This window comes from Peromyscus eremicus, chromosome 14 (assembly GCF_949786415.1).
Source record: "Peromyscus eremicus chromosome 14, PerEre_H2_v1, whole genome shotgun sequence".
Taxonomy (NCBI): domain Eukaryota; kingdom Metazoa; phylum Chordata; class Mammalia; order Rodentia; family Cricetidae; genus Peromyscus; species Peromyscus eremicus.
This window is the reverse complement of record NC_081430.1, coordinates 49,738,493-49,840,283: the sequence shown is the minus strand read 5'-3', so window position 1 is coordinate 49,840,283 and position 101,791 is coordinate 49,738,493. Positions and strand designations below refer to the sequence as shown.

Below are 101,791 nucleotides of genomic sequence, written 5' to 3'. Positions count from 1 at the left end.
CAGCACTGCATGACAGTCAGGGGCAAGGAAATCAATCCACGGTCACAGTTGTGCTGTGGACTTGACTGACATTTCCATTCTGTTTTTACCAATTGGGAGCACTTTAATGTTTAATATTTAAACTACTGGTATCATTTTTTCTAATGTGTAACTTACACACCAGATAAAATATGTACAGATGCTAGTGTCATAAGCAAGTGTAAGAACACTTTGGAAGGCCAGGCATAGTGCTGCATGCCTTTAATCCCAGATCTCAGGAGGCAGAGGCCAGCAGATCTCTTTGAGTTCAAGGCCAGCCTGGTCTATATAGTGAGTTCCAAACCTGCTAGAGCTGCACAGTGAGACCTTGTGTTTAAAAAAAAAAAGAAAGAAAGAAAGAAAAGAAAAGAAAAAGAAACTTTGGAAAGACCACTTTCTTATTTTGTGATGTCATGAGTTTATTTATATTTTAAAAATCCAGAGTAGCTGCCGTCTGGCCTAAACCACAAATCAACAAAAGCAAAAAAACAAGACAGTGATATGCAGACATTTCACTGATATAAATTGTTTGATACAGTAGTGCAGGTAAATTCTGCACTAAACTTTTAAGACCTTGGCCAAATCATTTACAAGTCACAGGCGTTATTTAAGGTGGTGCTTTATTTCCCCCTGCAAACTTGATTTTTCTTGATGAAGCCAAAGTTAATGAGGAAGAATGCTCAAATTGAGTAGTCTGAATTGTTTTATTATCAAGTTGATTAAAGTAAGTTTTATTCATGTCAGAGTCTAAACCACACATTTTGAATACTTGCATGTTTGGTACTATTTTTAAATCATGGCAGTGCCAGGAATTACTAAATTCTTACAACTGGCCCCTGTGAACTGCACAAATCCAAATTGGGTAGTGCAGAACCAGACTGCTATCTGAAGGTCTTAAGCTGGGAAATCCTGATGTTTTAAATTAGTAAGAGGATTCAGATTCAGACCTTTGATTCCAGCTTTAAATTCAGCAGCAAGGATGTGCTCAATGGTAGAGCAGTTACCTAGTGACCCCAGCCTTGAGTTCAGTCCTTACCACTGCAAAGGAACAAAAGTTGAAAATGCAGTCTACATTTAGAGAGGCCTTAAGGAAATACTTTCAAAGTGAAGTGTCTGCTGTATTTTAGCTCTGTGAAGTGTAGAGCTATGATACATGTGACCTTAATTAAGAAAAAACAGATTAGATTAATCAGTAGTGTGGATAATTTCTGTTTTTCATATTTAAAACAAAAACTCTCCCTTTATTCCTAATTTGTCAATAATAAGGTAAAGAAACAAACTGGTTTTGTATTTTTTTTAAAAGTGTTATACATAATAAAAAGTTTTGTTTAGTCTTTCATGAATGAAAAGGATATTGACTTTTAATTTGAGGATTTTTTTTTATTTGTATAATAGTCTGTCATTTTAAGAATTAGCACAAAATAATATACTCCCTAAATTTATGGAGGTTTAATGGTGCCAGCACACTTTTAAGACTGCAGTCACAGATAAGGTATTAGTGGAAAGTGTGTGGGAAATGCAGTTATTTAGGTAATACTCGCTTGTTTCTTGCATAGTTTGAAGGTGGTATGTTTCCTGGAATTTTTTTAAGGATTTTTTTTTTTTTTTTAAGAGGACGACAGACATTTGAAATGTGATTATCTAATTTCTACAACACTGGACTAAATAGGAGTAACTTTTTTTTTTAAATGACTGTTCTGTATAAATAAAATATTTGAAACTTAAGTGCAAAAGCCGTGAAATAAAAAGGCATTGTCTTCTGGCCAATACGATGCACTGTGGCAGTGCTGTTCGCTCAGGACCCAACTCTGCAGCCCTTCCTCATGTGCCCGGTCTCCTAGAGTTCCGGTCTCCTAGAGTTATGGGCTGCCACTCCACAGGTCTTCCGTCTGTCTACTCCTTCGAAAGCTGGGCTTCCAAAGCACTGTTGAACACCGAGGGTTCTGTTGATGTGGATGTTAATGAGCTGTATTTTAAATATCAGAGATTATTAAATAAAGAGAATGATTGCTTTTCTATTAACCTTTCTGTGTTTGTTAATTTTGTAGCCTTGCTATTCAGTCTGTTGGGAGACACAGCTGCATCTCTGTCCTGTGGGAGCTTTAACTAAATGCAGTTTCAGGCCACTGTCAGACCCACTATACCAAGACCTTGTAGCTGGAACATGGAGAAGCTGTCTGTGGAGCTGCGTATTTTTATACAGCTGCAGTGATGCATGAAGCAGACCAGGGGAGCCTTCCCAGATTCCTGTCAAAGAATACATTACCACCTGATCCCACATACACAAGCCTTCCACAATTTTCATTGTTTGAGACTGAAGCCAATGGCCTTTATACCTGTACCTCTCCTCAGATCTTTCCCAAGAATAGAATGCCACATTTTTCCTTGAAATCTGGTTTTAAATATTTGTTCAATTGTTCTTAACCTTGAGGGACGAAGCACATTAATAACTCATTTTTGTTAATTTGAGACATTTTCTATATAGCCTAACTGACTTGGAACCTTTGGGATTTCCTACTTTGGGATCTGCTTTAGACTCCTGAGTGCTCGGTTTGCAGGTATGTGCTACTAAGCCTGCCTAGCATTGTTTTCTCTTGACCATTCTCTCTACCCCGTGCCAGGGACCTGCGCCAGCCACCCTTTTTCTCTTGGGTTACCACAGAGAAAGTCCATTCATGTAGCATTCAGTGAACAGTTTGTGTGCTTACTATTGAGCATGCATTGTTCTAGGTTCTTAGAAATAACCATGAGTAATACTGCTCATTCAGAATATGAATGTTCTCAAGGCCTGTGAGAGAAATGTCTACTACACTACATGGCTCAGTAGCAATGAACAAAGTGTATATAATCTGTTATTTGCCTTTCTTGCCACTATGACAAAATGCTCGATAAGAGACAATTTAGGAATGACCAGTTTAGGCTCACAGTTTCTCAGGGGACAGGCCATCATGGCAGCTACCACATCTCCCATCTTGGCAGATCAAGAAACAAGACTAGACAGGTATTGAGGCTGGGCTGTAATCTTCCAAGTCCTGCCTCTAGTGCTGCAGCTAGGCCTCACCTCTTAAAGAGTTCCATAACCTCCGTAAACAGTATCACCATCTAGGGCTGAAGTAGTCAAACAATACCCCAGAGGACATCTCACTCAAACCACACCAAGTCATGAACTGTAAACATTGATGACTTCTCAGTAATTATGGTAACACTATTTAGAGTCCAGAAGGGAAGGGAATAGGGACATAAGAAATACAGAAATATCACATCTATTTTTCATAAAGGAAATGGGTAGTATGTAGTATTAATGAGAAAATGCTGGGAGTGGTGGCTCATGTCTTTAATCTTAGTACTTGGGAGGCAGAGACCGGTGGATCTTTATTGAGTTTGAGGCCAGCCTGGTCTAGGTAGCAAGTTCCAGGCAACCAGGCTACATAGTGAGATAGGGGTGGGGATGGCACAGCTAATAGTATTTTTCTGACTTAAGATTTACTGCTTGGAACCACTAAGGCATGGGGCTTCTCTCTGATGTGATATGTTTAATTGTGCTGTGTTGGCAACTTCCTGAATGATGATCGGGAACATTCAGGCTAACTATGGGGGTGTTTGGCAGGAAAGGGAAGAGTCATCTGTGATGATTAATCTTGGATATCAGCTTGACTGCCTGGGAAGAGGGAACTTCAACTAAAGAATTGCCTCCATCAGAGTGGCCTGTGGCCATGTCTGCGGGGTGTTTTTTGTTTTTTGCTTTAAACTAATTGATACAGGAGGATCAGCCATTGTGGGTGGTACCATCCCTAGGCAGGTGGGCCTGTACTGTATAAGAAAACGCTGATCATGGGCGGGGAGTGAGCTGGTGAGCAGCCCTCCTCCATGATGTCTGCTCCAGTTCTTGCCTTCAGGTTCCTGCCTCGAGTTCCTGCCCTGATTTTCCTCAGTGATAGATTGTAACCTGGGAGTTGTAAGATGAAGTAAAACCCTTTCCTCCAACTTGCTTTTGGCCATGGTGTTTTTTCACAGCAACAGGAAACCAAACTAGAACAGCATTTTAAAGTCAAATGTTATCAAATGTATGTTTTTAAGCTTACTAGAATAAAATTCAGGCATATGTGTGTGTGTGTGTGTGTGTGTGTGTGTGTGTGTGTGTGTAAAAGCAAGATTAGTACAATGAACAGCTATGTACTCAACCCAATTTCAATAATGACTGATTTCTGACAATATTTTATCATTTACTTTTTGAGACAGGGTCTCACCATCTTACTCTAGCTGGCTTTGAGCTTGCTATGTAGACCAGGCTGGCCTGGGGCTCATAGATCCACTTGCCTCCTGAATGCTGGTATTAAAGGCATAAACCACCATGCCTTGCCTCTGACAATTCTTTTTTTTGGAAAGAATTTGTGTGTCATCCTTTCACATGGGGCCATGCTAATCCTCTCTGTATCATCCTAATTTTAGTATATGTGCTGCTGATGTAAACACTTTTTGTTTTGTTTTGTTTTGTTTTTTCAGGACAGGGTTTCTCTGTGTAGCCCTGGCTGTACTGGAACTCACTCTTTAGACCAGACTGGCCTCAAAATCACAAAGATCTGCCTGTCTCTGCCTCATGAGTGCTAAGGTGTGTGTCACCACCACCCGGCTCTGACAATCTTTATTAATGTATGTGTGTGGCTGGCCAATAAGCCCCAGTGGTCTTCCTGCCTCTGCCCAGCATTGTGGTACACATATGTCCTACCATGCCTTATATTTTTTATGTGGGGTCTGGTGATCAAACTCAGGTCCTCATGTCTGTACAATAAGCACTTGCTTAACTGAGCCATTTCCAACCTGGTTTCTGACAATTCTTGTCTCATGTTCTCTCCGTCTCTTTGAAGCACATCCAAGATAGCATATCATGCTACTTATCAGGGTAATACGTTAGATCAGGGTACTCCTGTCTAAAGGACTTTGTATTCAGTTTTATCTTCCTGTCTAGTCTGTTTTTCCCCATATATCTGTGTCTCTAACTTATTTCAAGTCTCTATTCAAAATTACCTTATCGAGGCCTTAACCATTCTCTGCATTACCAGTGTTCCACTTACCATGTCATGCCCATATTGTCCTTATGCTGTCTTACTGTTGTCCCTAATGGCAGTCATTACCACCTGTCTAACACTACATTTTGTCTAGGTGTGCCTTCCCATTGGGACACAATCTTTATAAGCTCACAGACCATTTACCTTCTCTTACACCCCTAGTGCCCAGAATAACAGTAGACACGTTAATCATTTGAGGATTGTGTATGCTACATTTAAAAGACGCACATGATGGTACATACTTGTAATTCCAGTACTCAGGAGGTAGAAGCAGAAGGGTCATCAGTTCCAAGCCATCCTGGGTTACAGGAGCGCCTGTCTCAAACAAAGGTTGAGGGTGTAGCTAAGTCTATATGCATGGTGTGCACAAGTCTCTGATTTTAATCCTCAGTACCAGAAATTCTCCATCAAATCAAGCTGAATGTGTAGCTCTTCAACGCCACCACTACAGTGTTCTGGTCTGTTTCTTGGGTTTGTGGTTTTTTTTTTTTTTTTTTTTTTTTTTTTTTCTCCTCTCGATGCATTTTCTCGCCTTCCTTGCTACTATCCTCATATTTCTGTCCAATTCCTTGCTCTGGGACACAGAAGCTGAAAATCCCCTGAAGGCGCCCCTAAACCCAAATAGATATCCGGTAAGATTATTCAGATTCCAGGAAGAGATAATTCGGTATAGGGGTTATCAGATTCTACAAACTGGGTATATTCCCAATGTTCCTTTAAGTACAGGGTAACTGGTTTAAAAAAAAAAAAAAAAAAAAAAAGCCCGACAGTGGTGGCACACGCTTTCAATCCTCGGAGGCAGAGGCAGGTGGATCTAAGAGTTCCAGGACAGCCAATGCTACTCAGAGAAACCCTGTCAAGAAAAACCGAAAACAAAACAAAACCAAAAACATGCTTCTGCTTGGACTCTTGAATTGCAGCCCGCTTTTACAGCTTTGTAGCCTCGTTTCCAAGGCTCTGGCACGGAGCTTCCTCGCAGAGGCTGTTAAATAGAATAATGTGGGTGTGTTGAGGTCGCTCTCCTATGTGGTGGGTGGACCCTGTCGAGTTGTTTCGCTGCAGTGCAACAGCTCCTGCGGATAGGGTTAAGGAGACGTCCTCCAAGGGTTGCCTCCGCCTATAAACAAATGCAGCTGCGAAGTTGGCAAGCGTCTGGCTGTGGCTGCCTCTTAGATCTCCACCTCCACAAGCTACCAGTCTTGCCCGCCCATACGCGGTCCTCCTCAATCCCACAGTCCTTCGCGCCTAGGGCGCATCTGGCAGCGGCCCTTCTACGCCTTCGCGGAGCAGCTCTATGGTCGCTGCCGCTGTCCCGGCGGTGTCATGGCGGCCGGCGTTGAGTTGGCAGGACTGGCCCAGGACACTGAGGAAAGTCACTAAAGCTGAGAAAGAAGTGTTCCAGTCGTACGGCGGGAAGTCGTGGGAATGAGCAGAGGCCTCGTGGGGCCCACGGAGTCCACAGCGGCGAACCCTTGGTGAAGGGCCAGGCCGGGCCTCGGCTTTCTGACGCGGCTGTTGGTGGGAGTGCCGCGTCCTGCGAGTCCTCGGCGTCTGGATCGGCACCGGCCCCGGCGTTCAGGGACATTTGGAGCGGACGTCGTTCTTTCCACCCGCAGCGATGTCGTCCTGGCTCGGGGGCCTCGGCTCCGGCTTGGGCCAGTCTCTGGGTCAAGTAGGGGGCAGCCTGGCTTCCCTCACTGGGCAGATTTCAAACTTCACGAAGGATATGTTGATGGAAGGCACGGAGGATGTGCCAGGTAACAGCTGGAGCGAGGCGGGAGGGCTCAGCTGGGACCCTGAGAAGTCCGCTTGGTTCCGGGTCGGGTGCCTATCCATCGGCAGATGCGGACGGCGAAGGAGTCATTCCACACTTTTCCTTTGCCTCCGCAGTCGCTTTTCCAGCCTGCAGGACCACTGGTGGAGAGTTCTGGTTCTCGCCCTCCCCTTCCTCCCCCCATGAAAACCCTGGATGGCTCTGTAAAGGGGATCTGCTACTTTTATGCCGAATAGGATCTTAATTGGGCGGTTCGTCCTTTTTCTTACTTTGCCTTAGTTTGGGGGGCGGATCTGATTTTGATCCTGTTCCCTTATTATGACAGCTAAAATATGGCAATTATTTTTTTCTTAAATACTCATAATTAAACATTTGGTGACTCTTGTCCTGTCTTTAGCACGTTGTTAGGGGAATAGGGCTGTTTATCTCTTCAACTGTTTTCTAATTTTGCTCATCGTGAAGACACATTGAAGCTAAAAATATATTTTTGTGTACGATTGCACATTTCTCCCATATTTTGACAGGACCAATGAAATACTTTGTCTTTTGAGTATTCTTATCTACTTCACTCACTTAAAAATTTTTTTTTAGAAAATATTATTGGTGTGTGTGTGTGTGTGTGTGTGTGTGTGTATGTGTATGTGTATGTGTATGTGTATATGTATGAGCGTCTGTGACATAACGCCCACGTGTGGAGAGGTCAGAAGACAACTTTGTGGAGTTGTTCTCTTCCCCACTTAGTTTGGGCTCTGGGCATGTAACTCAGTTCATTAGGCTTATATGACAAGTGCCTTTATTCACTGATTCATCTAGCCAGCCTCCTTCAGCCATTTTTAAAGTCTTGCTGTCCTAATGTATAGTGACCTAAAATTGTTATCAGTGATTAGATGAATTACTATTACTATTCTTGCCGTTTCTTTGAGTAGATAGGGGTTTTAAAAGTTTGACTCAAGCCGGGCGGTGGTGGCGCACGCCTTTAATCCCAGCACTCGGGAGGCAGAGCCAGGCAGATCTCTGTGAGTTCGAGGCCAGCCTGGGCTACCAAGTGAGTTCCAGGAAAGGCGCAAAGCTATACAGAGAAACCGTCTCGAAAAAAACCAAAAAAAAAAAAAAAAAAAAAAAAAAAAGTTTGAATCAAGGGAATGGTCAAATAATCCAGTGGTTAAGAGCGCTGGCTGCTCTCTCAGAGTTTGCAGGTTTGATCCTCAGCATCCAGTAGCAGCTCACAACTCTCTCTAACTTCATTCAGTTCCAGGGGATCCAATGTCCTCTTTGAGTCTTACCAGGCTCTTCGTGCCCAAATGATCCACAGGCATATGTGCAGAGAAAACACCTGTACTCATAATAATAAGACAATTTTAAAGTTCTAATTAAGGTTTGCTGTGCAGCTCAGGCTGGCCTGGAGCTGACAGTCTTCCTGCCTCTGCCTTTCAGTGCTGGCATTACAGGTGTGTACCACCACACTACGACAGTTTTATTTCTTTATAAATGAACAACTTACTGTTGTAGTTTACACTATGGGAAGGAATTGCTAGAGACTGAACCCAGGGCCTCATGCATGGTAAGCACACTCTATTGAATTATACTCTTAACTCCCCAGTTTTTTCATCATGGTTTAAAGCCGTGTGTATTTGCTAAAAATAGAGTAAAATGGTTTGATAGAAAAAAGTCCTTGTATTTAGAAGGAAAACTGGGTTCCTGCCCAAACCCATTTTATACTTGGGCTTCTCTTGAGTGGAAGGTTCATGACTTGGGACAGTTAGAATGTGTCCAGTAAAGGATCATGGGACTTTAAAGGCAGAAAAGGGCTAATAGCCTTGGGAAAGACTAGATTCTCACTGTAGTACAGATAGGGAATAACAGTATTTATTTTATATTTTAGTTTATTGTGTTTTTCTCAGCAGAGAGCTTCCTGTAGTCTCAAAATCACAAACAAAACCCCTGCTTTTTTTTTTTTCTCTTTTTTCTTTTAGACACAAGGTCTTATTTTGTAGCCCAGACTGTCCTGGCACTTGTAGTATAGCCCAAGGCTGACCTCAAATAGCATTTCTCCTGCCTCACCTTCATATAGTCTCAGATCAAAAGTTTGTTTGATTTGTTTTCTGAACTCTGTAGCCCTGGCAGGCCCAGAACTCACAGATCTGCCTGCAGGGCACTAGGATTACAGGTGTGCACCACCAAGCCTGATTTATAGTCTCAATTTTAGTGATTTGGTTAGCTGCTAATCTTCCTGACCTAGAAATCTTTTTTTTTTTTTTTTGGTTTTTCCAGACAGGGTTTCTCTGTGTAGCTTTGCGCCTCTCCTGGGACTCACTTGGTAGCCCAGGCTGGCCTCGAATTCACAGAGATCCGCCTGGCTCTGCCTCCCGAGTGCTGGGATTAAAGGCGTGCGCCACCACCGCCCGGCCCTGACCTAGAAATCTTTATCATCTTTGTTTTGCGTCTTTTTTGTTCATTTACTTCAAATTGGCCACCAAATCTTGTTCATCCTGTGTCATAGTTTTCCTTTTTCTTTATAACTGCTGCACTAGCTCAGATTCTGTCTCTCTTCAGGTCTGGTTCTTAATTCATTTTCTCTTGTACTGCCAGTGAGGAAGCTGTGGCTTGTTCTGCTTCTCTGATCTTCCAGCATTTACCCTAATAATTGGCACTGGGTTTGTTTATTGATAAGACTTTTTAAGATTCGTGCTACATGCCAGTCTAAAAATAAATTTGCTTAAAAGTTTCTTGACTTACAGAAAAAAAAACAAACCTCTTATTTTGGGGAGGTCAAAGACCTGTTCTCTCTGGATTCAAACTGTCTTTTCTAGTTGCCGTACCAGTTTCCATACCTACTGTTGTATATAAACACATGCAGTCTGCCACATAGAACTGTGGCAGGTTTACCCACCATCCCAAGACTCTGAATGGAAAGTCTTCTCTACTTCCTCCTTTACCTTCCTTGGTCTGGAAAACAGTTTTTCTATACATACAGCCCTGCTCATATATCAGGGACTTTGTGAAAGTCTGAGTTGGTTGGTGTTCTGTATTCTAACAGAGCTTTGTGTATTACTGTCTGATAGCACTAATGATACTGAGTGATAGTTTATCTTTTTCCTTGATGTATAAGAAGGGATGTGTTAGTTATTTTCATATTGCTGTGACAAAACACCGTGGCCAAGGCAACTTATAAAAGAAAGCACTTAATTTGGAGACTGAAGGTTCCAGATGGGTAGAGTCTATGGCCGTCATGGCAGGGAGCATGGCAGCAGGCAAGCAGGCATGGTGCTGGAGCAGTAGCTGAGAGCATACATCTGATCCACAAGCACCAGGCAGAAAGAGGGAGAGCTAACTGGGAATGGCATGGGCTTTTGAAACCTCCAAGCCTGCCTGGAGTGACACACTTCCTCCAGCAAGGCCACACCTCCTAATCCTTCCCAGATAGTTCTACCACCTGGGAAACAAACATTCAAATATATGAACCTTTGGGGGCCAATCTCATTAAAATCACCACAAGGGAATTTTTTTTCTCCTTCCTATATATATTAATCAGCATAGGACATCTTCTTTTGTATGCTATTGTCGATGCTCAATAAAAAATTTCCCTTCGTATTATGTAAGACTTGATTAATACCTGTTTTGTTGTTGAAACTTTAAAAAAATTAGTTTGGAGTAGAGTTTATTAAGACATTCAGATATTTAGTGTCAACTCTATGTCAGCAATGAACAAAAAAAAAAACCCAAATAGCACTTTAAATATATTTTGAAAACCATCCATATTTACAATATTAGAGGGTTGCTTTTCTGCCACTTTATTATATTCAAGGTTAAGAACTTGGGTTTTTAGTTGTGTTTGGGGTTTTATTTATTAATTTTTTACCCTCAGGGCTACTGGGTATTAGAATCCAGGGTCTTGTGCATGATAAATACAGAGAACTTGGGCTTTTAAATTAGATTGACAGATTCAGTTCTTTTTTTTTTTTTTTTTTTAATACACTACAAGTTGTGGGATCTTTGACAAATTATTAAATACTTATCTCTAACACAGTTTCTGGGCTGGAGCGATGGCTCAGTCATTAAGATTACTTACTGCTCTTGACCCAGGTTTGATTACCAGTACTCACATGTCAGCTTACAGCTACTTTTAACTCCAGTTCCAGGGCATCTCAACCCCCTTAGGATCTCCAAGGGCTCCTGCATGTGTGCAGTATACATGCATACACTCAGGCACACATTCATACATTTACAAAAGGGAATTTCCTTATCTGTTCAAAAGGAATAAGCACATCATTTGTAAATGAGAGAATTAAATGAGATCCTGAATGTATGTTATCTAGGACTGTGCCCAGCAATTAGCAAGCACTGAACACACAGGCAGGTGTCAGGTTTTCCCTCACTGAGAAGGCTAGGGGGTTGCTGCTGTTGTTTATTTTCCTGTTGTAAGACTTGTTAAAGGCAGGATTGGAGCAGGGAACCTAGCACACAGGCCCTGGGTTGGATCCCCAGCACTAGAAAGAGAAATGGTGGGGAGTTTTTATAAAGCTGGTTGAGATGGTGGGTTGCATGGATAGCCAAGGTGGTTTGCATAAACTTTTCAAGTCCCTCTTTGATATAGTTACTACTTTTAGCAATTACTTTCCTAAACAAATAAGATCTTACTTCATTCTCTTGAGGATAACATTAGGCATTCCTTTTAAACTGAGTTTCAAGCAAGGTGTCCAACACCTATCAAAGCAATCCTGCCTTGTGGTTTTCACAAATGTCACTCTAATTTATAAGCATGCCGTGTGTGTGTGTGTGTGTGTGTGTGTGTGTGTGTGTGTGTGTGTGTTTGTGTTTTAATAAATGGTAGTTCTGGGAAGTTATATTTATAATGTTTATTATTATTACTGTTATTATTTTCAGTTTTTCAAGACAGAGTTTTTCTGTGTAGCCCTGGCTGTCCTGGATCTCACTCTGTAGACCAGGCTGGCCTTGAACTCACAGAGATCCGCCTGCCTCTGCCTCCCAAGTGCTGGGATTAAAGGCAAGCGCCAGGCCTTATTTTTTTTAAGTGTTAATGCTCTTCTAAATGAAAATATTGTTTGTTTGTTTATTTATTTATTGTGTATGTATGTGTATGCCACATGTATGTGTGGTACCGTTCGAGGCCAGAAGATGGTATTGGACTCCTGGATTTGGAGTTATAGGTGGTTGTGAGTTGCCTGATGAGGATAATGGCAACAGAACTTGGGTCCTCTGGAAGAGGAGCTGGTAGTCTTAATTTCTGAGCCATCTCTCTAGCCTGGGCCTTTTGTTTACTTTTTATTGTAGAGTCAAGCCCAGGACCTTGACTAAGCAAGCAGCTCTACTTCAAAGCTCTATCTTCTGCCCTGTCCTCTTCTTATAATGTTTAGATGTATAGTGTTTAGTAGTGGGAAAACAGTAGTACCCACAGGAAAAAGAGTGTAACTGTATAGATGACAGTTTCCAGCAGGATTAGTGGTGCCATTTGGCATTCCTGGACCCTGACTATGTTTACTAATTTATTTATTTTTAATTTTTATCCACTTATTTGTTTGAAACAGGGTTTTGTTCTATAGTGCAGGCTGGCCTCCATCTCAGGTCCTTTTACTATAGTCTCTTAAAGTTTTGGGATTGTACTTCCCCTGCACCCCAGATTCATTTATTCTTTGGTACTGGGTATTGAGTCAGGGCTTTGAATGTGCTCAGTACCATCTGAGCTATAGCTCTCAGTCCTTTGACTACCCTTAAGAAGTCAGAATGATTTCATCCTTGTGTTTTTTAAAGATTTATTGTATATGTGTACATGAGTATAAGTGAGAGCCACACACACACACACACACACACACACACAGAGGGAGGGCGGAAGGGGGAGAGGAGAGAGAGGAGAAGAGAGCACATATGTGCATGTGCATGCCCTGGCGTGTATAGAGGTCAGAGGACAACTTTTTAGGAGTAATTCTCTCCATCCACTAGGTTTTTGAATCAAGGTCTCTTGTTTCTGCCATTGCACTGTATAAATGAGCTATTAATTCTCTCTCTTCTCTTCTCTTCTCTTCTCTTCTCCTCTTCTCTCACTCTCCCTCTCCCCCTCTCCCTCCCCCTCTCCCTCTCCCTCTCCCTCTCCCTCTCCCTCTCCCTCTACCTCTCCCTCCCCCTCCCTCTCTCTCTCATCTTGACACAGGAATGTTGGATTACAGGTTTCAGGTACCTCATCTGGCTTTTCATGTAGATTTTAGGGATTGACTCAAGGGGTTAGGACTTTTACTCATTGAGACATCTTTCTGGCCCCTCATCCCTATTTTTAATGAATTTTGTTTGTGTTACTTTTAAGTATTCTCAGACTATTTTTATGTTTTAATTATAGGTCATTAATTTTATAGTCTTGGGGCTAGAAGGTAAAAGTAAACTGTAAACTCCAGTTGAGTACGTTTTATGTTTATTTATTTATTTGGTTTTTCCAGACAGGGTTTCTCTGTCTAACAGCCCTGGTTGTCATGGAACTCGCTTTGTAGGTCAGGGTGGCCTTAACCTCACATAGATCTGCTTGCTTCTGCCTCCTAAGAACTGGGGCTAAAGGCGTGTGCCATCACTGCACTGCAAAAAGAGAAGTTTATTAAAAACTTCAAATTTCAACTGGGCAGTGGTGGCATACCCCTTTAATCCCAGCACTTGGGAGACAGAGGCAGGCAGATCTCTGAGTTTGAAGCCAGCCTGATCTACAGAGTGAGTTCTAGTACAGCCAGGGCTGTTACACAGAAAAAAAAAAAAAAAAAAAAAACTTCAAATCTCATACAACAAAAATTTAAAGAATGTTTCCAAGGGGTCAAGCCATACCTGTTAAGGTGTAGGAGAGAGTAAGAAAGGGTAGCCTGTATGGTAGTGAAGAACATCACTAGGGAAGTCCTGGTAAAGATGGAATGGTACTTCTGACTAAGCTTTCCAGAGGCCTCTTCAGGGTTGGAGATACAGCTCAGTGGTGGAGCACTTGACTGATGTGGACTAGGCCCAGGATTCAGTCCCTTAACACCAGTCCCACCCCACAAAACAACTGTTTATTACTCCATGTGGTGTTAATCAAATATTCAGTATATACTATTTGTTTTGTAGCAGATTTGCTCAATTCCGGCAGAGAGGACAATGAAGCTACTCATTCAGTCTTAAGATCGGAGGTAAGGACAATTAAAGACAGTTGTCAAACTTCAGGTTTTCTCTTTTGAAGCTGTGAAAGTTACTGAAACTTTCAGAATTTTTAAATGCACCATCTCACCTTTCAGCCTTTCCTGTTCTCAGGGTTTTGTTTTGTCTTGTCTGTTTTGAATCTCCCTTAAGTAAAGAATGTCTTATGTTTGCCATGGTTGGTTCTTTTATAGTCTCATTTCTACTTCTATTTATTGGAAGTAGGAAAACTGCTAAATGTAGAAATAGTTGTGGTAAAAGTTTATCATTGACATTATCCAGCAGTGTGCCACATTGTAATGATACATTTGTTTGTTTTTTGTTTTTGTTTTTGTTTTTGTTTTTTGTTCGAGACAGGGTTTCTTTCTGTGGTTTTGGTGCCTGTCCTGGATCTTACTCTGTATGCCAGGCTGGCCTCGAACTCACAGAGATCTGCCTGGCTCTGTCTCCTGAGTGCTGAGATTAAAGGCGTGTACCACCACTGCCAGGCACATTTCTTTGTTTTTGCTTATTATCTGTTATTTTCTTTTACTTTGCTTTTCGAGCTAAGGTTTCCTGTATAGCCCAAGCTGTCCTTGAACTGATGGTCTTGCCTCTCAGCCTCCTGAACGTTGGGCTAACAGGTCTGTCGTAGTCAATGTTTTATTGCTATGAAGAGACACCATGGCCAAAGTAACTCTTATAAAAGAAAGCATTTAATTGGGGGCTGGCTTCCAGTTTCAGAGGTTTAGTCCATTATCATCATGGTGGTAAGCATGGCAGCAGGCGTGGCCTGCATGGTGCTGGAGAAGTAGTTGAGAGCTACATCCTGATTCACAGGCAGATAGAAAGACACCACCTAGTGTTGGTTTTTGAAACCTCGGGTCCCACCTCCAATGACACACTACCTCCAACGAGGTCACACCTCCTAATCCTTTTCAGGTAGTGCTGCACCCTGATGACTAAGCATTCAAATGTATGAGCCTATGGGGGATATTTGTATTTAAACAACCACAAGGCTTGAGCCATCACACCTAACTAGTGGCCCATTTAACATATGAAAAATGGAATTCTGTTTAATCTAGGGTTTAAAATTTCCTAACATTAGAATAATAATGTAATACTTGGAGCAAAGAAGTTAAGAATATAGGAATAATAAGATAACTTTACTGATTTGTTTCTTATGAGTCAATGTGTAGTTGTGACTAATTCTGGACATTATATTATACTTAATAGGAATGAGAAAAGCTTGGAAAAGTTCAGAGGAAAGCCCTAAAGAAATGAAAAGGATTTCAGAGTGGGAGCTATTGTAAAGGACTATCAGAGCTCAACAATTTAGCCTTGGGATAAGAACAGCAAAAGAACACTTAGTGTTGTAGCGGGAGATGTTCTTAGAGGACTGTGGTAAGCATGATTCCCTCAATTCTAAGCCTATAAAAAGAGAACACTGAATCTAGATGCTAAGACAATATTTCCTAACAAGTCTTGTTGAACTCTGGTCTAGGATATCAAGGTGAGATTGTGGAATTTGAAAGTAGAGGAGGGACTTGTGAGAGAGGGACATTAGCACTGAGCCTCTAGAAGATAGCATTGTGGTGGCACTTTGAGACCTTAGCATAGTCACTTGATAAGGAGCACAAGTGCGGCAGTGGCACGTGAGTTCTTAGTAAGACCGAGCTAGAAAATCCTTGAGGAGGCCCTCATTGGTACAGACCCACCCAGGAAGGTTAGTAGCAGAGTGTGCATGCTGCTGTAACTTAAGGGAATTTGCCAGTGTGTGTTTTGGGGGAAAGTGAGAAAGATGAACCTACTTGAATAATGTCTGCTTTGTACTGAGTCTAAGAAAGGAAATAGAAGTCTTCTGTCCCATAGATCTCAGTCCCTTTAATGCTTTTTATGGCCATATCAACTATGGCAAGTATGATTCTAGAGTTTAGAAATATTTATTTGGGGAGACACATCCACCCCCTGTAAGCCACTTTCTCATTTGATATACTCAAATACCAGAGAGAGACAAGGAAGGGCTCTGTTATGTTGGTACTGTAAATGAGAGCGGTTCTTGCTGCATCTGCATAAGTACGTGCCTACATAGGCCTATGTCCTGCTCTTGTTCTAGCCTTGCTCTAGCACCTACATCACCTTGTGACCTGTTGTTGTTCAAGACTCACTGATGTTCGAAAATAAGGTGATGGGAGCAAGTTTTAGTCTAGAAGGGAAGCAATGTGTTTCCAGGGGAGATTAGATTTGCCTGTGAGTGGTTGACCGAATTCCTTAGGGCTCTTTTTATTTTTTACCTTTGGTGTTTTGTGTGTGCGAGTCAGATGTGTGTGCCATAGCACGTGGAGGTCGGAGGACAACCTCAGTTGTCGGTCCTTACCATCCACCTGAGACAGGGTCTCTTGTGGTTTGCTGTTTCATATGCCAGGCTACCTGGGCCGCAGGCGTTCAGGATTCTCCTGAATCCACCTCACGTCTAAAAGTAGGAATAGTGGGATTATAGATGAGTCTGGCTTCACGTGTGTTCTGGTGTTCTGAGGTCTGGTCTTCAACTCGTGCAGCAAGCATTGTACCCACTGATCCACCTCCCTAGCTCTGTTTTTTTTGTTGTTGTTTTGTTTTTGTTTTTATTTTTTAGAGACAAGGTCTTGCTATGTCATTGGCTAGCCTATTCCACATCCTAGTTAGGAGTCTATAATTGCAAACCATACAAATTACCTAAGCTGCCTTTTCCTCTTTTTGCCAAGGAAATATTTATTACATTTATTATTTATGTCTAGTAGACTCTTTTAGTCTTTCTTTTATTTTTATATATTGTAAATCATTTTTCAGAAATGTGAATAAAATGATAATGAAGAACTTTCTTTTTTTTGTTTTTTTAGACAGGGTCTCTCTTTGTAGCCCTGTTTTCAGACTGGCTATAGACTAGGCTGCCTTGAACTCACAGAGATCTGCCTGCCTCTGCCTTCCAGTGCTAGAATTAAAGGTGTGCACCACCACTCCTGACTTCACTACAAGTTTTAATATTTATAAATATAGCAAACCCCAATTTTTAGTGTGTGTATGAGTATTTTACTTACAAATGTCTGTGTACCACATGGGTACAGTGCCTGTGAAGAGCAGAAGGTGGCTGGACTGGAGTTATAGATGGCTATAACCCCTGGACTGGAGTTATAGATGGCTCTGAGCCACCGTGTAGGTGCTGGAAGTCAAACCTGGGTCGTCTGGAAGGAAGAACAACCAACCAGTGATCTGGGCTACTTCCAGCCTCCCATTTCATGGCTTTGAAAGCATGGAGAGTTGGGTGTGATTTGTGTTACATGCCTGCAATCCCAACTATACTCAGAACATTAAAGCAGAAGAGAAGACTGGATTCAGGCCAGTCAGGATGAGATAGTAAAACCCTGTCTCAAAACAAACACAAAATAGGCAATGTTCTTTGGATTCATCTGGCCACTTACTAACTCATGCATAAACAGGAACATAATTACCTTGTAACTATTCATTATAGATTTCAGCTGCCTCCTATGTTGACTTTTAGTTGTTCCTTCTTCCTACTTTTTTTTCCTACTTTTTTTTTTTTTTTTTTTTTTTTGGTTTTTTTCGAAACAGGGTTTCTCTGTGTAGCTTTGCGCCTTTTCCTGGAACTCACTTGGTAGCCCAGGCTGACCTTGAACTCACAGAGATCCACCTGGCTCTGCCTCCCGAGTGCTGGGATTAAAGTCATGTGCCACCACCGCCCGGCCCTATTTTTCTTTTGTGCGTATTTACGAACATGTGGAGGCCAGCAGTCAACTTTGGATATCATTCTTCAGGAGCCATCCACCTTGTATTTTGTTTGTTTGTTTGTTTATTTATGGTTGTTTAATATGCATGTATGTCTGAGCACCATATGCATACAGTGCCCATGAAGGCCAGAAGAAGATCCCCTGGAATTAGTGTTACAGACAGTTGTAAGCCATCACATGGGTGTTGGAAATTGATCCTCTGGAAGAACAGTCAGTGCTTTTAACTGCCATCTCTCCAACTCCAGGTTTCTTATCTTTGAGACAGTATCTCTCACTGGGACCTGAGGCTTACAGATTAGTTTAGGCTGTCTGGACAACAAGCTTACCTGTTTCTGCCTTCCCCATGCTGGGATTGTAACATGCACCACCATCTCATGACAAGGACTTTTGTTTTGTTTGAGATAGTGTGTTTTATTGAGCCCTGGCTAGCAAGGGACTGCCTATGTAGATCAGGCTGGTCTCCAACTCAGAGAGATCTGGCTCTCACTGCTCTTGAGTCCTGGGATTAAAGACATGCATTATACCCAGTCATGTAATATTATAATTATTATTGTTTATTTTATGTGTATGTATGTTTTGTCTGTATATGTCTGTGTACCACATATGTACAGTGCCCTTGGAGGCCAGAAGAGTGCCTCATATCTCCCCTGAGACTGTAGTTACAGATAGTTGTGCATCTCTGTATGGATGCTGGGAATTGAACCTGGATCCTCTGGAAGAGCCATCTCTCTAGCCCCAACTTATTTTAAGAAACATTTATTATTTTTAATTTATGCATGTATGTGCATGTTCATGCCAGTGCCTGAGGAAGCCAGTACTCTTAGCCTCTCCTTGAACTGAGGTTACAGGTGGTTGTGAGCTTCCTAATGTGTGTGCTGGTGTTAGACTTGAGGGTCACAAAGAAAGAGACCACTCTAATTATAGTGCTTTTTTTTTTTTTTTTTCTTCTTTGTTTTTTGAGACAGTGTCTCTCTATGTAGTCCTTACTGTCCTGGAACTCACTATGTAGACCAGACTGGTTCCAAACTTGCCGAGATCCACCTGCCTTTGGCTCACAAGTGCTGGCTTTAAAGGCCTGCACCACCAAGACTGGCCTCAACTGAAGTGACTTGACAGGCAAAACTTGGTTCTTTTTCAAGAGGATGTGCTCAGGAGAGTGAGCATATCTGGATAGGAAATGAACTTGGTGTTTATTCTAACTATGTGGTGACTGGGTCTCTTCTCAATGGCTGGGGTGTGACCTCACAATCTTTCAAGATTGGGCTCAAAGGAAATGAAAGAAAGCCACTTAATTCCCAGCAGGCCTTTTGTAAACCAAGGTTTTACTGGGTATGTATGGGGTATTACAACATCTGTATAAAAGTCTTTGAATTCCTTGTCATAAACATAAATTTTACAACGTTTCATAGAAAGAGAGAGAGAAAAAAAAAAGCAAACCCTAATGTTTACTGTTCTTCACACTGGGAACCAAATTTGGGTACTGTACCAAGTTTGCTCCAGGACTAAATGATGCTGAGGTTGGCATAGCAATCAACTGTCTTCACCAACTGAGGCATCTACCTAGCTTTACCTCAGCTTTTCCCTGTTTCTTTAAAACTGATAAATATTTTGGGAACTTTGCCAGCTTCTGAATTTGTTGAAGAGAAAATGAAGCTAGCATTAGGATTTTAATTTAAAGGTGTATATTAAAAGCCAGAATTCAGTCTGAGACCTTTGATATTTTACATCATTTTTTGTGTAATTTTTTTTATGATGTGTACATGTAATGATTGCTGACATGCTTGACTTGAAATCTTTTTGTTGAAAATATTTTTTTCTTTGCTTCTAGAATGAAAGACTTAAAAAGCTTTACACTGACCTAGAGGAAAAGCATGAGGCCTCAGAACTACAAATCAAGCAGCAGTCCTCCAGTTACCGCAGCCAGCTGCAGCAGAAAGAGGCAAGAGCTGACCCTCATTACTTCATCCTTCCTTCATGGCTATTTTTATATTCAGGAAAGCATAAAAAATATTAGAGTTCATAAAATTGGGGAAGCGTCCCTGTTATGTTTATTTTAGAAGCTAATCTTCAGGAAGAATAAATTGTAGCTTCTAAATGAAAAGTCTTTTATAACATATTTTAATGATCTGTTGCTTGCAATTTCTGATATTTATGAAATATAATTTATTGTATGTTCTTAGGTTTTGAAAACATTTATTTAGTTTAAATTGTTTTGCAGTGCTTAGAATTGAACCCAGGACCTTGCATATGCTAGATACTTTTCTAAAGTTGATTTTAAGTCAGTGTGATCATTGCTAATGCCATTTTCCTTTGGAAGAATACATTTTGACTGCATATGTTAATACTTCTTGTATTGGCATGTACTTGCGTTTTCCACATAGAAGTATATTAAATGTTTTACAATTCAATTTTTTTTTTTTGCTAATATTTCTATTTTCTTTTAGTTTAATTAAAATGATTGTTTTGGCATCATTTTATCTTTTCTTTGAAGTCTTAATAATTGATAATAGGTAGATATTATGTAATTTAACCAATCTTACCCTGATTCCTGTTGTAAATTTTTTTTTGTGTTTAATTCATAAGTAGAGTTCAGTAAATGCTTCCATTAAGTTGACCCATTTCTTATTTTATTATCCAGATCCTTTGGATACTCTTTAGTTTGTTAACTAACTTCATTTCTACCACAGTCATCTTTTGGATTTTACATTTCAGCAAGGACTGAGACTGTAGCTCAGTAGTTGAGCAGAGTACTTGTCTGGTGTGGGAGGCCTTGGGTTCACTTCCCAGCACCACAAAAGAAAACTAAAACACAACAAAAATGTAGATGAATTGGTTTCTAGTTCTTCTGGTGATTTGTTAAAGTAGAGTAAAAAGTATGCTGCATTTAAGAGAAAAATAAACAGAGCTAAAGTTTCTAAGCTAATGATAATTGATAATTTTATATTAAAATCAATTACTGCAAGAATAAAACAAATACAAAAAAGAGAGATACAAGTTCAAATTAAGCTTATATGCCTTTTTTTTTTTTAGTACTGAGGGTTGAACCCAGTACCTTGCACATGTTCAAGCACTTTACAACTAAGCTATATCCTAGCCCTCTTCTTAAAATTATTTTCAAGACAGGATCTCACGTAGCCCAGTCTGGCCTCAAACTTGCTATGTAGCTGAGGATAACCTTGAACTTCTGAGCTGCCTCCTGTCTCAGTCTCCAGAGTGCTAGGATTGCAGTACGTGCTACTCTGCCCTGTTTTATCTACTGCTGGAGGTCAAATCAGAACTCGATGCTTACTAGGAAAAGCACTCTACCAACTGAGCTGTGTCACCAGCTTTTTTGGCGGTGGTGGGGGAGTGGGTGTGTTGTTTTTGTTTTTTTCTTTTCTTTTCTTTTCTTTTCTTTTCTTTTCTTTTCTTTTCTTTTCTTTTCTTTTTTCTTTTTGACAGAGTCTTGCTAGGTAGCACTGTCTGCTCTAGTACTTATATATAGCCCAGAATGTACTCAAATTTGCAACAGTCCTCCTGCCTCAGCCCCCTGATTACTGAGGTTATAGATACATGCCACCACACATAGCTTTATAAGTTGGTATTGGCAGCCTTTAGTTAGAACTCTGCTGAAGAATTCAGAATTTTTATACTGTTCTCTCTCTAAATAGGGTCAGGTTGTCATTGGCTCCTCTTGGCTAGTTTTAAAGCCTGGGCCTCTTTTAATGTGTATTTCTTTCTAAGACTAATGGGCTAATAACCATAGGCTGACTGTTATCTTATCTAGAAAGACTGAATTAATAAATCAAAGCATTCTTTCAGTCATGTTGTGCAGACTGTGCAGAGTTACTACTGATTCATGAACCTCTTGGTCCTAAATCTAGCTGTGGTCTGATTTACCTAAGTTACCTAAGACTTCACTAGCAGGAGAATCCTGAGAAAACGTTTGGATGTATAAATTACACATGTCTGAGAAATTTCTCATGTCTGAGAAATTACCTATAGTTTGGTGATAGCAAACTCAAATTCCTCTGAGAAATTTAGTGTGTTAGTTGACATGTGAGTGAAATTCTAATCTTCATACCATTTCCAACGTTATCTGAACTTTATGGGAATTATGTTTGTCTTTCAACTAACAGTCTTGTGGTTAGGGTATGGTGGAAGATCTGGATTCACTTAATTAAGTGCTATTGTTGGGTCATCATGCCTTTCAACATTTGAATCTATAAGAAGGCCAATAGCATTTTTAAATATATGTTCTCTAAAACATGGATTGTAAATACATAGGAAGAAATCAACCACCTTAAAGCAAGACAGATTGCACTCCAGGATGAACTGCTCAGACTGCAATCAACTGCCCAGTCTGTACATCCAGGATCTGGCAGGGTACCAGCAGCCACTGCATCACCTTCATTGAGTTATGGTATCAGTCATCATGTGTCAGCTTTCCATGAAGATGACATGGACTTTGGTGATGTGATTTCATCACAACAAGAAATAAACAGATTATCAAATGAAGTTTCAAGACTCAAATCTGAACTTGGACACTGGAGACATATCGCTGAGGTTTGTAAAAAAAATTAGATGAATTTTTGAAAACTATGAGTTAGTAAAAATGATGCTGTTATTTAGGCAGAGCGTTTGGTACCAGAAATAATTCTTGACTAGAAAAATAGAAAAGATATATTTGTTTTCTAATGCAGCATCCCGCTTTCTTTTTCAGCCTCAGTCTTCTTTTCTGTGTGATATGTAGAAATTTTTTTTAATTAAAGCAACAAATTCACTTTCAAAAAATAAAGTTATAAACCCAGACTCAAAAGATAAAAATTAAATTGAGCTAGTACCCCTGGAGTCTTTGGTGACAGAAATACAGAGCTTTAAGACATTGTTTTTGAAACTGTGTTAGGATTTTGTCTGAGGTCTTAGAAACTCTAATAACATGGAAAATGAAATTTTGATCATTAGTATTAAAAATACATTGTTATACTGGGACTGAAGAGATGACTTTCCATTAAGAGCACTGCCTGCTCTTCCAGAGGACCCAGGTTTGATTCCCAGCATTCACATGGCAGTTTACAACTGTAACTCTCATTCCAGGGGGCTCTGATGCCCTTTTCTGACCTCTGTGGACCCTGCATGCATGTGATGCACAGATCAGACACAACAACTACACATAAATAATCTTTAAAAATATGTGTTAAGCTGGGCATTGGAGGCGCACGCCTTTAATCCCAGCACTTGGGAGGCAGATGCAGGCAGATCTCTGTGAGTTGGAGGCCAGCCTGGGCTACAGAGTGAGTTCCAGGACAGGCTCCAAAGCTACACAGAGAAACCCTATCTCAAAAAACCAAAAAAAAAAAAAACAAAAAACAAAAAACAAAAAAAAGAAAAAAAAAATGTTAAATGTTGTGTGTTATATCTAATGCACTAGAAATTAAGTGCTGATATTTTGTGCTGTAAACTTTCTTCCAAAGAACTTGTGTCCTATATACCAAGGGTTCTTTGTTGTTGTTATTGTTTTCCCCTTCCTTTTGAGACGAGGCTCTCATTGTGTAGCCTTCACTGGCCTGGAATTGACTTTGTAAACCAGGCTAGTCTTGAATTCATAGAGATCCCCTTGCCTCTGCCTCCCTAAGGCTAGGAATAAAGGTGTTCACTGCCACACCCAGCTATACCAAGATTATATGTATTATGGAGGTTGTCAGTAGACAGTAGACATTTGGATTTAACTTCATCAATATAGGGGGAAATATAGCATGTAAGTATACTTCAGTATATTAAAAAACCAAAGTATGTGGATGTAATTAGGTTATGAAAAAGAAAAACCATCTCAATTAAAATTTTGCTTACTGTGTGCAGTACTCAAAACCTTAACTGGGACTGTCTGTTTGTACATCTTACCTCCTCGAAGCCAGGTTTTAAACTTTATAGGCAAAGAATAACCTGGAGCCTTGAAAATGGCCTGGATTTCCTTTGTGTTTGGAGGCTTTGGTTTAATGTCTATTTTAGGGTCTTAGGAACTTCAAAGAAGTGCCAGGCAATTGTGATAATCTGGGAATCACAATTAGTTGTTTTTTTTTTTTTTAATCCTATTCATTTATGTGTGGGGTGAAGAGGAGTTACATACACACACATGCATGTTAAGGTTGGAGGACAGCTCGTGAGAGTCAGTCCTCTCCTTCCTCCGTGTGAGTGAGTCCTCAGGATTAAGTTTAGGTCAGCTGTCTTGGCGGTGAGTGTTTTACCTGTTGAACCATCTTGACAGCATGGTACACACCTGTATTTCCAGCATTTGGGAGCTGAAGCAGGAGAATTTGGAGTTTAAGACCACCTTACATAGCAAAATCTTATCTAAACAACAAAACAAAACAGCTAAGTAAGCAAATAAAAGAAACATGGTTAGGTTAAGGTTTAAAAGGGAAGAAATGGCTCTTTTTTTTTTAAAATGTATTTGACATATCTTGAATGCTTAGTATATGGAAGATTAAAAACTGGACTATAAAGGTAGAAAAGGCATAATTGGAACCTTTCAGCAAGGCTTATTTTCTAGTTAAGACAAAAAATTATTGTTTGTATTATACTTTATAAAATGTTTCCATGTATTACTCCAATATATATTATTAACCTTAACATGTGGGGCATTTATTACTTTTGTTTTATATATAAGGAGTCTAAGTTATTACTATAAACAGTATTCCTATTGTCAGAGTGATTAATTTACACACACACACACACACACACACACACACATACACACATTTTGAGTATTGAAGTGATGGCTACTAAATGCTAGGCAAGTACTCTGACAATAAGCCACATCTCGAGCCTCTCTCCCACTTCCTGTGCCTCCTGGATCTTTTGTGTTGCCCCAGCTGGTGTGACCCTGCCATCTTCCTTTCTTAGCTGCTCTGTCTAGCTGGGGTTTTTGATGTGTACCATCACACTTGCTCAGCTAGACATCTTTTGACTGGAGCTTTGGAGGCTTACCATTATATGTTCTTTCAATCTTAGAGCAGCTTTGGTTCAGTAACATGTCATACAATAAATGTTAATGAAGATAAATGAGTGGATACTAGAGGTTTGGTTGGGTAGTGGAGAGGTGGATAGATGTTGATCAAATACAAAATTACCTATACATGAGAGAAATGAGTTCTGGTGTTCTTTGTATATTAGGGTGGCTATGGATAAAAGTAATAATGTATATTTCAAAATAGGTAGAATAGAGGATGTTGGATACTGTCATCACAATAAACATTTGAGATGATAGTTCTAACCACCCTGCTTTGAACATTGCATACATAGTATGTACATGAATTGAAACATCACAGTGTACCTCATAAGTATGCAGAATTACTAGATATCAATTAAAAAATTTAAAGATTATGAACAATATATAAAATTTAAAAGTTTAATTATATGTGTGGGGGGGATAGGTAAGTAGTTAGGGTGTGTGTGTGCGCGTGTGCATAGATATGTACATGTGGGTGCAGATACCTATGAAGACCAGAGGCTTCAGATCCCCTGAAGTTTGAGTTTACAGGCAGTTCTGGGCTGCTTGACACAGATGCTGGGAATTGGATGCATGTCCTGGAAGAATTAAGCCATCTCTCAAGCCCAGTCAGTATACACCATTGAAAGGAATCTGAAAGTTTTTTGGTTAAACAAAGATTATTCTGTATTAAGTAAAATATGACCTTATTGGTAAAATCATTTTATTTTTAGTTTGTTTGAGACAGGATCTCATGTCACCCAGGCTGGTCTCAAACATCTGTATAGTCAAGGATGATCTTGAACTTCTGATCCTCCTGGCCCCAAGTGCTAGCATTACAGGTTTTGTGTATTGCGGGGACTCCTAAATGCTAGACAATCACTCTACTAACAGAGCTACATTCTCAGCCCTGTATTAAATCAGATTTATTTATTTATTGTTTTTGTTTTGTTTTGAAACACTATGTAGCTCTCACTGTTCTGGAACTCACTATGTAGAGCAGGCTGGCCTCAAACTCATAAAAATCCACCTGCCTCTGCCTCCCATGTTCTGGGGTTAAAGGTGTGCACTACTACGCCAGGCTTAAAATCTTTTTAAAAAGACCTTTACTGGCATTGGTATTGGGTAACTTTTTATCATCTTAGAAAGCTATTCAGTTTTCCTCATATTCATATTTTGGTTAGCTAGTAAAGTATTTTATTTTTTCCATATAAACTTTATTTTGTAAAGCTATTATCTCCTCAATTAGTTAAAAAGTTCTTGACTGTGGTGTCTTTTATGTATTATGTACTAATAGACTAAAGACTTTGAAAAGTGTATGGTATTCTTAATCAGAACATGTCTGGGAAATGCTCTTGTTTTACAAAATAATAACTTTTTTAATAAAGTTAGTGACTTTTTGTTTTACAGAAAATACCAGTGTAATATTTTAAAATTCTTTCTTTCTAAACTAAGGTGCAGGGAACACAAAGCTCTGATCAAACCGAAATCTGCAAGCTGCAAAATATTATTAAGGTAAATCAAACTGTTGATTGCCAATATCTTCTATGCATCTAATATCTGTATATTATAGATATAAGCCAAATTGGTAGGACTCTTAGTTATAAATTGATTACTTAGGTGATGATACTCAAGTATTTTATTCTTTTTCAACTGTTTTATTCTTTTTTTTTTTTTTTTGAGACAGGGTTTCTTTGTGTAGCTTTGGTTCCTTTCCTGGAACTCACTCTATAGACCAGGCTGGCCTCGAACTCACAGAGATCCACCTGCCTCTGCCTCCCGAGTGCTGGGATTAAAGGCGTGTGCCACCGATGCCTGGCTGTTTTATTCTTTACAGTAAAGTATATCCGAGAACATTTGGTTTTAAATGTTTTCTCAATAATCCTAGATCTTTGTGTTTTTCTGTTCCTCCTATTGCCAAGTTGATGACATTTTAAGTGTTTGAGCTTAAAGAATATTGGCTATAATGCTAACATTCGCTGTAAATAACTATTTTACATTAGTAATAGAATTTTTCTGGGTTTTGTCAGTTCTTTTATGAAAAAAGTCTTGATTACATGTATTCATCATGGCAGTGAATTGGTTTTAATTATAGTCAGGTACAGAACTTTTAGTTTTGGCGTAATGTTACATTCCAAGTGTAGGTAGATCCCAGAGTCAGATGTGTGTGAATCCTGGCTGCACCCACTATCAGCTGTGCTGCTTGGGCATGTTCTGTAATTTTTCCCAGAGTCTGTATTTTCATCAGTGAGAACACCGTCTTACAGGCTTGTTCAGAGGTGTCAGTGTAAAGATCAGTGTTGGTACATAGGTTCATATAATTCCAGGATTATTTTTTTCTTAGGAAGTGGCAGCTACTTATTATTAGGATCCCTGGTGATACACAAGAACCTTTTCTGGCTTGGTAAAGCAAAAGATTTACTGGATGGTCCCAAAGTAGTCTGTGTCAGGAGGGATGGCAATGGAAATGGCTCTGAGAACACACTAGCCAGACTTGAAGATGCAGCTCGGTGCTCTTCCAGGTCAGGACCTGGAGAAATTTTATCAGCTTGGGTGGAGGCACTGCTCTTGGCAGTTTGGGAGTTCAAGACTGACAAAAGGATGATTGTGCAAGAGAATAGCAGCAGAAGGAAAACCTGTATGGATTGAAGAACTCGAATCTGTTAGAGCAAGGTTGTTAGTCTTTCAGATTAGATGATGTAACTAAGCGATACATCCGGCACTCTAAAACTAGGCTGTGCTGGAAGTGTGGACTGCGTTCTGCAGAGACCGTGACTGGCTGTGTTCATCATCAGAGATTCCCAGTGACCTCACTGCTTTCACAATCCGAGATTAGCCAGAGAGCTGGGTGTGGCTCTATGCACCTGTAATCCCAGCACTAGGGAGGCTCTGACAGGAGGAGTGTCACAAGCCAAGGTCAAGCCTGAGCTCTATATTGAGTTCCTGGCCAAACAGGGCTACATAACAAAGACCTGACTCAACAGCAACAACAAAACAAAGCCAGGTTGTTGACTCTAGTATTGAGGGAATATGCCATTAGGAAAAGAAGGTGTTTTTGGCCTCGGGTATAAGGGAAAAGATAGTTTGCGTATCTTTTGTTTCATTGTGTTCTTGATGTTTCGCTATTAAAAATAAGACAGCTCTTTAAAATCCTAAGAAGGCATGGATCTGTCAGAATTGTCCTAATTTGGGAACTGTGGTTGAATGCTTTTCATCTTTAATATGTTCAGATAATTTTAATAATACAAACTTCTAGACAACAGTGAGATGAACCACTTTTTACTGGATTGTTTATTGATCATACATGTAGTTAAATTTGTTCTTGTTTTTTTAAGGAGCTTAAACAGAATCGAAGTCAGGAAATTGATGACCATCAGCATGAAATGTCAGTATTGCAGAATGCGCATCAACAGAAACTGACAGAGATAAGTCGTCGGCATCGAGAAGAGCTAAGTGACTACGAAGAACGAATTGAAGAACTGGAAAATCTGTTACAGCAAGGTTTGAGTTTACTAACTCACAGACTAGATGACATTGTTAAATAACAAGCCGTAGACAATTCGTAGATCAGAATATTAGACTACTGTCGTAAACTTAGACCAAGGTCCATGGAATAAGAAGTGGCTCATTCTGGCCGGGTGGCAGTGGCGCACGCCTTTAATCCCAGCACTCGGGAGGCAGAGCCAGGCGGATCTCTGAGTTTGAGGCCATCTTAGTCTACAGAGGGAGATCCAGGACAGGCACCAAAACTATACAGGGAAACTCAGTCTTGAGAAACCAAAAAAAAAAAAAAAAAAAAGTGGCTCATTCTGCTCATTGCTAAGTCTGCAGTGATGGCTGACATGGAAAGACCTTCTGCACTTATGGGTTGGATTGCTTTGCATTGTTTGCTGATGATGCTACAGCAAAAAAAAAAAAAAAAAAAAAAAAAAAAATAGAGGTATCTTCACTTTGTTTTAGACTCAGATATATAGACTTTTTAGTAGTTGATTCAAACAAAATATTTGACTTTTTATTTATTTAAAATTATAAGATAGTAATTTGACTTTTTAAGTTGTCCGAGTTCTAAATCTCTTAAGTCTCTGTATTGTACATAGCAAGCAATTTACTTTTTGGAACTTGTCATTTGATTCCTCTTGTTTTTCTTTTTTTGTTTTATGTTTTAGGTGGCTCAGGAGTTACAGTAACTGATCACTCTAAAATGTATGATATGCAAAACACTATTCAGATTCTGCAGACGGAGAAAGTAGAATCTACCAAAAAAATTGAAGAACTTGAGGATAAAATAAAAGAGATATATAAAAGATTATCTTCTGCAGAACATGAGCGAGAAGTGTGGAAGAGGGAACAGGAGCGGCTGGAAGTGGAAAAGCGACAGCTGACTGAGCAGTGTGAGCGCTTGAAGCTGGAATGCAGTACATCACAGCCTCTTGCTTGGGGCCAGAGGGACGTTGTGACAGAGGAGGAGAGGACTCTGCCACAGAGTTCCTCAGCTGCAGAGGTCTTGAGATTACAGCAAGCTTTGACTGGTATAAAATGTTTGGAACTTACATTGGTGTTTCTTGGCACTTATAACTGTATATTCTATGGAAATGGAGTGTTTATGGAAATGACTTTGTCATTTGAGTAGATTGTGGGGTTTGGTCAGCACCAAGTAGGAATTGTCTATAATAAGGGTTAAGGATTAGCAGGATGTCTCTCAACCTCCCTTCCTTATTCTCTTAGGTGTTTACATGGTAGTCAGTGATGTTGGAAGCCAGATAGATTTCTGTGAAATGTGTATGGATATAGGAATTGTTGTTCATAGGTATTGGTCTGTTCCTTTAATGTAGACAGAACTCAGCATTGTCTGTAACTAATCAGAGCTCAGCATTCCATCAGCAAAAATCCATCGTTATCCTTTGAAGTGTTCTATATAGAAGCAAAGGCTTGAGTGACAGGAACCATAGATAAATAAACTATTATTTTCCATATTCCAACTGATGCTTAGAATTTTAAATACTTGAACAAAAAAGTTAGTATTAAAGAAAATAGGAAAAGCATAAGTATTCATACATAGCAGGAAAATAGTGAGAGGAAACTCTTTAGCTGAAAATATGCATTTTATTTTTCATTTTGTCCTCTTTTAGTATAAACTCTGTATGAACTCATTCATCCCTGCTCTGAAAATTTCCAGCTCTTGGGTGCTAGTGAACACCCATATCTCTATCTTCCATGCCACTCTATCATGAGCTCCTGACCTGAATGGCCAAATCTATATATAACATGGATTTTCAACCTAAAATTAAATTCAAAGTAAGATCATCTTCTCCTTTCCCTTTCTCATGTTCCTTTTCCAGTCCTTGGGAAGCAGAATTCTAGAAGTCAACCTTGACCGAGTCTTGTAGTTTTTATTTCCTTGGTTTTTAATTTAATGGTGTGTGTGTGTGTGTGTGTGTGTGTGTGTGTGTGTGTGTGTGTGATATTTCAGGATTGCACCCCCACAACCAGGGTTTCTTGGATGCATCAGCACTGGGAGCTGCCACTTAGGCAAAGGAAAGGCAGTTCAGGGGGATCTGGACCCCCAAATAGCTCTCCTCATTTATAAAATAAATGTATTAGATTGAGTGAGCCATCTAAGTTTGTCTAAAAATAGAGCCACTACCCTAGTCCTTCCCTCTTTTCCCATTTCTGTAACCATGGACTTACTTCAATCAGTCATAATTGCTTATTGTCCAAGTTAACTGTTACAGATCTCTTAATGGAGTAAGTAGAAAAATGGTTAAGAACAAGAGGGTTGGGGCCTGGAGGAGGGCTCAGTTGCTAAGAGTGCTTACTGCACAATCATGAGGACCAGCCTTTGGATCACACCATCCTTATGTCAAGCTGAGAGCATCTGTGTGTACCTGAACAGGAGGATTGCTGTACCAGCATGGCCTAGAAAACATGAGTCTCAGGTGCAGGAAGAGACCCTGCTTCAAAGGACTACTAAGTAGATGGAGAGTCACGGAGGAGAAAACACAACACCCTCTTTTGGCCTGTGAACAAGCACACAGATGCACTCACACATGCAAATGAAGCTTTAAAAAAACAAGAGGGTTGGGCAATACTATTATTTTCCTTGTAGGACTGGAGTAGTCTATGGGCTACGTGAGTTGCTATTTGCAGGCTTTCCTTTTGAACAGCATCTAGTCCAAAGTGAGTGTTAGAAAGTGTTGGCTTTTTAGTCTCTGCATTCCGTTGTTCTTCGATCCATCTTTTTTTCCTTCTATTCTGAAGTGAGAATACATTTTCAGAAATGCAAAGCCAGTTAGGCCCCTACTTTCTAGTACTTTCTGACTTTCTGGGAACTTGTGATGAAATTGGAACTTTGTTAGGTGGACGTGGCTGTTCATCTGGTCCCTCTCTGCTTCCTCAGTTTATTCTCATGCCCAGCTTTGTAAACTTTAGCCATCGTGAACTCTGTGGTCCCTTCAGCCGGCTGTAGTAGTCTCTCGTTCCCTCTTGATTGTATTTGCTGCATTGTCTGGGCAGGGTGTTCCTGGTTTTCCTTGGCCACCTGGATAGTCCACTGACTCAGTGAGGTCTTAACTGCCACCGAGGAGGAGAACTGCACTGCTCCTTCCTGGGCTCCTCTGTTCCCACCTGATTTGGACTAGATGTTGGCTGTTTTGCCCTCCTAATGCCCGTGTTCGCTGTGTCACACCGGATTGTAATCATTGTTTACTCGCTTCTGTCCCAATTCTGTTCTGAATTGTAAGCTCATCAAGAGCAAGAACTGAACTTTTCTGTCTTTTTGTCTAATTCTGGCTTTGTCATAAATGCTCATTGTCCTGGAATGAGCATTAAATGAATTGCTTCCACTGATCTCATGCTATTCTGTCTCTGGGTTCTTTTTCAGAACCTTTTTTCTCTATGGATCTAAATGTAGTACATTTATTTCTAAGTCACTTTAGATGTTTGAGAGATAATTATACTGTTACAGTGTAAATTTTTATTTATTGCTTTTCAAGTTTTTCTTTTCAATAATAATTTTAGACCATATACTATTTCTGACTATTCACACTAATGGATTATATTTTAAAACACATTGCTACTATTTTGTTATCAGAACCGTAACTTACAGTGATAATTCTTACACTCTTCCAAAGCATTGAACTTTAACATGGTTTTAAGCTTGTAGCTTACTTTTTATAGTCATAATAGAAATGGAAAATGGCAGGAATGTTTTTTATTTCAAACTGTCAACCTGCTTGCTAGTTATAAATATACTTTGTTTTAATGGTCTGCACCTCTGAGTTTAATGTGAGAGGTAATTATTAAAATATTTTAAGTAATGTCAGGTTCATTTATTGTTTTTACAGATGCTGAAAATGAAATAATGAGACTAAGTAGTTTAAACCAGGTAACTTCTTGTTATGGGAGAAAGTTTTGGGCATTATTTTACTATCATTGTTTTTGCTTATCTTTTGTTTTCTCACAAATTCATGTAAATTTACCCTGGGAACTTTCAGTAATCTGTGCTTAATGATCAATAACAAAGTTTTTGCATTATAAATTGATATGTTTGGTGTGTAAAGGTATATTATTTCAGAGTAACTTGACAGTATAGACAAGAACCTGATCCTATCTCAAAGTAAGGGATGCATTTTGATTTTCCTTAAAAAATTCAGTTTTTTTTAAAATGGGTGTGTTCTTGTGTGTGTGTGTGTGTGTGTGTGTGTGTGTGTGTGTGTACATGTATGTAGGGAGGTCACAGGATAATTTTATGGAGTCTGTTCTTTCCTCCCAATTTTACATGGATTCCTGATATCAAACTAAGATTCCCAGATTTGCACAGCAAGCGCCTGTATTTGCGGTGCCATTTCTCCGGCCCATGTGTATTAATTACAAGTTTCTTTGTAAATATACTTTTATATTTTTAAATATAATAAATACTCTAAGAATGTCAAAAGTGAGTGACTGATTCTAAATTGTCTAACATTGATTCTTCATATGTTACTAAAAATATTCTGAGTATAATTGTACAAATATGTAACTAGACTGTTTTCTTGTAAACTGGAAATTCTGTATTATCTGAAAATACTACTTTAACATTTTTATAGGATAACAGTCTTGCTGAAGACAATCAGAAACTTCAAATGTGTGTCCAAATTTTAGAAAAAGAGAAGTCATTATTGAGTCAAGAAAAGGTAGGTGCTGTTAAAATGGGGTAGAATTAAAATGGTGTGTGTCATAGGTCACGGCTAAGGATCAGTTCATATCAGTGGAATGCTTAAGTGCTAGAGTCCTCAGAATAAGTCTGAGCTCATTGAGATGCTTGCCAAGCCAGGTTGGAGTAGCTGGGCAAAGTTCAGAGTGTGAGAGGCTGGCCAGAGTGTATGTGCAAGCATAAACCAGTAGGCATACAGATCTGAGCAGAGGAGATGCAATTTCTGATGGGGCCCTGACAGCAGCACCTATAAGCACGGGAGATGTCTGGCTGATGTGGCCCAGGATGTCCATTGTGGTAGGTAGGACTTTCTTACTGGTGAACAGTGAATAGGGATAGTTTTACTATTAGAAGTGGAATCTTTTTTTTTTTAATGTGTTGGTAGCAAAGATGGAATAGAGTGATATGATACACTGTTTGATATAGGGAGGAGCATTATGTTTGTGTCTCTGAGAATTAATTAAAAAAAACCCTTTTTCCTTTTTTTAAAATTTATTTACTTTTATTTATGTGCATTGGTATTTTACCTGCCAGTAAGTCTGTGTGAGAATGTCAGATCTTGGAGTTACAGACAGTTGTTAGCTGCCGTGTGGGTGCTGGGATTTGAACCCAGGTCCTTTGGGAAAGCAGTCAGTGCCTTTCACCACTGAACCATCTTTCCAGCCCCAGGAATTAATTTCTTATCAAGGACAGATACTTCACTAGAGGCAGCTAAGAATTAGGTTAAAGTTAAAGGCCAGCACTTGAACTCAGTTTCAATTGTGAATTCTTTAAAGTACTATGCGTTTATGGATGAAAGTATTCAGTAATACATTCTGGAAAACTTCATGCCTTTATTACTTGGCCTCTTGCCCAAATACAGTCTGTGTTACAAATTCCTAGAATACTACTTTTTCTGGGTATATCAGTACATGTCTGGTTCTGCATATATCCTTAAGAAATACCAGAGTCAACATACTGTATATGCTGTTCTCATGTCCCCTAACATTTTAGTTTCAGCTTCTTTCTGCATCAGTATATAGGCGGTGTTCTCAGAGAGGCATGATGGGTTTTCAGTTCTAAGTTGTGTGTGTACAGCCCTGGACATTGAGATCTTTGCTGCCATCCTTCCCAGAGTGCTGGCAGTGAGTCACCATCACTGTTTATTGCTGTGTGTGTGCTGCTCTAGTTCTGCTCCCACTGAGCCCTCCTCTTTACCTAACTGGTCTAACTACACTTTGCAGGTGGAGGCCTCTCCACAAGTCCTGTAGGGCCTCCCAGCTTTTCTTACAGTTTCAGTTTTCTGGTAACTGTTTCTCCTTGCTTCTAATGGTTAGTGTTCACTGTAACTCTTCACTGAATTCTGTTTGTTTCCCACTTAATAATGCCAGATGTGCTTTTCAGATCAGCCTGAAAAATTATGTACTGTTCTCCTAAATGGACAGATAACTTTAGAAAGATTTAAGGAAATATCATTTTCTTCCTTTTCTTTCTCTCCTTTCTTCCTTTTTATAATTTACTTATTTTTACTTTATGTGTACGAGTGTTTTGGCTTCATGAAGTGTATGGATCGCATGCATGCCTGGTGTGTGTGGAGGCCAAAAGAGGTTATCAGATTCCTTGGAACTACAGGTACAGGCTGTTGTGAGCCACATGTGGGTGCTGGGAACCAAACAGGAGTCCTCTGTAAGAGCAAGGGCTCTTAACTGCTGAGCTGTCTGTCCAGCACTTCACCCTCCTTTTCTTGTTGTTTGAGAGAGGGTCTCACTGTATCCTACACTGACCTGGCCTGTCGTTCACTATATAGTCTTGGGCTGGCCTCAAATTCATAGGAGCCGTCCTGCTTCAGCCCCACAAGTGCTGGGGTGACAGGCGTGAACCCCCACACCTGCCTCCCATCTTTCAAGGACAATTCAGAATAACTGTTTGGATCGGAAGGAAATGAGAAAGAGAGATGGTGGAGATACTCTCATACTCTCATACAGTTTTATAGGACGCTTTTATATGGGACTATTACATCTCTAAAGGAAATTGAGATATGTATTTCAAATTAGATCCCAGAGAAATTCAGTTTTAAAAAAGCACAGGGGGGGGGGGGCGGGTGGTGGTGGCACACGCCTTTAATCCCAGCACTCGGGAGGCAGAGCCAGGCGAATCTCTGTGAGTTTGAGACCAGCCTGGGCTACCAAGTGAGTTCCAGGAGAGGCGCAAAGCTACAGAGAGAAACCCTGTCTCGAAAAACCAAAAACAAAAAAAAAAGCACTGGGGGAAGAAGGCTTTATATAACTTATAACAGACATAACATGAGAAAATGATATTGAATCATAGAGAACTGTCTAACCTGTTAGGTTTTCAAGGAAATGTTATTCCATAATTGACTATTAAATACATGTGTAGGTCTGTGTTTAGTAATGTTGGGTTTATGAGGGGGAGCATGGTCTGTTTGCTCAGAAGGTAAAGGAAACGGATAGATTTATTCTTTAGTTAAGAGAAGGTTTGTATTCCAAAAGAGCCAAATAATAGGTCCCTTTAATGAGAAAAATGGGCCCTTTATTTTCTAATTAAAACTAGTAGTCTGAATGGGTACTTTTTTTTTTTTCATTTTTATTTAATCTGGCTGGGTGTTAGGGAGTGGAAGTGAAGAGAACTGGGAGCTTGGGGGCTTTTCTTAAGAGTATGTTTGGTGGGTATAAGGATAAGAATGGTAGCCATAGGAATAGAATAGAAAAGGCTCTGCCCTGGGAATGGTCCTCTGCAAAAAAAGTAGGGCTAGAAAGTGAATGCAGAGTTGTAGAAATGTTCCTCTTGAAGCTCTAAGTAAAACTGTACATGACTGAAGGCTGTGGTTTGTTCAGTAATGTTTCCAATACAAAGGATTTAAGATAGATCCCCCAGTTATATTTATTTATGTCTGTTTGATGTCTCTTCTTGAATGATGGCATGTGCTGCTTTCCCTGTCCCCTTGTCATTTAAGGAAGAACTTCAGATGTCACTTTCCAAACTGAGCAATGAATATGAAGTCATTAAAAGTACAGCTACAAGGGACATAGATTTGTTTTCTCAAGTACGTGACTTGAAACTTAATTTGGAGGTGAAGGAACAAGAACTGAATCGGAGTATTCATGAGAATGAAGTACTCACGGCTGAGTTAGAAGAACTGGACAGGCAGAACCAAGAGGCTACTAAGGTAACACTGCATTAAATGTGATGAGGCAGGAGGCACATGCTCACTCCAGCCAGTTGAACTAACATAGACAGGGATATAATTTTGTGGTTTAATATTTCAGTTCGCTTATGATCTAATCAAATTTAAATGTGCAGAACATATCTCAGTTGCAGCTATTCAACTCTCTGAGTTAGGATATGTAAACAAGCAATGGCTTTGCTTTGGTAAACTGTATACAGAGACAGGTAACAGCTTGTGGGCTACCATTTGTTGAAGCCTGCTCTGGTGTTTAAAGGTTAGCAACAACATGTGTGATTAGCCTTTTTGATTTTAGATTCTTACTCCTAAAATGATAAACTTTTTGTAAATTATTTTGTGAGACATAGTGGGATAGAAAGGTTTTTTTTGTTGTTGTTGTTGTTGTTTTGGTTTTTTAAGACAGGGTTTCTCTGTGTAGCTTTGCGCCTTTCCTGGATCTCGCTCTGTAGACCAGGCTGGCCTCGAACTCACCAAGATCCGCCTGCCTCTGCCTCCCGAGTGCTGGGATTAAAGGTGTGTGCCACCACCGCCTAGCCTAGAAAGTTATTTTTAAGAGGGATTAGAAATATTCAGATTATTATTATATGATATATGAAATTTTATAAAATTTTCTTTAGATACTAACATGAGAAAAGGTCACAAAGTTACTGTGCAAATTAATTTTTCTTTCAGCATGTGATTTTAATAAAAGATCAGCTATCAAAACAACAAAGTGAAGGAGACAGTGTCATCAAGAAACTAAAAGAAGATCTAGATGATGGAAAACAGAGAATCCATCAACTGGAGGATGATAAAATGAACATTATCAAAGAGTTAGACATGCAGAAAGAAAAGCTAACTCACAGTGAACGAGCCCTAAGTGATTTACAGTTAACCAAGCAGAAGCTTGAAGATAAAGTAGAAGACTTAGTAGATCAGCTAAGTAAATCAGAGAAAAATAATTTCAACATTCAGAAGGAGAACTGTGAACTGAGGGAACACATCAGACAAAATGAGGAGGAGCTGTCCACAGTCAGGAGTGAGTTGACTCAGTCCCAAAGCCAGGACTCTAATAGTAGTTTGAAGGATGACTTCCTTAAAGAAAGGGAGACTGAAGTTAGAACCTTAAAGCAGAATCTTTCAGAAGTAGAACAGCTCAACGAACATTTAAAGCAAGTCGCTTTTGATCTCAGGACCGAAAATGAAAAGTTGGTTGTAGCATGTGAGGATGTAAGAAATCAGTTGGAAGAATCTATTGCTGGCAACAACCAGGTTTCTCTGGAAAGAACTGCCATGCTGGAGACTCTGAAATGTGAGAAGGCACAGCTAGAAACAGAACTGTGTGGAGCTGAAAAGAGGCTGTTGGAAGAAGCAAAGAAATACAAGCAAACCATTGAGGAACTGTCCAGCGCACGCAGCCTGACGACCTCTGCCTTGCAGCTGGAACATGAGCGCTTAGTTCAGCTCAGTCAGGAAAAAGACTCTGAGATAGCAGAGCTCAAAAAGAGTATTGAGCAGATGGATACTGATCATCAACAGATGAAGGAATCTTTGTTGTCTAGTTTAGAAGAGCAGAAACAATTGACACAACTTATAAGTGAAAAGGAAATTTGTATTGTGAAACTTAAAGAAAAAAGTTCAGAACTGCAGGGGGAATTGGACAAATGTGCTCAGACCTTAAGAAAAAATGAGACTCTAAGGCAGACCATAGAGGAAAAGGATAGAAGTCTTGGAGCCATGAAAGAAGAGAACAATCACTTGCAAGAAGAGCTGGAGCGGATCAGGGAGCAGCAGAGTCGGGCTGTGCCCATGCCTGAGCCTCGAGCCCTTGACAGCACCACAGAGTTAGAATCTGAGCTGTCTAGGCTGCACATAATCAAGGATCATCTGGAAGAAGAAATTAAACATCACCAGAAGATGATTGAAGATCAAAACCAGAATAAGTTGCAACTACTCCAGTCTCTACAGGAGCAGAAGAAAGAAATGGATGAGTTTAGATACCAGCACGAACAAATGAATATCACACACACCCAGCTCTTTTTAGAAAAAGATGAGGAAATTAAGAACTTGCAAAAAACAATTGAACAAATAAAAACCCAGTTGCATGAAGAAAGACGGGACATTCCAACAGAGAATTCTGATATTTTTCAAGAAACCAAAGTTCAGAGCCTTACTATAGAAAATGAAAGTGAAAAGCATGATTTATCCAAAGCTGAAACAGAAAGGTTAGTGAAGGGGATAAAAGAACGGGAGCTGGAGATTAAGCTTCTGAATGAAAAGAATATCTCTTTAACTAAACAGATTGACCAGCTGTCCAAAGATGAGGTCGGCAAGCTCACTCAGATTATCCAGCAGAAAGACTTGGAGATACAAGCTCTTCACGCCAGGATTTCCTCGGCTTCCTGTTCTCAGGATGTTGTTTACCTTCAGCAGCAGCTGCATGCCTATGCTATGGAAAGAGAGAAAGTAATGGTTGTCTTAAATGAGAAGACGAGGGAAAATAGCCAGCTAAAAACAGAATATCACAAGATGATAGATATTATTAGTGCCAAAGAAGCAGCCCTTATTAAGTTGCAAGATGAGAATAAAAAAATGTCCACTAGATTTGAAAATAGTGGTCAAGATATGTTTAAAGAAACAATTCAGAATTTATCACGGATCATTCGAGAAAAAGACATTGAAATAGATGCACTGAGTCAGAAGTGCCAGACTCTCCTGACAGTTTTGCAGACTTCTGGCACGGGTAGCGAGGTTGGAGGAGTTAATAGTAACCAGTTTGAGGAGCTCTTACAGGAACGCGATAAGCTAAAACAGCAGGTGAAGAAAATGGAGGAGTGGAAACAGCAGGTGATGACCACCGTCCAAAACATGCAGCACGAGTCAGCCCAGCTTCAGGAAGAACTTCAGCAGCTTCAGGCACAAGTTTTGGTCGACAGTGATAACAGTTCTAAACTTCAAGTGGACTACACTGGCCTCATCCAAAGTTATGAGCGGAATGAAACCAAACTTAAGAATTTTGGGCAGGAATTGGCACAAGTTCAGCATAGCATAGGGCAGCTTTGTAATACCAAGGACCTTCTTTTAGGAAAACTTGATATCATGTCACCCCAGCTCTCTCCTGGCTCATCGCTTACTGCTCAGTCAGCAGAGCCTCTTAAGGCAGGCCGGTCTGCTGGGTCACATGAGACTCCTCAGCTGCTTCAACAAGAAGTGGATGATCTGAGACGGTCACTGCAGGAAAAAGATGCCACAATTAGAACGCTTCAGGAAAACAACCACAGACTGTCAGAGTCCGTGGCTGCTTCCTCAGAGGTGGGAAGAAGAGAACATGAACAAACGGATTCGGAAGTCAAACAGCTGAAGGAGAAACAAGAGGTTTTACAAAACTTACTTAAGGAGAAAGATCTCTTAATCAAAGCCAAAAGTGACCAATTACGTTCTTCAAATGAAAATTTCACTAACAAAGTGAATGAAAATGAGCTTTTGAGGCAGGCAGTGACAAACTTGAAGGAGAGAATATTGATTTTAGAAATGGACATTTCTAAATTAAAAGGGGAAAATGAAAAAATAGTAGAAACTTCCAGGGGGAAGGAAACAGAATACCAGGCGTTACAAGAGACCAACATGAAGTTTTCCATGATGTTACGAGAAAAAGAGTTTGAATGCCATTCGATGAGGGAGAAGGCGCTTGCTTTCGAACAGCTCTTGAAAGAAAAAGAACAGGTATGTTCTTGGTGGGGTATGCAGGAAAACATGGAGGGCAGAGGAGCCCTTTTAATGTGTTCATTACTTTATGGATGGTGTTTCTGAGGAAGATGAAACTTGCTCACGTAGGAATATTTATTTGGTGTTTTAGTTCGTGTACAGTTTCTTCACCCCCAAATTACTAGATATTTTCAAATATTTTTAGTAGTAGATTAGTTCTTCATAACCTCCTAAGTATAAAACCAAGATTCAATAGCAAGTACCATTTTCCTTTGTAGTAGAAGTGAGTCGTCAGAGCAGTTCTTAAGGGATGGTAAAGAGCAAACCCAGGACCTCTGCTATAGGTGCATTCTACTTTTTTTGCTGTCCTTGAACTCACAGAGATTGGCCTGCCTCTGCCTGCCGAATGCTAGGATTAAAGATGTGTGCCACTACCACCTGGCCTGGCAAGCATTCTACTTAGAAGCTATTTCCTCAGCTGATCAGAGGGACGTTTTGAAGTCACTTTAATCACATTTTAGGCATATTCAGTAGCTTCTAGAAATGGCCAACATTTTAGAAATTTCTGGATGAAAGGGAAGCACTAAGAGATATATTTGACCGTGAGCTGCAGTAAGGGTACTTCTAGTATGTATATATTTGTGTATGTATGAGTGTATGAGAGAAACTGAAAAGTTTCAGAAACCCCAAATTATCCATGTAACATGTGATAAACTATTAGAAAAAAAATATGCTGGATGAGCCATTCAATTGACTTTATATACTATTTATTTATTTGTTGCATGTATTGCGTGTGTGTGCTCCTGGCACAGTGGATGTGTGAAAGTCAGAGAATATCTTTAGAGGGTTGCTTCTTTCTCCACTCTCGGATCAAATTCGAGTCATTAGGCTTAGCCACCTTTCCCCACTGAGCCATATTGCTTGAATTGGCCTTGAATTGGCTCTGATGGATCAGTCCACAGTTTGAAACATGTTTGGAGTAGTTCCTTAGACAGAATGGGCTCTGCCAATACCCTAGTCCCGGCTCTGTCACTTCTAGAACCTGGGGTATGTTTTGATCAGACTGGTTTGTTTATTCACTCTTAAAATGGAGGGCCATAGCAGTTCAGTGTAAAGTAGCTTTTGATGTGTGCAGTGGCATACATGCTCACTCTAAGCTCCTTTAGTGAACTTGTTTTATGGCTATTTTACATGTTGGGTGTGGCCAGAACTAGTGAAGATAGTCTGGTAAGTACTGTACTGTGTCTTTGGCATTACTGTTTTAGTATGAATTCTTTACTTTGGTAGTAGAAATTTGGAAAGGACATGATAGACAGAACGATACAATATTCTACAACAAGTTTATTTTTTTCTTCTTTTGGCAGTGCTGGGGATTGAACCTAGGGCCTCATGCTTACTAGGGAGGCACTGTGCCACTGAGTTATATCCCCAGTCCAGCATCTGTTTCTTGAACATGTATCTGCTGCTAGACACAGGATTAAAAATGTTAAGTTCTCCTGTAAGAGTCCTGGATTATCTGATTTAAAAGGTACACTGTTTGGCCAGGCATGGCAGTCCATGTAATCCTAGCACTTGAGAGATGGAGGCAGGAGGATCAAGAGTCAGCCTTGACTACTTTATGAAGCTAGCCTAGGTCTTTCAGAGATCTCAGCTTGGATGGTATTGGCCTGTACCAGTCTAATTGGTTTAATAGATCTTGGAGCATGGACCTTCCCACTGTTCTCTGACTGACAACGGGTATAGTATTTTATGGTTCCAAGAGCATAACTGGGAGGTGCATAGTGAAGTATCTTGTTATACTGAATGTGCCTTTTTATGCAGTTTTGGCATTGGTGCCATTTCCTTCTATTATATTGACATCTATAGATCTAAATTATGCAGATTTTATTGAAGATCTACTTTGTCTGAGTGAGAGTTTCTGTTGTTGCGAAGAGACACCATGACCATGGTGACTCTTCTAAAGGAAAACATTTGAGGTGGTGGCTTACAGTTTCAGTTACAGTTTAGTCCATTATCATCATGGCAGGGACCATGGCAGCTGGGAGTATGGTGGTGTGCAGGCAGACATGGTGCTGGACAATTCTACATCTTGATCCAAAGGCAACAAGAAGTGAAACTGACATACTGGATATGGCTTGAGCATATATGAGACCTCAAGGTCTGCCTCCACAGTGACATACTTCCTCCAACAAGACCACACCTACTCCAGCAAGGCCACGCCTCCTAATAGTTACACTCCCTTTGGGGCCCATTTTCTTTCAAACCACCACATACCTTAAATATTCTATTATTTGAATGTATTTAGTATAAGCTAAATATTTTTCTAATGATTTTCCTTATGTAATTTAAGGGTACCTTTGTTTAACCTATACAGGTTGAACAGCTATAATATAGAATCAGAAATGGTCCAAAATTCAAAATCCAAGACTTTGATCACCAACCTGAGGGTGGGCCACCTCACAGAGCTTATATGCCCCCCTCTTCCGAGTTGTTCCCTGAACCTTAGGTGTGGAGGCTCTGTTGTAGATGAACTAACAGGATGGGCACCTCACATTCAGTTGGTCTCTTTATTTTGACCAGTTGTAAATTTATGTAACTGTCTCTGTCCATTGCAAAAATAAGCTTCTTTGTGGGGTGAAATTGACAAATATCTGTGGGTCTAAGCATACATTTTTAGAATGGAGTTAGAAATTACACTGGTTTAGTAAAGTGGGAGTAGTAGGTCCTCCTCTAGGGTCTGTGACCCCACTGGCCACAGGTAGTTGGCAGGAATGAATCCCACCTTACATAGCAGGCCGTAAGTCCTGTCATACAGAACCATTGGTGATATCTTAGCAGGCTGGTCCCTGTTGTCCATAGGCTTTGCAGATGGGTAGGAATATTAGTTGCTTTTCTCCTTATGCTTCTTGCATTCACCTTTAGATACTTTGAGAGCCTGGTGCTCAAGGAGGAGGCTTCTAGGTCAGTTCCAGTTCAATTCCTCCAAGTACTGTGTCCAAAGTGTGTAGTGTCTTCAGCAATAGGGTTTACCTTCAAGTTCTGGGAGGTAACCAAGGGTGGTGTCAGTATTGTTTGGGCGCTCTCCTGGACCCTCTTGACCAACAATTCAAAGGGAGCTGTCCAACGCCTAGCTCTGGGATTTTTTGTAGGGTAGGCTGTGGCTCTTGCAGAGGACGTTGTCATTCCAAGTGGTATGACTTCATACAAACTATATGTATGTATATACACATACATTCATATATGCATTTTTAAAGTAAAGATAAAATAATATTTTCCTATGGCTTTTTCAAATGCATTTAGTATTACTTATCCTTCCTTCTTCCCTCCTTCTCTGTTATCCTGCCAAGTTAAGTCTTCCCTGAATTTTTCCATTTTCCCCTTCATATCACCTGTGTCCTACTATCTTAAAATGTTTCTTTCATTTTTCTGTATTTTGTTTTTTAAATACTAGTGATTGAACCTATGGCCTCCTCACATATGCTGGGCAGGTGTTCTACTACTAAGCTAGATTCCCAGACCCCTTGAAAATGTGTGTGTGTTGGGGTGGGAGGTTCTTGAGATAGAGTCTTGTTATGTAATTCTGAACTTAATATGTAGATCAGGATGGTCTTGAACTCAAAGAGATCCACTGGCTTCTGATGGAATTAAAGGCATGTACCACCATACTGGCTCCTTTAAAGATATTTCTTTTTTTCTTTTTGGTTTTCTTCAAGACAGGGTTTCTCTGTGTAGTTTTGGTGCCTGTTCTAGATCTCACTCTGTAGACCAGGCTGGCCTTGAACTCACAGAGATCCGCCTGGCTCTGCCTCCCGAGTGCTGGGATTAAAGGTGTGTGCCACCACCGCTCGGCTTCCTTTAAGGCATTTCTAATGAACATTTCCTTTAGCACAGCTTTGGGTTTATAGACAAGTTGTAGAGATTGTGAAGAGAATTTTCATCTACCTTGCACTCAGTTTCTCTTATTGTTGCTATCTTGCATATTTCAGTGGTTGTTACAGCTAAAGAACTAGCATTGCAGCAGTGCAGGTTCGTGCTTATTGGAATCCTTCCGTCTCACCACATGTCCTGCTGCTGCTGCAGGGACTATGTGGGACACCACATTATATTTAGATGATCCAGCCTTATTTATATATTATGTATACAGTGTTCTGCCTGCATGTCTGCCTGTAGGCCAGAAGAGGGCACCAGATCTCATTATGGATGGTTGTAAACCACCATGTGGTTGCTGGGAAATGAACTCAGGACCTCTGGAAGAGCAGCCAGTGCCCTAAACCGCTGAGCTATCCTAGATGTCACATCTTAAACTCCTTCAGATTGTCTCTTTTTTGGATTTTAAATGTTGTTGGATTTTGTTGACGTTGTTGTTATTAACTGTATTTTAAAAATATTTAATGAAGAAAATGTCATTTTGAAAATATATTATTCTTTAAAGCTAAAGTTATTTCTTTCCAAAAGGGCAAGGCTGGGGAGTTAAATCAACTTCTAAATGCAGTTAAATCAATGCAGGAGAAGACAGTTACATTTCAACAGGAGAGAGACCAAGTTATGCTGGCCCTGAAACAGAAGCAAATGGAAAACACTACACTACAGAATGAGGTATACGTTTATTGTAATGGACTGTGATGCAGGCTGTATGTTTTTTAACCATTAACTAAGGCAAATGAAATTATCTTGTGGTTTTTCTCTTCCTTTTATGTACTGTGGTAGGGTGTATTATAATTTGCTTTCTCGAAATGTAAACTGTGATATGTACCTTATGTATAAGAAAATTGCCAGGCGGTGGTGACACTTGCCTTTAATCCCAGCACTTGGGAGACAGAGGCAGGCAGATTTCAGTGAGTTCAAGGCCAGCTTGGTCTACAAAGTGAGTTCCAGAACAGCCAGGACTGTTGCACAGAGAAACCCTGTCTCCAAAAACAAACAAACAAACAAAAAAAACAAAAAAAAAAAAGGTGAAGAAAATTACCTCATAAAGTATGAAAAAAAATGACATTTACTAAAAAGATACTCTGCCATAAAAGTTCAGTACTTCTGTATGATTCCATTTCTGTTATAACCATGCAAATGAGACCTTGCAAATGTAAACCTTCCATGTGAATCTTTTTTAACATAATTTGGGGAAAAGTTTTTCTGGTATAAAAACACTTTGCAGTGTGAGGCATTAGTATCTTAATATATTGTTATATGTAATACATAATTAATTTACTTGTTATAACTAAGTAAAACATGTTATATTTATGTTATTTCTTTAGATGTAACAGCCTTATTTATGTATAAGTAATAAAAATAATTATTTAAAATAAATGCTATAATTAACAATTATTACAACATTGGTAATTATGTATAATTTATATTAACATATTAGTACATTTCCATGATATGGAATAATATGATGACATAAGTGTTCTGTAGGAATGAGCATTGCATAAAAGTAAAGAAGGTCCTCTCCCTAGGTTCAACACTTACGTGACAAAGAGTCCCGGTTAAACCAGGAGTTACAGAGACTGCGCGACCACCTTTTAGAGTCAGAAGATTCTCACACCCGGGAAGCTTTGGCTGCAGAAGATAGAGAGGCCAAACTGAGGAAGAAAGTCACAGTGTTGGAAGAAAAGCTAGTTTCATCCTCTAATGCCATGGAAAACGCAAGGTAAGTTTTTCTTTTTTCTTTTTGCATGAACTTTAACTAGTCACTTGTTGAGCATCATGCTCAGTAAACGTTTTGCTTATATTCAAGTTCATTAAGTCATTGTCTCCATTTTACAGTTAAGTGGGGTGAAAACTTGATCAAGACAGGCACATGGTGTGGGTCTTATGAGGATCTAGCACTCAGACTTTCTGCTGCTCAATCCCCCTGCCCCCCACACTTAATGTAACTTGTCATTTTAGGGGACTAGTCTTGAGAATCTGGCAGGTTGTATTGGCTCTGTCTAGTTCTCGAAGAGCTAGTTTAATTCATGTGGTATAACTTCAGCAGATGATTGAAGGTTGACAGCAGGTGGATGTTAGAAATGAAAGTATACCGGAAGGGGCAGGTTGGAGAATGGATCAGCTTGTGGAACCAACCCGTGCCTTATTAAAAGTTTTCAGTGACTAGGTTCCTTCTTAAATATTTCAAATTTTCATTTTTCTCAGTAGAAAGGTTTTATTCTTAGTACTTGGTTTTGTTTTGAGACAAGGTCTCACTAAATCACGCTGACCTCAATTTTGAAATCCTCCTGCCTCTGTTTCCCAAGTGCTAGGATTACTGGTGTACATAATTGCACCCTATAAGAATATTACATTTTAGAAAAATCATACAAGCTAAAAAGACATAAAGCAAAGCTCTATTCACCCAAAATCATCCTTTGCACCATTTTATGACTTTACATTTGTACATATATATTCTGTCTTTTAAGAGCAAAAATGACATCATATTATTGCTACTATTTTATGACCTTTTTTTAGCACTTGGTAATATGTCATTATATAGTAAGCCATATATTTCTTTTTTTTTTTTTGGTTTTTTTTTTTGGTTTTTCGAGACAGGGTTTCTCTGTGTAGCTTTGCGCCTTTCCTGGATCTTGCTTTGTAGACCAGGCTGGCCTTGAACTCACAAAGATCCGCCTGCCTCTGCCTCCCAAGTGCTGGGATTAAAGCCACCACCGCCCAGCTTATTTCTACAGCAACATTTTATGACTATGTAGTACACCAGTAATATATTTACTGGGCACTTAGAGGTTTGGGATTTTTTTTTTTTTTTTTTAAATTTATGTGTGCCATGTGCATGTAAGTACCTGCAGATGCCCCAAGAGGGCATTGGTTCCCACTGGAGCTTGAGTTAATTTGAGCTATCTGATAGGGCCGCTAGGAATCAAACTTGGGTCCTCCGGGAGAGCTGGAAGCATTCATAATCACTGAGCCCTAGAGTGTTTTGACTTTTAAGTATAACTAAGAATATTGCCATGAAAACTGAAAATGTACTTCTGTGTTGATGTCAGAATATTTCCTAAGTGTATATATTGAGAATTGGAACTTCTAGGTCAAAGGGGCATTTTAAAACTTTTGAGATTGTACTGTTAATGAACTTTTAGGAAAATTATGTCTATTTATATTTTTAAATGCTATATTACATTTTTCTCTCTTTACTGTGTACAGTGCTGAGGGTGATATGAGGAGATAGTAGATAGTTCTGTCTTCAAAGAGGTTGTAAATAGAGACAGCACTGAAAGTGAATCCTTTCCCTACTTACATGACATGTTATTGTGCTTTCTGATTTAGATGGAAAAACTTGTTTCATGTGGAAATTAAAATGATGAGTGGTCATTTGCACATGTGTGTTATTACATTGGCAGATATGCCCAAACACCCTCAGGCTATAACAGTACATGCTAAAACCCTTCTTTAGAGGCCCTCATTTTCTCTAATACTTTCAGTCTCTATCCATTTTATTTACCCTTTCCTATAACTTCCAAGCTAAGCATCCTCAAAGTAGAACTCTGGCCTTAACTGACCAATCTGTATCACTCAGCTCCCCAATACTGTTTTCCTATTTCTTTCCCCGTTACTTTTTTTTTTTTTTCATGTTCACTAAAGGATGGACTTGACTCTGTCAAGAGTTTTTCTGTGACTCTCATCTATTTTTCAAATTCTGTTTTCTTAACAAAGGGTTATTATCTAGTGCCCCATTCCTCATTTCTAAACCCAAACCCTGAGGTAATGTCTTTTTCTGAACCGGTATGGAGTTTTGAATCTTTGATGGCTCTTATGTTTACATTTAGTATATAGCTAATTGTTGCACGTCTTTACCTCTCTCTATCAAAGAAAGTGTGAGTTCCCCTGTGGCTAAAAATGATGCTGTTCATCTGTCTTCCCACAACATACATTAAATGTAGACTAATAGACAGTAAATATTTGTCATGTGAGTAAATCCAATCTGTAGGCCACATTGTGGTATTTTGATCCTTACCAAAGTGACACCTGTTGTCTGTTAGCTTTCTGAGTATTTGAAAAACTCATTTGTCCTTACAATCATCCTTTGATTTATTTTCTAACCAGTCAAGTTCAATGAATAAAAGCCCAGGGACATTTGGGGACAGTTTAGATCTTAGTTTACCTATGTTTCCACAAGAGGGTGCTGTTGGGTAAAATGTCTTCCAAGTGAGTTGCTTTTAATTGGCTTTTAGTTAATCTTGAGTAAGGACTTAACTGAATATGAAATACTAATGAAGACACTGTGGTATTCTAAAAATAATCATCATTCATCAAAGATATGCTCCAGAGATAATATATAAGCCAGACCAAGTGTGGTAATGCATGCCTTTAGTCCCTTTAATGCCTTTAAGCACTTTGGAGGCAGGTGGATCTTTAAGAGTTTGTGGCCAGCCTGGTCTACTTAGTGAGTTACAGACCAGCCAAGGGCTACATGGTGAGACCATGTCTCAAAAAATATATATACTTATAAATAAATAAATAAAAGATGTCAGTCAGGATAGGTGCTATGATGTTAGTATTGCCATTGTGGCAGGATCTATAGTGGAGAAGACCTGGGAAAACCCATCTCAACCGTGGACAGCATCTTCCTATGATCCAAGGGCCTGGATGGGATAGAAAGGAGAAAGCAAGCTAAACACAATCATGCCTTGCTGTCTGCTTTTTGACTGTGGATGCAGTATGACCAGCAGCTTACACAAGCTTGCCACTGTGACTTCTCTGCTGTCTGAGCCAATAAGCTCTCTTAAATTGCTTCTTGTCATGTACTTGGTCACAGTAATGGGAAAAGCAGCAAATACAGTTGCTGTATAAGTCTCTTAGGGATATCTGGGTTCATAGTTGGAGAAATGATAAGGCTTCTGTATGTGTTTGTAACATAGACAGAAAGTTAATAGAAGATAAGCAATCAGAACTCCTTGTCAGTGGGATGGCCATTGGAAAGTTATGGGTTCACCATGATTTCATGTGTGAGATGCAGAAAGGAGTCATCAGAGTCCATTCCTTATTAGGGCTGAAGCTGACAAAATGATCTTGAAAGTCCCTGCAGATTTGAATTTATGATAAATTATGCTATGGAATTTAAGTATGAAAACTTGAAAGTTGCATGCTACTTGTAAACCTTTTTTGAGGGGCAGGCATAGTTTCTTATTTAGCCTAATTTTTTTTTTAAGATTTATTTATTATGCATACAGTGTCTGCTTGCATGTATCCCTGCAGGCTGGAAGAGGGCATCAGATCTCATTATAGACGGTTGTGAACCACCATGTGGTTGCTGGGAATTGAACTCAGGACCTCTGGAAGAACAGTCAGTGCTCTTAACCTCTGAGCCAGTTCTCTAGCCCCTTAGCCTAATTCTTAATCTTTAAAAGGGCCATCATTTGTTGAGAGTCACTTTCACAGGATGAAACAGATAACAGAAACAGATAAAGAACTCTTGAGGGCTTTTTGTTTGTTTGTGACTTAACTAGAATTTAACACTCCACATGTAGGGAAAGTCAAATCAGAGAAGTATGGAATCTCAGTTTGTAAAACTAGACAGAGCTCTGGAGATGGATGGACTGACAGATGATGGGTGGTGGATGGTGACAGTGCTTGTTCAGCAATGTGAATGGACTTATGACTCCACACTATGCACTTGATAGTGAATACTCGGTGAATGTTTGGTTTTACCAGTGAAAATGCAGAGAAGCCTTTTGTGTGTGTCTTGCTGCATAGTCACTAAATACCTTGCAATATAACTGGAATTTAATGTATTAAAATGTAGGGAAAGCATTTTTTGTTAAATTTCTTAAGCAGATGAAGCAGTTTGCCTTTATTCTTTTATTTGAAGTCATCAAGCCAGTGTGCAAGTAGAATCTTTGCAAGAACAATTGAATGTGATCTCCAAGCAGAGGGATGAGACTGCCCTGCAACTTTCTGTCTCTCAGGAACAAGTAAAGCAGTATGCTCTGTCACTAGCCAACCTGCAGATGGTTCTCGAACACTTCCAACAAGGTGCGTTATTTACCTGGCTGATGTTTTAGTGAAGAAAAATTGTAGTTATGGTAATTTTGCCTTATTTGAATATGAAGGTAGGTATAGGAAATCCCTAAATGGTTACTGACTTGTTAAGAGGAAAGGTAAGTCTCCACCAACAAGTAAATTCACACTCCTTTTATGATTAAAATTATTGTGATTTTTTTTTTAAAGTTTTAGTATATTACTAATTAAGATGAATGTGGAGTATAACTCTTTTGTGGGTTTTTTTTTTTTTTGCTTTTGGTTTTTGGTTTTTTGAGACAATGTTTCTCTGTGTAGCTCTAGCTGTCCTGGAACTCACTCAGTAGACCAGGCTTGCCTCTAACTCAGAGAGATCTGCCTGCCTCTGCCTCCTAAATGCTAGGATTAAATCCATGCACCACCGCCATCTGGTTTTTTTTTTGGTTTTTTTGTTTGTTTGTTTGTTTGTTTTACTGTTTTATTTATGTATTTTATGTGTGTTGGTATTTTGCCTGGACATTTGTCTGTGTGAGGGTATTGGATCTGTGGAACTGGAGTTACAGACAGTTGTGAGCTGTTATGTGGGTGCTGGGAATTGAACTTGTGTCCCCTGGAAAAGCAGCCAGTACACTTAACCGCTGAGCCAGAAGTTGAGTTAGAAAGGTAAAGAAAATGAAGAAGGAGAATCAAGTGATAAAGGAGGGCTTCTCACAGGGCTGGTGAGAAGACTCAGTGACTAGGTGCTTGCTGCTAAGCATGATGACCTGAGTTTGATTCCCCAGGACCCACATGCTGGAAGGAGAGAACTCATTCTTGCAAATTCTCCTCTGACCTCCACATGCACACTGTGGCCCGAGTGCACTCAGACATACACACAAAGTAAATAAATGAATATTTATTAAGGGACTGGGCATGGTGGCACACACCTTTAATACCAAACTAGGGTGACAAAGGCAGGCAGGTCTCTGTGAGTTTGAGATAAGCCTGATCTACATGAGTTCCGGACAGCCAGAGTTACATAGAGAAGACCCTGTCTCAAAAATCTCAAAAACTTAAAAAAAAAGAGAAGAGAGAGAAACAAAATGTAAAAGAAGCTCATACAAGAGGAGAATGACACACACTTAGAATGATTAGATTTGAGATTCTAGAGTTTGAAGCCCCTTTTAAGTGTTAATCATTGTAATTGCTGACCTTTGAAATGTTAGCTTGTTCTTAGCTGTTCATTTGTGCTTTGAGATGGCTACATTTCTACTCTAAGTGGAAAATACATTTTAGAGAAACATTAAGAGAGACCAGAACATTTTTATTTATGCTAAGAACAATTTTTGTTTGTTTGTTTTTCAAGACAGGGTTTCTTGGTGCCTGTCCTGGATCTTGAACTGTAGACCAGGCTGGCCTCGAACTCACAGAGATCCACCTGGCTCTGCCTCCTGAGTGCTGGGAATAAAGGAGTGCACCACCGCTGCCTGACAACTAAGAACAAATTTTGCTTTTTCACGTTCGCCCTACTTTAATTAGGATTACCCACTTTATATCACTGGCCCATCAAAAAATTTGTTGACTCAGTACATATGGTAATTATTAATTGAGTTAACCGCTAGTTTATTGGGGGTTAGAGGATATCTTTGTGCCTAAGAAAATCTTTAAAATTTGTACTGGTGTGACCCTTTAGGGCTGTGCATTTAGTTGAGGTCTTTAATATACGATTCCCAGGTGTGGTGGTTTACACCTTCCATCCTAGCACTCAGGAGGCAAAGGCAGGCTGATCTCTGAGTTACACATCAGCCGGGGCTACAGAGTGGGACCAAAAAGCGAAGTCTAGTTTTTAATGTAATTGCTAGACTGACTCTGAGAATGAAGGAGTGTGGCAAGGAGGCTGTAGAGAGTGTTGCTAAAGAGGGAACAGAATGGGCTTATTACACAGACGAGAAGAGCCTGCAAGGCACACGGGCCCCTGGTGTTAGTACACTTGATATGTTCACTGCAACAATTGTACTTCCCTTTGAGGTATTTAAATGTTTTGTTTTTAATTATTAAAAGTCCAAGTGATGCCAAATTCCAGCTTTATTGCAAAATATTACTATAACTTTCCTTTGTCCTTAGAGGAAAAAGCTATGTATTCTGCGGAATTAGAAAAGCAAAACCAGCTCTTAGCTGAATGGAAGAAAAAAGCAGAGACTCTGGAAGGAAAAGTGTTATCGCTGCAGGTAGGCAAAATGCTTTCTTTTCAGATCTGTGTCTTGGAAATAGTCTCAGAAACCATTCATCTGCTGTTTACTGTTTGAGTGATGGTTTCCAGCCTCCTACTGGGTATAGCAATGAATCGTCAGGTTCAGAATCTCCCAGGTGACAAAATTGAGAGCAGTCACAGTGAATGTGAGATAAAGGAACTTGAAATGCTTTAGCACACCTCAGTATCTTAGGGACTATGCAAAATGAGAACAAATTAATCTGCAGGATTAAGTTGAATTTTTCTCTTTTGAACAAAACGTTTTGTATGTTGTATTTGATATGTATTAAAATTACATATATTATCTTGTGTAATCTTTTAGAACCGGAAGGGTCCCCTCTCTTCTTACTGATTTTAGTAATCTGAGGGAGTTTGCTTTGTTTTGTTTTTGTTTTTTGAGTCCCAGGCTGCACTTGAGCTCTCAGCCTTGCAGATGCCGGATTGCAGGTAGGAGTCCCCATGCTCAGTCTTTTCTTTTAAAGCCTCTTGCAGATTTTCCATTTTATATATAAAAGTCATGGAAGGTAGCGGTGAAGTCAACCCCGCTGCAAAGATATGACATCAAAGTGACTTGCTTTGGGTTTTTCCTCAGTCATAGGTGGATTCTGATAAGAGTTGCTGAAACGAATCAATTGCCCTTACTTGGAGTTAGTGACAGTGCTTGTTTAGGACTGTTGATATTCTAAGAAAATTTAAAATTTTATGTTTAATACTAAGTGGCTGTAAAATGTTTATTGTTTATAATATATATAAAATATGTACACAATAGAAGGATAGCAATTTAGCAAATGCCCACATTCTCTTACCCACCACAACTGGAATGCTGCCTTTACAGTTCTCCTGTGTTCTACCACAATCCTCCTTCCACTTGTTTCCTATGGAAACGGTTGTTCACCTTGTTTTCCCGTTTATTGGAAAGGACTTTTTTTTTAAGAATTTTTTTTATTCATTTTACACACCAACCACAGATCCCCCTCTCATCCCTCCTCCTGCTCTTCCCCAGCCTTCCCCCTCCTTCCTGCCCTTCGTCCTTCCCACTCCCTCCTCCAAAAGGTTAAGGGTTCCCATGGGGAGTCAGCAAAGCCTGGTACATTCAGCTGATGCAGGACCAAGCCCCTCCTCCTGCATCAAGGCTGAGCAAGGTGTCCAACCATAGGTAATGGGCTCCAGAAAGCCAACTTATGCACCAGGGGTGTATCCTGATCCCACTGCCAGGGACCCCTCAAACATACCAAGTTACACAACTGTCTCAGAGGGCCTAGTCCAGTCCCATGCAGGTTCCACGGCAGTTGGTCTAAAGTTTGTGAGTTCCTATAAGCTTGGTTCAGTTGTCTCTGTAGATTTCCCCATCATGATCTATTCCCCCCCCCCCCCGCCCCAATATAATCCCTTTTCTCTCTCTTTGACTGGACTTCTGGAGCTCGGCCTGGTGCTTGGCTATGTATCTCTCCATCTCTTCCATCAGTTACTGGATAAAGGCTTATGATGACAGTTAGGGTATTCACCAATCTGATTACCAGGGTAGGCCAGTTCAGGCTAGAGGGCTGAATAGAGGGCTCCACTATTGTTAGTAATCTAAGCTGGGGTTGTCCTTGTGGATTCCTGGGAATTTCCCTAGCACCAGGTTTCTCCCTAACCCCATAATGTCTCCCTCTTTCAAGATATCTCTTTCATCGCTCTCCCTCTCTGTCTCTCCCCCAGCATGACCATCCTGTTCCCTCATGTTCTCATCCCCCATCCCCTACTCTTTGTTGTCCACCGTCATCCCCAGTTTACTCATGGAGCTCACCTGTTTCCCCTTCCCTAGGCGATTCATGCATCCCTCTTAGGGTCTTCCTTGTTTCCTAGCTTCTTTGGAGCTGTGGGTTGCAGTCTGGTTATCCTTAGCTTTACATCTAGTATCCATTTATGAGTGAGTACATACCATGTTTGTCCTTCTGAGTCTGGGTTACCTCATTCAGGATGATATTTTTTTAGTTTCATCCATTTGCCTACAAATTTCATGATGTCGTTTTTTTACTGCTGAGTAGTACTCCATTGTGTATATATATCCATTCTTTGGTTGAGGGGCATCTAGGTTGTTTCCAGGTTTTGGCTATTACGAATAATGCTACTATGAACATAGTTGAGCAAGTGTCCTTGTGGTATGATTGAGTATGCCTTGGGTATGCCCAAGAGTGGTATCATTGGGTCTTGAGGTAGATTGATTCCCAATTTTCTGAGAAGTTGCCATACTGATTTCCAAAATGGCTGTACAAGTTTGTACTCCCACCAACAGTGGAAGGGTGTTCTCTTTGCTCTACATCCTCTCCAACATGAGCTGTCATCAGTGTTTTTGATCTTAGCCATTCTGACAGGTATAAGATGATATCTCAGAGTCATTTTGATTTGCATTTCCCTGATGACTAAGGATGTTGAGCAATTCTTTAAATGTGTTTCGGCCATTTGAGATTCTTCTGTTGAGAATTTTCTGTCTAGCTATGTAGCCCATTTTTTAATTGGATTATTTGGTATTTTGATGTCTAGTTTCTTGAGTTCTTTATAGATTTGAGAGATCAGCCCTCTGTCAGATGTGGGGTTGTTGAAAATCTTTTCCCATTCTGTAGGCTGTCATTTTGTCTTTCTTACCCTGCCCTTTGCCTTACAGAAGCTTCTGAGTTTCAGGAGGTCCCATTTATTAATTGTTGCTCTCAGTGTCTGTGCGACTGGTGTTATATTTAGGAAGTCTCCTGTGCCAATGCATTCTAGGCTACTTCCTACTTTCTCTTCTGTCAGGTTCAGTGTGGTTGAATTTATGTCGAGGTCTTTGATCCACTTTTACTTGAGTTTTGTGCATGGCGACAGATATGGATCTATTTGCACTTTTCTATGGGCCCCCAACCAGTTATGCCACCACCATTGTTGAAGATGCTTTCTTTTTACCGTTGTATAACTTTGGCTTCTTTGTCAAAAATCAGGTGTTTGTAGGTGTGTGGATTAATGTGAGGGTCTTCGATTGATTCCATTGATTAACATGTCTGTTTTTATGCCAATACCAAGCTGTTTTTATTATTATAGCTCTATAGTAGAGCTTGAAGTCAGGGATCGTGATGTCCAGAAGTTCCTTTATTGTAAAGGATTGCTTTGGCTATCCTGTGTAGCTAGAGTTTTCCTGGTCTTGCCTGGCCCACAGTCAGGACAAATCTCTCTAACCTGCCAGTCCCACAGCAGCTCAGACTCAACCAAGTAAACACAGAGACTTATATTGGTTACAAACTGTATGGCCGTGGCAGGCTTCTTGCTAACTGTTCTTATAGCTTAAATTAATCCATTTCCATAAATCTATACCTTGCGACATGGCTCGTGGCTTACCGGCATCTTCACATGCTGCTTGTCATGGCGGCGGCTGGCAGTGTCTCCCTGACTCAGCCTTCCACTTCCCAGAATTCTCCTCTCCTTGTCCCTCCTACTTCTTGCCTGGTCACTGGCAATTCAGTGTTTTATTTATACAGAACGATATCCACAGCAATCCTGGGTTTTTTGTTTTCCATATGAAGTTGAGTATTGTTCTTTCAAGGTCTGTGGAGAATTGTGTTGAGATTTTGATGGGGATTGAGTTGAATCTGTAGATTGCTTTTGGTAAGATTGCCGTTTTTATTATGTTGGTTCTACCTATTCATGAGCATGGGAGATCTTTCCATTTTCTGATATCTTCTTCAATTTCTTTCTTCAGAGACTTAAAGTTCTTGTCATACAGGTCTTTCACTTGCTTGGTTAGAGTTACCCCAAGGTATTTTATATTATTTGTGGCTATTATGAAGGGTAATGTTTCTCTGGTTTCTTTTTCGACCAGTTTATCATTTGTATATAGGAGGGCTACTGATTTTTTTTTTTAAGTTAATCTTGTATCCCACCACATTACTGAAGGTGTTTATCAATTGTAGGAGTTCCCTGGTAGAATTTTCGGGGTCACATATGTATACTATCATATCATCTGCAAATAGTGAAATTTTTACTTTTCCTTTCCAATTTGTATCCTCTTGATCTCCTTTTCTTTTGTTGTCTTATTACTGTAGCTAGAACTTTGAATACTATATTGAATAGATATGGGGAGAGTAGAAAGCCTTGTTTTGTTCCTGATTTCAGTGGAATAACTTTGAGTTTCTCTCCATTTAATTTGATGTTGGCTGTGGACTTGCTGTAAATTGCCTTTATTATGTTTAGGCGTGTTTCTTGTATTCCTGATCTCTCCAAGATCTTTATCATGAAGAGGTGTTGGATTTTGTCAAAGGCTTTTTCAGAATCTAATGAGAAGATCATGTGGTTTTTTTCCTTTCAGTTTGTTTATATGATGGATAACATTGACAGATTTTTTCATATGTTTTACCATACCTGCATCTCTGGGATGAAGCCTATTTGATCATAGTGGTTGATTTTTTTTTTTTTTTTGGATGTGTTCTTTGATTCGGTTTGCCAATATTTTATTGAGTGTTTTTGCATCAGTGTTCATGAGGGAGATTGTTCTGTAATTTTCTTTCTTTGCTGCATCTTTGTGTGGTTTGGATATCAAGGTAACTGTAGCCTTATAAAACGAGTTTGGTAATGTTCCTTTGGTTTCTATTGTGTGGAACAATTTGAAGAGTATTGGAATTAGCTCTTCTTTGAAAATCTGGTAGAATTCTGTGCTGAAACCATCTGGCCCTGGGCTTTTTTTTGATTGAGAGACTTTTAATGACTGCTTCTGTTTCCATAGGGGGTATAGGTCTATTTAAATTGTCTATCTGGTCTTGACTTAATTTGAGTATGTAGTACCTATCCAGAAAATTGTCCATTTCTTTTAGATTTTCCAATTTTGTGGAGTATAGGTATTGGAAGTATGACCTGATGATTCTCTGGATTTCTTCATTGTCTGTTGTTATGTCTTCCTTTTTGTTTCTGATTTTGTTAATGTGGATATTCTCGCTCTGCCTTTTGGTTGGTTTGGATAAAGATTTGACTATCCTGTTGATTTTCTCAAAGAACCAACTCTTTGTTTCATTGATTCTTTGTATTGTTCTCTTTGTTTCTACTTTATTGATTTCAGCACTCAATTTGATTATTTCCTGGCATCTACTACCCTTGGGTGAGTTTGATTTTTTTTTTTTTTTGTTATTGTTGTTCTAGAGCTTTCAGGTATGCCTTTTAGTTGCTAGTGTGAGATTTCTCCAACTTCTTTATGTAGCTGTTTAGAACTATGAACTTTCCTCTTAGTACTGCTTTCATAGTGTTCCATTAGTTTGGGTATGAAGTACATTAATTTTCATTGAATTCTAGGAAGTCTTTAATTTCTTTATTTCTTCCTTGACCCATTGGTGATTCAGTTAAGTGTTATTCAGTTTCCATGAGTTTGTAGGCTTTCTGTAGTTTGTGTTGTTGTTGAATTCTAACTTTAAACCATGGTGGTCTAATAGAATACAGGAGGTTATTCCATTTTTTTTTTTAATCTGTTGAGATTTGGTTTGTGACCGAGTATGTGTTCAATTTTAGAGAAGATTCCATGGGGTGCTGAGAAGAAGGTATATACTTTTGTGTTTGGGTAGACTGTTCTGTAGATGTCTATTAAGTCCATTTGCATCATAACATCTGTTAGTTCTCTTATTTCTCTGTTAAGTTTCTATCTGGCAGACCTGTCCATTGGCAAATGTAGGGTGTTGAAATCTCCCACTGTTAGTTTATGGGGTTTTATGTGTGATTTAAGCTTTAGTAATGTTTTTTTCTACATATGTATTTGCCCTTGTATTTGGGGCATACATGTTCAGAATTGAGACTTCATCTTGATGTGTTTTTCCTGATATGAATATATAATGTCCTTCTCAATCTCTTTTGATTAATTTAGTTTGAAATCTAGTTTGTTAGGTATTAGGATAGCTACACCAGCTTGCTTCTTAAGTCCATTTGATTGTAATGTCTTTTCCCAACCTTTTACTCTGAGGTAGTGTTTGTCTTTGAAGTTGAGATGTGTTGCTCGTATACAGCAGAAGAATGGATCCTGTTTTCGTATCCATTCTGTTAGCCTGTGTCTTTTATAGGTGAGTTGAGCCCATTGACATTGAGGGATATTAATGATCAGTGATTGTTAATTCCTGTTATGTTTTGGTGGTAGTATGTGTGTGTTTCCCTTCTTTGGGATTTGTTGGTGTGGGATTATCTATTGCCTGTGTTTTTGTGTGTGCATCTGACTTCCTTAGGTTGGATTTTTCTTCTAGTGCTTTCTTTAGGGCTGGATTTGTGGATAGGTATTGTTTAAATCCAGTTTTGTTGTGGAATGTCTTGTTTACTCCATCTATGGTGATTGAGAGTTTTGCTAGGTATAATAGTCTGGACTGGCATCTGTCGTCTCTTAGTATCTGCATAACATCTGTCTAGGACCTTCTGACTTTCAGAGTCTCTGTTGAAAAGTTGGATGTTATTTGATGGGTCTGCCTTTATATGTTACTTGGCCTTTTTCCTTTGCAGCTCTTAATGTTCTTTCTTTATTCCATATGTTTAATGGTTTGATTATTATGTGGTGAAGGGACTTATTTTGGGGGAATCCAATTTTTTTGGTGTTCTATAAGCTTCTTGTATCTTCATGGGCATTTCCTTCTTTAGGTTGGGAAAGTTTTCTTCTATGATTTTGTTGAATATATTTTCTGTGCCTTTGAACTGGTATTCTTCTCATTCTTCTATCCCTATTATTCTTAAATTTGGTCTTTTCATAGTGTCCCAGATTTCCTGGACATTTTGTGTTATGACTTTCTTGGCTTTAATGTTTTCTTCGACTGACAAATCTGTTTCCTCTATTATATCTTCAACACCAGAGATTCTCTCTTCCATCTCTTGCATTCTCTTGGTTATGCTTGCATCTGTAGTTCCTATTCATCTACTCAGATTTTCCATTTCCAGCATTCCCTCAGTGTGTCTTCTTTACTGCCTCTATTTCAATTTTCAAGTCTTGAACTGTTTCCTTCACCTGTTTGATTGCTTTTTCTTGGTTTTCTTGGCTTTCTTCAAGGAATTTATTAATGTCTTCCCCTTTTTTGTTTGTCTTTTCCTCGATTTCTTTAAGGGAATTTTTCATTTCCTCTTAAAGGCCTCTATCATCTTCATAAAGTCATTTTTAAGGTCGTTTTCTTCTGCTTCTTCTATGCTTGGGTGTTCAGGTCTGGCTCTTGTAGAACTGCTAGGTTCTGCTGGTGCCATATTGCTCTTTATGTTGTTGAATGTATGCTTGCATTGGCATCTACCCATCTCTTCCTCCAATCAGTGCGAGGAGTGTCTGTGTCTCAGGGAGCTGCTGGGGTCTTGGAGGATTGGGTTTGTTTGGGGGACGGAGTGGGACTTGTAGATTTCAGGGTCCAGTGGTGGTGGTGGGGAAGTCTTGCCTGCTGGCCTGCAACTGGGGCTGCAATGGGTGGGAGTGAGGGGGCACAGGTTGTGCCTTGGGGCCTAGGGTCTAGAGACTGGGCTGACCGGCTGGGAGAGCAGTCACTCACCTCTTGATCCTGTTGGGGCTGGTGGAGTCTGTGTCTCAGGGAGCTGCCGAGGTCTTGGGGAATGGGTGGGTTTGGGGGATGGAGTGGGGCTTTTAGATACAGGGTCTGATAGGGGGTGGTGGCAGGCAGGCCTGCAGATGTCTTGCCTGCTGACCTGCAACTGGGGTGTGAAGGACATTTTATATTCGTCTGTACAAGAATGTGCTTATTATGTACTTCCTTGTTTATATCTCATGGTATACAGACATACAGATTTCTATCAGGTTTGCTTTGATTGGAATTACTAAATTATAGGCTATATATGACAACCTAAGCTTTATGGTTAGGACGATAGTTTTCTAAACATGGTTATGTTAAGTTACTCTGACTCTTAATATATTCATGATTCTTGTTCTACATCCTTGTCACATGATACACTACCAGACTTTGAAGTTTTACCACACTGGGTGGGAAGATATTATATGTTTTGTATTGTTTTGGCTATAGCCAGGGTAATTTATAGTGAAAATAATTTTGTTAGCTAATGGTTCTAGGGGCCAGGAACTCAAATACTGAGGGACTTGTACCTGAGAGGGGCCTTCTTGTTGCATCATTCCATTGTAGGACTAGAGAGACACGGCAAGGAGGGGCCTGCACTCGTCCTTTCTATTACAGACCCCTCCTGCAGAAGTGGCATTCATTCTTCCTGGCGGACAGTGCTCTAGTGTCCCAAACACCTTCCAATAGGCCCTGCTTTCCAGTGTCCCATTTACTTTATCAAAGTTATTAAAGATGTGTTTTGTTTTGTTTTTTTGAGATAGGGTCTCTCTATGTAGTCCTGGATGTCCTAGAGCTTGCTCCGTAGACCAGGCTGGCTTCAAACTCACAGAGATCATCCTGCGTCTGCCTCCCGAGTGCTGGGATTAAAGGTGTGCACCATCACAACTGACTAAAAAATATATTTTTGTTCAACATTTTTAATTGTGTCCAGTGGTATCAGATTATCTTGTCTATGAGACTCTTAAAGTATAAATCCAGATCTTTTTCTACAAAACTAGTTTTCTTCTTAATTTAAAATATAATTTATCAATTTTAAAAGAGCGAAATAAGCCAGAAGGAATTAATAAACATAAAAGGTGAATAAGTGAAATAAAATCCAAACAAATGGCAAAGTAACAAAATATAAATGCTAATGTGCAAAGAAGCTTGTTCTTCCTTATTGACTTTGTAAGAGGGCTGGAGTTGGGGTGCAGGGGTGGGGGGGTGCTTGTGTAGCGCCTGTGACACCCTGGGTTCCATTTCCAGCACAACAAAGCCACATAACCACAAACCCTACTTCATACATACAAACATTATGATGTGTTTTAGTTTTTTTGTTTGTTTTAATGTTTAGATTTTTAAAAATTATTTAAATTTTCTTTATATCAAATTTAGATTTATAGATTTGGAATAATACATTTCTATTTAAATTCTTTACTTCAGACCTCCTATCAGAGTTCAACTCCTACAAACTAGAATTAATAAGGAGTGTGTGTGTCCATATATTTATGTGTATAATATGTGAACACACATGTACTTGATTACAGGGAATTGCTACATGGTTGTTGGAGCTGGCCTAAGCAAGTCTGGAGTTTTGGAGGGCTGGCAGTCAAGATGGGAAGACCACATCAAAGGCCTGGCTGGAACTCACAGGCACAGGACAGAGCTTTTGTCCTCAGGCAGTTAGGGCAGTCACAGCTGGAGGGAGTTTTGTGAGCACAGGAAGAAGCTGCTGTCCATCAAAGGGATTTGTCATTTTGGGGGAAGCCCAATCTCTGCCTTTAAGAATTTCCGATTGGCCCAACCAGGGCATTCCAGGTTACTCTGGAGGATGAGCTTTCCTTAAGGACTTGAAGCATGCTTGCAGAATGCCCCTCATAGTAACTGATGAATAACTAAGGACTGTAATCTATCCTAGTAACACACCAGACAAGATTCAGACCAAAACGTGGCCTGGAATTTACATGAGTAAATTCTGAAGGATAACCAAGAAAATTAGAACCAAGAAAAGCAGCGAGGAAGGACTAAATCAAAATAGAGCCAATACAATATGGTCTAGATCAGCGGGATAAAAGAATAATCCAGAAGTGGAGCCCAGAATGTATTTGAGAATTTAAAATGAAATGGATTTGAATGTTTTTTCTGTTTTTTTTTGTTTGTTTGTTTGTTTTTCTTTTTTGGTAGCAGTTGAAAAAGTCAGTGGACTCTTTATTGCTTCTCGGTTATAGAGATCAGGAGCTCTTGGTAGTGTGGGTTGGCTTCCTCTTCACCACCACAGGCTTCTGGCTTCACAGGATGCCACTGGCTCTGCGAATGGCCACCATGCCCACATCGGGGCAGTACTGTTCTTGCAGATCATGTGACTGATGCAGCTGAGGCTGCCCATGCATTCTTTTTTCTTTTTTTTTTCTTTTTTTTTTTTTTCTTCCGTTTTTTGAGACAGGGTTTCTCTGTGTAGCTTTGCGCTTTTCCTGGAACTCACTTGGTAGTCCAGGCTGGCCTCGAACTCACAGAGATCCGCCTGGCTCTGCCTCCCGAGTGCTGGGATTAAAGGCGTGCGCCACCACCGCCTGGCTCCATGCATTCTTAATGGTAGTCCTCACATAGAAAGTGGCTGGTTTTTCCTGACATGACTACATAACCCCTTTGTCTTGGGGTGAACCAGCCTGTTGTAGCAGAAAGAGTTGTAGGACTTCAGATTACTGAACTTGGTGCTGTTCATCTGCTTATTTCTCATGATCAGGAATCTGGAGCAATTCTGCAGGACTACCCATTGCAGATGCGTAGACATGGCAGCAGCTCCTCTCCCTATGGTGGCCAGAGACAGAAAGAGCCCAATTTGAATTATTATTTTTTTTAATCTTTTTTTTTTTTTTTTTCCTCGAGACAGGGTTTCTCTGTGTAGTTTTGGTGCCTGTCCTGGATCTCACTCTGTAGACCAGGCTGGCCTCAAACTCACAGAGATCCGCCTGGCTCTGCCTCCCGAGTGCTGGGATTAAAAGTGTGTGCCACCACCGCCCTGAATTATTTTTAATTTAGTGAGAAAGAAGATTTTCTAAAAATGATGTTAGCTGGGCAGGACTTTAATCGCAGCACTCAAAAGACAGGGGCCAGTTCAAGGCCAGCTTGGTCTACATAGGGAGTTCCAGGCCAAGCAGGGCTACATAGTAAGACCCTTTCTCAAAGTAAACACACACACACACACACGCACACGCACACGCACACAAAATGCCATTGGCAAACTACCCATACAGAAAAAATTAAGTTGGGCTCCATCTTATATTATATAGAGAAATAAATTCCAGTTATATCAAAACAGGAATCCTTACCTGGTAGGAGTCTTGGCTTCTGAGAGTAATTTTTGTTTGTTTTGAGATAGGGTCTTGGTGTGCTCAGATTGGCAGAACCTTCCTGCCTCTAGAATGCCGGAAGTACAGGCCTCACTAGTAGTACAGGCCTATGCCACCACATCTGGATATGAGAATGCTTTTGATGGTATAGTGACTGGGTGGCTCTTCTGACATTTAGTAGGCTAGGAATTGTCAAAAAAAAAAGTATATTTAATGAGAAATGCTATATTAAAATTTAAATACAGAGAACAAACTATCTTATAATAAATTCTAGACTGTGTGTACAATCTAGAAGTAAAGAGGATCTTAATCCAGATTAAACACAAGAAACTACAAGAGTAAAGGAGAACCTCTTTGTTATTCACTAAAAAGGGATTAATTAGTAGACCAATGAGTGACTTCATTTTCATTGCCCAGAGAACAAAGGGTTCCTATCTGCCGTCCAAAGTACTCACACAAGCTGATGGCAAGACAATGAGGAGAAATACGTAAGCAGTGTACACAATGAGGTTTTCATGTAGGAGCAGATCCAACTGTTGTATAAACAGAACAAAGATGTGCAATAATAGTTATAATGAAGCATCCCTTTAGATACGTTAGCTTACAAAAATTTAAAAGAACAAAAACATTTATTGCTGTATTTCTTGACTTTTTTATATATTTTTAAAATTTTTATCTTGTTATTGTTACTTTAAAATGTTTTGTTATGTTATCTTTTAGTAACACCTATACTTAGTTTCTCTAAAAGGGCAGTGATGCATTGTGAAAGAATATGAGGTCGGTAGGTTGCACAAACTTGCCAGTGCTCACAGAGGTGCAGCTTCACCACCAGCTGAGCTGTCGATGGATTCTGAAGTGTCGTCCAGCCCTGTAGTTTTGCATACTGCTTTTTAATAACCTCCTCTTCCTCCCTCCCCTCCCCCTACCTTCCAGGAACGTTTGGATGAAGCAAATGCTGCATTGGATTCGGCCTCAAGACTTACAGAACAGTTAGATCTAAAAGAAGAACAAATTGAAGAACTTAAAAAGCAAAGTAGGTCTTTTGTCTTTGTTCTCTCTAACAGTGCTTATGTTGAATCAAGTGTAGTCTTCTGCCATACGTTGGCACAGCTGAGTAAGGCTGGTGGATGTGGCTTCCATTTCCCATTCCCATGTGCAATTTGTGTCTATCTGAGTCTGTATCTAATGAAACCAGAGTCATTAGGATAACCATGGCTGTCCAGTTAGTTCTCCTGGTTACTGAGCAATGACTGCTTTTTGCTTGTTGTCCTGTTGATCAAGGAGACTGATTTGACTGATCCAATTTTTATCTTCTCCCTGATACACCTGAAGCCATCTGAGAGGGCATATGCTCAAATACTGGGTCACTTTTTGTGAAGTGAATGGCTGAGTGTAACTTACTAGATTTTTATGGTTGTGGATGGGCTTTACACCAGGCACTCAGTATATTTGGGTTTGGTGCTTGTAAAGTGTCTCGCAGTTGGCCAGTTCTCTAAAGCTGACCCCCTGTATTTAGAATTATCATTGAATTTCACATGGTATGGTAGTTCACAGTGCTATGCTAAACCTAATAGCCGACAGTGATAGCATATCATTAAATTTAATCTCTCGATTAGGGGTAGCCAGGGACTTGAAGTTCCTCTGGGGCTGTGTTTAATTAGTAATGATTTGAAGTGATTGCGGAGGTCGTAATGGAACCTAGGAATGCATTGGCTATAGAAGTTTCTGTTCTCACAGCAGTTAAGAAATATATACCATGTGTCACAATATAGAAGTCAGAAAACACAAACAGAAGTAGATGGAACAGCAGAGATGCTGTGTTCAGAAACGGTGACATGGATACTTAGGAAATAAGCCCACAAGAACCACTGGCCCATAGATATAACCCCAATAACTTGGCCTGGATCCCCCAGGAGACCCCAAGTGGATGCAGCAAAATAGTAATAGGTGCAAGGGAGTTGACATCATTGGGATAACTTCACTCTGAGACTTTGTTCTGAGATTTTGTTTCATAAGAACTGATTAGCATAGGAGCTCTAAATCTCAGATAGGCCTGGAAATAGGCAGCAAGGAAACAGTACCTAGTGAATATCTGTTATGGACAGTTGACCTAACTTAGATTGTAGCGCTTAGTTTTTTCCTTACTCATTTGCCATTCTTAAACAACTAAGTGTATAGTATCAGTTCCCGTCTATAGATTAAAGAAACTGAGCTTTCCTTGCAGATCTCTTTATTTGTACCAAAGCTTTGATCTTTCCATGTTCTGTATTCCTGTCAGGGGAGTGGGTGTTTATAAAATGTCTAACTTGTCTTTTGTTCTGTGTCGCTCCCTTGGAGATACAGTGTTGTCCTATGTACTGAACCCTCACTGTTGAAATGGCTTCTTTAATGAGAACTGTGTATTGGGAAAATAATCTAGTTAGATAGAAAGCTAGTGCAGCTACATTAGTTGGAAGACTTGGTGAACCATAATGAACACTGAGCACCCAGGGGTTAGCCACGGATGTCATATCTTAGTGTTGAGCTAAATCAGTGGAGGGAAAGGTGAGTTTTGAACTACATCACTGGGCTGTGACAGCTTGATGCCGTGTGCCTTGATGTCTATGGTCACATCCCCAATAAGTCATTCACCGGAGTCATTCCAGTAGACCATGGTCAGATAACAGAGTCTGTAACTGAACTGTGGTATTTGGTATTTGCTCAGGCACCTATTTAAACTTCTAGGAGTAGAAATTTTTCATTGTAGCTGGTAGGGTAGGTAGCCTGGGTTCCTATTTGTGTAAAACATAATTAATACTCACTATTAATAAGTAAGAACTTTGGGCTCATTCTAGGGAGTCAGTACTGGAGAGAAAGCTCTGCTTACTTCGGCTTATACAACTGCTGTTTGAAAAGGCCAAGGGAGCTAGTATGGCACAGACAGGAAGGGAGAACACCAAGATGGTTGGTTGTTATGTCTTTAAATTATTCCTGCCTTTTATAGCTTCTCCTAATAGTGTTTTCTTACATTACCTAAGCGCTTAGTGCCATGTTTATATCTCTAAACACAAATGCGATTTTATTTTCTCAATGCTGTATTCTCGATTTGATAATATAAATAAATTCTTGATTGGCTTACTTATTTCAAAAAGCATCCCTATATATTTTTATAAGTCATTAAGTACTTTACATGTTGATTGATGTTGTAATACTGTACTTTATTTTTAACACAAAAGTTGGCCAGACAGCAAAAGTTTTTGCCAGGAGAAACAATTTTGAAAAAGACAGATTGGTTTTTGTTGAAAGAAAATACACAGACTTGAATTGTAAAGGCAAAGTATTGTTTTAGTTCTAAGCCTCTGTAGACTAATGATTAGTTCATCTGCTGTTTCAACATTTAGACAATATTAGGAAATTTACTTTAAGAAGTGGTATTTTATTCAGAATGGTTGATTATATCATTACTACCAAGATATGATTCAGTCTGTTTAAACATAAGGAAAGAGTGGTTACATATGACCCCGGTATTAAAGCAGTACAGCATGGATGACATCAGTCCCTCTTAGAATATGTAATTGTTAATGTCAGGTACGTGCAACTGTGGTTATGAACTGGAGGCATTTATGGGCCCTGTATGAGAAACATAAAGACAGATGCCTGGGGATTTACTAGTCAGTAAGCACCTAATAAAGACCAGCTGCTTGGCTTCATGATGGCTGCTGTGTAGAATACTAGATAGGCCCCTTTACAAGGAGCTGAAGAAACGGCACATGACGAACTTCATAAGCTGATAATTTAAGACAGTTGTACACAGCAGTGGCCTTTAGTGGCATGTTTAGTTCCTCTTGTTAAGGGACAGAGACTTGAAGAAAGTGTTAAGCCACTAGTAGGATTTTACCTAACAAGTGTGAAAACTATTTAAACCATAAGAACTAGTTAGCTAACTCATCCTCCCAACAAGAGAAACCCTAAGATCCTGCAGGTGCTGTATTCTACTAGGCAGTGTTGACTGGTAGAGGGGTTACTGCTGTCCTTCCTTTCGGGGATTGTTCTTTCAATATTTCATCCATAGTTCAAAATGACTCTTTGCACATGCCATCCTGGACTTTGTGTACAGTCAGTGCACCAGTCTATGAGTTGAGTAGGATGTCATTATTCTTAGTTCATCAGAGTTGAGAGTGCCTATGGACTTGTTATTGGTGAGAAAATACATCTGTGTAAACCTAGTATAGCTGAGCCACTAAAGACACATACATTGTCATGTATGTAGGTGTCTGTTTTCCTTTCTTCATTTCCCTAATTGCTCTTAAGATAAATTTCTTCTTAAATGAAAATGATAAGTTGAAATGGAAAGTAAAGATAGTTTTTGATTTTGTAATTAATACTAAAAAGCACCTAAGTTTTGTGGTATGCAAAGAAAAGTAAGTTTTCGTAAGTAATAGAAATTTAATTCTAGCACAAGGAACATCTTTTGCTCTACCTGCCAGTTTATGCCTATGTCTTTATGTGCTGGGGATGGAACCCACCGTCTTTTGCATGCTAGGAAAGTCAGCTGCATCCCAAGCTCTATACTTGTATCTTAAAGGCTTTTGTAACTAATTTTTAAAAATAGTGACTACTTTTTAAAATGTCTTGTATGAATTGAAAGTGGAAATTTTTCCTTAGAATATTTTTAAAAAGAAAGTCTAAAAGTATATATAAAACGAGTCCAGTAGCCGGGTGGTGGTGGCACATGCCTTTAATCCCAGCACTCGGGAGGCAGAGCCAGGTGGATCTCTGAGTTCGAGGCCAGCCTGGTCTACCGAACGAGATCCAGGACGGGCACCAAAACTACACAGAGAAAGCCTGTCTCAAAAAAAAAAAAAAAAGAGTCCAATAAAAGGTACTGTAATATATGAAGCATGAAAACATGATTTAAAGTCACAGAGACAGAGGGGCTTGAAATGTTTCACATGGAACTACCTTTATGATGCTGAATGTGCCTGAGTTTTTATTTTAAATAAAGACATTCCATTTTCCAAGACATGATTTATACAAGAAAACATATAATGTCCTGTTGAACTTAAGCCAAATACATTCCCAGACGCTTTGTTACCCAAATCTTTTGAGTGAGTTCTTTATAGATGTTTTTGGCAGAAGTGGTGGTTTTAGAGGAAACATGTAAGAAGTACCAGATGCAATTTTCTGAATTGCCATAAATGGTTAAAAGTCATTTGTAATGATATAAACATCTGGGTATGCTAGACAATGCCAACATTTAAATTAAGGGGAAAAGTATATTAGGTAAATAAGCTATTTTGTACTTCTAGTTACATTTTAAACATGTTTGATATTTGATATTAATGTCTAAACTGAACAATGTTTTGTAAGTTGCTATTGAAAACTAATTTCTATAAGCAGAAAGGGAAAATGAATTATGTACTGATGAGAATATTTTATATACTTCATCTCCTTTTTTCAGTAAGGCTGAGTTATTCAGTATGTAATTTATTTTATTTGTCCTTCCCAGAGAACACCAGTCATTCATTCACTGTTATATCAAGTATTCATTGTCTATGTGTTGAGTATCAAGCACTAAATAGGCCCTGGGATAAACAGGTGACAGGGGTCTTTTTCAGGATGGTGGCAGGCAGGAAGGGGAAGAGGATGTGTAATCAGGTACATGCAAGGAATTGTTTTGAAAGAACCAGAAGTGGTGGACAGCTATAAGGACAGAGCAGGGCAGCTGCACTTACGAACATACAGTTGTGACAGTGTGTACGAGAACTGTGCAAGCTCAAGTCAGACAAAAGCCCAGCAAATCCCAGCAGGGAGTGGGAGGTGAGCACAGAGTCCACCCCTGCCTGAGGAGCGCTTGGCAAGTGAGAGCCCCGAGAGAAGAGTCATTCATTTTTCTTTGAGAGTGCAGTCCCTTACCAGTGAGTAACCGAGCTCAAATGGAAGACACACATCCAAAAATATCTGGGCAGCACACATTGCACTTGATGGGTTATAAATAAAATGGCACAGATATTGTATGAAAAAATTTTTTCAATTAAAAAAGGGAAAAAAGACAGACACAAAGTTGGGTGAGTAGAGAAGGGGAGTGGATCTGGGAGAATCTGGAGAGTGGTAAATATCATCAAAGCACATTGTACGAACTCATCTAAGAACTAATAAAAATTTTTTTAAAAGAAATTGTTTTGAAAGAGTTATCCATTCTACTTGGTAATAGTGGTATGGGAAGGTAAGAAAAATTAGTGACTTATTTTTTCTTAAGTGATGGATACATATATCCATCATTAAATAGATTGATAGTTAGGGGAAATTATTCTAGACAGAGGGAGGGATTCACATGAAATGAGGTGGCGTACTCTGAAAAATGTTGAAAGAGCAGTGTGGTGGGGTAGGATGGTGTGGCTTGGTATGGAGGACTGGGAAGGTAGAAGTGAAAGTGATTTGCTGTAGGGGAAAATGAAACTTAGTCATGAATCACAAGTAGATTGTAAACTGTAATACCAAAACAGCAAGGGAGATGGGCATAAGTAGGTCCAACCTGTTGACATTGCAGTATGGCATTGTAATCACACTGGAGAACAATACAATTGGTTTACCTCCCCTCCAACAACATCTCCACCCCCACTCCCTCCACCCCCCCCCCCCCCCCCCCCCGTAATCTCATCGTGTTTTAAGTAAGCTAACAGTTTTATGTCAGGCTGCATTCATAGATACTCCTGGCTACAGCTCTGACAGGCCTGGTAAAAACTGGTGAGTTGAAGTGTTTCTGTTGGGTGGCGGAGTCTCAGCTCAACCCCATTATTTCTACACAGGCTTGTGAGCCCAGTGCTGCAGACCTTAGGTCTTGCAAGGAATGGTGAAATCTGGATTTTCATATGATAGGTTCTGGCTTTCTAGTGTGATGCTTACTTAGAGCTTTGTAAAAACCCTGTGTGGGCAGGACAGGTCTCTCCTTTGGGGACGTCGTCCATTACAATTTGCAGTAGGAAATGAGGTTGGTGCCGAGGCCTAGAAAACCTTCTGTTCTCAGAGGGTTTGATGTGGTGTTAACATTTACTAGGTAGAAAAAGTGTTACGGCTTTCCTTTTCAGTGATAAATTGCAGTTCTCTTTGGATATGTCTTGTCTTTGCAAAACATTTTTTAAAAAAGTTTATACTATATAAGGAAGCTTTTAAAATTTTCTATATGGAAACTGTAAAATATCTGAATTGATAGTGAAGGGTTGAGGGGGACTAATTGAGAGGGAAAGCATATTTGATTTGCTTGTATTAAAAATATTATTAGATGTGTGGGTACTGGAGAGAAAGCTCGGTTGATAAAGTGCTTATCCTGTGAGCGTGAGGACTTGACTCAATCACCACACCCACGTAGAAGCTGGGCATTGATCGCTCACCTGTAATCTCAGTGCTGGAGAGGCTTAGGCAGAAGGACCTCTGAGTCCTGATGGTCAGCCAGTACAGCTGAGTCAGTGAATTCAGGATTCAGTGGGAGACTGTCTGGAAAAAAATAAGATGTTAAGTAATTTGAAAAAAAAAAAAAATCCAACAACTGCCTCTGGCCTTCACACACACATGTACAATATGCATACCCACATGTATACATACCTCTCACCTCCCATGCACACATGTACATATACACAAAAATGTATAATTACATAAAATCTCTTGGTCTGATCTAGAGGTAGAATACTTAACTCTGAGACTAGATTTAATCCCCACTGTTGAAAAATCTCAGTCAATTTCTCCCTCCCTTGCCTTCTCCTCCCATTTTCTCCCCTCTCTGCTTTCTTTCTTCCAAGTGTGCATAGTAATTCCAATTAGCTGTGTAAGTAATATAGTAAGTCTTTTATTTTCATCACAAATGATGGTATAGTAGAACTCATATTACTGATATTGTACTACATTAATGAAATGAATTTATTTCCAACAAGTAGAATTTTAAGAGTTACTTTGGGGGCTGGGGATATCCCTCAGTTGGTAGAATACATGCTTAACACACACAAGCCCCTGGGTTTAGTCCTCAGCACATGCCTGTCATCTTAGCACTTAGGAAGGATAGGCCAGAGGATTGGAAGGTCAAAGTCATCTTTGTCTAAAGCAAGTTTAGGGTCAGGCTGGGATACGTGAGACCTTGTCGGGAGGGAAAAAAGTTAACTTTTTACTCAGCAGTTAATTATGATGGGACAAAACAACCAAAGAAGCAAAACAAAACAACAAAAAACCACATTCACCATGTACACTCTAAACCTTAAAATTCTGCCCGATAGATTGAAAATACTTAAAAGACAAAGCAATTGCTAACTTCAAATTACAAATAGATGTGATATTCTTTTTAAAAACATTTAGTGTTAAAAGTGATTTTGTATGAATTGAAATTCTATAATAAAAAGACTGTCTAGTGGAATTGGGGTGGCCCAAGCCCTTAATCCCAGCACTTAGGAGGCAGAGGCAGGTGTTCTACAGAATTCCAGACAGCCAGAGCTACACAGAGAAACCCTGTCTCTAAAAAACAAACAAAAACCAAAAAACCAAAGCCAGTCTAGAGGTTTGGAGAGATGGCTTAGCAGGTAAAGCACTTGCCATGCACCCACATGAGTGCTGAGAAGCAGTAATTTAGTGCTTAGGAGGTAGCCAGGGGATTCCTAGAGCCATCTGTAGAGTTCGAGTAGCTAAGTCAGTGAGTTCTTGGTTCAGAATGAGAGACTCTGACTCAAAGTACAAGATGGAGAGCAACCAAAGAAGAAACCTAATGTCAACCTCTGGCCTCCACACATACCCGTGTACACACAAAGTCCATCTAGTTTCTAGTTTTTGCTTTGGTTATAGTTAAATGAAGAAACCAAATCATATTAAATTTAGTACTATGTCAAGTTTTAGTTTATTTTGGGTACTAGAGAGATGGCTCACTGGTTAAGAGCATGTACTACTTTTGCAGAGGACCCAAGTTTGGTTCCCAGCACCCGTGCCCACACAGCCACCCATAATTCTAGTTCCAGGGTACTGGGTATCCCCTTCTGGCTTCCAGGGGCACTTGTACTCATGTACACTGTGATGGCTAGTTTTATGTCAACTTGACATGAGCTAGAGTCATTTGGGAAAAGAGAACCTCAATTGAGAAAAATGCCCTGACCCAATTGGCCTGTAGGTGAGTCTGTTGAGCATTTTTTCTTGATTGATGTGGGAGACCCCAGCTCACTATGGGTGGTGCCCCGCCAGGGCTTGTGGTCCTGGATGCTATAAGAAAACAGGCTGAGTAAGTCATGAAGAACAAGACAGTAAGCAACATTACTCTATGGCTTATGCTTCAGTTCCTGCCTCCAGGTTCTGCTCTGACTTTCCTCAGTGATGGACTGTGCTGTGAAACTATATGCTGAAATAAATCCTTCCCCAAGGTGTGTTTGGTCATGATATTTTCTCACAGCTACAGAAACCCTAACTAAGACATACATTACCTACACATAGCCACATATTTAAAAATCAAATAAAATTAAAAATTATTGTCAAGTGATGTGGGATGTCCTTCTGTATGCTGTGAATATGTGTTGCTCTTATTGGTTAATAAAAAGCAGACAGGCCAGTAACTGGGCAGGAAGTTAGGCAGGAAAGCCAAACAGAATGCTGGGAAAAGGAAGGCGGAGTCAAGGAATCACCAGCCAGACACAGAAGAAGCAACATGAGAATGTCATTTTGAGAAAAGGTACCAAGCCACATGGCTAAACAAAGATAAGAATTATGGGTTAATTTAAATGTAAGAACTAGTTAGTAATAAGCCTGAGCTACCAGCTGAGCATTTATAGATAATATTAAGCCTCAGAGTCAATTATTTAAGAAGTAGCTGCTGGGTATTTGGGAACAGGCAAAGTATCTCATACCTCATTTACTTACTGACATTTATACAGACTGGCGAAATTGTCTTTCAAACATTTTTCTCTTTCTCCTGTTTTCTCCTTTGCCTTGGCTCTTAAAAATGAGAAAAATGCAAAATAAGGGAAAAAAATTACAAAATATCAGTATCAACCAAAGTGATATATGTGATTGCTGTTGATTAGAGCAAAGTTTAACAATGAATTTGTTATTTTAAGAAATCAGATGAAAGCTGGGTGTGGTGGTGTATGCTTTTAATCCTAGCACCCAGGAGGCACACAGGCACCCAGGAGGCAGAGCCTGGTGGATCTCTGTGAGTTTGAGACTAACCTGGTCTACAGAGTGAGTTCCAGTTCAGCCAGAGCTGTGTAGGAAGAAAGAAAAGAAATGAGATGAAAGAATATTTCCATTTTATATAGCACTTTACTATTTAAAAAGTCAGCTTTTTGTCGTTTATTCCATTCTCTCAAAATCCTTTGCATGAAGCACAGTCATTTTAAAAGAGGCAAACCACGCCTGGCCCTGAGCATGGTTCATCTCTAGGGTTTCTGGGTTCTCATTCTGGTCTTCACAGTTATCTCATTCAGCTTACTATTCAGTGAACCTGCTCACAGGCACTTAGTCATGCGATAACCAGAGGAATATAAGAAGTATGATACACTTTAAGATGTTCTCTGGGCCGGGCGGTGGTGGCGCACGCCTTTAATCCCAGCACTCGGGAGGCAGAGCCAGGCGGATCTCTGTGAGTTCGAGGCCAGCCTGGGCTATCAAGTGAGTTCCAGGAGAGGCGCAAAGCTACACAGAGAAACCCTGTCTCGAAAAACCAAAAAAAAAAAAAAAAAGATGTTCTCTGAAGATGATGCACGGTCATCAATCACAAGTAAAATGTAAAGTTATGATGCACTCACTCTTCCACATTCGATTTTGATTCTAAGATCATGGCGTCATCTCTGGGAGTTTCAGAGCTCTGCTGTGGAAGATTTACTGTGTCACACACTCAGAGTCATGCTTTCTCCAGACTAGACTCCATCTCAGCTGATTCATTGCTCAACTTGAAAATGCTTCCCAGCCTCAGCTTGCATTTCTACAGAATTATTTGGGTGTGTGTGATTATTCACAGGACTATTGTATTTGGACTAGAACCCATTTCTGAATAATAATATTTTGCCTGCCCATATAAATATAGTTCTGATTTCAAATTGTGGTTTGAGTCCAGTGTTCATAGAGAAATATTCAGAATTTCTGATGGGAGGAGAGCAAGTGTTGCTGGAGAAAAAGATGAGTCTTTAGGGACTTTGGATGGGTGTGTGACTTCCTTTTCTTCTAACCTCTCAAAATTAATACATTCCTTCCCGTGCTGTCCTTAAGTTCTGAGGTCCTTTCCTTTTCCTTTCTCTACTCAGATATCATGGTACATTTAAGCATGTGAGTTTGAGATAGCCTTGCTTGCGCATCCCATATTGCGTTAGGTCACGGACTAGTTTTAAGACAATTTAATCTTGTCACTTTGACCTAAACGATGCTTTGACTTTCTGACTTACTTTATTCAAGTAACTTTTTATTAGAATCTTTGCTTTATAAGTTTTACTCTGAAGATATTTATTCATCATGCAGGCCTTTCGTTTGCTTGGGATTCTTTGAGATAAGGTCTCACTCTGTTGCCCAAGCTGGCTTCAAACTCCCAGACTCAACTGATCCTCCTGCTTTGGCCTTCTTAGCATCGGGGACTACAGGTACATACCACAATGCCCAGCTTATTAAAAGAAAAGTAATGTTTTATTTGTTGTTATTATGTGTACATATGATGTGCGCTGGGTATACACAGGCCTGCCATGGAGCATATGGAGGTCTGAAGTCAGTTTTGTGGAGTTGATTCTCTCCTTCCACCTTTATGTGGATTCCAGAGATAAAACTCAGGCTGTGACTTACAGAGCAGCACTTTGACCTGCTGGCCATCTCTTGGCTCAGGGGCTTACCTGCTGTTCTTGTTTGTTTAAAGGGAGACAGTGTAATACAGCTTTAGATATGGTTTATGTGGTAAGAACATACTATCCAATACATGTAATTCTCTCCCTTTTCCGTCTTTCTCTCTCTCTCTTTTGAGAAAGTGTAGGCTGGCTTCGCTGTGTATAGCTCAGGGTGGCCTCAAATTAGGAATCCTTTTGCCCCAGGTTCCTGAGTTCTTGGGGCTGCAAAAGTGTACTACTATGCCTAATGTAATTTTTTTTTTTTGTTGTTTTTAATGGCTACATTGAAACAGTAAAAAAAAATAAATAAAAAATAAGTTATTTTAAGATTACTTATTGGAGCTGGAGAGATGGCTCAGCATTTGTTCTTCTAGAGGACCTGGGTTTGATTCCCAGCACCCACATGGAAGCTCACAATCATCTCTTAACTCCAGTCCCAGGCGATCTGATGCCTTCTTCTGACCTCCTCAAGTACTACATGTATGTGGTACACAGACATGCATGCAGGTAAAATACACACTTAAAATAAAGGCAAAATCTTAATAATATTGTTGTTATTTTTCTGTGTGTGTATCTGCATGGGTTTATGTGCACCATGTGAGTACATGTCTGTGAGAGCATCAGATCCCCTGGACCTAGAGTTCCACGTGGTTTTAAGACACCATGTGGACTCTGGGAAACAACCCAACTCCTCTGTAAAAACAGCAAGTGCTCTTAACTACTGAGCCCCATGAAATTAATTTTTATAATTTCTTTTACATCACATGTCCCCAAATTATTATCATTTTGAAATGTAATCAGTATAAAATTAATAGTAATAGATACATTTTAGAAAGAGAAGGTAGCAGGGCTAGAGAGGTGGCTCACAGGTAAGAGGGCTTGCTGTACAAGTTTAAAGACCTGCATTTGGATTCCAGAACCCATGTAACAAGGCCTTATGGTTGTACTTGTTCCCATAAGCCCAGCACTGTGGGGGCTGCAGGTCACAAGGCTTCATAGCTCATTGAGAGACCCTGTTTCGAGGGACACCAGGCAGAGAGTGACACCTGCCATCTTCAGCCTCTACATGAATGCACAGCACATGTGCAGAGAGTGGGGAAGTTTGGGCTGCTCCTAGGCTGCCAGTCTGTAATCCTGGAGGAGGGGAGGGCTGTACAGTAGCTCCTGCTTCAGCTTGTTGAGTTGATGTTTTTCCGGTGGCCAAGAGCTCTGCCACATCTAGAATGTAATGCTAGGGAAAGCAGCACATGCCCACAGTGTAAAGTACTTGAAGAGTCTAAGAGAAAATGTCTTTTACTGATTCAGATTTCAGTAATAGACCCCATCCTCTGCCTTTTAGATTCAGTTGAAATTCCTTGCTGGAAAGATGGGAAAGGAAAAGTTTATAGAAAATTTTCCAAACACAAACCTTGGCTTTTATAATATGGTTATGGCAACCATCTCTATTTTGGTAAAGTTAGTCTATTATGTGAATGGCATTTTGTAATTCAGAAATTTGCAATTTAGAGAAGCACAAGCCATTGCAAACCTTTCACATACAGTATTCAGTACTGTAAGTCAGCATTCTAGTCATTGTACAGGACAGAATGGAGACAAAGGAGACCTAATGTGTCTTGGAGGAAAGTCATGAGAGGAAGTAAGTTAGGAACTTCAGGATGAAGAATGGTTATGAGTCATTAGAGTAGGCAGTCCTGTCAATAAGAGCTCTTCATCAGAGGGGGGAAAAGCAGAATTCTGTGGGACGCAAGAGAAGAAAAACACACCAAAAGTTGATGGTCAGTTGACTTTTCAAAACGGTACCAAAAGAACAAGGTTTTACCATGTAATGCTGGAGCAACTGCTTTCTCATGAACACCTGTCTCATACCACACACAAAAATGAACTTGATAAGGATCATGGCCCTTTTCTATTTTTATATTTTATATGTATATTCAAAACCATTAAAACTCTTGGAAGATGTAGAAGTAAATCTTCACAGTACTGGGCAAAAACAACAAAAAGAAATTTAAAACTATTGTTTCAAAAGGTAACGGGAAAGAGAAATGACACATAGAATGGGAAAAATAATTGCAAGGCCTGGTGCCTGGTAAGGGGACTCATCTAGCCATCCCCCGTCAGGGAAGGAGGAGGTGTGTGTTGTCCCTTATTGGGACCTTACATGCAGTAGTCTCCTCTTGCTTTCTTCTGGGATGAAAACATGTGTTTTTCTTTAAAGTCACTAGGCACCTCTTTGAGTTCTACTGCCTGCTTCTAAGTAAAAGGTGTAGACTGTTGGACAGAGAGGTCTCTAGTCCAGAGCTCTTGATCCTTTGGCATGATTAGCTTGTGCACAGGACATCTGATTTAATTTTAAAGTTTACCTTTAAAAATTGCAACCATTTTACAGGTTTTGCTTATTTTTTAAAGTACAAGTTTAGAAATAATCTAAACATCCTTTTAAGTCAGCCAACAGCATTGTATCATGACTAGCATGTTAGTGCCCATGCTTTCACTGTCTTTGCCCTGTCAGTGTCCTAAGCCAGTGTTAGTTGGTTAGATACTCTTGGCTCACCAACATCAGAGCCCAGCCAGGAAAACAGAACGGGGAAAACCTAAAGTTGTCCTTTCCGTTTCCTCCCGTTAAGTGAGAGTTGCTGTGGAAATACGTCCTGCAAGAAAGCACTGGAGACAGTTTGCTCTTTGCTTGTATGTTTCTACGTGGATGGAAACCTGTTGTGATTATTACATTTCTGTTAAGGAGCTGACCATTTTACTGGGGGCAAACGCTGTGGAATACTGCATCCCCTGTCTTCTAGGTAATTTCTGTCCAGGTTCCCAGAGCCAAAGAAAAGATGACAGCAATCGGCCATTCCCCAGTAGAATAGGGCACGTATTCACATTTCTAAGTAGGTCTTGCTGCGTGTTTATCCAACCTGGTTGGCTAATGCTGTCTTTATCCACTTACTTTAAAACAGATGAGCTCCACCAAGAGATGCTGGATGATGCACAGAAGAAGCTGATGAACTTAGTGAGCAGCACAGAAGGAAAAGTGGACAAGTAAGCTTCGCCTCTTGACTTCCTCCTGAGTCATAGGAATTGCTTTCAGAGAACAGCAGAGCTACAGCAGATGTTTACATGTGACCACATTTTCAAGAAGCAGTTTGCTTTTCTGATATAGTGAGGTGTAGGTAGTTTTCATGACAGTCAGTAAAGTGACTTACCTTCTTTTATTTTTTATTTATTTATTTATTTATTTTTTGGTTTTTCGAGACAGGGTTTCTCTGTGTAGCTTTGCACCTTTACTGGATCTTGCTCTGTAGACCAGGCTGGCCTCGAGATCCGCCTGGCTCTGCCTCTTGAGTGCTGGGATTAAAGGCATGCGCCACCACCACCTGGCCCTTCTTTTATTTTTAAAGTCTGTTTCTCCCAACTCATTGCTTTTGTCAAAACTATATGCAAGAGTTAAAAGAAAAATCATTCTTGCAGGGTGGCACACACCTTTAATCCCACCAGAGGCAGGTGTGAATTTAAGGCCAGCCTGGTCTACAGATCGAAGTTCCAGGACAGCCAAGGCTACACAGAGAAACCCTGTCTAGGAAAGAAAAAAAAAAATCACTCCTTTATGAAATACTTAGAAAATAAAAGGTTTATTTTTAATATTCCCCCCCCCTTTTTTTTTGTTTCTTTGAGACAGGATTTCTCTTTGCATCTCTGGCTGTCCTGGAACTCACTCTGTAGACCAGGCTGGCTCAAATTCACAGAGATCCGACTGCCTCTGCTCCCAAGTACTGGGAGCCATCACCACCGTCACCCCGGCATATTTTTCCCTCTTTACTACTCTTAAATGAACGTATCTAGTATGTTTAAATGTATTAGGTCTGAAACCTAGTTATTCATGCAATAATATCTCACTTAATATATTAAAATCTAAGATATTATTTAAAATTTTTAATAAATATGGTTGAGGGCATATAACATTTATCTCCATTTTTATGTCTTTCTCAGATGAGAGTCACCTAGTTAGGTGTTGAAAATTACTTATGAGATACCTCCTCAGTTGGTTATGAGTCTAAAAATTGCTTGGCTAATAAGTGATTTTTTAAAAAAGTATTCATTTTGGGTTGTCTGAAATATTCCTAATTAGACTTCTTTAAAAAGCCACTTTAGAATTCCTTACTATTCAGTCTTTATAATTCAGCATCTCATTGTTTAAGTAAATGTTTCTTTGTTTAGTGTTTGGGTATGCTTGTGTTAGTTTGGCCATGTTAGATCAACCTAAGCTGTTTGTGCCTTGATTTTCTAGAGTCCTCATGAGAAACCTCTTCATTGGTCATTTCCACACACCTAAAAATCAGCGTCATGAAGTGCTACGACTGATGGGGAGCATCCTGGGTGTTAAAAGGGAGGAAATGGAGCAGGTAACTAGATAGTAAAAGCACTCTAAGCCCTCCCCACCTCTTTCTTTGTAGTTCTCTTATTCTCTGGTATTCTCTTCCCTTTCTCTCTCTTTCTCTGGGGATAGAACCTAGCATGTCTTTCACATGTTAGGTAAGCACTCCACCACTGAGCTACATCCTGGTTCTCATACTAAATATGCTTGTAATTACATTTATAATATAGGGGCATAGTAGAAAATAGTTTCTTTTATATATATATATAAAAGAAAGTTAAATATAGTTTTCTTAATCAAAGAATTAGATTTGTTCAGTTTTTTGGTGTTAGTGTAAATATTTTACAACTTATAAACTAGTTCTTATATCAGATTGCTGAAATTTTTGAGACATAACCACGCCCAGAACATTTATTTCAGATTGTGCTTAGATGGCATTTTATTTTCTCTGTAACCTTTGTCAGTAATAGGAAACATTTACTAGAATTTGAATTATAAAGCATGATTTACTGTTCCTTGAAGTCACATAAGAGAGCTTCTTATTTTTCTTGTTTTATATTGGTAATTTTCTTTTTTAAAATGTTCTTGCAGTTGTTTGCTGAAGATCAAGGAGGTGTTACTCGGTGGATGTCTGGATGGCTTGGAGGAGGATCAAAAAGTGTGCCCAGTACACCACTGAGACCAAGTCAGCAATCTGTGTTTAATAGTGTAAGACCCCGAATGATGAAATTATTAAATATCATGCTCATTTGTATAGGATCAGATTTCTTTTTACATCATCTAATACAACCCTAGTAATATAACCAAATATGTTCTCCTAGTCTTTTTCAGAACTTTTTGTTAAATTTCTGGAAACAGAATCTCATCCATCTGTCCCACCCCCAAAACTGTCAGTTCATGACTTGAAACCTCTGGATTCTCCAGGAAGAAGGAAAGTTGACACCAGCATACCCGGAAGCTCCAAAGGTAAAACTAAATACTTGATTTCTCTCAGTGGTAAAAAATAAAATGTTTAACTTATGATTTAGACTTATAGTGACATTAGGTTTCCAGCATTTTTGAAATATGTAATACTGCTTCCAAAATTCTAATCTCACTAAATTTGGGCCTTACATGTTGTAGTACCTTATTATTTATTTGCTTTAATTAATGTAAATAGTATAAAATGTTTTCATTGAGAATTATTTCGTCTTCATGAGAAATATTTTATTCGTCACTTCCACGCCCCCCAAATCATATATATTGTAGTGTATTTATAGACATGGTAGGAACCTGTGATTTTATTCGCTTTAATTATCAGCATAAGCCACGTTGAATTACTCTCCTGGAAATGGTAGTCAACTAGTTCCATCTTTGCTTTGTCGCCTGTTATGCCATTTCTCTCTGATAGTGGTTACTACTATCAAAGTTAGATGCATATAGTTGAAAATGATTTTCATCTTTGGACTTCTTGTATTCAATAACGAAACCTGTCACATAAATAATGTAATAGGTTGGTTTAATTAACTGACCTAAACATCCAAGGATGTGGAAAAGCACCCTATGTGAGTAAATGTCTGTGGAAGGAAATGGTTGGTGGGTACATGTGTATATATTTTTGATCCCACTAATTTTGAGTTGTAAAGGTCTTGTTTATTTCATATTGATGATACTGGCTTATAGTAAAATTTCTTGAGTTGAAATTGAATTATCTACTAGACTATAGTCAATTCTCTTTTTCCCCCCCTATAATTTACATATTTCAATTTAGACTCATATATTTTAGTAGAAACTTAAGGCATATATCATATGCTTCATAGTTTATATCACACACCATAGTTAAAATTTGGATAAAATACTAAAGAAGTTCTGTTTTATAATTCTTATAACTTTCTTAGTTATTTAGACAGATATTTTCTGTTTTTCTGAACTTTTATATGAAGGTGAAGTAATAAAGTTTATCACTAAGATAAAAGGTTTGGCTGCTAAATTCAGTAAAAGTTGTCACTCTAGGAAGTACAGACTATACTGAGAACATTTTTCTTTTTCATGTTGCACTAGGTTGTAGCTTCTTAAGAGAGAGTCTCATATTCTTTATTGAAAGGTCTCCTCCTTTTTCTGCCTTTCCCATCATTCTTTCTCCCTTTTGTAACAGGAAGCTTTTCTGTGTCCCACCTGGACCCACAGCAGCTTATAAAATAATCACTCAGAGGCTTAATATTAATTACAGACTGTTTGGTTTATGGCTCAGGCTTATTGCTAGCCAGCTATCACATCTTCAATTAACCCATTTCTATTAATCTAAGTATTGCCAGGTATCTCATGGCTTTACCTGTGTTCTATTGCATGCTGCACACCCCCCCCCCCCCCCGCCAAGCTCACAGTGTCTCCCCGACTCCACCTTCCTTCTCCCTGTATCTTTGCTTGGATTTCCTGCCTGACTATAACCTGTCTTGCCATAGGCCAAAGCAGCTTCTTTATTTAGGAATGGTAGGAACACATATTCACATACAGAAAGACCATCCCGTTCGTCCGTCCTTCCTTCCTTCCTTCCTTCCTTCCTTCCTTCCTTCCTTCCTTCCTTCCTGTCTCCCTTTCCTTCATCAGCTGAGCTCAGCTTGGTGTATGTATCAGTCAGAGGTGGACTGAGTTGTGGCAGAGTTTTCATGGAGGACACAAGCTTAGTCTCCATACTGTGTTCACCAGTGTGTGGAGCTTAGTCTCCATACTGTGTTCATCATTGTGTAGAGCTGTGTCTACACTGTGTTCACTAGTGTGTAGAGCTTAGTGTCCATCTGTGTTCACAGTGTGTAGAGCTTAGTGTCCACCTGTGTTCACAGTGTGTAGAGTTTACTGTCCACCCCTGTTCACAGTTTGTAGAGCTTAGTGTCCATCTGTGTTCACAGTGTGTAGAGCTTAGTGTCCACCTGTGTTCACAATGTGTAGAGTTTACTGTCCACCCCTGTTCACAGTGTGTAGAGCTTAGTGTCCATCTGTGTTCACAGTGTGTAGAGCTTAGTGTCCACCTGTGTTCACAGTGTGTAGAGCTTAGTGTTCATCTGTGTTCACAGTGTATAGAGCTTAGTGTCCACCTGTGTTCACAGTGTGTAGAGCTTAGTGTCCACCTATGTTCACAGTGTGTAGAGCTTAGTGTCCATCTGTGTTCACAGTGTGTAGAGCTTAGTGTCCATCTGTGTTCACAGTGTGTAGAGCTTAGTGTCCATCTGTGTTCACAGTGTGTAGAGCTTAGTGTCCACCTGTGTTCACAGTGTGTAGAGCTTAGTGTCCACCTGTGTTCACAGTGTGTAGAGCTTAGTGTCCACCTGTGTTCACAGTGTGTAGAGCTTAGTGTCCACCTGTGTTCACAGTGTGTAGAGCTTAGTGTCCACCTGTGTTCACAGTGTGTAGAGCTTAGTGTCCACCTATGTTCACAGTGTGTAGAGCTTAGTGTCCATCTGTGTTCACAGTGTGTAGAGCTTAGTGTCCACCTGTGTTCACAGTGTGTAGAGCTTAGTGTCCACCTGTGTTCACAGTGTGTAGAGCTTAGTGTCCACCTATGTTCACAGTGTGTAGAGCTTAGTGTCCATCTGTGTTCACAGTGTGTAGAGCTTAGTGTCCACCTGTGTTCACAGTGTGTAGAGCTTAGTGTTCATCTGTGTTCACAGTGTATAGAGCTTAGTGTCCACCTGTGTTCACAGTGTGTAGAGCTTAGTGTCCATCTGTGTTCACAGTGTGTAGAGCTTAGTAGCCAGCATAGGAGCTTTTCCAGTTTAGAAAGTTGTTGGTCACAGGAAGTCTGGCATGGGAATCCAGAAGTGCTCCGTGACAGCTGCATATAATGAGTTTGTCTCTGTCTTTGTCTTAGGCACCCACTTTTTTAGTTTCTCATTGCTTAAGAAGGGACCTTCCAGGGTTTGCTTAGCTCTCACCAATGAATTTATTAGTGTTCTTGAGTAATAAGGTAGAATTCTAGCCACTAAGACAGGTCATAACCAAATACCTATTCTAATGAAAATGCATTGTAACTGCTCAACTTGATAGAGAAATAATACCACTGAGAATGTTCTCCAGCCTTTAATGCCTAAAAAGATGACTGAGTCATGTATGTATATATTGTTTGCTCTTCTGGCAAATTAATTTTATTACTATTGTATCATTATAAAAATAAGGTATGCTAGCATTTTTCATAGCCATCTTAGGGAAATCCTAAGTTCTCAGGTCCTTCATCTTTCAGGTAGATATGGAAAGTAACCCTGCAACATATACACCATTCATTATTTCAACACTATGACAGCAAGTTCAGCTCTCTGTTATCTAGCTAGTATTTGAGGATAAAATACTTTGATCAGTATTGTTGTGCATACAAACACTCTTTTGTTCCTTTTTCTACCATTCCTTTTTCTACTCTTTTATGCTGGGGTCTCTGAGACCACCATGACCTGTAGAGAAATGGTCAGTGGGAGGCAAGAAGGCAGTTTGGTTCAACACAACTGAGTAGCATGTGTTGGTTCAAACTTGGGGAGTCTGACCCTGAGTAGTTTATTTTAGCCATATATAAACACAGCACAATTTAGTGAAATTTTTTTCTGGTGATAAATGATTCATTCTCTGTGCACAATAAAGCTTAAGACATGACTACATCAAAGCTCTTTGTAAAGTTAAAGTACACATGACATCTTCCATACGGATGGGTTCTGTGGATTGACTGTATGTGGTACTGCCTATAAAGATGGGTTCTATAGATTGACTATATGTGGTACCTCCTATAAAGATGGGTTCTATAGATTGACTATATGTGGTACCTCCTATAAAGATGGGTTCTATAGATTGACTATATGTGGTACCTCCTATAAAGAGGGGTTCTATAGATTGACTATATGTGGTACCTCCTATAAAGAGGGGTTCTATAGATTGACAGTATGTGGTACCTCCTATAAAGAGGGGTTCTATAGATTGACAGTATGTGGTACCTCCTATAAAGAGGGGTTCTATAGATTGACAGTATGTGGTACCTCCTATAAAGAGGGGTTCTATAGATTGACTATATGTGGTATCACCTATAAAGATGGGTTCTATAGATTGACTGTATATGGTACCTCCTATAAAGATAGGTTCTGATTGAGAAGCACATTCTAAGGGTCTGGGGGAGGATCCATGTGGTCTTGGCCACACAGAAGGTCACCAAGATCCACATTCATCCCTGGCCTTTGGGCAGAAACAGGTCATACATTCCCCCTCTTTGAAGGAATGACTGCATGTGTTTAGCATTCCTGGTTCCTCTCCTGCTTATCTGTGAGCATAAGGACCTCTGTACCTCCCACACTTTTGCCTATCTCCTTTTCTTTCTTTTTTTTTTTTTTTAAAGATTTATTTATTTATTATGTATACAGAAGAGGGAGTCAGATCTCATTACAGATGGTTGTGAGCCACCATGTGGGTGCTGGGAATTGAACTTAGGACCTCTGGAAAAGCAGTTGGTGCTGGTGCTCTTAACCTCTGAGCCATCTCTCCAGCCCACCCATCTCCTTTTCATAGATAGAGTCTGCTGTAGGAACAGCAAGCAGCAGCGTATCAATTCATAAGTAGCCACATATGGAAGCCTAAAGCACATGTGGCATTGTTTTTTTTATTGGAGAATGCTTTGAATGACTAGGAATGAACTTTCATGAGGTTTTCATAATACACATTGGTATTCTTAAAATGTTATTTGTTTATTGCATGTATATGTGTTTATATGTGTATACTCCATGCATACTTTTGGAAGTCAGAGCAACTTTTGGGAGTTTGATTCCCTTTTACCACATGGGTTCTGGGGTTGAACTCAGGTCATCAGGGTTAGAGGCTTGGTGGCAGGTACTTTTACCTGCTGAGCCATCTTGCTGGCCCATGAGTTTGCATTTTATGCTTAGGATTTGGGTGGGGTCTGTTGGTGTTCTTGTTTTGAATAAAGGATGGCTCAAAACTTGTGCTAAATAGTAGTATTATGATCAGCAGGTGGAATTTTAAAATTGATAGTAGTGATAAATTGATTACTCCAGTGTAAAAACTGAGCATGGTAGCACAGTTCCAGCTCTCATGGCCACCCTGAACGAGAGACCCTATCTCGACAACAAACCACAGAGCATGCCGATGAGTTTGATTAAAAAAAAAAAAATACTGGAACAGGTTTCTTTATATAATTGTGTTCAGAGGGTCATTTCATTTAACTTCTTTGTGAAGGATAGAAACCAAATCATCTGTATCTTATTTTTTAGATGTAGCAGAACCCAGGGCAGGAAGAAGAACAGATCTGAGTCCATTCTTGGCTCCCCGCTCAGCAGCTGTGCCCCTTATTAACCCAGCTGGACACGGACTCGGTGGGCCCGGGCATCTTCTTTTGAGACCCGTCTCAGATGTTCTCCCCACGTTTACACCTTTGCCAGTGTCGTCCGACAACAGCGCTGGTGTCGTATTGAAAGATCTCCTAAAGCAATAGGAAGCTCTTGAGCCAGAGACTATAGCACTTTAAGGAAACTATGAACACTGTATGTGTGAACTTTACCACAAAGTGGCCTTCTGGAAAGAGTCATTATTTGTTTGTAGTTGTAATTTCTCTGTTAATAAAAATATTCTTGATGCTTTTGGAAATCGCAGGTGTCAGAAGAGTAAGTAACTGATACATAATCTGCTTTTTGTTCACTTTATGGTTTTACCTCATTTAAAACTAGAAACATTTGGTTTACTTTTTTATTTACAAAACTCTAAAAAGGAGAGGCAAGAATAACTCTGTCTGCTTTTATTTCCTCTAATTTTCAGGCTCATTTAATATAGGGGCATGTGGTTCATCTTTATAAGATAACGAATTTATCCTCCCTCCCCCCACAAAAAAAAGGTGCCTAAGCAGTGAATGCTCTGCCGTGTCTGTCAGCCACCTGTAGAGGACCTCGTGCAGGGAGAGGACAAGCTGTTCCTGGGAGGTTGGGGGTGCCCTGAGGCAAAGTGGGTATTGGTTCTATGCAATTTTATTGTGTGTGTAGATTCATCTGGCCATCACAGTTAAGACCCAACTCTTCATCAAAGGGTCCCCTGAGCTGCCTTTTTGTAAACCTTGCTGCCCCCTTAGCCCCTGAAAACCACTAACTATCACCCTCTGTAATTTTGTAATTCTGTGAGTGCTGTTTAAATGAAATCACTGTTAATGTAACCTCTTGAGATGGGTGTTTTCAGGTAGCATAGCTCCCTTGAGGTCCATCCAAGTTGTTTCATGGAACGGTAGTTAGTTTCTTTTTATGGTGGAATCCATGATGTGAGTAACCAAATGGTATCATTTAGTTTCAGGAGCTGAGCTGTCCTTTTTAAAGTATCATCTAAAACTACAGGTTTCCAGCAGGGCCTGAGGTGTAATGATTAGTCGTAGCACTTGGGAGGCAGAAGCAGGCAGATTCTTAGGAGTTTGAGGCCAGCCTGGTCTACACAGTGAATATCAGGCTAGCCAGAGCAAAAACCATAGTGAGACCCTGGCTTAACACACACACACACACACACACACACACACACACACACACTACAAAATCAAATGAAAAAACCTAAAGGTTTCCTTGCAGAAATACACAAAATCATGTAACTCTCATGTAAGTGTTACACTGTACAGCTGCATCCACATAGCCCTTAGACCACAGTTAGCAATATCTGGAGACCCGTCACCTGCCTCTGGCTGAGCTTCAGCTGCCTAGGGTGCAGCTTCCCACGCAGTTCACCAGCACCAGGGGCTTGGAACTTAAAGCCAGTATTTCTGGATTTTTTTTTACAAAGCCTAACATGAAAGAAAAAAATCCTGACTCACAGCTTTTGTTGTTTCAGGATCTTCATATATGTATTAATTGTTGACGTTGTACATTTAAGTCATTTCTTGCATATTTTGTAAGTTTAGATAAGCCTTTAAAACGGAAAAGCCTGTATAGCAAGAAAGGGTGGAAACCAGACTGATCCAGAAATGTCAACAGTCCTGGCACCTGTTGGAGCCAAGCTGGGTTGTTTGTGGATTTACCTATGATAAGCTGTGTATTTCTAATGCCTTTGAAAGACTGGAGGTTTGGGTTTTAATGATGTGCTGATGGTTGAAATACCTTTTTCCGAAAAATTACGTAACTGAGATAATGCTGCTTCCTGGTGCCACCTGTGTCCTTAACTAACTTATTTATGGTTGGTTCCCTTCTCTGCTACATGGTATGAAAAGTTGCCATCAGAGAAATGTTACGCTGCTCCCACCAGTTTTGCCAATGTTACAGATGCCTCTCAACTTACAGTGGGCCACAGCCCACCAACCCATTGTACTTAACATCTTGAGTTAAGCCTTCATTTGATGTACCCAGTTGTCAGCTGGCCTGGCTTAGCACAGCTGCTTCCTCTCAGGACCACGAGGCTAACCGGGCTCCCGCTGCAGCTAGCATGGAGAAAAGAAAGATTCTAAATCTGAAGCATGATTTCTGCTCAATGTGTATCATTTTGGTAAACCCTAAAATTGGAACAGTTAAGCCATTGTAAGTTGAGGTTCTACTGGTACAGGGGTTTATATGTTCCTTAAAAAGTCACTCTCACTAGTCTGGATCATTTACTATGTGCCAGGGAATTTTAAGTTCCACATGAAGCAGCCAAAAGACTAGTTTTTAAACTAAGAAGAAAAGGGAAGATGTAAAATGTTTTCTTTTAAAGAGGAGGTACATGGTGGATATTTAAACAATGTGTTTTATATTTGAAATATCTTTTATGACATTTGAAGTTCCTTGACTGAAACAACCTGCCCTCCCCACCCTTTTACTTAGCCTAAGTTTGAAAACTGTCGTGGGGGTACTCCACACCCAGGTCTCAAAGAACAAGGTATTACATGGCTGCTATTGAAGTATGTGACCTTGTCTGAAAGCTGCAGTACCTAATGTCTGTGCTGTATGCATGCTAAGTGTGCGTTGATCTAAAGCAGACATAACTCATAGCCTTTCTGAACTAAGTTGTGTCAGAAAGGAACCATCTGCTCAAGGAAACTTCTTAGCAGAGAGTGAGAAGCATGCACTTTGAGTTACCCACGGGACACCGCCAGTGGTATGCTGACTGCAGTGTGGTGATGCAGTAAGTCTGCTCTTGATATCTCCCGGCACTCTGTAGAATATGCGGTTGAATTTTGCATCAGATGCCACAGGCTTACAGCACTATTGATATCTCTGTGCACGTTGTAGAATTTGTGGTTGAATTTTGCATTGGAAGCCACAGTTCTTCACAACATTCCTAATGGTTTTCAAGTACAATGAAATAGACTATCAAGAATTCACCCTGCCGTTGGAGTTGATTGAATGTAATCACTAGCATGTACTTCTGTGAGTTTCCCTTCCTGACATTCTTGTTTGTTTTTTAAAAGGGGGGAAACCAAAGCACAGAGGCAAAAAGAGATGGCATGCAGCTAGCCAGTTAAACATCAAATATCATCCAAGAAAAGCCCTTAGTTCTTTTAACCTTCCCAAAGGATTCAAGAGCATTCAAGTGCTTACCCAGTCAGCTACGGAGTAAGCTTTACCCAGGCACAGGCAAAGAGAGGAAAACCATAGAAAGTGCTGCATTTAAACTGGGTTTTTAAAAGAAATTTTCATATATCAAAGCATTTAAAGCATCTTCTAGCAACAAAAATTCATCTTCTGTAAATATTGGTTAAGTTAGGTAATATTTATTTTATATATTCCTATGGAAAAATAATAATTATTGTAATGTTGACATTTGTGATTATTTGTCAGTCTTTACATCTTAACTTATTGTGATTTGATCACTTAAAATTGATACACTGTCTTTTGATTTATAGGAAAATAACAAATGTGTATCATAAGATTTGGTTGTGTTTTCTACAGAGCTAAAGCCAGTGCACTCTTGAATTTCTCAAGAGCATTGCAAGGCAGAAAAAAAAAAACCCTCCAAATAAAAATGATTTAAGTTGGCTGTGTCTTCATCCACAATAAAAACACTTGGGAAACAGCTGCTGGCGTCTCTTTAGGAGGAGAAATTACTCCACGTATTGCCTCTGCTGACTGCTGACTCGGGATGTCTGCTTTGGGATTCAGTTTGAGCCTTGGAGATGTTAAGTATGGACCACTTAAGACTCTTCAGGATTGTGTGTGAAAGGAGGGTCTGAGGGATTAACTGGATTTTTCCTCTTTTTCTCTCAGAGGATGTAGTGTGGATCACTGGTTGCTTAGTCTTTCTCCAAGGTGGTTAGTACATCTTCATTTTATCTTAGATATAAGATATAAAAAACTTACTTTTTAAATAATTTATTTAAATTTATTTTATGTGTATTGGTGTGAAGGTGTTGGATCCCCTGGAGCTGAAGTTACAGACAGTTGTGAGCTGCCATGTGGGTGCTGGGAATTGAACCCAGGTCTTCTGGAAGAGCAGCCAGTGCTCTTAACCACTGAGCCATCTCTCCAGCCCTGATAGAACCTATTTTTAGCATTATTGGAAGATTTTTTTTTAATTTGACAGCTGAATTGGAGTTGTGACTTTCACCCTTCTGTGTGACCTTTAACAAAATTCCTTTGAGGCCTTCATGTTTCTCATATCTGAAGTATACCTGCCTCGAGAGCCTTGTAAGTTATCAAGAACAGCTGACACATTTGTTCATATGTGCATTACATGAGTAATTTTACTGCTGTTGGATTTAGGAACGAGGAACTGTTGGAGATTTGACTAGAGTGGTGTGGATGGAATCATGGGAACAAAGACTTTTGTAGTAGAGGTAGTGTTGGTAGACAGCTCTGCTGACATTAGGGGTGGAGAGAGTCATTTAAAACAAAGACTGTGTAGGTGCTGTGGGAAGGGTGGTGGGGAGCCCAGGAGAAAGGACGGCAGAGAGGAGATTGGCCCTCAGGTGGAGGAATTCTCCTCGGATGGGATAGCAGCTGGACTGTGTGAAGGTGTGCCGTGGGAAGTCTCTGAGAAGGAAGGAGTGAGGTCTGTTCTGAGGCTTGAGCCAACTGGGTTACACAGACAGGTGAGTGGGAAAGTGTGAGAAATATCCATGGGGTCACACATGCTGAGGACTAGGGGGCCCTGATTTGGGACTGGCAGACAATTGGGCAGAGCATATCTTGAAGGAAGCAAACTAGTACATTAACTATCCACAGACGGTGGTTCTCACCCTGACCAGTTCTAATGGAGTACAGAATGTTAGCAACTGAACCTTGTCCTCCTGTCCTTGACTCCGGTCATGTGAATAGAGATGGAACTGAGGGTTTTAAGCACGTTGTCAAAACTCTGCATCCTCTATAAATTAATAATCTTTTATAATTGCAACAATATTTATCTTGGAGATAAGAGGCAGTTTAAAAATGGTACTTAGATCACTTAAGGCAAACCTTTGAACTCTTAGTTGGCTCCTAACATGGAGTCTTCCTTTTAGACCTGCCGGGGTTAGGATATCAGTAGTTTGCCCTGTAATAATGCCTAACTGAGACTTTTCAGCTGTCTTTTTACACATTCTTTTTCGGCTTCAACAACCTTTAACTTCAGTTCACTATTTCTGGCCCTTAGTTAAATCTCAGTGATTTGAAGTATTTGGCTGAATTTCATAGTTCGTTAAATTTGTTTCTAGATAGCCCAGAAAGCCCTTAAAAATCCAAGGTACATTTTTTTGTTGTCACTTTGGAATACAAGACGTGCAGATGTTGGAGGTATGTGAGTTCTCTCACAGTGCAGGGCCAGTCTCTACCCTTGAGCCACAATGACAGTGTGTGTGTCCTTAACTGTACCCACTTCCAGAAGGCACAGTCCCCTACAGCTGGTGAAGGGTGACGTCATTTCTTTGAAAGAGCAAGAAACAAAGCGGTATAAATTTGCCTTGTGTTTCCTGTGCGGCCTGTTTGGGTAGAAGGAACTGTGACATCATCTGTGGGCCCCTTAGCCAAGACTGTTTTCAGGTATTTTCTCAAATAAAAGGGGCTGTCAGGATAAAATTAGAAACTTTTTATTACAGTTTCGGGTGGGGTGTGTGTGTGTGAACATCAGGGCGGCATGTGGGAGCTCTTTTTCATCATGTGGGTTCCAAGGATCAAACTCAAGGGTCAGGGTGACAGGAGTCACCTCTCCCTCCTGAGCCAGCTCACTGCTTTGTAAAATTCTAAATGAACAAGTTCATTTATGTTGTAAAACTTAAATGAGGTGTTTGGTCTTTTGAAATTTTGAAAAAAAAAATCATTACGAAGTTTGTTTTTCTTCTCAAAGCATTTCCACACCTCATAAACTTGCTGCCAAAGGAGTCTTGGATACATCTGTTCAGCTGTGTCTTCTGCTCAGGATGGTCCTTGGTAGTTGGCACCTGGGTTGGAAAAGTAGTAAGGCTGTTGAGTCAGCTCTTCACAGCACTGCTACTTAGGAAAGGAAGACTTCCCTCTTTCCGAGTCCATCTGCCTCTTGTTCTCTTTGTTCTTGTTATTTGTTTGATCATTTTCTAAACTTTTGTTTTTGAAGATTTACTTTTATTCCTCTGTGTGCTGGGAACTGAGCTGGAGTCCCCTGGAAGAGTGCTCAGCACTCCTAACCAGGGAGGCAGCAGCCTGTTGTGTTGTTTATGAAACAGGATCTTGCTAGATCCTCCTGTTCATTCCTTCACAGTGCTGGGGTCACAAGCCTGGGTCACCATACCCAGTCTCTTTCCTACCTTGGACATCAGATTTACTTGCTGAGATTTACCCTGCTGTCAATCTTCAGTGTGTGTGAAATACCAGGACCCATTAGGGGGATCTGGATGGTCCATAATGAAGAGATCAACCAGTCCTTCCTACACAAAGCAAACTGACTTGTCAAAAAGGCAACCACTTGAGGGCTCTGGGAATTGACAGTCGCAAAGTTTACAAGGGCAACCAAGAAGTTGAAAACAGTTTCTGAAAAGCTGCTTGCACTTTGTGTAAGAACTCTCGGAATCTAGGACCTTTCTTCTTGTCTTGGACTCACTCCTCTCTCCCAAACTCTGAGCAGGTCATGAAAAGCAGCTGCTTTGCTGCAGAATGGTATAGGCTCAGGGCTGGGAATGAAGGCAGGAGATGGGTGGTGGGCCAGCTGGAATCCACGGCAGCCCTGCCAGGGAGAGTTGTAGCTAGTCTGGGGTAATGCGATCTTGGGTAGGGGGAAGCCACCAGGTTCAGGGGACAGACACAGCGTGCCTGGGGGTGGAGGGCAGGAGATCTGGGCCAACATGGTGTGGACCTGATGGGTTGCTCCACTTGCACACAGAGCCCTCCACTATGTGTGGAAACTACAGGGACTGCAGGTTGAGCAAGAACAAACATGGCTGACTCCTCGGCAGGACTGACCCTGGGAAGTCAGACTAGAAATTCAAACAATGTAAAACTGAGCAGGAGGAGCAGCTGTGCTTTCCTGTGGTAAGACAAACTGCCCAAGTTAAATTATTTAGTCAAGCTAGAAGAAATTACACACACACACACACACACACACACACACACACACACGAATCAGTAGTTGCTACAGTATAACCAAAATTGTCCAGTTTTCAACCAGAAACAATGAGAAATGTAAAGAAGAAAATATGACCCACATTTAGCAAAAGGTCAGAAAAAATTGTGGGTCAAAATGTTGGATTTGGCCCACGAAAACTTCAAAGTGCGATTGCAAGTACAGAAACCTCAGGAGTGTCCAAAGAATGCAGAGAGCAGTGCTGAGCCTTTGCTCGTGGACCTCGTCACATCATAACAGTGCTGCTGGAAAAGGCTTGAAATAAGAGCTGTGGACACAGACACAAAAGGAGTGAACAGCAGCAAGTCTATGCCCATCACCAGCTTTACCAACATCATCCCAAGCCCACCGGCTCTTGTTTCCTCTCAGACTCCCATCTACTTTTTCTGTTTAAAGCATTTTTACAGCAGCACATCTTCAAATGACACCAAATAAGGAGGCAGTCTTGGAGTTACTCTGTGTAGGACGACATAGACATCAAACTGAATGCTTCTCCCAGTCCTGACCTCTCCAGGAGTGTTCCCATTGAAACTCCAAATCCACTGTGTCTGGATTCACAGAGGTGCTTACACAGATCCAGGCTAGGGAGGCATGGGGCTTCCTGTGGTAGCACCTGTGGGTGTGGCCTGGGCCAGAAGCCTTTATCCTTGGCATCTTCTTGGCTTTGACATGAGCTTCTAAAGCCAGGTGGTATCTATTGCTCACAGGAAGAAGCAGGGATGGGTGTACCTCTCAGCAAACTGGGATGGTGGAAACAGGTCACACAGGCCATGTTTAAGTCTAGAAATAAGGAGACTCCACAGTCACTTATGTAACAATGTTGGATGCTACAGAAGGTGACCAGGTGTTCTTTGGCCCTCAGCTTCTCTAGAGTTCCAGTCATGGTCCCAGATTCCCAACCCCTATCACCTGGGTTGAGCCCAGGCTCTTCTTCCTAGAATTTCATAATCTGAACCTATTTCCTGTTGCCCCACGTCTATTGTCCTAGGGGCAGAAGACTGGCTCAGGTATCAATATCTTGCTATGACCCTGGAAGACTTGTCCCAGCAAAGCTTGCCTCAAGACTACTGTCTCAAAACAGTCTAACTTGAATTTAAATGTCTCCTTTTGTGGTCCTAAGTTTTTCATACTCAGCAAGCATCCAGTGCAGTTAGATGGACGTTTTAGAATGGAGCGGGCCAGGTAGGATAATCGGGCATCAGATCCACCAATTACTATGTTGACCAAACATCTAGATGCTCATGGGTATTGCTGATAAGTCTGAATCATGTTATCAAAGAAAGGGAGAGTAGATCCAGGGAGAAGAGAAAAAGGAAAAGCCATACTTTGGTCTGGCAAGATGGCTCAATGATGCAGCCATACGGACTGGAGTTCACATCTCAGCATCCATGAAACAATCTGGTAGCCACCGCATGTTGTAATCCCAGCTTGAGTGGATGGAAGTCAGAAGGATCGCTGGGACTGTTGGTGTCCATAACATAAGCCCTGGGGTCTGGGAAACAACTCTGCTTCAAAGGAAAACATGAAGAGCCATAGAGGACGCCCAGCCTCCTCTGCTGGTCTCTGCCTGACAGGCTTTCTCAAACACACTTGCACATACACTAACAAGTGTGCACACACAGATGGATACTTAAAAGGGGGAGCCAGTGGGGTGGCTCAGTGAGTGAAGGCACTTGTGCAAGCCTGGGTACCTAAGTTAAACTCCAGAACCCAAGTAAAAGTGGGAGGGAAGAACTGACTTCACAGTACAGTCTGCCGACCTCCACGCATGTTCACACACAGTGAGAAATGACAAGGCCATACTTTTGTCACAAACAAGTGAAAACTTAAAGTCTTTCTCTCACCTGGAACTCACTACTTAGCCCAGGCTAGCCTCAATCTTAGTGGCCAAACTCCTGTCTCAACCCCACCGTGCCTGGCTCACTAAAATACCATTCTGGGTTGGAGAGATGGCTTAGCAGGTAAAGGTGCTTGCTGCCAAGGCTGGTGCCTGGGATTGATCTCTATAACCCACATAGTGGAAGGAGAGAACTGTCTCCCACTAACTGTCCTCTGATGTCCACATGTGTGCTGTGGTTCACGCATCCGCCCACACATACACATGCACATGCGCACACAAACTAAATGTAAAACAAATTTTAATTAAAAAATACATGGCTCTTCGCAAACGGAACACTAAAGGAGACAGAACTTGCGCAAACCTGTACTCATGATTAAACATTGACTTCATTTACCCCCACTGTGTTTTGGTGTGCCTTCTCTGAGTCCCTCCTTATTGTCCTGCACTCACGGGGTTCAGGCTTCTGACAGCATCAAAGGTCTTTCTTTCCATACCAGATGCCACATTGCTCGGTTTCTGTGGCTGCCCCTTGCCCCCACTTTTAGATGTGTTCACTCTGTGTCCCACAGACATTCTTTCTCAGACTCCCTGGCTGACTGACTCTCACTCCAGTCCCGGTTCCTGTGGGTGGTCTGGCTCCTGGGTTCTGTGGCATGGTCTCTAGTGGTCCCTCCAGCCTTCAGGCCGGGGCTGTCTGCTGTGGCATATGGCTGGTTGCTTCAGCATCCCATTTGCCTTTAGCTCTTTCAACACTTGTAACTAGCTCCCTGCAGTATCCCACCACTGCTGGCTGTTTCTTTTCCTGGGTAGATTGAGATGGTTGCAGGCTCACGGCCACCTCTGTTTCTTGATCCCGCCTTCCCTGTTTCCCCAATTCTGTTTTACTGGTTCTTTGTTGTGGGTTTTTGTTGGAAGTAGTCTTACAAAGTCAAGGTCTGATTGTATTACAGAGATACACCTTGCTGTGTAAGTCAGGCTAGCTTTTAATTCAGTATGTAGCCCAGCCTGGCCTTGAATGTGCTATTCTCCTCTCTAGCCTCTGGAGTGCTGGGAGGTGTGTGCCATTATACCTGACTTGAGGGTCTGTTTTGTTGGGATTTTTTTTTAATGGGATCTCATTATGTAGTTTGGCTAGCCTGGAACTTGCTATGTAGACCAGACTGGTCTTGAACTCAGAGATCTGCTTGCCTATGCCTCATCAGCGATGGACTAAGGTGTGCACCACCATATCTCTGTGGAGGCTTCATTTTTGATGAGAGAAATGTCAATTCTCTTTCTCCCTCTCGCACTCTTGCTCTCATGTGTGTGTGTGTGTGTGTGTGTGTGTGTGTGTGTGTGTGTGTGATGGGGGTTTGCTGAGAATGAAGTTGGGGATCTTCTTCATTTACTCTCTACCTTATTTTTTGAGACAGGTTATCTCCCTGAACCTAGAGCTCATTGATTCAGCTAGGCTGGCTGACCAGGGATATACCCATCCCCATCCCCACCAGTCAACACACGGGCCACAGGTGTGTTCCACCTTACCAGGCCTTAATGTGGGTGCTGAGGATCCAAACTCAGGCCCTCATGCTTGTGAGGCAAGCGCTTTATTGAGAGCAACTTCCATAACCCAAGAGTAACTTTAGAAGAAAGTGGTTTTGAGCCAGATTTCACTCTGTAGCCTAGACTGGCCTTGAACCCCATAAGGCAGTCTTCTGGCCTCAGCCTCTTGAATGATGGAATTACACATATGCAGTGTCACACCTGGCTTCTCATGGGTCTTTTCGTTTTCTTCCTACTATTCTGTGTTATCTCTAGCAAATCGATCATCAAATCAGGACTAAAGCCATGCTGAGAAATAGGAAAGCTACCACCCACACATAGCTATTAAATAAAAACTTAAATTAATTTGAGTGAGATCCAAATTTCAGAACTTAATAATTGATTAAAAAAAAAAACCACTCAGAGTTGCTGAGAAATAAGGATGGCCTGGGGTATTTGTTAAAATGCAGGTTCCTTGGTTACGCCCCTGCAATCACAGGATAAGAACCAGTTGGGGTAGGGCTTACAGAGCGTGAATGCAACAGGCATCTCAAAAGACTGCTGCTCCTGGGCAAGCAGAGACATGGTAAACACCTTTACATTTGTGCACAGCTGCCAGGACAGAGTCAGGGTGGGCAAGGCTGTGAGGTCCGCTTGAAACAGCTGGGGGTGCCTGTAACTCGTGGGGAGCTGCTACACATTAGGACAGAACTCACTGTTTATGACTGAACACTTGCCGACTGGGACAATGCATGCCAATCTGGGCTGATCTTCAGTCCACCAAGAATGAGAAAAATAAGCACAGTGTGTTTCATAACGTCAAAAATTCAAGCTAAGAGAGTCTGTCCTTCCTACATTTGGTGCCGAAAGCCTCCCTCATGAAATATGATGATGTCATATATAATAGTTGTTATATATGTTAAATTTTATTTGGCAAAAGAAAAAGCATAATATTGTTCATTATGTGGGGGGGTATTGCGTGTATGTACATGTACATTAGTATTCGTGTGTGTGTGTGTGTGTGTGTGTGTGTGTGTGTGTATGCATGCAGGTGAGTATTCGAGTATGTATATGTTTTTGTGTGTATGCCATGCAGGTGAGTGTGTAAGTGTGTGTGTGTGGTTGTGTGTATGCAGGTGAGTTTGTACATATGTGTGTGTGTGTGGTTTTGTGTATGCACATGCAAGTGAGTATGCACATGTGTGCATGTATGTATGGGGGTCAGAGGTTAACTTGGGGTGCTTTCCTCAGTTGCTCTCTACTTTTTGAGGCAGGGTCTCTTACTGAGCCTGGAGCTCACAAGGCTGGCTGGCAAACCCCAAGAATTCTCTGTTTCTGACTCGCCAGCGCTAGGTGTAACGGGTGCACACTGTCATGCCCAGTTTTTTACCTGGGTCCTGGGGATCTGAGCTCCGGCACTCATGCATGGTTTACTAACTGAACCATCTCCCCAGGGCCCCACACTCAGTTACTGTTGTTGTTATCTGTTTGGGACAGGGTCTCTGTGTAGGCCTGACTGTCCTGAAACTCAATATGTAGACCAGGCTGGCCTTAAACTTACAGAGCTCTACCTACCTCCGCCTCCCAAGTGCTGGGATCAAAGGTGTATCCTGGCCCAGTTTTTCTGCTTTCCTTTTCTTTTTCTTTTCCTTTTTTAAAGAGGCTGCTCTTTCTGGGCTGGTAAATTCAAGAATCTAGGAGTCACTCATATGGTTCATTCCATGTGGATTGTAGGTAGGTAAGGAAGTCATTTGAACATCACACCATTTAACAGTTAGATGTGTTACATTTCCAAACCTCAATCCATGCTGTGTCAGAGAACAGACAGACGGGAATGAAACAGACATGGTTGCAAATGGAAGCCTGACCTTGGCTAATCCTAAACCTGAGTCTGGAGCACCATGGAAGCCTGTTTGTTTACAGAACTGTATGTTAAAACACAGTTGGCAAAACAATTCGGGAAAAGCATTCCATGGTTTGCCGAATTACCAGGAAATTCCAGGCATGCCCAGAACATCCCAATATCCTGCTCATGTTTGCTATGCTGGAGCCTCTGGCTTCAATCTGTAGCACCGGAAAAACAAACAGAATTAAAACAAACAAACACACACAGGTGAAGCCCAAAAGTAATGGTGGGAGAAGGATCCTGGGGCAGAGGGTTGGAAGACCTGGTTCTGACAGTTTTGGCGTCTTTGATTTGGGGTAAATTAGCCCCTCTGCACATTAGTTTTTCATTGGTTTTGGTGCCAGTCCCTTGTATATACCACCCTCTCTTAACACCCTGAGACCTGGACACCTCTACTGGAACTTTCAACCGACCAGTGCCTGCCTGTGCTTAAAAAGGAAAGCAGGGGCTGGAGAGATGGCTCAGCGGTTAAGAACACTTGCTGCTTTTACAGAGGACTAAGTTTGGGTCCCGGCACCCTATCAGGCTGCTCACTAGTGTCTGTAACTCCAGCTTCAGGGACCTGATACCTTCTTTTGAACTCCAGGGGTACCAGGCACACACAGAGTACACAGACATATGTGCAGGCAAAACACTCATACATGTAAATAAAGCTGAAAGAAAGAAGGAAGGAAGATAAAGAAAGAGAGAGAAAGAGTGAGAGAGGGAGTAAGAATGGGACTTTGTGCTGAGGGCCTCATCTACTCGTGTCTGCGTGCCTTCGCTGAGGGCCTGATGTGCTGGTGCCTGCTGATAGGCACTCTCTGTTAAACATTGATACATCTTTGTCCCACTTTATAGCAGAAAGCTGAAGCTCAATGAACTTAAAAAACTATCTTAGGGTCTCACAGAGAAGAAATAGTGGACAAGACAAAGCCAAGTTGGTCTGACTTGGAAAGCCTGTGAGTTCATAGGTCGCGGTACTTAGGGAGCACTTGGGTGAGTGAATGGTCAAGTGAGCGGATGGGTAACTCCGGAGAAGAATCCATGAAGTTTCATATGGAGGGTGTTGAAAAAGTCTTAGTAAATGGATAACTACAGTATGTTCCTGGTTGGGAGGTCTCTCTATGAATGAATTGACAATTCACCCCAAAAGACTAATTTTTAAAAAAAAATTAATAGAATTCTAACATCCAATATGGTGTTTTTGGAAAATGAGAAGAATAAATACCTATAGACAATTCTCTGGATTCTTCTAAACAGATCAATACTCAGGAACAAAAAGTAGTCAGCAGCATGCCATTTAAAAAGGTTTTTAAAAAGATTTATTTTGCCGGGAGGTGGTGGCGCATGCCTTTAATCCCAGCACTCGGGAGGCAGAGCCAGGCGGATCTCTGTGAGTTCGAGGCCAGCCTGGACTACCAAGTGAGTCCCAGGAAAGGTGCAAAGCTACACAAAGAAACCCTGTCTCGAAAAGAAAAAAAAAAAAAAAAAAAAAAAAAGCCTGAATGTTAGTGTACCGCGTGCATGCCTGGTACCTGTGGAGGCCAGAAGAGGGCGCTGGATCTCCTGGAGCTGGAGACCCTTGTAAGCCACCTCCTGGGTGCTGGGAACTGAATCTGGGTCTTCTGCAAGAGCAATGATAGCAGCTTGTTCTGCATGACAGTAAATAAAGCTGGCCTGTCACAGGAACAGGCAAACTAACAGCTGTTTCTTAGAGACATAGCTGGGCTATCTTGGAGAAAGCCACTTGGTAAACCCTGGAGGAGGGAGCACTCCAGATCCAACAGGCCTGTGGCTGCAGTCTGTGCTCAGTATCCGGGAGCCCTCATTGCTCAGGTGCACACCTTCTATCTTCCCTCCTTCCCTCCTCCCCTGCCTTCCTCCCTCCCTCCCTCCCTCCCTCCCTCCCTCCCTCCCTCCCTCCTTCTCTCCCTCCCTCCTTCTCTCCCTCCCTCCTTTTCTCCCTCCCTCCTTCTCTCCCTCCCTGCCTCCCTCCTTCTCTCCCTCCCTCCCTCCCTCCCTGCCTCCCTCCTTCTTCTGGGGTGGTACCTAGGACCTCAAGCAGCTAGGCCAGCATCTACCATTGCTCTACATCCCTACCCAGTGGTTTGTTTCTTCGTCTGTAAAATAAAACTCCACTTTCAAGCAGTTGTGGAGACCAGAGAAGAGGGAGCAGAGACTAAATAGACAGTGACAGACACTCAGTAAACCCCCTTTCCACACTCACTCCTAGAAGGGCATTTTGATGGAATTCGTTTTCAGTGGAGGGTGAGGTAATGGTTTACATTAATAGTGATCTGTACCATCAAATGTACAACTGAGTTTCCCCAAACCTGCCATGCCACTTAAAAAAAGAAAAGTTACTCATCTGTCTTGTAGCCTCAGCATGGTGAACAAATTGGACTGAAACAGGGCACGAAGGGCCCCTTCCGCAGATGCCGAGCTCTTCTGCTTAGGCCACAGTTTTATATCTAGGATGGCATTTGATTCTAATGGTGGGAGGTGGGAAGGTGTGGGGGTCCCTACTTTGCAAGTGAAAAAGAAAAACACCAAGTTAAGGAAGTGATCTGAGAGGCCAGCAAGGGTCACCAAGCTGTTCACATTAAAAGACCTCATTTCCTTGTCTCTCTGTCGCTGTCTATCTCTGCCCTGTCTGTCTGTCTGTCTGTCTCTCTCTTTTTCCCCTCCCATCTTCCCTCTCTTCCTCTCTCTCTCCCCCTCCCTCCCTCCTTCCCTTTCTCCCTCCCCACCCTCTCTCTCTCTCTCTCTCCTTCTGGAGGGCAGGAAGTAGCTTTCACTCTGTAGCCCAAGATGGCCAGGAACTCCTGATGTAGCCCAGCTTGGCTCCAACCTCCGGTGGTCCTCCTGCTCAGTCTTCTATTGCTGGGGTTGAGGGTGTGAGCTGCTACACCCACATCCTCTTTTGATTGTTAAAAATAGATTTGGGTGACCAGGAAGTGCCGGAGCTAATGTGCTTTGATGTTATCAGATGTTTGACAGAATCCCCTCACAGTCTGTGGACCAGATGACCAGTTTTTGGAAGTGCAATGCTTGTGAGGTAGAAGGAGTGGCCTGGCATGGACTGCAGAGGAGAGGCAGGATTGTGGAGACTGGCACACACAGGGAAGTTGAGATGGCGCTTGAACAACCTGACATCGAGGTGAGGATGTGGTGGTACTTGGAATTGCACCAACAGCAGCAGCAGTAGCTCCAAGCCATGGAAAAAGAGAAGGGCCCAGTGACAGAGAACTCCACTCTGGAAACTGCCCTTCCAACAGCTTCATGGGGAACTGTAGTTTCTCTCTCTCTCTCTCTCTCTCTCTCTCTCTCTCTCTCTCTCTCTCTCTCTCCCCACTACCCAGCTCCCAAACAAATACACAGAGACAGAGACTTCTTCTTACTTATGGATGCCGAGCCTTAGCTTGGCTTATTTCTCACCAGCTTATCTTAACTTAAATTATCCCATCTACCTTTTGTCTCTGGACTTTTACCTTTCTCTATTCTATATACTTTTCTTTCCTTCTTACTCCATTGGCTGGGTGACTGGCCTCTGGTGTCCTCCTCTCTTCTCCTATTTATTCTCTCTGTCTGGCAGCCCTGTCCATTTTTCCCTCCTACCTAGCTATTGGCCGTTCAGCTCTTTATTAGCCCAATCAGGTGTTTTAGACAGGCAGAGTAACACAGCTTCACAGAGTCAAACAAATGCAACATAAAAGAATGCAATGCGCCTTTGCATCGTTAAACAAATATTCCACAGCATAAACGAATGTAACACATCTTCAACTAATATTCCACAACAGGGAACTGACCATGTCAAAGGTGACTTACCTTGTGGAGATGTATGGCTGTCACAGGTGGGGGTCACACTTAGTACTTTTGATAACAGAATTTGTAAAGAAAAAGAGTTTGAATAACAGATTAAAAGGACACATATGTAAAACACTCTAAAGTTAAGAAAAGCGGATGGAGGAGGCTGTCAGTACGGCACAGCTAGCTGGTCTTCATTGGTGCAGCTTCAGTAGGAACCAGGTGGTGGATGCAGCCTGGGGAGAAG

The 101,791-nt window shown here is 40.6% G+C and overlaps 1 protein-coding gene and 1 non-coding gene across 4 annotated transcripts; one reads left to right on the top strand and one right to left on the bottom strand.

Annotated features, from left to right (window-relative positions):
- Nucleotides 1-4,383: 4,383 nt before the first annotated feature.
- On the bottom strand, nucleotides 4,384-4,491 carry LOC131924711 (U6 spliceosomal RNA). The gene has a single exon (XR_009383010.1). It is a non-coding gene; the product is annotated as a U6 spliceosomal RNA (small nuclear RNA).
- Nucleotides 4,492-6,646: 2,155 nt separating this feature from the next.
- Trip11 (thyroid hormone receptor interactor 11) lies at nucleotides 6,647-85,630 on the top strand. 3 transcript variants are annotated; one of them, XM_059278993.1, is made up of 21 exons: nucleotides 6,647-6,841; nucleotides 13,954-14,012; nucleotides 19,612-19,722; nucleotides 22,050-22,328; nucleotides 26,206-26,265; nucleotides 28,086-28,251; nucleotides 28,917-29,279; nucleotides 32,094-32,134; nucleotides 32,835-32,921; nucleotides 35,895-36,107; nucleotides 36,798-39,827; nucleotides 44,265-44,405; nucleotides 45,263-45,456; nucleotides 49,609-49,772; nucleotides 51,861-51,964; nucleotides 63,782-63,881; nucleotides 77,610-77,691; nucleotides 78,938-79,052; nucleotides 79,616-79,732; nucleotides 79,846-79,990; nucleotides 85,258-85,630. In XM_059278993.1, exons 1-21 carry the CDS (start codon nucleotides 6,703-6,705, stop codon nucleotides 85,476-85,478), a joined length of 5,931 nt encoding a protein of 1,976 aa, XP_059134976.1. In that variant the 5' UTR covers nucleotides 6,647-6,702; the 3' UTR covers nucleotides 85,479-85,630. The 3 variants fall into 3 exon arrangements, with proteins under 3 accessions (XP_059134976.1, XP_059134977.1, XP_059134975.1); XM_059278994.1 differs by having other exon boundaries at nucleotides 13,951-14,012; nucleotides 44,316-44,405; XM_059278992.1 differs by having other exon boundaries at nucleotides 13,951-14,012.
- Nucleotides 85,631-101,791: the final 16,161 nt, after the last annotated feature.

What these genes read in the sequence shown, in the direction of transcription:
- Trip11 (XM_059278992.1), top strand. Translation starts at nt 6,703, where the DNA reads ATGTCGTCCTGGCTCGGGGGCCTCGGCTCCGGCTTGGGCCAGTCTCTG. An exon ending in ACTGGAGACATATCGCTGAG is followed by an intron (nt 22,329 to 26,205) that starts GTTTGTAAAAAA and finishes TTCTAAACTAAG; the next exon opens with GTGCAGGGAACACAAAGCTC. An exon ending in AGAACCAAGAGGCTACTAAG is followed by an intron (nt 36,108 to 36,797) that starts GTAACACTGCAT and finishes TTTTTCTTTCAG; the next exon opens with CATGTGATTTTAATAAAAGA.